The sequence below is a fragment of the Ascaphus truei genome, chromosome 6 (assembly GCF_040206685.1).
Source record: "Ascaphus truei isolate aAscTru1 chromosome 6, aAscTru1.hap1, whole genome shotgun sequence".
NCBI lineage: Eukaryota > Metazoa > Chordata > Amphibia > Anura > Ascaphidae > Ascaphus > Ascaphus truei.
This window is the reverse complement of record NC_134488.1, coordinates 64,147,209-64,279,768: the sequence shown is the minus strand read 5'-3', so window position 1 is coordinate 64,279,768 and position 132,560 is coordinate 64,147,209. Positions and strand designations below refer to the sequence as shown.

Genomic DNA, 132,560 nt, shown 5'->3' with positions numbered 1-132,560 from the left:
CTGGTTAGACCACAGGGGCCAATGTGAGATTGGGTGGGGTCAGGCTAGGCCAGAAAATCCGTTACATACATATAGAGGGACAGAGAGCATGCATAGAGGAAGAGAGCAGATATATACATATAGAGGGAGAGAGAGAGCATGCATAGAGGAAGAGAGCAGGTAAATACATATAGAAGAGGAGAGAGAGCATGCATAGAGGAAGAGAGCAGGTATATACATATAGAGGGGGATAGAGCATGCATAGAGGAAGAGAGCAGGTATATACATATAGAGGGAGAGAGAGAGCACGCATAGAGGAGAAGAGAGCATATATATATATATATATATATATATATATATACACATACATATGCAAACATACATACAGAGAAAGACGCGCATGCATAGAGAAAGAGAGCAGAGAGAGATATAGGGAGAGAGGAGAGAGCTCATGCATAGAGGAATACAGCAGACGTATGTATATACCATATATTATATATATATATATATATATATATATATATATATATATATAATATAGATAGAGAGAGAGAGAGCGTGAGATGAATAACAGAGAGACAATTAATAAAGAGAAAACAGGCACAAGCAAGAGGTAAAGATAGCAGAGGCGAGGGAAGGGATATGAAACAGGGTGAACCACACAGAAAATGTATTTAGAGAGAGAGAGGTTCTTAAACTCAGGTTTTGCTGCTGGCTATAGGCTGCTTGGACATCACCCCACTGACATCACCCCACTTTGCACGACATGACTCTGGGGGTGAGAAGCTGCTTCCGCTTCTCCCCTTACATTTGGACATATCTGCACTGTGCTCCGTTGCCTTTTTTGTGTCTTTCAGACAGGGCGGGCTCAGAGCTCCTCATCAGAGCTCAGTGTCTGAGACACATAGGGAGAGAGGGACAGGAGCTCCTATCCTTGGCACAGGCAGATGCACCAATGCAAAAGAAGCTTCCTCTCCACATACAGCAGAGCCCGGCTTCACTATGTTATTAGACACTTGGATTCCTGTTATGCAAGAGAGGGTGCTGAAAAGATGGCGACTCTGGGCTCTGGATAATATTAGGGCCTACCAAGTGGCACTAAACAGCTGCTCAGGGCCCATTACACTGAGGTCATTTCCGCCTGGTTGTTAAATATTGTTTTTACTGTGCAAATAATTTCTACTCACGTTAACCATTTAAATGCCAGCTGGACCTGAGACATTGTACTTAGTAAGCAGTTGGTACAGGCCCCCTCTGGCAACACAAAGGTGAAAGGTAATTAAAGACATTCGCTGGATTACAATGATTATTATCACCTTAATCAGTTTTAACATGGTTGAATTGAATGCCGGACTTAACAAGGGAGATTGCATTTGAATCTCTTTCACTGCTGGCTTGGCAGGTGCAAAAGAAACATGTAAAATGCAAGAATAGTCTGACCTCCCCTGCTGCTATAGGGTGAGGAGATGTGAGTCCCTAACAGGAGGGCAGCATCTATTTGGTGTGGAGGTGCTGCACATACAGTAACAGTAACATACATCCATTACCATAATGTAAAAATGGTAATAAACCCAGGGGGGCCACAGCACCCTCACACCCTTAGTTCCAGCCCCCGTTGTCCCTACGATACTACTGCTTGGTGGCCATAAATTGGTCACCACCACCTCTAGAGCTGCTCCTTCCCCAGATTGTTCAGCTCTAAAGCTCTATTTGCTGCATTTTTTGCTGCAGACCTGTAACTGTCCCAGATCTGGCTTTGAATGAGCTCATTTGACAGCCACAGACAATTCCTAGCCTGAGCTACAACTCTCCACAAGAATCTCAATTCTCTTTCTCTTTCTCTTTCTCTTTCTCTTCTCTTTGCTCTTTCTCTTTCTCTTTCTCTTTCTCTTTCTCTTTCTCTCTCTCTCTCTCTCTCTCTCTCTCTCTCTCTCTCTCTCCCTCTCTCTCTCTCTCCTCTCTCTCTCTCTCTCTCTCCTCTCCTCTGTCTTCTCTCTCTCTCTCTCTCTCTCTCTCTCTCTCTCTCTCTTCTCTCTCTCCTCTCTCTCTCTCTCTCTCTCTTCTCTCTCTCTCCTCTCTCTCTCTCCCCCTTGTCTCTCTCTCTCCTCCCCTTGTGTCTCCTCTCTCTCCTCCCCCCCCCCCCGTGTCTCTCTCTCTCCCCCCCCTTGTGTCTCTCTCTTTCCCTTTCACTTTCTTTCTAATTTCTGCCTTTTTTTCAATCCTACATTGAGAAAATGATGCCCAGAGCCAAGGCAAACCGAGGCTGTTACATGAAAGGACCGTTTTATATCTGGTTAAACTGCTCTCCTCTATTCATAGCGACCCTTATTGTTCAAAACCACAGATCCAAATCTAAAAGCATTGCAGAAAAGGGGGACAACACATTTCCCGTGCTCCATTTCCTTAATTATTCTTTTGATACCATTTTTTTTCTCAAAGAGTGCAAATGCATTTCCTTCACAGGGCCTGCATGGGAATACAAAAATAAAGCCTTTAGCTAGAAAAGGAAATGTAGTATTTGCACATACAGATGTAGCAGACATTTATTTATAAAATATTTTACCAGGAAGTAATACATTGAGAGTTACCTCTCGTTTTCAAGTATGTCCTGGGCACAGAGTTAAGACAAATAATACATGGTTACAAATACAGTTACATAATTACGCCGTTAACGTGTTGCGTTATCGTTGGCGTGTTATAGATCAGTGGTGCCATTGAAAACAAGGGTTAAGGAGATAACACAGGTGTTATGTAATGTGTTGTTGTGAGCGTTACCGGGGCGTCTGCTACATCTGTAAGTCTAGTCAGTGATCATGCCTGAGAAAATGGCTTGAGCATATTACCTGACTTTATTGAGGCATATTGTAAGCATACGCTGTCCATAGTCTTTTTTTTATTTTGGTGTTCCACCTCCCTGCATAAATTTAATTTAAATGTAACACACCTTATCACTGTATGTTATGCTGCTGAGTGCACGTCAACTGGATGGAGAGATGAGAAATGGTTTCCACACCTTGGAGAGTAGCAATAGGGGAATAATATTGTGACAAATGATCTGTTATTACTTATGAGTTAAGATGATTTCCAGGCTAAGTCATTTTCTTTACACATAAAGACTAGACAGGATTTTAGTTTAAACCACACAAAAGGTGAATTGATCTTTACTCTGTAGTGCCACCTACAGGCAAGAAGTGTACATCTCCTGTAGCTAAATCACAGTGTCTTCTGCAAAGTTATATCATCATACTGAATTAGTCTACTGAAACTTGCTGTTGTGCATAGTTACTGTCAAAGTGTACGCCCTACTTAAAATAACCCCCGATAATTATAGTTTCTATCCCATGCATTGTCCAATTTCTTTAAATCATTCATCGTTACCCCATCCACTGGTAGCCTGTTCCATGCGTTCACTACTGTTTCAATGAGCTAATCCCCCAGATTTCCCCTATCTGCCCCCTTCCAACCTCTGTGCCCTTTCTCTGCCAGAGGCGCCAGCCTGCAGTGTGGGACACGTGTTAAACTTGTGTTTCCTCTGGAAAATGCTTACATTTTCAACCTTATTAACAGCACTGATGTATACGGTACATAGGAGCCAGCATTATATTTTAATTCAGAGCCATTTCACTTGGTCTTCCTTTCTGCGCCTATATTCCTTTTGTGGTCTCTAGAACCGTATTGGGTATAAGCACATTTTAAGTGAACTCCAATATTAATAAGGTGGGCACTACACAACCCAAGCCAGGGTGACCCTACTGAAAATGAGTATCATGCACTATAAAGCATTACTGGGTATGGCCTCTGTTTTCTAACACAAACCACATCAATCATTATATGAACCGCACAGCAATTACAGCTGATTATAACCCCTCATTATCTACCCAATATGCCCCCTATCAGGGAGCAATACATAACCCCTTTTGGTTGCCAGGACTGGCAACATATTGCAAATAATGTAATTACAACTCAACCCCCTTATAACGCTGTGCTTAGGGTCCAAAGAATCACATCACGTTATAAGCGGATCGCGATAGAAATAATGTAAAATTTTATGCATTGTACAATAAAGTATTTAAGATACCAATAATCGTGTTGTAAAGTATTCATGAACACAAAAATTGGGAGCCACGCTTGCATCGCGTTATAAGTGGATTTGCGTTGTAACGGATCGCGTTATAATGGGGTTGAGCTGTATTTGCATTATATAAATGCGTGTGTGTGTGTGTGTGTGTATGTATATATGTATCTATTTATTGAATTAATATAGCATATCTTACTCACATACACTGGCGACACACTTTATTGCAGTGTGGCCAGTACCGCAAGCCGGGAGATTTCCCGGCTTGCAAGTGGCAGCCCCTCGGCGTGCTGCGCGTCTCCGATGCACGGTCACGCGTCATCGGGTGCCTGCGCCCCCTGCACGCACGTCCAGGGCTCCCCGAGGGAGCCCTGGTGTCCCGCGATGTGGGGGACGGCGGCAGGGGGTTCCGGGGGACCCGGCGGACCCGGAGAGGAGAGGGGGAAGCCGCGATCGGCGGGCCTCTCCTCCGCTGCTTCGGCGCGCGCCCGGCACCCTCCGGCGCGTGCCAGGTAACTGCTGCGGCCGAGAACGGGCAAATGCTCGAATAAACTCGGCCGCAGCAGTACAGTTAGGTCCGGAAATAATTGGACACTGATACAAGTTTTGTTATTTTGACTGTGTACCAAAATAAATTCATGTTACAGTTAAATAATGAATATGGGCTTAAAGTGCAGTCTATCAGCTTTAATTTGAGGGTATTCACATCCAAATTGGAGAAAGGGTTTAAGAATTACATCTCTTTAATATGTAGCCCCCTCTTTTTCAAGGGACCAAAAGTAATTGGACTATTGACTCAAAAGCTGTTTCATGGACAGGTGTGGGCTATTCCTTCGTTATTTCATCATCAATTCAGCAGGTAAAAGGTGTGGAGTTGATTCCAGATGTGGCATTCGCATTTGGAAGCTGTTGCAGTGAACCCACAACATGCGGTCAAAGGAGCTCTCAATGCAAGTGAAACAGGGCATCCTTAGGCTGCAAAAAAAAAAGAAAATCCATCAGAGAGATAGCAGGAACATTAGGAGCGGCCAAATCAACAGTTTGGTACATTCTGAGAAAAAAAGAACGCACTGGTGAGCTCTGCAACACAAAAAGGCCTGGACATCCACGGAAGACAACAGTGGTGGATGATCGTAGGATCCTTTCCATGGTAAAGAAAAACCCCTTCACAACATCCAGCCAAGTGAAGAACACTCTCCAGGAAGTAGGCATATCATTATCTACGTCTACCATAAAGAGAAAACTTCACGAGAGCAAATACAGAGGGTTCACCACAAGGTGAAAACCATTCATAAGCCTCAAGAATAGAAAGGCCAGATTAGACTTTGCCAAACAATATCTAAAAAAGCCAGCCCAGTTCTGGAACAGCATTCTTTGGACAGATGAAACTAAGATCAACCTATACCAGAATGATGGGAAGAAAAAAGTATGGAGAAGGCTTGGAACGGCTCATTGTTACGCTGTGCTCACCACGAACAAGGAGGGATCCCGAAACTGAGGTGAGATGGGTAGCAAACTGCACCCACAGCTACGGGGACACGCCTGGAAAGTGGAAAATAGGCGTCTGGAACCGTCTGGGAGTATAAGATAAAGTAAGATACTCGCCAGATGAGAAGGGAGATTCCAGAAGATAGGTGGTACCGAGAGCCTGGGGTCCAGAGCCGGGAGATAGGTCGGAATCCGCAAACCGAGGTGAAGGGGTCAGGGAGTCCAGGAGGTCAGGATACAAACCAAGGGTAGAAGACCAGAGCGGATCCACAGCCAGGCCAGTTCGGTACGCTAGGGATCACTAAGGAGACAAAGAGACAGGAATTGAGACAGGAACTGAGGCAGGCACGACCGTGGTTAACACAGGTCATACAAAGCTATGCTCAGCCAAAGAATGAATGGCTGAGCAAGGTATAAGTAGGGGGAAGGACCAATAGGGAGAGGGGGAGTAACAAGGGGGCAGCCCCAGGGAAGATAGGGATTGGTAGGGAGACATTCAGTTAAGTTGATTGGACGGTGCTTCACTTTACAGATGGACAGTGACCCAAAACATAATGCGAAAGCAACCCAGGAGTTTTTTAAGGCAAAAAAGTGGAATATTCTGCAATGGCCGAATCAATCACCTGATCTCAACACGATCGAGCATGCATTTCACTTGCTGAAGACAAAACTTAAGGCAGAAAGACCCACTAACAAACAACAACTGAAGACAGCTGCAGTAAAGGCCTGGCAAAGCATCACAAAGGGGGAAACCCAGCGTTTGGTGATGTCCATGCGTTCCAGACTTTAAGCAGTCATTCCCTGCAAAGGATTCTCGACAAAGTATTAAAAATGAACATTTTATTTATGATTGTGTTAATATGTCCAATTACATTTGAGCCCCTGAAATAAGGGGACTGTGTATGAAAATGGTTGCAATTCCTAAATGTTTCATACGTTATTTTTGTTCAACCCCTTGAATAAAAGCTGAAAGTTTGCACTTCTATTGCACCTCGGTTGTTTCGTTTCAAATCCATTGTGGTGGCGTACAGAGCCAACATTATGACAATTGTGTCAGTGTCCAATTATTTCCGGACCTAACTGTATACAAAGACATTTAGGAGGAGGGGCCAGGAAGGAATGGGAGGGACTACAGTATGCTCAGGAACCAATAAGGGGAAACCAGTCACAGCCATAAAGGAAGCCACAAAAAAGGATACTGCAGGTTGACTGGCAACCAAGTATCCACTCACAGGGGATACTGATAGGGTTGCCAGGTGTCTGACATTGAACTGGACAGTCCTGTATTTGGACACTCTGTCCAGTAACAAATTAGAGGTAATAGTAGACATGTATGTGTCCGGTATTACCTCTCTGGACATAGTGACCTAACCGGTTTGGGGGCTGCAGAATTTCTCCGAGCAGGGAGAGAGGGCTACTGCTAGGGGACTGGGCAGCTACCTCCATCCCGATTGGCTACTGGGTAATGCAGCCAATCAGGAGGAGATGTCAGGAGCCTGAGGTTGGGGCCAAGGAGAGGAGGAAACAGCAGGAAGAAGTGAGGTGTGTGTGTGTCTCTGAAGCGCGTCACACCTTTCACCATTGTGTCCAGTATTTTTGGAGAAGCCACCTGGCAATCCTATTTACCCATAGAGCACCCATTCACAGGGGGCACTTATACAGAGACTCTCCCAGGGAACCCTCACCCCTAGCGCACCCACCTCACAGGAGACATTTGTCACAGGAGACCAGGATAATTACACGGGATCACAAACACCAGAGAGGAGGAGTTAAATAAAACAAATTTATTTCGGCTGGAGAGAGCACCTGCTCGTTGAGAACTAGAACCATTTATTATTAACCCTCCATCACCTTATAAAATAGAACCCAATTACAGTGAAGTGGACAGTATCCTGTAACTCCAACCGCACCCAATTAAGGCTTATACTAAGACAAAGCCACAATCCTGATCCACTAATGTAGAATATTTTATACTAGTAGAATTACCCAGCACAGTACCCTAGGGGGGAGGGGGGGAGGGTTGTGAAGTCCAAAGTGGGGAGACTTTACATTTCTAACAATAGTTTAGCTAAAGTATGCTAAGCATTGCCAATCTAAAAGCTATACTATTAACATAAAAACAAACTAACCCTAACTAACCCTAATTGGTATTCTATCCAATTACATCCTATCAAATCAAAAATATAGTTAAGATCAGCAAGAAAACCACAGAAAGACTACACTACATTTCATAAAAGCTCTTTATTCACATGCTTTTGTTTCTTTCGCACTGTTTGCAGTGGACTGTAAGTACGAAGTTTGAGGCATTTAGGTAAAAATCAAGAAAAATAGTTTAGAACCGGAAGTATTGTACCGGTACCTTGTGGAACAATTATGGGGTCTTTGCACTAAGCGCCGGGGGAAAAAATCGCCGGGCTGTTTAAATCTCATTTTTGACAGCGTTGCTATCATGGTATGCAGAAAGCCCAGAATACCTGTGATAGCAACATTTACAAAACCATAATGTCTTGACGTCTCATTTTACCTCAAGAAGCCAACAAGACAACATTGTGTTGTGGATTTACCATGGGGCTATGGATTGACAGATGAAGATAGAAGATTAAAGAAAAGATAGAAATAATTACAGAAGATAGAAGAAGGTGATAGAATATAAAAGAGAGAAGAATTTTGTTACCTGTTCTGGATCTTCAAGGTGGATGGCGTTGGATTGACTTTGATGATGTCGCGGTACGAGAGCTTGCAGAAACGCCGGGATTCGGAGGGTCAAAGATTCTAACGGTAAGAAAAATATTGAATGTATGTAAATGTCTTATTTTCAGGGTTTTGGATTGTATTTGTTTATTTTTATGTTTTTCATTGCCCATTGATTGATAATGTATTAATCTGTAGGGTACAGATAAATACAGTGACAGTCAATGTATTTTTTGGCAAAAGCGTTTTTTCTATTGATTGTTGTTTTTTATGTTTCTGTTTATTGTTTGGCTTAAATTGTTTGTAATTTGGATGGCTAGTTTTTATTTCATTTTCCAATTGTTTAGCGTTTGTATTTAATTATTTCTTTTGTTGGCTACTGGTTTTAATTGATGTGTTGCCTAGTGGTTTTATTCATTAATTGATTTGTTGGCTAGTGTTTTAAATTAATTAATTGATTGGTTGGCTAGTGCTTTTATTTCTTGAATTGGGGTGTTTAGGTGCTTATGTATATGTTTTATTATTGTGTATTTTTGGCCTTTATGCTTTTTTATTAGGGTGATTATTGACTGTTATAGTGGCTTATCTTATTATATGGGTATGATGTACAGTACCACTATGCCAATCAATGGGTACAGGGTGGGTATAGTGGTCCCAGGGTGGTTAGTTAGGCCTCCCGGGTGGGTAGCAGGGGATGGGGGTTAATCCCTTAATTACTATAGCGGTTATTAGTCGCTAAGGTAATTAAGAGGTTAGGGGGCATTAGATCGTTTTTTTTCTTGTATTCTTTCTGGTAATGGAGGACATGGCCCTGCAGTATGCTGATGAGGACGCCCTTCATGATGGCAGGGGTAAGTTGAACGTTTTATTTACTTTCTTTATGCTGGCTGGCTAATGTTTGATTTTATAATGGGCAAATGAGCCATATCTGTATAACAGTTATTTTGCTCATTACTTTATTGTATGTGTTGGGGGGGGGGGGGGGGGAGGTGTATGAATTGCAATGTATTTGAAAACAATTTTTTGCAACAGGATTGGTACCGCTGGCCAGCGGGGACCCACTGGGACCATCCGAGGGCCTCCAGACACCCACAGGGACCACCTGGAGGCCCACAGACACTCGGGGGGATATTCCGGGGACCCACGCCAACCTCTGGTATCAATCCTGTGTAGAAAAAAATTAAAACATGCTTTTATATGGGGGCACAGGGGGTGAGTGGGTTCTGTATTGGTGGTTAGTACATATTGTAATGTTTATTGAGGGCAGAGGGGGTAAGTGAAGGTTCAAGTTCCCGGTTCACTCACCCCCTCTGCCCCCAATAACGCTGCTGTTGTTCCTTAACCCCTTTATTGCCTTAGCGGTTAGCCACTAAGGTAATGAAGTTGCCTGTAAATGCATTTTTATTGCATGGGATTTATGTCGGGGGCCTCCGGTGCTGATATTAATGGGTATCAGCTCCGGAGATGCTCGGCATCAATCCAAAGCAGGAAAAATGCATTTTTTTTCTAAGACCCCTCTCGCCGCTTATCGGCAGCTTTTCACCACCATCTTGCCAACTTTTCCTGGCGGGAGGATTTTGAGAGGAAATCTCTATTCCTAGAGCCGCGATTAGCCTCGATAAGCTAAACAGGGCTACTAGAATTGCGCGAGTTTGAAACCCTGCCAAAAAGTGGCTTCTTGTCGCTTGTTTGGCGGGTTTTTTTTCCTCGGGAGAAAAATTGCCGAAAAGGGCTTTTATCGCCCACTTATCGGGGCTTACTGAATCGCAGTAGGCTTTTTTTTGCGAAAAGGCCTCGAGGAGTGGTTTATCAGCGCTCAGTGCATAGGCCCCTATATCCCCTCCAAATATGTGGAGAAAAAATACCAGGACGCAAAAACACACTTCACATCTCAAAAAAAAAAAATTAAATAAATTATAAATAAAATAATTACATACAGTATAAAAATGAAGAAGTGTAACAATAGATGAGTGAATAATCATGTAAATGTTCCACTTACATGGAGTAAGTGATAAAACAGGCTTGGTCAGGGAAAACACTTCTGATCCACAGAAAAATCTATATATGGGTAGCTATATATAGGTATACAGATTTTTCTGTGGATTAGAAGTGTTTTCCCTGACCGAGCCTGTTTTCTCACTTACTCCATGTAAGTGGAACATTTACCTGTTTATTCACTCATATATTGTTGCACTTCTTCATTTTTATATTTATTTATAATTAACTTTATTTTAATTTTTTGAGATGTGAAGTGGGGTTTTTTGCACCTTGGTATTTTTTCTCCATTTCTCTCAAGACAAGTGAAGACCTTTTCTAGGAGCTGCATCACCTTCACCTTTAAATATATTAATATTATTTATCTACTCACTTATATCACACTAGTAATACATTTGCGCTGGTTTCACCCCACCACAGTCACTTTTCCTCCAAATATCTACCTACAGTACGTTCCAAATTTGAAGTTAATCAAACAATTCTCTTAGGACCTATAGTAGAGTGAAAAAAAACTATGTTTTCAAGAACATGTGTTTGGGGGATACCTGAAGCTGTGGGCCAAACGTACCAAAGACCCACCTACGCTCTTCCTTTTGATCGTATTAGATAGCATACCACGTTTGGTGGCTCTAGGATTAAGCGTGTGGATTTATGTAGTCAGACAAACAAACTTTCTGAATTATAGTATAGATTGGGGCCCATTCACAAAGAAAGCACCCACAAGCCTCAGACACAATAAAATAACACACTGAAAGGAGATTATCTACCTACTCAAGGAATAAAGTATATCAATCCTTCTGTTTCAGAATATTCACAGTGGTCTCCAAAAAACAGACTCACATTTGTAGTTAGGAGCCACGTCTATACTTCCACAAGGCTGCCAGTCCTGAGGGAGAGAGTGCCGCATTATCTGGGAAACTCAGTGGTACTGTCACTTCTGCCCCATTCCTCATTGTTAATCCTCTACTTTTACAAGGGTAAAAGTAAAATGAAATACATTACTTTAGCAGACGCATGAGCACTCATATGGGTTATGAACTGAAGCCTATTCATTTTGGCTAGCTTTTTCTAATTTTTATGGTAACTGTAATTATAATTATCTTAACACTTTTTATACTGAGCATTCAGCTGGCAGATACCAAGAAGAATAGGCATATTAAATGTAGTAAAGATATAAGGTGAACAAGACATCATCTTTTACTAGAAAGCAATGATTCGAAGTCATTGAGTGTGTATAGTTTACATTGTATGGTTATCCCTTAAAAATAGACATCCTAAACATGTTTTCTAAACATGAAAAGGGTGATATGTAGCGAAAAGACGTGCTTCAAATGTGAATGTGATAGCAACATGTCTTGTTTAAGTCTTTATTCTGTGCCTTCTGTATATCAAAACAAGATTGGTTTCTACCTCAGCTGTTATTCTTTGCCAGGTTCTACGGTTGCCAAGTTACCATGGCTGTCACTAGTCATTTGAATATAAACTTTCCATATGGGATGGAACATCCAGGAGACTTTCACTTTATCTGAAGGGCTTTGGGTCATGCCAGGCTTTTAGAGAAGACAAAAAAGGCATCAGGATGCTTACATCTGTAACCATACCACTGCAGTGTCAAACCACTCCTAAACATGTCCCACCTTTAGGGCCTTTCCCAAGGTATATTTGGGTTCATCAGGACACCCCTCAAGACAGTTTGGACAAAACATGTTACGAAATATGGAAGCGAGTTCAGAGTTTGCCAGAGGAGATGAAACCCAGGAAGGTAAAGGAGTCGCCGCCTGCGGAGAGGGCAGAGAACGGCGGGGTGATTGGCATCATTGAAGGGTGAGGCTTTGTTTTGGAAGATACCGTTCTAACAATGTTAATAGTGTTTGTCTTGTATAGCACTGCCAGTGTATGCAGAGATGCACAGAGAAGTTATTTAGGCACATTGAGTCCTTGTCCTAAAGATCTCACAATGTAGTTTTGGTGTCTGAAATTAGGAGATAAAGGAACATGCCCCCGAGGTCACAAGGAAAGCCGACACTGGGATTCAATGTGGGTTCACCCACTTCAAAGATAATGACATTACCACTGAGTTGTGCTTTGTGTAGACTGTTTTTTTTACATTTATGTATTAAACTGACCTCACTAGGGTCATATAGTACAGGGGATATCAACTCCAGTCCTCAAGACCCCCCCAACAGGTCAGGTTTTAAGGATACCCCAGCTTCAGCACAGGTGGTGCAGTGAAAGACTGAGCCACTGATTAAACCACCTGTGCTGAATCAGGGATATCCTTTAAACCAGACCTGTTGGAGGCTCTTGAGAACTGGAGTTGAGCACCACTGATTATAAGTTATTTTTTCAGGTTTAATACATATTACTTGAATTTTAAAATGCAGAATACGATACTATATATCCCAGTGTGATAAAGGTGCCGTTCCACGAATGACCAAAGTTAACTGATGACAGTTACATCTACAACAGCTTACAAGAAGTGATACATATTTTTCAGTCAAGTCCTCAAATGTACCTTTGTTTTCCGTTACAACTGGGGATAACTATCACTCTTTGCTCTACCGCAGTGATATAAATTCATCATTTATGGATCATCCCTTCATGTCTGAGGCCCAATTAGAAAAGATGACAAGGATAATGGAGAGAAGAGGGCAGTAAAGCTCATAGTAAATCTCAGGTTACAATTTTTACCAGCATTGTCAGCATAAGCTTTAATAAGCCAACAAAAATAATAATTATACTGGTCGGATTTGAGAATAGGATTTAACAGCAGCAGTTTGAATTTGTTAAACATACAGATGCAGCAGACGTTACTGCACTCGTTAATGCATCAGCATTGCAGAAGTGACGTGATAAATGACACATGTTAAGGAAATGTTGTGTACGTTATCATTTATTGCAGTCGAGCTGCATCATATCTCACTGTAAATATCGCACCAGCTTTGATGCATAGAGTGGAGTTAATGGTCTAATACCGTCTCCTACATATGTAGCAAGTCTCACTGTCCCCGGCGCCACGTTGAAGAAGCAAACGTCCACAGCGCCGGAAACAGTGTCAGCGGCGATCGCGCTGCGGGGGTCCATACTTTTGGATGGGATTCCCCACAGTGTTAATGCTCCGGTGACGTAACCACAGGGTTGCCACCTTCTACTGAAGGCCAACCCGGAGAATATTTTTTTGCCTTACTTGGTGTGGCGTGGTGCAGCGGCGTCTCCCAGCATCCTGCTGCAATTCCCCCTCCAACCACAATGAACATGGCTGCGCGGTGTCAAATGATGCCACGTTGCCATGGCAACAGGACACCACGTAGCGTTCGGTTGCCATGGCAACGCGGCGTCATTTGACGCCGTACAGCCATGTTCACTGCAGTTGGAGGGGGAATTGCAGGAGAATGCCGGAGATGCCGCCGCACCACACCCTGCCGCCACCCGGAGATTGACAACGGCAACCCGTAGCCCGGTGGTAAGTGCCCGAAAACCCGGAGTTTATGGGTCAAACCTGGAGAGGTGGCAACCCTGCGTAACCACTACAGCCACGGGACCCTGGGTGGCAGTGGCAGTGGCACTGAAGATAGTTAGCTTAGCTACATCTGTATGTCTGCCCTGTGTCACTAACATTAGTTCAGTTTGGTCCATTGTGGTAATGAAGTTGTAACTCATCCTAATGCTAAATATAATCACTTCTCAAGTCGCTCATTGACACATAGCAAAGTCAAGCAGTAGTACCTTCATTCATTAATGCTAAGAGCACACATTCAAAACGACTTTCCATTTAATGCCAAAAATGACTAATTTAAAAGCTTGATATACAGGCTCTTATATACCAAAGTATTTATCAAGACTGACCAGTGGCACGTACAGCAGTGTTGTTGTAGGATAAAAAGGGCCAAATGCCAGAAGCATAGAAAATGCAGTGTTATCTAAACGACATGAAATAATTACGTTTTAAATAAAGAAATGTGGTAGGACATTAATCTCCTGTCCGTTAGTATTCCAGCCCAATCCCTAATCATTTCATAAACCTTTACAAAAAGGCACTAAAACACAAACACCTAGTGCTGGAACTCCGTTCCTTTATATCCCCCACAAAAATAGTCCTAGGTCCAGATCCACAAAAGGGTGCTAAGTTTTAGCATTCCTTTACTCCTACTTCATATCCCAAGGGGGCGGCCTTAGGGCAAGGCGGGTGCCTTGGGGTCCAGCGCTCCTTTCACTCCCTCCTCCTGTCGGCACTGGGACCCAACTTGTGCCCAACCAGAGAAGGGAACTAGAAGAGGGAGCGCGGGGCCCTCAGACCAACCCCAAGGTAAGAGTGAGAAAGGTGGGGAGAGGGGGGAAGGTGGTGTGTATGCTGAGAGGTGGGGCCTTACCTTCTCCAGAGTGGCCCTCCTCCTGCAGCATTGCGTTTTCAGCACGACCCATAATCAAATGACACCGAGACGGCACATGAAGACGCATTGCCATGGCAATGTGATGTCACATGGCGCCACGTTGCCATGACGACATGATGTCACATGCCACAATGACATCATTACGCCGCTACGCTTCTGGAGGAGGACTGCACTTAAAGGAATCACCCGGGCCAGCAGGTAAGTACCCTTACCTAATTCTACCGGGGGGGTCCTGCTGCCAGAATGCCGCCTCGGGCCCAGCAAAGGGTAAGGCCGGCCCTGGACCATAGTGACATACTGTATCTTTCTAAAGATTCATACATAACCCTTCACGTGACAAATTCAGAATGCTTACACACAAAGCTCAGTTAATCATTAGATTTAGACACAATTTACATAACCGTGGAGTCAAGGAAATCTCTAAGTATATTGTTTTGCTTTGAAAAATGCACATTTTTGCTTTGCGTTGGATGCTTGTAATGGCTCTCCAAGTTTCCAATTTTGAAGACAATAAGCTGATAGGATTAGCTATTTCGCACCTACCTCATTTTCTGACAGACAATTAACTAAATTGTCCATTTTCCAGACAGAAAACAAGGGATGAATCAGAGGACACATACCATGACACCTATTATTTATTTACGCATAACTATTATCTAGATGTTAGCCACATCTGTAATTCGGATGCTCAGTAAGCAGCTGTCACATTGAGTACCAGCTTTCCAAAAATAACAGATCAAAATATTTACTGGGATAGCATGGAACTGCTAAGAGAACTGTAGCATGAATTAAAATGTTGTAGGATATAACAACTCCAGAAGCATATCCCCCATAGGAATATGAATGGTATTTAATATTGTGCCAAAATTCTGTCAAGTTGGGGTTGGTGTAGACGTAAAAAGACAAAACAATGAGAAATTATTCACTGGTGACAAATCACTCGAACTAATTTAACATAAAAAGTATGGAATCGCTGGGCTTTGTAACATGTCCTATTACAGGATGATGTATAGGACATGATATACTGACCCTGGAGGGAGGTGGATTTTCTCTTGGTTGTGAAATCGTTGTTTAGAACAATATCGCAGGAACAACTTCTATTTCCCAAGGACTTTTAAAATATGGCCCAAAAACCCCCCTGCACCCACCACTGGGATGGGAACCTGGAAGTACTACATGGCAGCCTAGCAATTGAAGACATTAAGATGAAGCATTGGGAGGTATAATTATTTGCCTATGTAACCCCTCTTTACTTTCCTAGATATCTTGGTGTAGAGATACTAGGATAGGGGCCTAAGTCCGCCTCCCCTGTGTGTAGTAGATAATGAGCAGTCGGCACTAGGCCTGGCTTAGGTCAGACAACTTCAGAGGGAGATGTGTAATTTGGGGTAACCATATTTTATGTATATGGAATACAATAATAACAGAGAGGCCCTCCCACTGGGAGGACCCTGAACATAATTATTACACTTGCAGAGGGGAGGTATCTCGCTGCACAATTGTCCTTTAATGTATCTTGTTTAGTCCCAGTGGCCCCTATATTACATAATGGGCCACTGTTGGTGCCAGCACAGCGTTGTATGTTTGGAGTTATCAGTGCAGGCTTGTTACTTCGCAAAGTGCAGGGTAAGGCTGTGATTATACCTCAAATCGCCCGGCGGCTGAAAAACAAAGCATATAGACCCAATGTAACCAAACATAGCTATTGCGACGGTCGCACAGCACCGAACTGCAGGGCGGCAGGCTGGAGAGGAGACAGAGGAATTTGTTCTTGGCAGGCGACGGTCACGTGAGCAGTTCAGCCAATGAGGGTGAACCGCTCATGACCTCGCCTCTGCCACGCCTCCCTGTTTCCTCCGGCTGCCTCCTGCCTGCAATTCAACTTGCCGCTTTGTGACTTCACCGCATTGTGCTGCCGCCCAGCAGCTCCTGTATAAGGCTGAGTCCCCAATCTTCACTGTGACACGCGCGCCCGGCGGGGGGGGCGGCGCGTGCACAGCGCTACACCGCGATCTGCGGTCTGGGGGGAGAGGGAAGGTTTACGATGGGAGGGGGCGTGGCTGTGGGTTTGTGGGGGAGTGGAGATGACGTCCTGCGGCTGGTTAGCCCTTATTGGCTGAACCGCCGGTGGGGGCATGGCCACGCCCCAGTCGCAGATGTCGAGGTCAAATTCCCCTGCCTCCCTGAAAACCTGTCGCGCACCGCTGGGGAAAGGTGCACGACAAGGTAGGGACTGGGACTGGCCGGACTGGAGGGGCGGGGCTTGATAGTACAGCGCACACCAAGCCGTGCGCTGTGGCGGTGACTGGGACCGCATCCTAATCGTAGTCTAAGAGATGCACGATGTAAAAGAATACTGAATGGTGGGGAGGGGGGAGGCGGGGCGGGGGAGGCGGGGGGGAGTGATGCCCGGAGGATATTCCAACATAGGTTACTCAGTGCCCTGGGATCCCTTTTCACCGGCGATGTATTCTCACAGAAGCGTCCCTGTTTCCTCGGGTACGTGCTGCTTTATGAGGCTGTTAATACTGCGTCCTCACTGTCTCAACTGCCAGGATCCTTAGGTCTAGTGCCTCTCTGTCACATCCTCCTCATACTCTATCCCTCTTGGTCCCTCCTCCTGTGACATCATCCTGCCTTACATTCAATCACAGAAATTCACAATCATTGGCTAGAGGACATGTCCATCATTATACAGTACATTGTAAGGGTTTGTAGGTGAGGGAGGGGAGGGGGGGTTACACATGAGAATGGTAGATGCGTTAGTACTCTAATTCCTTGACCACCATGAGGACATTTTTGTTCTGCTTCCATGTGTTTACGTGCATGAGCTTTCTACATTGCAAACCTCTCTTTGAAGGTTCATATACAACAACATTATACAGTATGAGACATTTTCTTGCATGTCTGAGTCCAGTGTTCTGATATATATAACAAAAAAAGGAAAGTGCGGGCCCCATAGCGTAACTCAATAAAATAAGGTTTAATCACCAAAAGATAAAATCAGGCCACTCACAGAAGTCACTAGGACAAGCGCATACAAAATCTGTGGCAAGGATCTTCTGGATGATGCACAGGTCGATCACAGAGAACCTTGTGGTGGATGACGTACATCCAATTCCAGATTCAGATGCGCACCAAATTGTGTGACCGAACATTGGTCCTCCCGGAAAAATTGTTACATATCTCCTGGTTTCACTCCAACTGTCAGTTAGTCCGTATGCATAGATTCCTAACTCACAGTCCTCAGTAAGCATCCCTACACGTTTCGTCCCATCAATGTGGGCGACTTCATCAGGCGTTGTCTTAGACAGGGGCGGATAGCCCTTGTATAGTCCATTGCTCAATCTTACAATTAGAATTTGTCCAACAATCACACTTAAAAAATGTTTTCCACCTTTACGATTAGTGGCTCTCAGTAGCAATAGAACATTTTCTACCTTTCACTTGGAGTCGGCATTGTTTAGCGCTTTACAATTATGCAACTATTAAGACTCAGATTTAATACAAATTACGCCACATTCACTTAGCAACATTTGGAAAATTGGTATCTCAGTGACAAATACAATACACCCAGACTCTTTCTTTCCGCTATTTAGCAGTTGTAACTTTAACTGTTATTGAATTGATCTAGTGTAGGCCTTACAAGAGTAGGGTTCTCAGAGAGGTTTGCAAGTACACTAAGCAACAGACTTCTCTCTTCATCTTATGGGGCCTGCTATCAGGATGCAAGAAATACCGGGGACCCATATGTGTCACAATCAAATTCATTTAATTGATAACAGGGACAAAATTATTGTACAACAGTAGTGTAAATCATTTAAATATGCCAAAAATGTAAGAGTTGTAATATATGGATTGCTGGCACAATGTCAAGGTAGTGGTGAGCCCATTTTCTATCTGAATCTTATGTGTAAGCTGACGAGTTTACCAGAGGGTCAGAGATCTGCAAAACCTTCATGCACAGTCACAAGACATACAGTACGTACACTGAACACGTTAAAGTTCTTTAAAACAACAAAAAAATCCAGTGCCACTCGGTAACTAAAACCTGCTCCTAAAATCACGGGAATTTTTGTGTTTTCACAGCAACTTTTAAAAGCATCAATCCCATTATTTGTACTTTTTTTGTAGAATCAGAACTGGAAGCTTTCCTGAAGCTAAACCACGCAATTCCTAGCTCCTGAGACCTTTTGTTTGCCTAGATATGGCTGCCTGAGTCATCCAATAGGCAGCTGCAATATAATGCTCTCATGACATTGCGGCTTCCTATTGGCTCGTGAGAGTGAGGCTCGGAAAGCAGCTATATTGATTTGTCAAAAGGGACCAGAAACATGAAAAAGGTACATAACAAATCTCAAGATACAGGGGGTCCCCGGAGTTACTGTACAAATAGTGTGCATCAGCTCCGCGGGAACAGTTCCAATTCTGTCAAAATACAAAAAGTAAAAGAAGACAATTGAATAGGAGGATTCCTGCTAGATGATGTTTGCTACTTTTCATAAAGTCATTGACAAAACTAAAAAACACTGGCAATGTTCAATTATGTCTAAAAAGAAGAAAGAAAAAAAATGATGATGGTGTCGGGGCTTGGTACACCATTATGGAACAATGCATGATAAAATTGCATATATTACGCATATATAAAAGTCACCCATAAAGACCAAATGCAGTAAAAAGCTTTATCTTTAATTCCAGCGGCTTTCACAGCCAAAAGACATAGAATGTTTGCTGAGTAAAGAATTCATTAGGAATCAAATGCTTTATGCGTTAACCTAATCATTTAAAAAAAAAATCAATAGGCTTAATAAATCAATAGCTACTTTTTTGGGGGGAAGACTGTGAAATTGAGTTTCAGAATCACTATCAAATAGATTATAATAGCAAACACATTGGCAGCGAGTTTCGTTTTTTTATTTTTAATCGTGCATCTGACTTTAACATAATTGTAAGTATTTGTTAAAAACATTTCATCTTCACAAGCAGACAGATTTACATTTGAAAAGCATGTATTTGTCAGAAGTTGAAAGAGAAACCTAATGGAGCATATGTTTTGCATTCGTTATATGGTAATCCTCAGGAGACTGAAGTGCAATAATTTGTCTTCATAAATAACATTATGGGCAATATACCACCAACACTGACCCGTGCCTAATTTAGCAACCTCTGATTTATTTCCTAAGCGGTTTGTTTACGGCAAATAAACATCAAGGCTATCGCAATAATCGAGTGATTGAAGAGCTGCACATCCAAGCTTTTAAGAAATTAGAACGGATATGTTAATTCTCAAAAGTGGGGAAATGAAATCAAATTAGAGAAGCTAATGACGGCAAAAATGAGGATCAACATTCACCGGGTCTGCTACCGTCAGAAATTCTGTAGCATTTTAAAGTAGCTTTGAGGTTTCATTGGAATGTAGTTCACATTATCGTTGGTACCTATTGACTATTCTGTCATTTAGCAGCTTTGATCAAATGTGATATGTATCCCTGTTTCTTCACAAATTGAATAGGGGCCTAAACAGATTGTTTTTTCTGAGAGTTGTTTGCATACTCGCAATTAACACATTTACAATCACAGCTCCGCGACTCATTCACGTCTACTCTGGAGCTGATATTTTCCAATGAGTTAAGAAATGGAATTGTAGTATATACAGTATATATATATATATATATATATATGTATATATATATATATATATATATTTTTTTTTTTGTGAAAACAAGTATAAGTTAGTAGTCCTATAAACCATGTGTGGTGAGCGGCTGTACTACTTTAAAGCAGCAGTTGCCCCTCTGGACCGACCCCCTATTTTTTTACATGCAGGGGTTTCCCGGACCCGAATCACATTGATGGTGGTTCCTTTGTTATTTAACCCCCCTGCATCACGTGGACCAATAGCAAATCTCAACGGATGACATTATGGCTTCCAATTGGCCCACGTGATGCAGGAGATTTCCTGCGCCATTTTGTTTCCCCGGAAAAGGACGATAGTGGTGCTACTTTCCGCGGTAAGTATCTCAAGAACCAGGGATCTGAAAATAATGTGTCTCAGCTCCAGAGACCCCCTATTTCCCACCAATGTAAATTAAAAAAAAGGGGTGGGGGGTCACATACATAAAAAATGAGCTTTCAGCTTTAGTGCTGAAGAGGTTAAATTGCCGCAAGATATGAAAAAGCGATATCCAGTGATGAATGTGTTACCGGGGACTGTAATGTGATATATTAGCCAGAGCAGGACACAGTCTGGTCACAGATCACACCTTACCCATTATAAGATGCAAGACAAGGTTACAGGCAACAGGCTTGTGTGAATAACAAGTCTTCAATTGGAAGCAAGGCAGATTGGCAGCATCCCAGCCCCGAGACAAGACTTGTAACGATTTACAGACAATGCTATAGTCTGGAACACAGAAAACTAGGCTAGAGGATTGTGAACAAACTCTGCTTCATTGTACAGTAAACCGCCCCCTCTCCTCCATGGCCTGGAAAGAGGTATGATTGATGTTACTGGATGTGCATATGAAAACATACCATGATGTGGCAATATATGTCAGGCTCCAGAGGCTCTTAACCATTACCAAGTCATGCACCACTGCAGTGTTAATGATCATTTGCAGGACCACCATACTCACAGTTGCTCATCAATATAGTATATATATTTTTTATTACGTAGCACTGACAGTGTGCATAGTCCTGTACATAGAATTTTGCAGGCACAATTAATCCCTGCCCCAAAGAGCTTACAATCTACAGATGTAGCCAGACTTACTGTTTTTGGCACCGGAGCAAGCTACGTTCATGCGACCATGGTGGTCCCTGTACCAGAAGGTTAGCGTGGTGGGGTGTCCAATCTGGAAGCATGGATCTCCTGCAGCGTGACCGCAGCAGACACCGTCTCCTGCGCCGCAGGCTTTCGCTTTTTCAGTCGTGGCTCCGGAGACAGTAAGTCTTGTTACATCTGTAATTTTAGTGCTTAAGGCACAGGGAGATAGGGTGACTGGCCAAGATCACAAGGAGCTGGACATTAAACCAGGACCCTCTGATTCAAAATCAGTGTCATTGTTTTTACTGACAGAGCCCCTATATATATATAGACCAGGGAGGAGGAATGTCACAGTGAGTCAAGACACTGACTCTGTAACCAATAAGTTTGAAGCAGGGGAGCCTGGTTTAATTCCCGGTGTCGGCTCCTTGTGATGTTGGGCAAGTCACTTTATCCCCCTGTGCCTCAGGCACCAAAACATAGATTACAAGATCACCTTGGCAGGGACCTGTGCCTGTAACATTCCAGCGTGCTCCGTACTGCGCACTGTACTTTAATTGTGACGCGCTTTGTGTCCCATTGGGAGAAAAGCGCTATATGAAACCAAGTTAATATTATTAGTACTCAAAAAGAAATGGGAATTCATGCCTTTTAACACCTTCACTGCCGGAAACATAGGTAACTAAATAGCGCCTCCATGTCATTGTAAATCAATTGGGTTAAAGCACACCCACTTTTTGTATAGATTGCTTTTACATTCTTCTTGTATCCAGCTCACAGTACTTAATCATGAGAGAGTCCTTTTTTTTTTTACTTAGGAAGTACTTAAACAGAAAACTAATTACAAACTCCAGTTGATCACTGCAAGCTTGGAATTAGATTTGTTTGCTCAGTTAACCCTCACGCTGCCAGGTGGGCTCGAAACACGCACATTAACCCCCTCACTGCCAGAAGGGCCTGCAAAGCTTTTCTGTGTACTCAAGACCAACCCGGAGAAAAAAAAATCCCTTGGTGCGGTGTGCGGCGGCATCTCCCGGCATCCTGCCGCAATTCCCCCTCCAACTGCAGTGAACATGGCTGCGCGGCGTCAAATGACACAGCGTTGCCATGGCAGCGTGATGCCACGTAGCGTCATGACGCCACGTAGCGTCCGGTTGCCATGGCAACGTGGCGTCATTGGACGCCGCGCAGCCATGTTCACTGCAGTTGGAGGGGGAGTAGCAGCAGGATGCCGGGAGATGCCGCCGCACACCGCTGCCACCCGGAGATTGACAAAGGCAACCCGTAGCCCGGAGGTAAGTGCCCAAAACCCAGAATCTCTGAGTCAAACCCGGAGAGGTGGCAACCCTGTGTGTACTACGCTGCACGCCTCTCTGGCAGGAAACAGAGCAATCAGCGTGAACAGATGCAGTATTTACTGTGTATCCCGTGATTTCTGTTATTGTGCTTTTCACAGTACGCCTTTCTGGCCTAGATTTGCAGAGACTGTAATCAAAACTTGAAATTAAACAACCATTAAAATAGTAGAAAAGACGTTACATTGATGAGTGCTTTCACTGTTTTGCAATAAAAGTTGTTAAGTGTTGTTTACGTTAATGTTACAAAAAAAGCATCTAAATGCAATTAGGCTTGGCAAGCGGTTGATATCAGCATTGTGAATTCAGACAGCATCTATCTTCACTGCGTATAAGATGCGTACATTTAATTATTTACTACCCCTCAATTGTTTGTTCTCTGTTCTGTTTTTACTTATCGGGAAACATAGATTTTGTTTAATGAGATGAATTTTTAAAAAGAGTTTTTCTTTCCTGTCTGGTGGTGGATCAGCGGCGTCACTTGTTTTTCTGCATAGATTTTTGATGGGTCTGTCTGGAAAAGGAATGAACCTGTTTAAACCCCGTACTGAATGTATAATTTAAAAAGCTGGAATTATATCGTTTTAAGTCTCTCTCTCTCTCTCGCAGTACTTGCAAAAAAAAGTACCACCCAACACCCCTCCTTCTCTGCCACTCTTCTAAAAAAAACAAAAACAAGAAGCACCAATGTCTAATTTTTCAGATGGATGATAAAACAATCTACAGTTCCCATTAATTCCTGTTCTTGAGATGTATTGTTGCAAAAGCATGTTGTGTGGTTGGGATTATCTTAAAAAGTGCTTTGACTTGGTCCCTGCGACATCGTTACTTCTGCTGTTGCATTCTTTCCTCGTTAGCTTCCCAGTAGCTTTTATTGAAAGCAGTAGTATGTTGTGCTCTCACCCCCTCAAAAAAAACCACTGCACCCTACTCCCTAACTTCCTTGGATGTTTGTAAATGGTTGACGGTCCCTCTGAATACTGAACAGTCACTATTGGTATTAACGTGGCACTGCAGTATTCACACTTGTTATAGATTTACCCGGGATGCTCAATCCTTATCGAGATCCCTTTATCCCAAGGTCGAATCCTTCTTGAATACTTACAATATACATACAGTATGAACGAGGCACACGGGTCCTGATTGCAGCAAATGCTATTGTCTATAGTTTCCATTGTTATGAGCGGAAAATGTGACGTTCAAGGTTGTAGCCCCACCCATGGGCTTATCTGAAGAAGGGATTGCGACCCCAAAACATCTGATTTTTCTGCTCAAGACTATGCAATAAATAGACATTAGCATTTTGCAGATGTGTTGCCATCAAGACCTGTGTACCTCTTTTATATGTAGTGTGTAAGTCCTCTTTTACCTGCATCCTGGAATAGAACAACATGGCAGACTAAGATGATTATGTAACTGGCCTCACGTGGGTAATGGAGATCTGTGCATGACTATTTAAAATAAATTGCTGTTTTTGTACACTGTTAGAATGTTAAATGGCCATATTTATGAAGCAGTGCTCAATTATAAGACCTTTTATGACCCATTCATTTTAATGGGCTGAAAGATGCCTTATGACTAAGCACACGTAAGTAAATGTGGGCCAAAGAGCTACATAATTACTTTTATTTTAATATATGTTGGTAAGTGGCTGTTTATTCTCCTCTTATACACTCCATCAGGTACTCAGAATGGAGCAGCGCGAAAGATGAAATTTCTCGCCTGGTTCAGCAGGAATACTTGAATCTCACCATCGAGAACATCATCAACGCAGAATTACAGGGATTGCAGTGTGACCTCGGCGAAAAGACACATACCGAGGCAGCGCAAACCACCCCCATCCAACATCTGGAGGACCAGGTCCCAAAAGCCCCAGTGGAAAACCTAATCAAGTCATTAATGAGCAGCAAAGACAATGAGGTGAAAACATTACCCCAACAGAACCCTACGCCAGGAAACTGCTTCACCCAAGACACCTTCTCTCTCATGAAAGCAGCACCAAAGAGCACCCTCGCCAAGCAAGAGAGCTACAGCAGCATTGTGGCTTCCAATAAAGAAATCCGTAACCTGCTGGCCCAGTTCCCCGTAAAGTCCACAGAGACCTCAAAACTCCCAAATAACAAGACAGTGATGGAGGAAACTAGAGCAATCAAGAATTTTCTGAAAAACAACATGTTCAGCCCAGAGAGCAGCCACAAAAATGATGGGTGCCTTTCTACCGCAACCGATAAAGCACCAGAAAGCCAGCTTCCCGTAGTGAAGAAACAGCTACCGGTCTTTGCCAAGATTTGTTCGAAAACGGGTTTGGAGGTGACAGATGCTCCTATTTTCTCAGGTAACAGAGGTGCCACTATACTGTATGTACTGTATGTATATTGTTATGTATACATAGCGCCAACAAGGTGCTCAGCACTTTACAAAAGATACATTATACTACAATAAGTGTAACAGACATAAAATCAAACAATAAGAAAGGGAATTCCTGCCCTGGGGAACTCAAGATCAGTAAGATTTGGGTGTTCTGGAACCAAAAATGTCACTTACAGTCCATTGAGTTTGCTGATACTAAGAATCAGTGAGACTCACGGTAAATTAGCAAGAGTTGACATGTGTGTATATGCGTGCACAGAAATATTCAGACACAATGAGTGCACTGCATGTCTTATGAACAACATTTTAGGACATGAGAGTGATGGAAACAAAGGCACTTGCCAAGGTAACACAAACTCTTGCGAACCAGGAGCTTCCACATCAGATGACAGAGTTAAATTCTGCCTAAATAAAACAAGGAGCTTACAATGTTACTAGAATCCGATATCTGTAGGTACTGGCCTACCACCAAAAACTCATACGGTAAACTAGGAGGTTAACCCCAACCTCCCTCCCCTGGGGCCCTAACTTCCAACACCTGGGGTCCCTAAGCCCATCACCCTCTCCTACCACCCACCCCCTTTACCCTGTCCTCCATCTACAGGAATTACTTACAGTTCTATTAGCCAAAGATCGCCAAATTCTTTATTCCTTTGCAATGCATTGGTCACCTAAGACAATCAAAGGGCTAAAATATGTTCTTCTCCCCCCTCCTGCCACTGCCACCACACACACAGGGTCACCTAACATGTAGTGCCCGATTTGCAAGCCTGTAAGGGCCTCCCTTCCACCAGCTTCCCACAGGCCCCATCTGATAGGCACCTCCGTGTGCCATCCTACACCATATGTTGTGGCCCACTCTTGTCTCCCAGACTCCTACCTATACCCCCAGGTCCATACCTCCTTCTCCCTCCCACCCAGGCTCATAACTATCCCGTCCAACCCATCACTATCCGCCCCAGCCCGTACCAACCCCCCCACCCTACCAGACCCATACTTCCACCTCTCCCCACACCTCCTTCTCTATTCCCCTTACCATTCCCCCTCTTCCTTCCTAGGAACCCCAGGGGGTATCATGGGGTATGGAGGTTAACAGAGGGGGGGAGGGGAGTGGAAAGATATGGGCCTGGAGAGGGATACTGTTCTGGGCCCCAATATTTCTGTTGGTGACCCTGCACACGCAGATACACAATTGCACCGCTAGCTAGGATTCTCGCTTACCTTGACAATAATTATTTACTGCATACTTAACGCAATTGTTTTTAACGCCACGTATTTAGAAATCAATCAGTCTTAGTAAATATAGCTATTAACCCAAGTTTAATGAAGTTTAGTGAATCTAGGCCTATGAGCGTTATTTAGCAGCCTCTGCACAAAATTTATCAGATAAAAAAAACTAAAATGTTATAACGCTGCAGCTTTTTTGTTACAACCTTTTGTACCTTGAAAATAAGAAAGTCTCTGAGCAAAAAAATCTCGGTACCATCCTGTAAAAAAAAAAAAAAGAATTCGGGTAAAGAATAAACTGAGTCGGGATTGCTGCTTTAAGTTTTAATTTAATTCCATAAACAAAACACAAAATCCAATATAATCTCTAAAATGTTGTGTTGTTAACCTTCTGGCAGCAAAGGGTTTTAACGAATTAAGTGAGGCATGGGGCACATATGTCGCCAACATTAATGCAACTTGTGGTAAGCTGCAGCGGACATACACAACGCAAGAGGACGCTGGTTTGAATCAGCTGCATTATTTTACCCGCGGGAGCGCACCAAGGGTTGTAATGTTGTTGCCTACATCTGTACATTATCAGCTGCAGTACCTTCCTCTCCCCACAAGTGGCAGTACATATCTACACAATCCGGACACTACGGTGCAGATCCCCAGAGCTCCGTTAATGACATACAGTATTAAGTGCTAACGGGGATCTTCTGAGCCCAGTAACGAGCCTGTGCGTTACTACAACGGACGTTAATGCTAATGATATGCAAAAGAGGTGCTCCCTCTCACAACGCATATCCACAGAGCCTCGCAATAATGAACGCAGGGATTTTACATAAAGTTAGTTAGGTGATAGCTAAAGGTGGCGTTACTCACATCCAGACGCTGAAATAGGCCTTTTACAGGCTCTGGGTAAGTGTAAGAGCACAGTTACGTAGGATTTACCTATCATATTGCTATTTACAGGCTCTGGGTAAGTGTAAGATCACAGTTACGTATGATTTACCTATAATATTGCTATTTACAGGCTCTGGGTAAGTGTCAGGCCACAGTTAGGCATGATTTAATGCTACTTTAATTAAACACCTATTGAGGGTGTGCATGGAAGTGATACCACCTTTGGGTAAGACAGACTTAACGCCAGATTATTTGAAGTGAACACAAGGCAGTGCTAAGATCACAAGGCGTTAAGCCAGGGGCCTAGCTATAGCCCGTGCAGCCGGGGGCCCGCGCTCTTGGGGGGCCTGCTCTCCCCCTCATGTAGAAACAGGTTGGGGGAGATGGTATGTGGCGGCGGGACTTTCTTACTTCAGGTGTCTGCTGCCACAACTCCTCTGCCGGCTGCTCCTCTGATCATCTCCTCCTGCCAAAGGTAGGCATGGGAGAGAGAGTTGAGGGGGGATGCTGAGGGGGAGAGAGAGAGCTGAAGGGAAGAGCTGAGAGAGAGAGAGCTGAGGGGGAGAGAGAGAGTTGAGGGAGGGAGAGAGAGAGTTGAGGGAGGGAGAGAGAGAGCTGAGGGAGAGAGAGGACTGAGGGAAAGAGAGAGAGCGGAGGAAAAGAGAGAGAGAGCGGCAGGAGAGAGAGAGCTGAGGGGGAGAAAGAGAGCTGGAGTAGAGAGAGAGCTGGGGGAGAGAGAGGGAGAGAGAGGGAGAGAGAGAGAGCGGGGGGAGGAAGAGCTGGGGGAGATCGAGAGAGCTGGGAGAGAGAGAGAGCTGAGGGAGAGAGAGAGAGCTGAGGGAGAGAGAGGTGAGGGGGAGAGAGCTGAGGGGGAGAGAGAGAGAGAGCCGAGGGGGAGAGAGAGCTGAGGGTGAGAGAGAGCCGAGGGGGAGAGAGAGCTGAGATAGGAAGAGAGAGCTGAGGGGGAGAGAGAGAGCTGACTGGGAGAGCTGAGGGAGAGAGAGCTGAGGAAGAAAGAGAGAGCTGGGGGAGAGAGAGCTGGGGGTGAGAGAGCTAAGTGAGAGAGAGCTGCGGGAGAGAGTGAGCTGGGGGAAAGATAGTGAGAGCTGAGTAAGGGAGAACTGAGGAAGAAGAGAGAGAGAGAGAGAGAGAGAGCGAACTGGGGAGAGAGAGAAAGAGAGCTGGAGAGGAGAGCTGGGAGTTAGAGAGAGAGAAAGAGCTGCGGGGAATTAGAGACAGCTGAGGACAGCGAGAGGTAGCTGAGGGGGAGAGAGAGTGCTGATGGAGAGAGAGATTGAGCTGAGGGGGAGATAGAGTTGAGGGAGAGAGAGCGAGAGAGCAGAGGGAGGGAGAACTGGGGGGGGAGAGACCAGGAGGAGAGAGCGAGCTGGGGGCGAGAGAGAGAGCTGAGGGAGGGAGAGCTGAGGGAGAGAGAGCTGAGGGAGAGAGAGAGAGAGCTGAGGGGGAGAGAGCTAGGGGAGAGAGAGCTGGGGAGAGAGCTGGTGCAGAGAGAGAGCTGGGGGAGAGAGAGAGCTGGGGGAGAGAGAGCGCTGGAGGAGAGAGAGAGCTGAGGGAGAGAGAGAGCTGAGGGAGGGAGAGCTGAGGGAGAGAGAGCTGAGGGGGGGAGAGATAGCTGGGGGGAGAGAGAGATAGTTGGAAGGAAAAAGAGCTGGGGGAGAGAGAGCTGGGGGGCAGAGAGAGAGTTGGGGGAGTGAGAGCTGGGGAGAGAGAGATAGCTGGGGAGAGAGAGAGCTGGGGGGAGAGAGAGTTGGGAGAGAGAGCTGAGGGAGAGAGAGTTGGGAGAGAGAGAGCTGAGGGAGAGAGAGAGCTGAGGTGGAGAGAGAGAGCTGAGAGCTGAGGAGAGAGAGAGCTGAGTGGGAGAGAGAGCTGGGGAGAGAGAGAGAACTGAGAGAGAGACAGCTGAGTGGAGAGAGAGCTGAGGGGAGAGAGAGCTGAGGGGAGAGAGAGAGCTGGGGAGAGAGAAGGAGAGCTAAAGGAGTGAGAGGGAGAGCGAGAGCTGAAGGGGAGAGAGAGCTGAGTGGGAGAGAGAAAGCTGGGGGAGAGAGAGCTGGGAGATTGCTGGGGGAGAGAGAGAGCTGAGAGAGAAAGAGAGAGAGAGAGAGAGAGAGAGCGCTGTGGAAGGGAAACTGGGGGTGATAGAGAGAGCTGAGGGGGAGAGAGAGATAGAGCTGAGGGGGATAGAGAGTCGAGGGGGAGATAGAACTGAGGGGGAGAGAGAGCTGAGGGGGAGATAGAACTGAGGGGGGAGAGCTGAGAGGAAGAGAGCTGGGGGAGAGAGAGTGCGAGCTTAGACAGAGAGAGCTGAGGGGGATCAAGAGAGCTGATGGGGAGAGAAAGAGAGCTGATGGGGAGAGAGATAGCTGAGGGGAAGAGAGAGCTGGGGGAGAGAGAGCTTGGGCAGAGAGAGAGAGCTGGGGGGAGAGAGAGCTGAGGGAGAGAGAGAGCTGAGGGAGAGAGAAAGTTGGGAGAGAGCTGAGGGAGAGAGAGTTGAGGTGGAGAGAGAGAGCTAAGGTGGAGAGAGAGCTGAGGGGGAGAGAGAGAGAGCTGAGGGGGAGAGAGAGTGGGCTGAGTGGGAGAGATGAGGGGGAGAGAGAGCTGTGGGAGAGAGAGAGAGAGAGCTGGGGAGAGAGAGTTGAGGGAGAGAGAGTGAGCTAGGGGAGAGAGAGCTGAGGGAGGAGAGATAGAGAGCTGAGGAAGGGAGAGAACTGAGGGGGAGATAGAGAGAGCTGAGGGAGTGAGAAAGGGAGAGGGAGAGAGCTGAGGGGGATAGAGATAGAGCTGATAGAGATAGAGAGAGCACGGGAGAGAGCTGGTGGGAGAGAGAGTTGAGGGGGAAAGAGAGCTGGGCGGAGCTGATTATGGGGGGTAGCTAATGATGAGGGGGAGCGCTGATGATGATGGTGATGAGGGGGAGAGCTGATGATGGTGATGATGATGTTGAGGGCGGGAGATGATGGTGATGAGGAGGGGAGAGATTATGAGGAGGAGGGATGATGAGAGAGAGGATCAAGGAGAAAAGAAATTACAGTTCGTAATAATATTAATTGGGCTGTGACACTTGCTGATGAATATGCCTAGGAAACATACCTGTGACTGCTGAAACCAGCAGTCAGAAGGTTAACCCAGTTAGAGCTACCTGAGCAATCAGGGCTGAATTAACACAGCTGTCAGGCAGCTTGATAAGGGGGCTACTGCTGGTAGTAGCTGGGTTCTCTCATACACCAGAGCTGTCCTGTCCACGCTGGTGGATCCTGGAAGATTGCCTGAATGCTCTCTTAGGACTGGAGTCCCCACCAAACAAGATGACGTTGTTCTTCTTCTATTTATAAGAATCTGTTATTTAATGTTGGTAGCCGGTTTAGTTGGCCAACTTCCAGATACCTTTATACTGTATAGTTAGCCTCCCTACCGTGGAGTAGATGTTCTTTTTATGTTTTGTGTTTCCCTTAAAAGGGATAGTGTGCCTAATGTTTATTTGACTGTGGAAAATAAAACCACTGAAGTTAAAAGCCTTACCCATTGTTTGGGGCTCTTACTGACCCCACCATGAGGCCATCCTGCCACACGGGCCCTGAACTTTATTTTGCCCGGGGGCCTGTCCATGTCTAGCTACACCACTGTGTTAAGCCTATGCTAATATTTATGGATACCCGTTAACTCAGGGAAGCTAATGGATGTTACATTTAGATAACGGCATATTAGTAGCCCAGATTTAACCGAGCTCTGTGGATCTACCCCTATGAATGGGAATCTAAAAATGTTCTCCCTTGTCTTCTGAGTGTATAAGCAAAGAAAATGTGAAAGCAGAAAAACAAGTCCGTGTAATGTCACTCATTCGTACGGAAACTTTCATTTGAGTCATGCCTCTTTCTTTTTCTATTATTAGACATTAAATGCTTTAAAGCTTTTCAAATGTTACAGTAGACCATGGCATTTACATAAATTCAATTTTATACTTTGTTTGTTGCCATTTCCTTTAACCGCTTTGCAGCCAGCACAGTGCAGGCTACACCTGGGGTTTTCTCATGTTACTTGTGACTAGAGGTGCGCAGCACTTTGCGAAAAGTGTTAAACTGAGCCTTGGATCCAAACCCTGAAATAGGATGAGGAAGAGAGAGGAAGAGAGAGAGGGGGGAAGAGAGAGAGAGGAAGAGAGAGGAAGAGATAGGAAGAGAGAGGAAGAGAGAGGAAGAGAGAGGAAGAGAGAGGAAGAGAGAGGAAGAGAGAGGAAGAGAGAGGAAGAGAGAGGAAGAGAGAGGAAGAGAGGGAGAGAGAGAGAGAGAGAGAGAGAGAGAGAGAGAGAGAGAGAGAGAGAGAGAGAGAGAGAGAGAGAGAGAGAGAGAGAAAGGGGGGGAAGAGAGAAAGAGGGGGGAGGGAGAGAAGGGGAGAGAGAAGGGAGAGAAAGAGATACTGAGATGATGATAGAAAGAGCGAGAGAGATAGAGAGGGAGAAAGAAGGGTGAATGAGACAGGGAGAGGGGGACAGAGAAAGACAAAGAGGGGGAGAGAGAAAGAAAGAAAGAGTAATGAGACATTGAGTGGGAGAGAGAAGGTGAGAGGGGGTAAGGAGTTCCACTTTATAGAGTTCCCATTGACTGATATTCCTCTAGAGATGTGTAAAACTGTACAAGATGCATTCGCAAAATTGTAGACATTTTTTTCTCCAAATTCAATTTCCCCTGAAATGTTTCGCCAAGCCTCAAAGAGCTAATAATGTGACCAAATTAGTAAGCTTTCAGTGAAATATCGCCAGATAGTGAGCGATGGTGTGTGCCCCTAGTTATAGTCTCAGCATTAAGTGGGTCCCTGGATTTTAGAGAATTTTGCAAATTATAGTCTGAAAATAAATGACAATGCCCATTGGCTTAATGCTCGGACAATCGCTTGCGAACTCTGACTGACGCAGCTTTTTTGCTTTAGTCAAAAAGAGCACATTTTGCATTGTTTGCGACTTCATACAAAAGTTTTGCACATTTTTTTAATTACCTCCCAAAGCCTCCCTTTATATAACACGTGGAGAGATACCAAAGAACACAACACCTATTTGCATATGTAAATGAGCTTATTTCTCAGGTATCACAGGTGTGTTTGCAGGCATGTCTCCCCATGTTACATGGAGGAGTGTTTTGAGAGGTATATAATGGGTGCTTACTCCCTCGCCTCAACATATTTCAGTCTCTGGATCCAGTGTTCATAAATTTAGCAGATTACTGCAGCATAAAACACAGATTTTGTGACTTTTTTTCTAGTCCTGTAAAGCTTGCTTAAATATCTCTCGATATGGCAATTAAAAAAAAAAAATACTAATGAAATAATTTGCAAACCCAGCAGGGTCATTTTTGCACCTCTCTATTTATGACATCGGAAGTACCAGAGAGAGTGCAGTGCCCTGAGAGTCCTGGTTATCCTTCACGGCTTGTGCTCCTCTTGTAGTAATCAGAAAGTTTCCTTTGAAGAGAGACCATGTGAAAGTTGTACAATTAAACAATTTCCACAGCTATCAGATGGAGATAGGAACAAAGTAGCTGCAGTATCCAGCTATACAGTATACAAAAAAAAATCACTGTCAAAACACAATTTCCCTGACAAAAGACAAAGAAGTTTCACTCAATATGCGCGTGCTCGGCACACACACCCTTTTTCTTTTATATTTAACCAAAAAGATGCAACAAAATGAAGGAGGCATTTCTAACCAGAAAATGGCAAATGTTATGTGACTGTTTTATCAATTTAGGAAAAAACTCATATGGGTCTTTGTATCAAGGTAATTTTGGAGCAAACTGTGGGCATTTTCACCCTCCACCTACAGTATGTATCAAATCATTTTGCTCCAATTTTGCCCTGTCTGCCTCAGCTTGCACCTTGGGGAGCGTCAGTAGGAGGAGTTGGGGAGGAGTTACATGGGGCACAGATTATAATGAGATGTATCACATTCTGCGTCTCTGTTCCAGCTTGCACCTTGGGGGGTGTCAGTAGGAGGAGTTGGGGAGGAGTTACATGGGGCACAGATTATAATGAGATGTATCACATTCTGTGTCTCTGCCCCAGTTTGCACCTTGGGGAGAGTCAGTAGGAGGAGTTGGGGAGGAGTTACATGGGGCACAGATTATAATGAGATTTGTATATCTGCAGCTCTCTGTGCCATTTCCATTTTATTTGCCCAAGAAAAATCCTCTTTATCTGAAGTGGCGTAAATTGAACATATTGCTTCAGATGTAACAAACTGTTCTTACGCCAAAATGTCAAAATGCATTAATACCGTACATAGACCCCATGGCTTTTGTTAACTCACCATTGCATTGTTGGAAATGTTTGTGTGCTCTATTATCTTTTAACTGTTTAAAGGGAATAAAAATGAACTTTAAAAAAAAGAACAAGAAAATAATGCCGCTGTATTGTACATCAGTACCAAGGACAGAAACAATAGAGATGCAGAAACAGTGTTTACATTTTTTTCTTTACAGCGGCACCTGCTACAGCTACGGATAAGATTAATCTGCGATACACAGGACACGTTTTCATACCACGGACACCTACCACGGCCGCAACTGCCATCATAAACCGTCCGTATTTGCTCAACTTTCCGCCCCCTCCTCCGGCTCTGCTTCCGAACCATTCCAGCTTTGCACAATACCAGGTAAAGTGCCTGTGTACTAAGACTGAATTGTAAACTTTTTAATTGCCTCAAAATTTCACTGCCAAAAAGACAAAATGTGCACCCTATCACACAACATGTGTTGTACGGGAGGATTTTAGATGCATTCCAATGTTGAATACCTGATTGATGCAGTTTAAATGAAAATAGAATGATGATTTTTCACTTATTTATAGCTAGTATTAGTAAATATCAATTATTAGTGTAATATAATTTAAAATATAATATGGAAAGGTAAAGGGTGCTCCAACAGTCCTGGAATTGGCATGAAAGTTCATCAATGATATGAAACACAGTAGGATCTCAGTGAGGGAGTGGGTAAATGGGTGAGTGAAATAAGAACTTCTGAATATGTAGATATCCTGAAGGCAACAGATAAATGATATTAAACCACTTCGCTGTACCTCATTGGAAAACAATATATTAGTCCAACACTCACCCCAAATAGTAGTAGTATTGTTGATCCATTGAAGTAGAATAAATCTTGAAAATCTTACCCACTCCTATAGTCCACTGCGTTCTTTGGGGCGTGTCCAGCCGCTGATTGTTGTCCAAGTAATCCAAATAATGCAAAAAGCACAAAAGCAGCGCACTGCCCAGGGACACAGGTGTATCAAAAATGAAAAAGTATTATCTATCAAACATAGCAAACAAAGAGGTAGATACCCTCCAACGCGTTTCACACAAAGGTGCTTTATCAAGGAGTTAAATAATGACTGAAGTCATCAGTGACGAAATGCGTAGGGCATTTCCTAAAGTTGCGAGCATAGCAGCTGTTGCTACTACTCACAAGCAGAGAGTGTATTTTTATGCCATTGAGGACTGCTTTTGGGCTGCCGAGTTTCCCTGGATTGTGGTTTTATGCAGCAAATAGTGCCAGTTGAAGGTACTGATACCGGAGGATTTCTCTGTATGGGACGCTGAGTTGTGACATCATCTGGTTCCTGGAGAATCCACACATCCGGCTCAGATACCAGTGGCAGCAGAGAAGGCACCATAGGAGCGTTTGGCGTGGACCCTTGCAGTCACATGGCGATTGAGTATATCTCATACATGCGTGATTTTGTACTCTGTGTGTGAGTATGCTTTTTATATGCTATAGTCCCATAAAATCGTTTTATACTTTAATACACTAGGAGTGCGCCTGTTTTTCTTTTGTTTTCTCATATATATATGAGAAAACAAAAGAAAAACAGGCGCACTCCTAGTGTATTAAAGTATAAAACGATTTTATGGGACTATAGCATATAAAAAGCATACTCACACACAGAGTACAAAATCACGCATGTATGAGATATACTCAATCGCCATGTGACTGCAAGGGTCCACGCCAAACGCTCCTATGGTGCCTTCTCTGCTGCCACTGGTATCTGAGCCGGATGTGTGGATTCTCCAGGAACCAGATGATGTCACAACTCAGCGTCCCATACAGAGAAATCCTCCGGTATCAGTACCTTCAACTGGCACTATTTGCGGCATAAAACCACAATCCAGGGAAACTCGGCAGCCCAAAAGCAGTCCTCAATGGCATAAAAATACACTCTCTGCTTGTGAGTAGTACTGCACCGACACACTTTATTCGAGCAAATACCCGGTATGTACCTGGCAGATACCTGGAATAAGCCACTACTAACCTCTGACAAGCCCCGTTGCATTTGCCTTCCCAGCCTGGGTTCATGCCTGGCTGATGGGCGGCTGATCTGTTAAATGATAATGATTAGGATTTAATAGGCTGCAATGCTTCGCGTGTCTACCAGATGGCATAAATTCATGAATTGTAATGCAGTTTATATATATATACTGTGCAGTATTGCAGCCAGCGGGAATAAAATGCTTCAATCCCTGCTTGGAAAATAACTCAATGTACTCGGGCAGAAAACAGTCACAAACCTCAATACACCCGGGTATACCCGAATTCGTGGGACTAGCCAAGCTCGAATAAAGTGTGTCGCCAGTGTAGCAACAGCTGCTATGCTCGCAACTTTAGGAAATGCCCTACGCATTTCGTCACTGATGACTTCAGTCATTTTTTAACTCCTTGATAAAGCACCTTTGTGTGAAACGCGTTGGAGGGTATCTACCTCTTTGTTTGCTATGTTTGATAGATAATACTTTTTCATATTTGATACACCTGTGTCCCTGGGCAGTGCGCTGCTTTTGTGCTTTTTGCATTATTTGGATTACTTGGACAACAATCAGCGGCTGGACACGCCCCAAAGAACGCAGTGGACTATAGGAGTGGGTAAGATTTTCAAGATTTATTCTACTTCAATGGATCAACAATACTACTACTATTTGGGGTGAGTGTTGGACTAATATATTGTTTTCCAATGAGGTACAGCGAAGTGGTTTAATATCATTTATCTGTTGCCTTCAGGATATCTACATATATATACATATATATATATATATATAATACAAAAGAGGACAGCGTGGCTCCCATAGCGTAATATAGTAAAGGTAATTATAATAAAGATACCAAAAAAGTTGTGGATTACGACGACTCACAAGATTAAAATAAAACATGCACATGAGACATGTAGATAAATCTGTCGTCAGGTATCACAGATACTCTGTTTGTTGAGACACCGAGACAGCATGTGTAGTCGCAGGCATGCTTCCGCTTCCGATGCTGGACCCGCTCCGGGAGTGCGAGTCTACACTGAATTCCCTCTGCAGGCTCACAACACTCGCGATACCACTTACAGGTCCGCTGCCAGGTTTTTCTCCAACGGTCTCCAGTCACTCAGTTCCAAGATAGTACTAAGACACACACAGTCCTATGGCTCAACCCTACGTGCAGGGCCGCCAACAGGGGGGACAAAGGGCACTGGCATCCCGGGCCCCATGCGTGGCTGGGTGCCAATTATTTAAAATAAAATAAAAACGCTGCACCGGGTCGTCCTGTTGGCAGCGCCAGAAGTAGGTTGGCTTAAGCTTCCGGCACACCGGCATGAGAGGGAGGCCCGGCGCACACGGGAGCAGCATCAGGAGACAGGTGTCTCAGCGAGGCGTCGGCAACAGTTACATGTATTGGGGGTATTGGGGTATTTTTTACATGTATTGGGGTGTTGGGGTATATTTTACATGTATTGGGAGGCTTGGGGTATTTTTTATATGGATTGGGAGGCTTGGGGTGCTTTTTATATGGAATATATATATATATATATATATATATATACATACACACATATACATACATACATACACACTGTATATATATATATATATATATATATATATATATATATATATATATATCAAACAAAGAATAGACTGCGCTCCTCAGGTGTAAACTCAGATTGATTTATATACATACATACATTCCCAGTGAGATATATGTGTGTATATATGTATATATATATATATATATATATATATATATATATATGTCACACAGAAAAGCCTGCAACAGACCTATATCAATAAGCTGTGCTAAAACCAGTTAAATGAGGTGTAAATAATAACACCACTGGCGGTGCTGGGGATGGGAATAATATGAAAACCAACACAGAAAAAAAGAATCCCCTAATAGCACTCTAGCATACAAAAGTAACAAAATGTATTAATCACAAAAAAACATACATAAGTTAAAAAGGGAGCGGTGGTGCCCTGCCTGCTGTGAGATAGTACTAAACTCCTTAAAGACAAACATAACAAGCTGAAATAGGCTTTTATTAAGTTTGAATTAGTCTAGGAGGAGAACATACTACTGAACAATAATGTGGATACAAAAAAGCTGGTACTAAATGCTTAGCACATAAAAATAACTGCACCAAAGGGTGATGAGAGTGTAGAAGCAAACTATGTTTGCCTCTAACAACTCTGACCGGCCGGTCAGTGATTACTGAAATAACAGCCCCTATAGTGAGTCAGTGTGTGCATAACAGCAAGAATATGCAATAGATGGAATAAATATAATTTGGCACACACAGAGGTTGACTGATTGACAGGTGATATGCAACAGAGTCAAAACAAGGTCCAGGGAATACTTAGCATAAGTCCAGCAGTAAAAAGTGTCCACAACTGAGAAGAGTAATCGTAAGTTCAGTGATGGTGAATCGCAGCCACAACCACCACAATGTGCATGCTCCCTGTGTAGTGGGAGCGTCGGGTGGAACCACGTAATGCGGCAGGAGGAAATGATGTCAGCTGGGGGCAACAACGGATCCAGGGGAGACAAACAAGCCCCGATGTGCACGTTTCGCCACCTGCTTCGGCAGGACGATACATAGCAACTGAATTCCGCACTTGAGAGTCTTTTTAGGGCTTATGCCAAGTTGATGGTGTTGACTCCATTTTTCCTCTTTTTTTTTAAATTGACAAAATATTAATTTATAGGACATATCATTTAAATCTGTACGTCAAATGCAGTTCATTTCTGTGGACCATAACAAATTCAAAAATATATTTTGGGCGTAGGTGGAGGAATTTGAGGGTAGTACATAGGCCGGTGTTTTTCAACAGGGATTCCCCGGGCATCCCTAAATGGTTCTCTGCAATTTTCAGGTAATTTGAAAATTGTACCAAATACAGAAGAATTTACAATGCATCTAATCTCAGACATGCTAGGTATTGGAGAGGGTTGGGGTTCCATACAATGCACATGATTACAGAAGCACTATTTGGGAGGGTTTGGGTTTCTTACAATGCATATGATCTCAGACGTGCTATTAGAGAGGGTTGGGGTTCCTTACAATGCAGATGTTTTCAGAAGCGCTATGAGAGAGGGTTGGGGCTCTTTACAATGCATCTGATCTTAGAAGCACTATTAGTGAGGGTTGGGGTTCCTTACAATGTATCTGATATCAGACGCGCTATTAAAGAAGGTTGGGGTTCCTTATAATGCATCCGATCTCAGACACACGATTAAAGAGGGTTTGGGTTTCTTACAATGCACCTTATCTCAGATGCGCTATTAGAGAAGGTTGGGATTCCTTACAATGCATCTGATCTCAGACGCATTATTAGAGAGGGTTGGGGTTCCTTACAATGTATCCAATATCAGACACGCTATTAGAGAGGGTTGGGTTTCCTTTCAATGTATCTGATCTCTGATGCATTATGAGAGAGATTTGGGGTCCCATACAATGCATTTGATCTCGGACACATTATTAGAGAGGGTTGGGCTTCCTTACAATGTATCTGATCTCAGACGTGCTATTAGAGAGGGTTGGGGTTCCTCAGAATTTCACAATATAATTATAGGGTTCCTTAACCAAAAAAAGTTTAAAAAAAAAAAAACACTGACAGGTGCATACAAGCACAATTGAAACCGAGTTTGATATGCGCCAATTTTGAGCTAAAAAAAAAAAGGGTTGCAACACTTAGTACATAAGCCCTGTAATGTTTAATCCCTTTGCTGCCATAGAGACCTGCAATGCATTGTGAAGCAAAGGGGTAATGCTTATGACTGCAAGAGGAGCATTCACTGGGTGAACACAGTGGTTAATGCGGTTTATAAAAGTAGTGCTCTCGTGGTGTGAAAAAGAAACCAAAAAATTAGGGTTGCCCCCTGATACCATCGCACGTCAGCCACGGCATTAAATCCAGACGTGCAAACCTTTACTGGTTTTCTGTCTCACTGTTTTTGAGACGGCAGTGTGTCATAGGCTTCAGTGGGATGTCACTGATAGATGTACTGTAAGTCGGTGTCCATTAAAATGCCATATTTCGATCAGGAAATCTGAAATCTCACTGATATTCGGTCCATGGAAGCCAACAGCTCTGTACACCTATCAGTGTCTTTATTCCCTCCGGCTCTACGTGAAATTCCAAGGCTTTATGAGAAGAACCTAATAACAGCATCTAACCTTACAGGCGTAACTCTCACACTGCAACATATCTGTGCAACATTTCTCTCTCAGCAAAATCATTCATCACAAAAGTACAGTTCGCAGCAAACTGTCAGATGGAGTCACAGAAATTAGAACTGATTTCAGCTTAGACATTAGGAATAAAGCTCCCTTGCCTCTTTTCACGGCATTTCTGAAGCTGCCGTGCGTCTGCTTCCCCCACCCCCGTCTTCTGCAGACGATAGAGCCCCTAGCAGACGCTGAAGAACAATGCTGTAAAAGATTGATTTTCCTGGCTTAATTGCAAGTGGTTGAGCGAAAGTGGTTTAACTGCTGTAGAACAGCCACTCTTAGCCGACTGCAGGACTGTGTTAATCCTGTTTGCTTTTCACGTAGTTTATTTTAGCAAACGCTTCTCTTTTTAACTGCTTGACTGCCAGAGAATGAGGAAAAAAGGAGCTCTCACAAAACCCAGCGTGTGCACTGTTAAGGAGCAACATCTGTAGGTAAAGTAACATGGATGGCACTCCTGTGGTCTTGTGAAACATCAAACCAGGTTTATTGAGGTGATCAACGTTTTGGCCCCTCTGTGGATCTTCTTCAAAGAAGTCCACAGAGGGACCGAAAACGTTGATCACCTCAATAGACCTTGTTTGATGTTTCACAAGACACAGAAGTGATTGCCAGAGGCCCAGCCATGGATTTCAAAGCGTGTGAAAAACATCTAATCCTTAGTGCTCCATACCATTAGATTTTTTGCCTACATCGATACACGTCAATACTCACACAAGTACCGATACTATAAAGAAACACTGCTTCACTGCATGGTTTATGGTGCTGGCGTCTGACTGACCGTGGAGTAAGGTAAATGTATAACATATTGATGGGAAGGAGCGGCTCAGTGAGTAAAGACACTGACTCTGGCACTGAGTTTGAAGCAGGGGAACCTGGTTCAATTCCCAGTGTCGTCTCTTTGTGACCTTGGGCAAGTCACTTTATCTCCCCTGTGCCTCGGGCACCAAAAACAGATTGTAAACTTTCCAGGGACTTTGTCTGCAAAATGTCTCTGTAAGCGCTACATAAAGCTAGCAGCGCTTATCAAACTATTATTATTATATTATTATATTATTATGTAGTGCTCGAAATATTGTGCTGTCACAGAGGATAACAAAAACTAATTCTTCATATAACTCTTCAAGCTTTGTTTCAAGGTTTAAAAACCAGACAAATAGATCCAAAAAAAGGGGGGGGAGGAAGAAAGCAGCCTAACAAGTTTGGCTCGGGACACAGCGCTTTATCAGAGGATTTCAAATCAAGCTGTGCACAACTTACAGGCACAATTTCCTATATGTATCAAGGCAAAAGTGGAGCATTTCTGGGGGGAAATAACTGCACCGTATGTATCAAAGAAAAAAGTCCCTTTAAAATGTTCTGATTGATATATATGGTGCAGTTTTTTCTGTGCCCCAGGATTGCTCCACTTCTGCCTTAGCATGAGATCATGTGACTGCTCCTCAATGAGATCACATGATCACGGGGTGACCGGTTACAGATATGAAAGAGGAGGGACTCTCAGACTGCCTGCCAGATCTTCCCTAGAAAATGAGCCCCAAAGACCCATGATGTGAGGTACCTGGGGTGCCAGCCCCATGTGACGTGGCGGCTACTTAAAGGGTTAAATGTAAGAATGCATCCTTTTAAAATATCATGTATGCCCCAGAGGGACCTACAGTGCCGTGCAAAGAAATGGAAGGGTTTAGCAAGAAAAGAAAAAGCTCCATGACTAGTCATTCTCAGAACGGCAGGATATTCATTATCAAATGGAGAGGGACACGAGCACAAAAACGCTGCTTGGTAAAAAAAAAAAAAAAAAAAAAAAATTATAATAATAATAATAGAAAACACAGTACTGCTTGTTATATTCATCTTGGTAAAGTCATCAGAAATATCGTTTGCTTGGTTGGCCCTAACCACTTCCATCTGTCACTTTTAATCCGCATCGTTGGTCCATGTATGAAAACTGATTGCAGGTATAAGAAGTAATTCACACAGCATCTCATAGTCCGCTTGTTAATTATGCAGACAGAGCTCGCCGCCTGTGTAAGCAGTATACAGCTACCAAAGAAGAGGCAGCTCGTACGCAACCATACCGCACGGAATGCTAAATCCCTCATGCTAATTAATAACATTTACCATGACAGGCGCATTAGCATTTCGAAGCTATTTTTCCCTATCTGATTCCACAATGATTGTCTGTCGTAATGACTCAGGAACAAATGTTTCCAGGTGACCTTAGCACGTGACACGCTCAATCGGCTGAGCCTGCGAAGACAGATGCACATTACAAGGATGCAAACTTTTATTTTTATATTTTCTTTTGCAGCTAAGCAATGCCTTTTTTTTTTTTTAAATATTTTACAGATATACAGTAGGGAACACAAAACGATATAATGATGATTATTAATGAATATTTCGCATTATGGATTTTGGGGGGTTTTGAGCACACTAAATTTTTTTATTTCTTCATACATGCAGTTATTAGTAAATTAACTGACAAAAGTCTATTTTCATGCTGGTACCTTATCCCCTTCAAGACTAGAGGGGCTGGAGTGCTATTTATAGTATTCAGATACCCTCAACAACTAAGGGCCTTATTTTATATTGTCCAAAGTGGCCATTCGGGACAATTTTGGCTACAAAAAACTAACTGAAGTTGATGGGGATTTTCGGTTGAAAATGTATTGAACGACTTCTTTGGACAATATCGAATTACCCCCCAATACTGTAATTTTACAATACTGTAAAAACCCAGGATATCAAATCAGTGACATAACTGTTCAGCAGTTTTCTCCTAAGAAATAACTTATTTACAAAGTATATGAATTTACTTATAAAGTATATGTATAAGAAATACTTTCCCAGTGGACACAAAATGGCTCGCTCCAGTGGTCAATAGAAGCTAGAGATGACATGGCGGCTTGTTTGTTCAGCAAATGTAAACTCTTGTTGCTCAGGAACCAGGGAGTCCCTGGAGGTTGGCCATACTGGAAGATTCAAAATGGCAATAGAAAACAGCTTTCTACTTGTGGCAACACGTCCATGTTTGTAGTATGACGGCCATATTGTTTTTTGTGTCAGCGGGCACACAAAACATACAACCACTGACTACTGATCATCCTGGTTCGGTTAAGCTTAAAATATATATATATATATATATATATATATATATATATATATATAGTGTTCGACAAACCTATACATTTGCTCGCCCCGGGCGAGTGGATTTAACCCCCGGCCGAGTAAATATTGGCCCAAGCAGCACATGTTTGGTACTAGGTGGCGAGTAGATTTTTTTGTGTGGCGAGTAGATTTTTTGGTGATTTGTCAACCACTGTATAATATATATATACAAGCAGCCAGGATTGCTGCTTTAATTTTATTTATTTATGAAATGTCTAACCAGGACGTAAGAGTTACCTCTTATTTTCAAGTATGTCCTGGGCACAGAGTTATGATAACAATACACGGTTACATTAACTCAACAAAGGTTATACATTTAATTTAAATATATTTAATGTAGCAATCCCCAATTTTGTATATGTTTTCTTTTAAATATTGCCTGTACAAAGAAAAAATTAACACCGATTGCCACTTTAAGTGTCCTGTCACTACCCTCTCTCCCCCAAAAAAGGATTTGATTCCACACAATTGAAAAACCACATGGAAAATAAATAACAACATTACAGTATTAAGAGAAAAAAAAGGCAACATAAAAAAACCTTTTTAATACTGCATTACTACACTTTTAATTTGTAAAGTTTTAAAAAAACAAAAGGCAAGAAAGTCAGCGCTGAAGGCAACTAATCAAAATATATATTTAAAATCCATGTGCATTCCATCGATTTTCATATTAATAACACTCATGTTTGCTCTGTTGGAGCCCCTGTACTTTTTAATACAAAAATCAATGCACATAGATTTTAAGTTCGCTTTGATTGGTAGCCCTGAGCCAACCTATCTGTTAGAGTTCACAAGACTTTAACTTCTGTTGAGCGGGAAGATTAGAGTTTGTTTGAAGCACAGAGGATACCGCCGATGGAATCATCCACTGGTTTTCTCCAAACATTTTCCCTGCAGACAATATACAGAAAGAAAGTGCAGAGATGTTTGTTCAGACCACTTTCTGCTGGCGTTTGTGTCTCAAAAAGAGTTTGCTACGTGTGACACAAATAGTTAGCCGGAAAAGTTTATGTCTGTTCAGACCTGGCAGATTTTCTTTATTTATAAAATATTTTACCAGGAAGTAATACATTGAGAGTTACCTCTCGTTTTCAAGTATGTCCTGGGCACAGAGTTATGGTGACAGTACACAGTTACATTAAATGAAAGAGGTTATACATTATATTTACAGACATTTCATGGACAGCTTGAGATAATATGATTATGGGCGTATGTAACAGTTACAGGCAAGATTGCAATGTGAGACAGCTGAAGTCTTGAAATTACTTATACTGGCGGCGGCTTTGAGATTCTCTGGTAAATTGTTCCAGTTGTTTGGTGCACGGTAAGAGAATGTAAGGAATCGGGGAACATGTCCTTTGCGACGTGTTCCCTCCTTATCTGTGTCTGCACAGACCTCCGCACTGGCACCAACGCATGCGCACGCGTAGCTCTTCTAGGACTGCCACGCCCCCGGACGCGCCGCGCTTCTCTTGCGCACGGCACGCTCACGTCATGTCGTGCACCGCTCCCCAGCTGCGTGGCAACTAATTCCTTGCCACTTGTCTCCTGCAGCCTATCGTGGCTCCCGCTGGGGCCACACCTCTGCTCCGCCTCCTGTCCCATTGGTTCCTGCTTCCTATTTATACCCTGCTCATGCTCAGAGTCATTGCTGAGCATAACTCTTGTGACCTTATGTTCCTGCATTCTGTTTTGCTTGCTACTGCCTTGCTTATGCTTTACTGCTGTTTCTCTGCTGCTTTCTGTGTACCGACCTGGCTTGATCAAAGGACTCCCTCTGGATAAAGACCCCGGCTTTCCTCTGACTACCCGCACCTTTCCATCCCTGACCTCGGCTCTTGGACAATCGACCACTCTCCTGGCTCCAACCCTTGACTACGGCAAACGGACACTAACTATCCCACTGGCTCCGCCCCCTGGATCTCGGCAAGTACTCTCAGTAATCCAATCTCTCCAACCCAGGCCCGGCTACGCTGACTATCCACCCCCCAGGCGTGGTCCCGCTGCTGTGGGTGCATTGTCTTGTACTTTCCCACCTCAGTACTGGTGTCATGGAACAAGAATCACATCTCTGTTTCCCCCCCCCCCTTTCCTTTGCAGCTTCTGCTTGTCAGTTGCTCATTTCCAGCTGCATGTATTTTGCTCTGTACACACACACAGTGCCTGTGTGTTAGACACAGTGTTGCAATCCCTGTCTCTGCATTATGCCAGTGAGTTGCTGCTGCAGCCTCTGAGATCCTTCTCAGAATGGGCTATTCTGCCCTCCCCCCTGTTTTGTTCACAGATAGTCTGTCCCAAGACTATTCCCTTTACCCACATTCCCCATCACTTCCTTTTCCACTTTGGAGACCGTGAGTACAGCACCCATCTCTGTTACACCCCCATGGCAAGGCCAATTCTTTTCACCTGCCCTTAACTACAAAGCATCCACAGAGATACACCTTTCCAACAAACACATCTTACCCAGAAGTGCCTGTTTTTATTGCTGCTTTCCTAAATAAAGTGAAGAAAATATACAGGACTTGGTGTGCTTTGGAAAGAGGGCTGAGTTGAAGCTATCTGGGTTCATTCATACCCTAGACATGACCCTGGGTCCAGAATAACTGGGGTCCCACCTTGTTCGTGGTGAGCGCAAGCATTACAGAGAAGGAGGAGCGACCGGATTCCTTGTTGAACCTTGGGACTATTAACAGTCTTTTGGAGTCAGATCTCAGGTGATAAGTGCTGCGTGTGGTAGGAGTGAGGAGTTTGTATTTTTGCCACTAATACATAATAAAATGTAAAGCGCAGAGTTTCACAGTTTGATAAATCTCATTATAACCTGTACATTATGAACTCCTTTCATTTACACTCCAAATTGCACAATGACAGAAATGGCACAAAACTGGGAGAAAATAAATGGAATCAATTTTGCTCCTCGATACAACACCCAAAATAAATCAGTAAATAAACCCAAACTCCAGGTACTACCACTAAGGAGAAGAATCAGTGACCCTGGAGCTTAGTGAAAAAGGAACATGTCCTCAGAGATGTCAACCTCTAAGGACTCAAATCAGTAAGATTTTAGCTTTTTTAACTGTTTATTTTGAACATTTTCATAAATTATAGAGGTGAATGGGGAGGGATACAAACAAATACAACTCATATACTTTTCTATTTAATCATAAATTTACAATTCAGATAAAATAAATTTACATATGTATATGATCAAATTCTGACATGTTGTGAAGATTCCCAGGTGGATCCAAATCTCACAGAATTTAATAGAAAAGTGCTGTCTTTTCTTACTGATGCTACTCTGAAGTCTATGAAAAACTGAGCAACTGACTCCAAACCAGCGAAACTCTGAGAAAACCAGTGAGAGTTGACATATCTGCATGTCCTCATTGTCCTTACCTCTAGCTGACCCTAGTGCTATGCAGGTCCGCCATCAGGGCAGTAGGGCGGCCTAGATGTCCGGAGGTTTGTCCCGACTGGAAGTCGGACGCAATTTCGGGACAGCCCAGAGACCACTCTCATGCTTCCTCCGCCCACTAGAACCGCTTAGCAAACTCCTCCAGCTCAACAACCTATCAGAAGTGTCCCATCCCCACTCAACAACCCGAGGCCTAGGTCTAGACTTCTGTGCTGGGCCCCACGAACGCTGGTGGTGGGCCTTTTTGTTATGCACTCAACTCATTTCTATTTCCAAACTGTTATCACTCTTTGTTACCCCTTAATTGCAAGAGAAGCATTACTGGTCCCTCTTGCAATGGTCTCTCTCCAGACTCAGTGACATCTTAAGAGAACTTTCAGATGTCCAACTTTATTAAACAACTTAACTGCCAGAGACAGCTTTAAACTTCTGGCTTGGCACAAAACAGACATGGGCAGTTCCTGACAAGAGATGGGGAATCTGACCAAGGGGTCTATGCAGTAAGCAGCGATTAGCCACTTATCACCATAAAAGCCTGATGCTATTCAGTAAGCCCCGATAAAGTCAGGGATTAGAGAGTTTTTCGGCAATTTTTTTGCAGGAAAAAAAAAATTCGCCAATCGCGCGGCGAGAAGCCACTTATTGTCGGCTTGTCAAACTCGTGCTATTCTAGTAGCCCCGATTAGCTTATCGAGGCTAATCGCCACTCTAGAATTGAGATTTCCTCTCCTCTTCGTCTCGCCAGGAAAAGTTGGCAAGAAAGTGGTGAGAAGCTACCGATAACATAACATAATGTCACAAAAAAAAAAAATATTTTTCCTGCATCGGATTGATGCCGGGGGTCTCCGAAGCTGATACCTATTAATATCAGCACTGGAAACACCTGGCATCAATCTGATGCAATAAAAATGCATTTACAGGCAACTTCATTACCTTAGCGGCTAACCGCTAAGGCAATGAAGGGGTTAAGGAACAACAGCAGCTTTATTGGGGGCAGAGGGGGTGAGTGAAGGGGTACTTGGCCTTTCACTCACCCACTCTGCCCTCACTAAACATTAAAATATGTCATAAGCACCAATATATAACCCACCCCATGTACCCCCACATAAAACCATTTTGATTTATTTTAACACAGAATTGATAACATAGGCCAGTGGGTGTCCCCGGGTCATCCCCACGGGTGTCTGGGGGCCCTCGGAGGTTCTCACGGGTAGCCCCACAGTACAGTAATGGGCAAAATAACTATTATCCAGATATGAATAATAGCTCATTTGCCCATTATTAAATCAAACATTAGCCAGGCAGCATAAATAAAGTAAATAAAACCTGTTCTACTTACCCCTGCCATGCTGAAGGGCGTCCTCGTCAGCATACTGCAGGGCCATGTCCTCCGATGCCAGCAAGTATACATACAAAAATACAATCTAATGGCCCCTAACCCCTTAATCACCTTAGTGGTTAATAACCGCTATATTTATTACATATTTTAATATAGATTTTAATACTAGTTGATTTGAGGTCCGGGGACCCCCTGCTTCCTGATATATAGGCCCCGTTATGGGGTGCCGGTAACTCCTATGCATGTAAATGTTCTGCTTCACGTGACCGTGGGAATCAAATGCATAGGGGATACTGGCTTCCCAGAACGGGGTCTGTATCTCGGGATGCAGGGTGTCCCCGGACATGAAATCAACGCAGTTCTGCTCATCTACACTGTTAATAAAATTTTAAAACATTATTTTCGTACTTAGATTTGCGCAGAGAGAGGCGTCTCTCTCTCTCTGCAGCAGGTGGAGCTCGCGGTGTGAGCCCTTTTCAGAGGGGTGATCTTCACATCGCCGGCTACTCGCCATTTTTGCAAATGTTGCCATCACTGGTATTCGGGGCTTCCTGCAGACCGTGATAGCAACGCTGTAAAAAACGGCGATTTAAAAACAATGGCGATTTTTTTGATTGGAGTTTAGTGCATAGGCCCCAAATCTGTTTCCCTGGATTTTCTCGCATGAACCCCCCCCTCCCCCTACCCCCAACCCCCCAATCCGTATCTCAATGGAAAATTTGCGGACGGATTTGGTCGGTTTTAACCCGCGGGGATTCATCAAAATCCGCTATTGGATACAATCCATTGACAGATTTGTGGAATCCAATCCGCGGATTCAGCAATCAGCTGACGTATTCTTAAGAAACGGATTGCTGGGTGCATTGGTAATAATAGTGAAAAGATCCGCAACATGCAAATCACCCTTTTTGAGATTGATCCGCTTAAATCCGCGAACCAAAGGTATCGGCCGATCCGCTGCGGATCGAAACCCGCCCCAAAAATCCGCCCATCATAGCTGTCTGCTAGATGCCCTGGTTCTCAGGATGTCTGCTTCCTTTTACTTATACTACAAACCACACTGCTTTCTGAGTCATGAAAACGTATGAAGCTTCCATAGCGAGGACCTGCAAGTTTTACAGGTCTCGTGTGTACAACAACATCTTTGTGTTATATTTAAGAGGTGCAATAAAAGGTATTCCAGTATTCCCCTCGCTCGCGCTGTGCGATCCCTTTATCTTGAAAAAACACACACTTAAAAATATATATTAAATCACAAATCCCTTAAACCCAGGGGTTCTCAACTCCAGTTCTCAAGATCACCCATCATGTCCGGTTTTAAGGCTAACCCTGCTTCAGCACCGGTAGCTCAATCAGTAGCTCAGTCTTGGACTGAGCTACTGATTGAGCCACCTGTGCTGAAGCAGGGAGTGGTTGAGCCACATGTGCTGAAGCAGGGATATTCTGAAGCCATGACCTATTGAAACCTTATCCCTGCTTCAGCACAGGTGGCTCAATCAGTGGCTCATTCAACGACTGAGCCACTGATCGGGCCACCTGTGCTAGAGCAAGGAGAGCCTTAAAATCTGACCTGTTACTGTCCCTTGAGGACAGGAGTAGGCCATTCTTGTCCGAGGGCAACGTGAGCTAAGGACAGTGACCTGACAGTGATCTGTACAGGTTAAATTGAGCTTATTAATACCTTATTTAAAAAATAACATGGACAAGTACTTTAAAACAATATTTAAACGTTTAACATTTCTAAAGTAAACAAAAGCTTTGGAGGTTTTTGTTACAATCTTTATATCATGTCTTTTGGTGATAAGACTGCCTGTCAGTCCCCAGGGCTCTGTTCTTTGTTTGCAAAGTAATTACGAAGCCATCATTAGTTAAACAGAAGAATATGTGGCCTAAGGCTTCAATTCAGTCAAGTATCACAGTTCCTTTAAAGGCAATAGAATATTTCTAATGACACAAATGTCCCTGTTACTCTTGTTGCTTGGCTTTGGCTCGCTAAGTTGGAGTGCGCCTTTAAAACACATCCTTGTCCTGCAGCAGTGAAGCCTTGGACTTGGCATTTTTGAGGATTCGATGTGTGCGTTTCTCTGCTGAAGCAGTACGGAAAAGCTAATGACAGGGATGTCATGTCTGTGACATTGAGACACAGAGCCCCTGTGCATTCCTCCCTGCATCGCAATGAGCCTGCCCAGCTGGTTCCCTTGTCAATCTCAGTGCCGCTCTTTCACCTCATTACCATGCCAACCTGCCACTTTGCACACCCCACTTGAATAGGACATGTTTGCTTACCATGTATTCTCTCGTTCTTCGGCCGTTCTTAACCCCTGCAGCATTTGAGGGGCCTGCAATGCAGCACTGGGAAGCACTTTATGCACCGGTACAGAAGTTGGTGCTTCCCAAAAATGTTCACATTTTGGTTTTGGATTGTGGAGAAAATGGGGAATTTGATGCAAATTTAAAAAAAAAATCATAATGTCTTGTAACCTGGAGCTGTTGTTGGCTGTAAGTATTGGCAAACAATTTAGTAAAAATAAAGATAATTATATTATTAAAAAAAGAATAATTACATAAGTAGATAAGGGTGTTAACTGTTAACGCCCCTGGAAATTATTTTAACTGGTACTGTCAAGTAAATAGAGCGTCAACAGGTGTGAACAGGTCATATGGTGCAGCATCGCACTCTGATCACCTATACCAGCAGTGGCCAACTCCAGTCTTCGAGCTGCCAACAGGCCAGGTTTTCAGGATATCCTGCTTCGGCACAGGTGCCCCAATCAGTGACTGATTGAGCCACCTGTGCTGAAGCAGGGATATCCTGAAAACCTGACCTGTTGGTTGCCGTTGAGGACTTGAGTTTGCCACCTCTGACCTATACAGCTACTCAAGAACCTTGACGTGCTCATCTCTTGTCATTTTAACCACTTCAGTGCAAGGTGGGACTAACAACGTATCACTCTGCAAGGTGTTGCTGGCCCCTCTGGCATTTTTAGGGGTTAATGAGCCAGAGCTACAATATATTGCTGGTGTGGACTCTGCGTGCTCTGAAGGGAGAAATGCCAAATGTACTAAAGCATGTAAGTAAGTGCGCTCACTTCAGTGGCAAGCAAAATACAGGCCGCTTTATACTGTATCTCTAGCTGATTACTAGCTTTTTAGGGCAGATATTTACTGTGCACGAGTTGCTGTAGAGTGGTGGTTCCCAACTAGAGATGGGTGAACAAGTCCAAATCAATTTCCCAGAATTCCAAGCATTATATACAGTATACAACTTGAGACTGGTCTGCGGACCAAAGGAACCGGCCCATCCGAGGCGAATCCAGATCTGCCAAAAAATGTTGCCCGCCTCTATTCCCAATCTTCATTACACTGTGCACCCCTGCTAGAAAATGTTTGTTTCGCAAACCCCTATTTAATAAATCTTATTACCTACTCATCAGACTGTCTCTAACTAAACGGTGTGACGATCCCAGGCAGTATGGTGTCCAGAGCTTGTGTGGGGAAGAACACACTCGCAATAAAGCCCCAAACGGCACCTCAGTGTCTGCAGGCAGCATGGGTAGTATACAGTAGCTGTCAATCACTGCAAGAGCTTGCTGTTACGCCCAACAATACCTTACTGCTGTGGAAGTAAAGCATTATGGGAAACTCCTGTTGGAATTGACAGCTATACCACCCACACTAAGGCTAAGGCCCCGCTGCACACAGCCGTCTTGCTTGCCGGCGGCACGTGCAATTCACTGTACCACGATCTGCGGTGACTTTTTTTCTGGCGTGGGGGCGTGGCCAAAATGGGTGGGCGTGGCCATGACGTGAGGGGGCGGGACCGCCCCTCAGCCCCTCGGCACCCTCACACACTCACAAACACACTCACAGGCACCATCACACACACACAGGCATCCTCACACACACAGGCACGCTCACACAAACAGGCACGCTCACACACACAGGCACGCTCACACACACAGGCACGCTCACACACACAGGCACGCTCACACACTCACAGGCACCCTCACACACTCACAGGCACCCTCACACACTCACAGGCACCCTCACACACTCACAGGCACCCTCACACACACACAGGCACCCTCAAACACACACAGGCATCCTCACACACACAGGCACGCTCACACAAACAGGCACGCTCATACACACAGGCACGCTCACACACACAGGCACGCTCACACACACAGGCACCCTCACACACTCACAGGCACCCTCACACACACACAGGCACCCTCACACACACACAGGCACCCTCACACACTCACAGGCACCCTCACACACTCACAGGCACCCTCACACACTCACAGGCTCACAGGCACTCACACACACACAGGCACCCTCACATACTCACAGGCACCCTCACACACACAGGCATCCTCACACACACAGGCACGCTCACACACACAGGCACGCTCACACACACAGGCACCCTCACACACTCACAGGCACCCTCACACACACACAGGCACCCTCACACACTCACAGGCTCACAGGCACTCACACACACACAGGCACCCTCACACACACACAGGCACCCTCACACACTCACAGGCACCCTCACACACACACAGGCACCCTCACACACTCACAGGCTCACAGGCACTCACACACACAGGCACTCACACACACACAAATACACACAGGGGGTGAATCGGAGGGGGATCAGAGCAGGAGGGGAATCGGAAGGGGGAGCGGAGCAGAGGGGGGAAATCGGAGCAGGGGGGTGAATGGAACGGGGGGGATCGGAGCAGAGGGGAGAATCAGAGGGGGGAAATCGGAATGGGAGGGTGAATGGAACGGGGGGGATCGGTGCAGGGGGGGAATCAGAGGGGGGAAATCGGAACGGGAGGGTGAATGGAACGGGGGGATCGGAGCAGGGGGGGGGGGAAATCGGATTGGCTGCTGGGATCCAATCCGTGATTGGTTCCCTTGCATGCCACGTGACGCGGCACTCGCCGAAATCACAAGCTCCTTGTAGCTCCGGCTGGCTGACGCGTCACAGCACACCGGAAGGAGCCAGCGGGGACCTCAAGAACAGAGGCAAGCAGCTGGAGGTCCGCGGCCACGTGGCCGCGCGCACCGCCGGCCGCAGCGGGATTAAAGCCTTTGGTGCAGTTTGGGGCTCTACTAAGAGCGCTGTCCCCACACTGGGTCAGGAACCCATTACACGGCTTGGGATCCACCATTATATATTTATTTTGGCAAACCCATTGGACACTCCTCACGCACCACTAGGGGTTCCCAAATCCCCTGTTGGGGACGCTGCAAAGCATATACTGGCAGTGCAAATCAAAATCAATATTGTTACAGTAGCATCCAACAGTAGCTGTAACTATGTAGCTGCATTGCAGAAAGCATTACTATCTGTGAAACCGCAGCAGCAGTGATAACTGTGCTCTTCTGCAGCTCTTCTCTCATCCTAATTTATAAGAGTGCCTTACAAGCACAATTAATACCGTAGTTCTAATTACCTAATTATAATTGGTACTCGTAATGTACAACTGGTTTCATTGTTGTTTTACATTGGAGCTGCCTTGCTGGTGCCTGAGTATTGTACTTATTGACTTGTTCGTGAGTGAAGCATGTTAAGGAGCTTAGAGTATTAATGTGCGCTGCTGTATTCCCATTACCAATCTCAATTCCACAGCCATGCCCATGAAATAGTTCAAATTTAGACTGGTTAACTGTCTGTACTATACATAAAGTACAGCCCCAGGCAAATAAGCAATGCACTCGAAATGGGTGAAATATAAAAAATTCGGTATGCACTTTCCCCCTCCTTTTTTTTTAATTCAGAAAAATGCGAAAAATTCACAAATATATTTCATTCCCCCCTCCCTGTCCTTTTTTTTTTTTGGTTGTTACAAATTTTTGAATATTGTTTAATTTCCCAATTTTCTCATCTTAAAAAAACAAAACTAAAGGAGACATTTTTTTAACTCCTAGAAATTAGTGAATAATTAAAACGCTAAAAAAAGATATTTTAGCTGCGAATTAGAATTTTGCCAAAATATTTTCCTGTCTCTACAATACACATTTTAATACAAAATATAATGTCAAATCTGGTGCCTTTTCCCTGTGAATTGAACAAAAGCTGCTCTATCTGCACATACTGTACTAGTTCAGACTGATCTTATATAAATACAATTTATATACAATAAAAAAAATGTTCCTGCAGCTTTAAAAGAGGTAATTATTAAAAGGGGATTTGTTTTGGTCTATCTGGAATATTGATGGGGTGTCCAATATCTTCAATGCACAACACAATTAACCCCATCAACGCTGAATGGTTGAGCAATGCATTACACAGTGATACGTTATTACCCGCTCCGGCACGGGGTGAGATGCACAACAACTAACATCCAGAGACAAGATTTGCCATTTTTAGGATCTTAAATCTGGTCTATGTCCAGCCGTTCAATTATAACCACGCAAGGAGATAGTCTGAAACACAGAAAGGGGGCAGTGAGTCAAAGCAGAGAAGCAAAAGGCCCTTTATCTGCAGTGGCAGCAGAGTGTTAACTTTGTTTTCTTTTTGTATCCTTTCTCTGAACAGAATCTGTATCAGCCTCGGACGCCCTTTCCCCAGACTCTGCACCCACAGTTAGGATGCTTCTCAAGACAGGTTTGTACTCCCAACGGCCCGGGATACTTCATCATGGGGAGACAGAGCCACAAATTGTCAGAGAAAGGTGTTATTCTTTCACTGCTATCGGGTGAAAATCGGAGGCTGAAGACGATGTACAGTATTAACATAAATGGAAATATTTAAAGCTGGCATTGTCTGCTTTAATGACATTTCCACACATGGTAGCTCACATGACTATTTATACACACGCTTATACATATGCATATGTGTATACAGATGTAACAGACGTTATTGCTCTCGCTGGCGAGTTGCAGCGTGACACACAATGCGCCACTGGGAGCAGATGCCATTCTATTGGCATTAACCGTGCGTGAAAAAGGGGTGCGGCCACCATGCCATTACACCAACTGGCACACGCTAGCAGGTGCAGTAACATATGCTGCATCTATATATATATATATTTTAGAATTATAATATCTCAAGCATTTAGAATTCTTCTTATATTAGCCTTTACCGCCTCTATTGTAATATATGATGAGCGGTGGTAAAGGCTAATATAATAAGATAACTCTAAATGCTTGGAATAGACATAAGGTTATCCTAAACAGAAAAGAAAGCCAATAGTCACAAGTGGAAAATGGGCAGACGAGGGGTGCCAAGTGATTCTGCCATCAAATGTTATGTTTTCATATACCTTTCCCATTGTAGGAATAGATCTCTCCGTCTCTCTTCCTCTCTCCTCCTAGCCCTATTTCAGGGTTTGGATCCAAGGCTCAGTTTAACATTTTTCGCAAAGTGCTGCGCAACTCTAGTCACAAATAACATGAGAAAACCCCAGGTGTAGCCTGCGCCGTGCTGGCTGCAAAGCGGTTATAGGAAATGGTTACAAACAAAGTATAAAATTGAATTTATGTAAATGCCATGGTCTACTGTAACATTTGAAAAGCTTTAAAGCATTTAATGTCTAATAATAGATTATTTATTCTTCTATGCTGTTTACATGATGGTGTCAGTGAGAACTGGAGTTTCTGATCACGTCCTGTGGTCATGGTTTCCCTTATACTATCCTACTCGGATCTTGCAATACATTTCAGTGTTGCTATTTTCTCCAGCACTATAGACCTCTCCAGCGAGGAGCCATGAGGAACAGGTGGGCAGGGGGAGGGAGGTTAGGTGTTTATGGAGCAGTAGCCTCTGGCCTGACACTTTCATCAGGTGAAGGCTCTTATCTAGAAGGTTGCTGTGGAGTTGTGCTGTGGCATTGGGCTGTTAGAGGTGCTGTGGAGGTGTTGTGAGAGGTGCTACAGAGATGTTCTGAGTTGCTGCGGAGGTCTGTGGAGCTGCAGAGGTGCTGCAGAGGTGTTACGAGTGGAGAGGGTGCTATAGAAGAAAGCAAGAGGCGTAGCTGCTGCAAGAAGGAAAGGTGGATGGCCATCGGTGACTCTGCCTCCCCCCTGGTGGAGGAGCAGGACAGACTGGGGGTTCAGCTGCAGAGAGGAGTGGCCCTGCATGGTGGAGACTGGCTGCGGTAGCTGATGCAGGTGTTTCCAAGCGTGGAAGCCCTTTCGGACACAAGTCCCCCCTGCTAGAAAACTTCAGCCCCAGTGTTGGCAGCCGTCTGCGGTGCCCAGCACAGAGGAGGAGGCTAACGTGGGGAGGAAATGGGCCAGAGCTAAGGAGGGGAATCCAGAAGCAGGTCCCGGCTGGACAAGCCTTTGTAAGGTCCCCCAAGCAAACTTTTTTTTGGGGGGGGGAATGTTACAGCAGGGGCAGTGCCGCTGCTTTAAGAGAGGTAGCTGCGGCAGAGGCGGTTGGGAAATGCAGCAAAGCAATGGGAGGGGAGCCCAGCAGGCCAGCAAAAAGCATCGGTGAAAGCAGAATGGCCCAATAATCGGTTGGGGTCAGCAGACTGATGGTACCAATGGTGGCCGGGATGATGACCGGCTTGCTGGGTTCATGTACAAGGGACAGTGGGAGCGGAGGTGGATGTATAAGCATGGGGGGGAGGGAGGGGAGGGAGGAGGCTTACAGAGATATGGTCAGCTTCCGGGAGGTGCTAGCCAGGCTTAATGTCCCAGGGGCAGGGTTGGTATCCCGATTGGGGAACCAAGAGTGAAGGCAGTGTTGGTCCATAGTCAGCTATCGGCAGTAGTGGTGGTTACAAGTGTGTGGGAGTCAGGCCCAGAGCTATGGACAAGGGTGGCCCACTTGTAGCTCAGCTGTTGCCGGGGATTGTAGTGAGTGGGGTATTACCGGTGGTAGGTCAAGTGGGAGTAGGTTCGGGCACAGCAGGCACCCCAGTAGGGAGCATGGCAAGTGGCAGTATTGGACCGATAGTGGGGGGAGTAGGGGTGCAGGCTATACCAGCACAGAAGATAGTAGCGGAATGTTGATATGGCACAAAGATTTGGAAGGAGAGTTGCCAGGATTTAATGGAAGGGATGTTCACCTCTCCGAGGTAGCCTTGGATATCTTCAACATGGGGTTGCAAGATGTCCTGGAGAGGGTATCACTACATTTGGCAGTGACAAGGCAAGTTTGAGGGGTCAAATGGCCTCGACGTTGGAGGTGGTCTGGTCAGTTCTGCCCTGGTGGTGAAATGTGTGAGGGGTCCAACAGGAGGCGTCCTTGGCTCAGGGCCAAGTGCGGCGTGCCTAAAGGGGTGACCCAAATTCGGACCCCAAGTGTTGCGTACTATGAATACCCACTAGATCATGTCACGTTGGTGGGCATGGATCATGGCTCAGCTGGTGGGGATAGTTTCTTACCAGATCCAGAAATTATTATTTGATTAATCAAAGGCTGTGGCCATTTATACCCAACTGAGGTGTTTGTGTTTATTTGGCTGGGTGATGAACGAAATGGCGGATTTCGAGTGTGCAAAGTTCTGGTTTTAACACACATGCACCTCAACACTATGAGGCCTCTCAAGCACATGGATGGGTTCAATTATTTGTAGAGCACTGCATGGGTTCCTAGACATCTTAAGTAGCTCCCCCTCAGAATGCAATGCACTGACAGTAAGTTCTCCACAGTCATATGTTGTGTAAGACCCTCTGCATACTATATTTATTTATTTTTCCCAATGCACTTTAACCTGATACAGTAGTCACAATTTCCTAAAGGGCTGGGAAGACACCATCCCCTGAGCACACAGCTACTGCTTGATTAAGAAAGTGGGATGTGTTCATGTATCCAATAAAAAAAAAAGTCTTAATTTACTCTGAGATAATAATTGTTTGCTCCAGGCACAGGCTCTCAAAGCCGTTAGCTTTGATGCCTATTTATACGCAGACATTTGCAGTGAGTTACTGCCAGAATGTGAGCTCTTTTTCTTACTATTTTTTCCTCGGGCAACTCTGACCCATCGCAAGGAATTAGTGACTCCCTTTGGGGATAAGAAGACTCAGAGGTTCAAAACGTAGTTGTAATTCAATCGATCACAAACAATGTCCTTCAGAATCATTAGCATGTGGTAGCTAAGCCTAGAAAAGCAGGGGGGAATAGAACTCATGCATCCAAAGTATTATTTTCTTGGTCAAAAGAAATATATATGATATATATATATATATATATATATATATATATATATATATATATATATATATATATATATATATACAAATATAGCTGTATGCTCATCTGCATGTCTTAGGCAGGTCTGCAACCCCGCCTTTCCCCATTATCACCCAGCATACAGCACTTCCACTGCAGCAAGGGATTCTGGGAAATGACATGCAAATGAGCACACAGTGTCACTTTTTGCCTCAATAACCATTTTTAACATGGTTCCCTATAGGCTTAAGCTTGCTGCATGGTCACAGCTTTGAGCACAGCCAGGGTTAAGGTGCATACCCAGAAAACCACCCACAGACAGACTAATGACTCATCGGATTAACACAGCAGGGGTCCCTGTCAGTCCCATTCAGTTTGAATGGGACTGCCAGGGACCCCTGCTGTTAATCTGATGGGCCATTAGTCAATGCAGAAATGCCTTAAACTTGCCTTAAACTAGACCCAGCATGCACCCCCTGAGGAAGGTCCCATTCTGTAGGACCGAAACGTTGGGTTTCTGGATGTATTTTTGCTTTCACTAATACACTTTGATTTTCAACATTGAGTGCTGTCTCTTGTTTACCAATCCTTGGAACGGTAACGTATAACTACATTCTCTATATGGGACGTGCACCTGTGGCTTACCAGCACCTATTGGAGTGCCAACTGCCTTATCTGACTATATATATATATATATATATATATATATATATATACATATATATATATATATACAGTGTTCGACAAATCACCCAAAAATCTACTCGCCCAACCAAAAAATCTACTCGCCACCTAGTCGCGCCCCCAACCCCGCCCCCCAACCCTAGTCCCGCAATCAGCAGGGTGGGTGGGAGGCACGTGGCGAGGTATCCCCCAGCAGGCGCCCCAGGGGACAGTCAGCCCCGTCGTGGCCGCCACTGCCCGACATCCCCCCTCCTCATGCGGCGGCTGCGCCGTCATGAAGCTAGCTGGTGCATGGGAGGCACGTGGTGAGGGGTGAGGGCCGAGGCCACCCCCCCCCCGCACGCCAACCGGGCTGCAGCAGCGGGGACCTCCCGCCCCGGACAGCGATCGGTGGATCGAGGGGAAGGGGACAGGGGAAGGGGACAGGAGCAGGGGTAGGGGACAGGAACAGGGGACAGGAGGAGGGGAAGGGGACAGGAGCAGGGGACAGGAGAGCTGCTGCGGTGGGGAGTAGGGAGCCATGTGGGGACCAGGGGGATCGCAGGGAAGGAGCAGAGGGGCCGCAGCATGGTGAGTACTTACCCTCCAACAGATGTCCGGGCAGAAAGAATGGCCGCTCATTGGGGGCAGGCTCAAATAGAGCCTGGCCACGCGCCCACAAAGCCTGGGAGCGCGCGCCAATCAGCTGTCAGGTAGGGGGAGTTTTTTTTTTTTTTTTTTCAGCGCGAGCAGGGAAATTTAAAAAATAAACACGTGTGCTGCTTGGGCCAATATTTACTCGCCCGGGGGTTAAATCTACACGCCCCGGGCGTGTAAATGTATAGGATTGTCGAACACTGTATATATATATCTTACTATATATTTCTGAAAGCGTCATATGTGTCCGTGTCTGTATGTGTCTCCCTGTGTCCCTCCCTGTGTCCCTAGCGGCAATCCCATTGGACCTTGGGCCAGGCCAATGAGATTGCTCCCTTGGCCCGCCCGCCCCCGCACACCTTTCATTGGCCTGAGGCGGAGTGACGGGCCAAAGGAGAGACGGAGAGACACACACACACACCCTCTGTGCCCCCCCCCGCCCCCCCTCATCACGTGCGCGCCCTGCACCAGCTCCCGGACGGAGGGGAAGCGCGGCCCTCCTGCCCCTGCCTCCAACTTCAGGCTCCTCCCCCCTCGCTCTCATCCGGCTCCCGGAAAGACACCGCCGCTACCTCACCGCCGCACCCTTACCTCCCCGCAACATCCCCACCACGTGCGCCGCCACCCTGCACCGGCTCCTGGAAAGACACCGCGGCTACATCACCGCCGCACCCTTACCTCTCCGCAACATCCCCACCACGTGCGCCGCCACCCTGCACCGGCTCCCGGAAAGACACCGCCGCTACATCACCGCCGCACCCTTACCTCTCCGCAACATCCCCACCACGTGCGCCGCCATCCTGCACCGGCTCCCGGACGGAGGGTAAGCGCGGCCCTCCTACCCCAGTCCCACTCTCCACCACCTCTCACTCCCGGTGTGTGTGTGTGTGTGTGTGTGTGTGTGTGTGTGTGTGTGTGTGTGTGTGTGTGTGTGTGTGTGTGTGTGGGTGTGTGTGTGTGTAGAGAGGGACTTTTTACTCCTGCCAACAATTTGTGCCTCACTTTCACCCCTACCCCTGCCCTTCACCCCCCCCCTAGCCCTGCCCTTCACCCCCACCCCTACCCCTGCCCTTTACCGCCCCTACCCCTGCCCTTCACACACCCCCACCCTTCACCCCCCCCACCCTTCATCCCCCCCTACCCCTGCCCTTCACCCCCCCTACCCCTGCCCTTCACCCCCCCTACCCCTGCCCTTCACCCCCCCTACCCCTGCCCTTCACCCCCCTACCCCTGCCCTTCACTCCCCCCCCCACGCCTGCCCTTTGACTGACGCACGCACACAAACCCTGACTGACGCACGCACACACCCTGACTGACGCACGCACACACCCCGACTGACGCACGCACACACCTTGACTGACGCACGCACACACCCTGACTGACGCACGCACACACCCTGACTGACGCACGCACACAACCCCTCACAGCCGCACGCACACAACCCCTCACAGCCGCACGCACACAACCCCTCACAGCCGCACGCACACAACCCCTCACAGCCGCACGCACACAACCCCTGACAGCCACAAGCACACACACCCTGACGCACACACACACACACACTGATGCGCACACACACACACACACACTGACTGACGCACACACACACACACACACAGACTGATGCACACACACACACACACACACACAGACAGACTGACGCACACACACACACACACACAGACTGACGCACACACACACACACACACACACACACACACACACACACTGACGCACACACACACACTGACTGACGCGCGCGCGCACACACACCCCCACACCCACGCAGACACACACACACAGTGACTGACTGACGCACGCACACACACACACTGACTGACTGCCGCACACACACACTGACTGACTGAGGCACACACACACGCACACACTGACTGTGTGTGTGTGTGTGCGTCAGTCAGTCTGTGTGTGTATGTTTGTGTTTCTGCGTCAGACTCACTGACGCGCGCGCACACACACACACAGTGACTGACTGACGCACACACAATGACTGACGCACACACACTGCATGAAGCTGTAAAGGGGGACAAACAGAGCTGTAAAGGAGGGAGGGGGGGACTGGATTGATGTGAATGGGGGACAAACAGAGAGAGGGGGAAGGGGAGAGGAGAGAGAGAGGAGCGGGAACATTACATCCCGGGCAACGCCGGGTCTCTCAGCTAGTAGATATATGCTTAGTTAAGTTATGGTGGGTTAAAAAAAAGTGACAAGAACCCTCCACACCATTATCACTTAGCATACAGTGCTTCCACTGCAGCAAGGGATTCTAGGAAATGACATGCAAATGAGCACACAGTGCCACCTTTTGCTTCAAAACCATATGACATGGTCCCCTATAAGCGGATGGTTGCTGCATATCACACACACACACATATATATATATATATTCTTTAGATATTAGGCTCTTATTAGAGTAGAGCCTTTCGGATAAGCAACCTTTAACTATTTAACACATGGAAACACAGGTTTACAGTGTCAGCAGTATGTAGCACAACATTATAATCAGTATATGTTGGTCAGTGTGTATCCTTTATCTTAGCACATGTGAGTGTGCATGCGCCATACTGCTGTATATCATTGTACATACTGTATGTGCATGTCTTTGTTTGGATGGTTTATATCAGTGCGTGTGTGTTACTATGCATCAGTGTGTGTCTATCAGTGTGTTAGTGAACAATGGGTATCAACAGCATCAGGTGCAGGAATTAGTCGTCAGCAGCTATAAAAAGCAGAGGGCACCATTAGATAAATAGAGGCCTTCTGGCAGCATCATATGAATGGGAAAAGCTTTCTTTCCTTGGCTACAAGTCTAATAACCACCTGACTCCCCATTATCGGGAACAAGCTCATGTTTGCTTCTTTCCTCCCACTGTGTGTGAATGTCCAATAATCTCTATGTTAAGCACAGAGGTCTGAGCCGAGTAATCTAGCACCAGGCGGTCACCCTAATATGTGTGTGCCTCTAGCAAAAGCAAAATGAATCACATATCCTCTGGTCTGCAACATAGCGCCCTGGGCACTACGGTTTGCAGACCTTACTGTAATTTGAGAAACTTCAAACAAATGTTAAGCTATGAAACAGACAGAGACAGCGGTGTCTCATGTGTAAATCCTTTCACTTTAATGCCAGTCTACTTCAAGGGAGGGGGAGTTGCTTTGGGGCTCAGGGCACTGTCCCCTGCATTTGGATAATTAGATTGCAAGCTCTTTGGAGCAGGATTAGGGGTACGGTTAAAGTCATAAAGAAATATATGATATTCAGAAACATGAAGTAAGTGGCGATGGAGTTCAGCCGTGTGATACTGATAAATGTTTGATATACTTATGGGCATTTTTAAAAAAAAGTACTTAGGAAGAGTTACTGTAGTAGTGCACTCAAATTGAATATTCAAATCCATTAAAAAAAATTAAGGGTGTAATATCCCAAAACAGGGCACCCCAAAATGGGCTCAACTCTCACTCAGCAAAATGCAGAGTCTGTACTCAGTCATATAGTAACAAAATGAGTATATTTGAGAATTTTACAGGTCAAAAAGTAGCAAAATAGCAATATTACAATACAAATAGTATGATATAATAATATAATAATACAGACGGACCTTGTTTTTCGTTCCGTAAACTGCTGGCGGATAGTGAAAACATCAGAATGTGAATCCCATGTTAACTGAGTGGCTGCGAGTGGCAGATAATCCGTTCCGACGTTGGTTAATGCATTCCGTGGGATCCATTGTTATCCATCAGATAATCCGTTCATCGTACAACGATACGATGAATCATGAGGACCACCTGTACAAAAATTATTAGATTTCCTCTTGACAAAATCCACAAACATTGAGGTTCTCAGGTGTGTCAGCTCTGTTAGTATTTTTCATATATTGTTATAATTGTATTGTACTATTGTGATTTTGGTACTTTTTGACTTGTAAAATGCTGCTATAAAATATACCATTTGTGTTACTACAGTATATGGCTATGAGTGCACTGTAGACTGTGTTTTTTTGCTGAGTTTTCCCCTTACTACTTTGCTGCTCACTTTAACAAAAGCCACTGCAAAATAAATAAATGACTAATTAAAATAAATGATTCCTCTCCGTCGTTATAAATCTGTTGCTGTTTTGCACTGAAATTGCATCATTTGATAGGTGACTTCTCTGGGAACACTAGAATCTGTTATGGAACTGTGCACAGTATTATTCTGCTATTATGAGGCCAATAAAGCGAAGCATCTAACTGTGTCCCTCCATAATAACCACGTGCACTCTGTATGCTGCATGTCCAATTAACTCCCTTCCATGTACCAAAGGGCTGGCATCCTTACAATGTGTCAACCGCTAATTTGTGAGAACCGTGGGCCGGTGGATATATATTGTACAGCCTCTCGATATTTGCCTCATTAAGTGGTTGGTGATGCCTTCCTCTCAGTCGCCTCACATCCAACTTGACCCGGAAGACTCAGCAAGCCCATTAATGCCTTCTTTGTCGGACAGCCTGGTGTGTTCTTTTTTGTTTGCTGTCCTAAAGGAACACACTCAATGGCTCAAGCTCAATGGCTTTCCATTCAATGGGTGGAATTAATTAAAGGTGGTGATTGTGTCTATGTACTACTGTATCTATCCATCATATCTATCTATCTCATCTATCTATCATCTATACACACCTACTTTTTTCACGCTGACAGCACTCAACACTTTGAGGTTATCTTGTAATTATTATCAGTTAAAACAAGAAAAAGAAGTACTGTACTGTACACCATAGTGTAGCAAGTTTGATTAATAATGATAATAAAAAGAATAGATAGAGTGAATGTGAAGATTTGCTTCATTAGATGGGTGCAAATATATGTCCCACCTTTCAGAGAGATATCAAATAGTCCACAGTTCGGTTCATTTCTCAATTTATTCAGAGACAAATAGAACACATCTTTTATAGCATCATTTCAGTCAGTTACATCATTCAGGCATATAGAATTGGGTTATAGAGTGGAGAACCCTCAGCTTAGTTGATGTTAAATGATTCATCTTCAGGTTGGTGATAATGATTCTGCATTTACATTTTTGACGCTGACTTATATACCATTTTACTGACTTTAGGCGACATACATCTTCAGTCAATCATTAATGTTTAAACCAATATTCCTTCACATCCTTATCTCTTTGCTCTGAATTAAGAACCCCATTGTTCTGGCACAAAGTAACCATAGGACTAAGTGTATTCCTAATCTTTAAAACGGATCTATATTGTATTGTTTTACTAACTAACTACTTCTAATTACCCCAATATAATTTCTAATTTAATACTATATTCCTTATTTTAACTAGTTACATGCTGAATATAGTATATATGTATATAGACAATATAACATCTTTATTATTCAGCCTTGAAATCGTCCTGTCTTCAGGATGCACTCACAAAATAAATATTTCAAAGCACTTGTAGGGAAGGGTGCTGTTCTGCAGACACCTTTGGTCCAACAATCCAAGACAGAGTCACCAAAGGGCGAGCATTGCACAGAGATAATCGGAGTGTCTCTGCCGAGAGCTTTATAGAGTTTGTTCCGGGGATGTAGCGTGTATCTGTACAGCATCTAGCGGTGGCTCCGTAACTTTGACAATTTCTGATGATATATACAGGGCTCAATAGTTCCCTCTCACACTTGCCCAACTCGCTTCATCGCTCATATCGACTTATTCAGGGGTTACCATGTTAGGCAAAGTGTCCCGTTGCAACAATAATTTCGACTGATAAAACTAAAGATTATATGCATTGTAGAATGATTTAACATATAAAGATATGTTCACTAATAACACATATCTCAAAATGAAATACGCTAAATGGTTGGAAATGAAACAAAAAACGAAATGAATATTGTGACAGGGTGAATCCCCTATCGGATAACGACGCAGAGGAAACCTGTGTAACGTGGTTGAGCCAGCACTGAGCAGGTGAATTCCAGAGCCGGCTGTCTTAGGCTGCGAAACCGCTGTGGCCGGCGGGGCGCGTGGCTGCGAACCACCAGACCCTTGCCCGAGTAGTCCCTGCCCCCGCTGCCTCCTTCCGACAGGGCTGACTACGTACTGTGACGCGTCAGCCGGCCGATACTGCAAGAATCTTGTGAATTTCGGCGTTGACGCGTCACGTAGTACGCGAGTCAGCCAATGGGGAGGAGGGGAGGGACGGAGCTAGGTGGGAGGCGTCTTGGGCGGGGAGCAGGGAAGTAGCTGCGTGTTATTAAAGTGTGTGTATGTGTGTATGTGTGTGTTGTGTGTGTGTTGTGTGTGTGTGTGTATGTGTGTGTGTGTGTATGTGTGTGTATATGTATGTGTGTGGGGGGGTGGACGGCACCACGATCAGAGCCCGTCCCCTTCCCTCCCACTCCCGCCCCCCTCTCTCTCCGGCTCCCGGCTCCCTACAGACCGCATATCGCGTTCTTTGTCTGTCAGCGCCCCGCCTGTCTGCAGTGCGGGCGCGCTGACTGAGGGAGTGGGGCCTTAGCCTAACTGACTTTTGTGTGTTATGGTTGGTAAGGGGCTTTATTCTGGAAGCCAGAGGGTCACGTGGTGATGACTTAGCTCAGATAGTGTCAACTCGCCCTCTTTTCCAAGCACGACAAGTTCTGTTTCTTTTCTTACTTTATTTTGGAGAAAGCAGGGGAAAACAGTATCTTGTGTAGAGGTGTAGGTCTAAATATCTCTGTGTGTGCTTAGTAGTAAAGGGAGGTGAAAAGATAATCCTGCAGCACCATTACAGGGGTTACAGCGAGGTACTCACGAGTCCAGAGGAATGGTGGAAAAGGAAAAAGCAATGTATGCTGGGTAGTAAGATAGTCTGGGGACAGACCATCTGTGGGCAGAGCAGAGGGGTAAGAAAGCAGACTAGCCCATTTGAGAGAAAGGCTGGGGCTGCTATGGCAACTCACAGGAGTGTCTGGGGGAGCTACAACATGTAGCAATAATGTTGCATCTTTAATACAACAAGCTGCTGGGAGAGAGGAAATGGCACTGTGTTCGTGTGCAGAACCAAACACATACAGCTAGCACTAATAAGCTGACAAGCAGGGCTGCGAGGAAAAGGGGGGGGGGGTGAAACAGAAATGTAGACTGGGGTATACCTGTTCCATGACACTCCCCGTCTGGTATCTGTAGATACCACTATATAACAGGCTATGTGGAACATATGTACAATGCAAACATAATATAACAATGCAAAAGTCCATATTCCCATAGCAAGGTGATACCGGCCGGTACCACTGGCGTCAAAGTCCTTTGGCCAACCTTCCAGTAAGGGAAGCCAGGTGGATGCACAGCTCTTAGTTAGCTTGATGCACCATAATGTCTTTTGTAAGAGTCTCTGGCACTGTTTCCTTTTAGCCTTGTGAGAAAACAGTCCTTTTGTCTCTGCAGTTTTATCCACAGAGCACATCCCCTTGTAAGTGCGCCAGTTGTGGTAGCTTGTCGCTCTATCACCTGGCGTTCGGCAGAAGGAGATGGCGTTTGGTTCCTTGCGGAAGCAGAACAACACTTCTGGAAGACTGGTTGTCGAATCTAGTCCAGTAAAGAGGGCGTCTCTCAGAGAGACTCCCTGAAGCTGAGTGCTGGGGTTGAACATTACCCGGATTTGATCGGGTTCCTGAGGGTGGTAGGCCCCAGGTGATTGGAGGTACCGACATTCTTCACCTTCCTCCATTAGAGGTGCTGGCTTTGCGTGGCCGGTAAGGAATATCTTTTGGATGAAGGCCACAAAGTTGCTTTTGGTCTCCGGCTCCCTTTGTGGGTTGCAGCGGAGCGGAGTGAGCCTAGAGATGACAGGTTCTCTATTGTTCAGGAGGCGTCTTTTTGGTGAACGGGCTGGTAGTGGAGTCACCCAACTGCTTAGTCCGTCTTTAGAGAGCTCCTTGACTGTTAACTTAGGGAATTCTCTATCTTCCCTTGATGGTGTTTGCTTGTCATCGTTCCTTGTTGTCTGGAACGCTGTGCACCGTAGTTCATCGGTACATTTCTCTTGCACGAGAAAATCTCCGCGTAGTTTGGTGAAACGCTTTTGTGTTTCTTTGTTAACTGCCATCGGGAGGTTATTGTCTCCCCGGACGTAACGAAGAACAGTCTCTTTTTCCCTAGTAAAACCCTTTATGAAATGTCTCTGTGGCTGTCTCTTTTTGGATGTGTGAGAGGACAGTCCTTTTGACACTGTGGCTTCACCTGTGGGGCGCAATCTTTTGCGGCTATGCCAGCCGTGGCAGTTGGTTGCTCTGTTGCTTGATACTCTGTGGAGAGGAACAACTGTACGTCTTAGTTGTGCCATTGCTCGCGGGAGTATTGTCTGATTGTTTATTGTTTTTTGGACGATCCCTTTGTCGGTCACCTTTGGGAGGTTACTCTCTTCCTTCGGTGGAATCGACTCATCATCCTTGACTGTCTGGACTGCTGAGCATCCTAAGCCATTGTCGCATCCCATCGGCGTGAGGATGTCTTTGTTGGTCTCAGGGGTATGACCTTGTCTTTTCTCTTCACTTGGCCCTTCGGTCACTTGGAGATGGCCAAGACATGGTTCAGAGAGAGATGTGTGTCCACATTCTGTCACCACCGTTCTGCGGGCATCAACGTAGTCTTGCCCGTGCTCTTTGTTGGTGCACGAGTTGCCCACTATCACCCATCCTAGGTCGAGTCTTTGGGCGTATGGCGCGTTGTGGGGTCCATTATGCTGTTTACGGACTTTATGTACCCTCATGATGTCCCTACCGAGCAGCAGCAGGATCTTGGCGCCTTGTTCTATCGGCCGGATGTGGTTGGCTATTCCTTTGAGGTGGGGGTAATGGAGTGCCACATCTGGTGTGGGAATCTCGTCCCTGTTTGTGTCCATGTGGTTGCACTCGATGAGTGTGGGAAGGGGCATGTTCACTTTGCCATCTATTGAGCATATGGTGTAGCCATTCACTCTTCTCCCTGTGGTCTCCATTCGCCCTGCACACGTTCTGAGAGTGTAAGGAGAAGCACCGTCTTGAATATTGAACATGTCGAAGAATTCTGACCTGTCCAGTGATCGGTTGCTCTGGTCGTCGATGATCGCGTACATCCGAATAGCCTTCTCAGGTTGTCCCTGGGGGTGCAGTGCGACAAGGCATATTTTGGAGCAGGACATTTTGTCACCTTCTTTTCCGCATACCTCAGTGCGCTGAGATGTGACGGATGTTGACTCTCCTTCTTCTTTCTCCCCGCCATGCTCCGCTACGGAGGATGGGTTCTTGAGTTGGTGCAGTGTCATCGCCTCTGGGTGTAACGCTGTCACATGCTTGTCACTTTCGCTCACTGTGCATTTGATCTCTTCTTTACAGTCCCTGGCTAGGTGAGTCGTGGAACCGCAGCACTTGAAGCAAACTCCGAATTCTCCAAGTAACCTCTTGCGTTCCTCTAGGGACTTCATCCTGAACCCAAAGCACTTGTTGAGTGGGTGTGGCTTCTTGTGTATGGGACATTCCCTGTTTGGGTCCCTTGGTTTCTTGTCTCCGGCGACCGACTGATCGGGAGTAGTTTGGGTCATGGGGGGCACGTCCGTCCTACGGACCGAGATGGGCGTTTGGGTGTTACCATATCTCGTCGCTGGTTTCTCGTTCCTCTGGCTGCTTGCACTGTATGTGGTTTGCGCACCCAAGAAGAAGCTGGGGTCGTTCCTCGTCCTTGCTGCTTCGCGAATGAAGCTCAAGAAAACTGAGAATGGGGGGTAGACGACTTGCTTCTCCCTTTTGTATTTGGAGCCTTGTGAGATCCATTTTTCTTGGAGGTTGAAGGGTAGCTTCTCCAGGATGGGTCTCACTCCACGAGCTGAGTCTAGGACGTTGAGACCTATTAAGGAATGGTCTTTCCTTGCGAACTCCAGTTTTGCAGCAGGTCTCCAAGATCTCGTAACTTCGAGTAGTCTTTATTTGTGATCTTGGGGAAGCTGTCGACTCTTTTGAAGAGCGAATCCTCGACTGCTTCGGGGTTGCCGTAGGACTCTTCTAGCCTTTCCCACACTAGGTCGAGACCTACTTGGGGTTGATGCGCCTTTGCTGCCCGCAGTCTTTTTGCGTACTCTCTGGATTCGTTTCCCAGGAACTTGACTAACAGGTTGAGCTCTTCCCTTGCTGAGAAGTCCAAGCTGTTGATTGCATCTTTGAACGTGAACTTCCACGTCCGGTAGTTCTCAGGGCGGTCGTCGAAGCTGATGAGTCCTGCGTGCACCAGGTCACGCCGGATCATGTACTTGGCTATGTCTGTCAGACCTGAGGCATCGGCGTGTTTGTCCCGTTCTGAGGTAGTTGCTGGGACGGTCTGTGCGGTCGCCTCTTCCTTGGCGTGGACACGTGATGGCTGCTGGCTAGTGTGAGGGGCTGTTTTCTCCCGCGTGGGTGTACCTGGATTGCGAGCCTGTTGTGGTGCATCCGTGTGCGCTCTGGCGTGTGGATCACTGTTGCGGCTGTGGCTATACAGGCAGCATGTGCCATTGACGGAGCAGCGTCTTCTCCTCGTGGTCCTAGCGAGTCTTCGGTGTCTGTGGAGTCGCTCCATCCGTGTTGAAATGGTGTGGTGGTGTTTACACTGAAGAGGCTCATTACGTAGTCTTCAGTGCGTCGGACCGGGTCCTCTGAGGCAATCCGTCTGTACGGTTGCTCCCCGCCATCCTGTTGCGCGGCTGCTTCCAGGACTTCGGCTTGGGCTATAGCGGCAGCAGCTTCTCTTTCTTGATTTAGGGCCTCTAGGTTGACGTCCACCTCTGCCTTTAACCGTGCAGCGGTGGCAGTGGCTGCGGCGGCGGTGGCAGTGGCGGTGGCAGCGGCTGCGGCGGCAGTGGCGGTGGCAGCGGCTGTTTGCTCCTCCTCTTCCAAGCGGGCCCTTTCTAGTTTCATGACTGCCTCTTTCTGAGTGTATTCGGCCCTGGCACGTGCGGCCTCTGCGGTGGCTCGCGTTTGCGCTAGACGCGTGAGATTGCGCTGATCTTGCTGACCTTGATGAGTGTCTGGATGTGCTGGAGCGCTGTGATGCAGTTTCCAGCAAAAGGTCCTTTCTCTGGTCTTCGGCCTCAGTGACAGTGGTCTGCACGAAGCCGTCACGCTCCCGGTCAGTTGCCTCCTGCTGGTCACGTTCGCTGAGGCTTTCCTCTGTGTTAATTCTTTTTAGGTATACGAGATATGTTTGTGACAGCATTTGGTAACGTTTGTGACTTGACCTCATTTGGGCTATAGCTTGCCTAATTTGTTTCTCCTGATCACTAGTACTTGCAACGTTACATATTTCACGATCAGTGTCCTCCCAGGTCTTCTCTAACCTTTCGCGGTGTGCTTCAATGTCAGTCTCATATTTTTCACGGGCCTTTTGTGTCAGTGTGACTGTCCGTTTGGGCCTTGCGCCTGCCCGCCAATGTTGCACTTGCGCAGCAGTCTATGTGTCTGAGTGATCGCTTTCCTGCGTGATGTCTGGTGAGGCTCTGAGTTCTGCCATGCTGTAGGTGTGTGTAGGCCTTTTGCCAGTGCGTGTGGCGTGCGGTCTTTTACCTTGTCAGCGATGGGCGGTCTATCTCAGATGATGCCGAGCGGTGTCCTGCAGCGTGCAGCATAGGGGAAGCTGTACTCACAGGTGTCCGGTGGCTCTGACCCGTGTCCTGGCGGGTGTCCGGTGGCGTGGCCCTTGATGGCGCTGGCCGTGGGGACGTACGCAGGGGTAGGTAAGATGGTGGCTCCTCACTTTGGGGCTGTGCAGAGGGTGAACTCAGACAGAGAAAAAGGCAGTTAGGTTTTGTGTAAGGAGCACTGTTTGTTGCAAGGCTGCTGTGCAGTTTGCTGTGTAAGGCTAAGGCCCCGCTCCCAGAGTCAGCGCACCTGCGCTGCTGACAGGCGGTGCGCTGAGATACACAGACCGCGATCTGCGGTCTGTAGGGAGCGGGAGCCGGAGCAGGAGGTGGGAGGTTTGATCGGGAGGTGGGCGGGAGGTGGGCGGTTTGACAGGGAGGGGGGGCGTGGCTTCAGCGGAGGGACCCGCTACTCTCCCCCCCCTCCCTCCACGGACTCGGGCTGGAGCTGGAAGGTAAGTTTAAACACACACACGCAGGCACTCATTCATACACGCGCACACACACACAGGCAGGCACTCACGCACTCATACACACACACGCGCGCACACACAGGCAGGCACTCACGCACTCATACACACACACGCGCGCACACACAGGCAGGCACTCACGCACTCATACACACACACACACACAGACAGAGGCAGGCACTCGGGCACACACACACACACACACAGACAGGCACTCACGCACTCAGACACATACACACACAGACAGGCACGCACTCAGACACACACACAGAGAAAGGCACTCACCTGCTTTCACTCCACACTCCTCCCCGCTCCCCGAAGCCTCTCCTCCTCCCGAAGCCTCCCCTCCCCATTGGCTCACAGCCACACATGTCACGCGTCATCGCTAGGAAACACCATTCTCTGGTGTCTCCAGCGGCTGACGCGCTACAGCGTGTAGTGCTCTGTGCAGCCAGGGGGGACCGGGACCGGCTCGCGAGGATTCCCCTGCTGGTGGGGAACTCGCGACCCGCCGCCCGCGCCAACGAGCGCAGCGGGACCGAGGCCTAAGCTGCTTGCTTGTACTGCTGTAGAGGCTGCTCTGTATAGCTGTGTAAGCTGCTTGCTTGTACTGCTGTAGAGGCTGCTCTATATTGTCATGGAGTCTGGAGTAGCAGCTCCTGTAAGTGTCTGTAAGGCACACGATATCTTTTCACTATTCTGGAAGCCAGAGGGTCACGTGGTGATGACTTAGCTCAGATAGTGTCAACTCGCCCTCTTTTCCAAGCACGACAAGGTCTGTTTCTTTTCTTACTTTATTTTGGAGAAAGCAGGGGAAAACAGTATCTTGTGTAGAGGTGTAGGTCTAAATATCTCTGTGTGTGCTTAGTAGTAAAGGGAGGTGAAAAGATAATCCTGCAGCACCATTACAGGGGTTACAGCGAGGTACTCACGAGTCCAGAGGAATGGTGGAAAAGGAAAAAGCAATGTATGCTGGGTAGTAAGATAGTCTGGGGACAGACCATCTGTGGGCAGAGCAGAGGGGGAGAAAGCAGACTAGCCCATTTGAGAGAAAGGCTGGGGCTGCTATGGCAACTCACAGGAGTGTCTGGGGGAGCTACAACATGTAGCAATAATGTTGCATCTTTAATACAACAAGCTGCTGGGAGAGAGGAAATGGCACTGTGTTAGTGTGCAGAACCAAACACATACAGCTAGCACTAATAAGCTGACAAGCAGGGCTGCGAGGAAAAAGGGGGGGTGAAACAGAAATGTAGACAGGGGTATACCTGTTCCATGACAGGCTTAGCCCTCCAACCGATAGATAGCGTAACAACTGTGATAGTCAGCGCCCCAGAGAGGAGCTGGGCCTGTTTCTTTTTGTTGTTCTTTTTACACTGAACATAAGCTGAATTTTATGTTGTTAAAACTTCGGCTAATAAAAAGCCTGTATTATTTTTACCCTGAAATAAGTTTCCTGTTTCAACCTCTGCTCACATCTCCTTCAAACATACATATGTTTTATAGACACAGCTAAAAAAAACGCAAAAATATTAATAAACCGAATGGTTCTTTTTCACCATTGTTAATCTGGTGCTATTTTTTTGCACTGAAATTGCATCATTTGATAAGTGACTAATTTCACTAGAATGGTGAAAATGTTATAGGACTGTTTGGAAAAATGAATGGACTATCAATAATTAAAATTTGATATCCACAATACTGTACTGTATATAGTATGCTACTCCTTTGTAATGACATCCCATTATACTGTATTTTATCATCTTCAGCCCTTCTCGATCCCCTGCTGGATGATGGCCTCCCTAATGATCTTCCAGGTACTGCGGTTGCAAGCCTCTCTTCTCCATGTTACTCCAAGACTTTTTCTCATTTCATCCTCCCATCTTTTTGGCTGTTGTTTTGGTGTTTTAATTTCTCTTGGAATCCAGTTGAGTTCAATCTCAGTCCAACGATGGTCATTTCTTCTTGCGATATGTCCGTCCCACATCAGTTTTAGTTTCTTCCCCCTTGTGATAATGTCACAGACGTTTGTTTGTTCCCCCCCCCCCACCCCCCCTCTAATGCTGGTTAGACCACTATATCCAGAAACATACATGTCCAGTATTACCTCTATTTTTTTTACTGGACATAGTGTCCAAATATTGGACAGTCTGGTTCAATACTGGACACCTGGCAACCCTAGGTCTGTGGGGTGCACCCTCTGGGCGGCTCCACTGACCGCTGTGTCTTGCAATAGAGGGTCTGGTTCCTTGGATCTTTCTGCCAGCACAGTCCTTCTGTCCTCAAGACAACACTGTGTAGTTTGTGCAGCACGCCGTCAAACCTGCTTGATGAGCCAGGTGGTAACTAGATAATTGACTCCAGCTGCCGTTAAACAGCTCCTTGCTGGACTCATCAGCTATAGACAGGCTTTTGTTGTGCTGCCTTTTTAAATCAAGGAAAGGCGCTGTGCCAGTGCCCTCCAAAAGCACTACATCCTACAGCTGCAGCTAACCTTACTGTCTCCGGTGCAGCTGACACTCGCTGTCACATGACCGCGGTAGTTGCGGCATCAGAGGATTAACACAGCTCAGGGTCCCATTTGGAAAAATGTTACCCCCCGCAGCGTTATCTTGGCAGAACGTGTCTCCGGCGCCAGGGACTTTTGCTTCTCGACAACGACGCTGGGGACAGTGAGTCTTTCTATATCTCTATCTTCATCCTCCTACTGATTTCATTTGAAAAGGTTCCCATCCATTGATATTTGCTGGCCAAGTTATACATACGCACAAGAGTAATGATATTTCCTTGATATGTAGCATTGACAGTGTACACAGTGCTACGCATAGCATTTTGCAGGCACAAAGATTCCTTGCCCTTAGTGCCTGAGGAACAGGTAGATAAAGTGACTTGCCCACGGCCACAAGGAGATGACTACATCATTTCAACCAGACTCCCCTGCTTCAATGTTATTGTTTTCACAGTGTATTTACAGACCACCCCTCTTCATATATACATACACACAATATGTATATATATAAACGAATAGACGATACTGTTCTTTGGCTAACGAAATGCTTTTATATGTGCGAGCTTTCGAGATACACTGATCTCTTCTTCCGGCGGTGTTACAATGGATAAAGCAAGAAAGGGTTTTACTTAAAAACAGTGCATCCTGGAATGTATCTGTGACTGAAGCCTATCCATCCCCCCTGTGCAGTATGCGATTTATGACTTAAGGTGTTAAATGGTCCCTGAATGTTAGTGATGTAAGAGTGTATGTGTGTGTGTGTATTTATGTAAATATAAATGTATAAAGCGCCCGCAGTGTATACAGCACTTTACAAAAGGTGTGTAGAAATGTAAGAGGGTGTTGCATTACTATTAGTGTATGTAGATACTATGTGGTCTCTATTGGTATATAGGGATAGAATTACATTGTACATTTTGTATGTGTAAGAGACAGCTGTGTATGCATTTATATAGTGCAGTTTGTATAGACATGGCCTTTAGCACTCATAGGAAGAGAGTTCTCTTGTGTCAGGGTAGTGACTCATGAAACTGCGGTCTCGGTTTGTCTCTTGCTGGTTTGCATTAGTGTCTTGCCGGGCCATAACAGCTGGTGATGGTTTGCACTGATGTCCATTATCAGCTGTCACTGGGTTGCATTTGTTTCCTGCTGGGTGGCAACACTGCATACCAACGCACTCACCACGTTGTCTATCCTGTTTTACCCGCCCCCCCAAAAAAATTAAGTTCTGTTATACGCAGACCGTTTAGTGTTCTGCACCCATTCTCCACCATATGTGACACACGGCTTACTCAGGGGGCTTTGCCATCTGTCTGGGCCCACTAGAATACAGTCTTTTAGGGGGAGTAAAGCGAGGAGACGTAGTGCAATGTCCCTTTAAGCAGGCTTCTGCCTGGTTTATTCAGTCCCAGGCACTGGCACTGCAACACTTTGAAAACAAATGCAAAACAAAACCCTGCTCATCTGAGCAATAACTAAACACAGGATCACCCTGACTAAAGATGGGCGCTTGCCCGCTTTCAACAAACAAAAATAAGGAACTTTACAAGATAACATAGGATCAGAATGATTTACTCTTTTGGGTAAAAGACTCTCCCCTTTCTGCTTCCAGCACAGTTCTGCCTCCAGGCTCTTAGAGGGAGGGGAGAGCAGCCAAGAAACCAGCCTTAAAGACCTGATTTCCAATTAGCAGGGCAGGTGACAGAAATCAGGCAGCAGACAAACTCTGGTCTGGATCCCTCATCCCTCAGTTCCAGCACCTACGAAACTGTGGGATAGAGTACATCCCTTCTGTGGCTGCACTTTACAGAATAAATAGGATAGAAGCTGTCCAGTATCCTAGGAGCCCTACAGTATATACTTATTACCATTCCATGGTTTCTGTCACAATATATATATACACAGATATAGCAGGTGGTATTGCACTCACTGGGGTGTGCCAGCGAGCGCAATAGTGTGGTAGCCCCACCCCTTTGTTGCACATTACAATGCCGCTGGGTGTTCTGTGAGTCCCGCAGCACGTTCCCCTAAAGGACGCCAGCTGGAACATTGCCAGCTGCTACATATGTGTGTGTATATGTATATACAGCAGCACCCTGTTATAACACGGTGCTCAGGGGCCACAGAATGAGATCGTGTTATAACCGGGATCAAGATTTAAAAAAAAAATGTGTGTCTGTGTGTGTATATATATATATATGTGTGTGTGTGTATATGTGTGTGTATATATATATATATATATATATATATATATATATATGTATAAATGTATATGTATATATGTGTGTGTGTGTATTTAAAAAATAAAAAAAATAAAACGGGAGCCATGCTCACACCGCGTTATTCGCGGATCTGCGTTGTAGCGGATCGTGCTATAACGGGTTGAGCTGTATATACATTCACACAAATGGAGAAATAGGGCAAGAATTTTAAGATATTAGTAAAATATAGGGTGCCTACGTAATCTCAAAAAGTGTTATGCATATATATATATATATATATATATATATATATATATATATATATATATATATATATACACACTATCAAAAATGAATAGATGATACCGTTCTGTGGCTAACAACATGCTTTTATTTGTGCGAGCTTTCGAGATACACTGATCTCTTCTTCCGACAATGTTACATTGAATAAAGCAGGCAAGGGGTTTACCCAGAAACAGTGCATCTTGGAAGTAATAATCAGTAATAATCGCTGGAAGAAGAGATCAGTGTATCTGGAAACCTCACACAAATAAAAGCATTTCGTTAGCCACAGATCGGTATCGTCTATTCATTTTTGATTATTAAAACTCGGCTAACACGGTACTGATACATATGTGTGTGTTTGTGTGTGTGTGTGTGTGTGTGTGTGTGAATTTAACAGAGCATCAGTGTCCATATGACACATTGCTTTGGGAATATTTTATGTAAAAAGTAGCACCAAAGCTATTTATCACTCTCTACAAATTGTACTACAAATGCCAAACCTAGATTCAGAAAGGTTAGAATATACAGCGAGTCCCTAAGAAGCTGATTAGGTTCCTGCTTAGCAGCCCCCTAAATCAGTGCAATATGAGAGTATAAGTCAAGGTTCACATAAAACATGAAGTTTAACCCCTTTACTGCCTACTACAGTATGCACCGGTTTTCTTTCTTCCAGTACATCAATATACTGTAAAAATACGGGAAAAGAGTCCAAAGACGGATCTAACCCATTTTAAGTATTAAACTGGGGCAATTTGAATGATTCCGAGAAAAAGCCTCTTTTGTCCAAAAATTGTAACTGAGCAATATGGGGAGTGATTATGTGAAACAAGGTTATTAGAAATACTAAGAAGATCAGTTAGTAAGGAGTTATAGACGGGTTCTAGGGAGCAACAAGAAGAGTTATAGGGATTAGTTATATGGAGCAACAGGAGTTATAGGGAGCGTTTATATGGAGCAATAAGAGGAGTTATAGGGAGCGGTTATATGGGTCAAAAGGAGGTGTTATAGGGAGCAGTTATATGGGTCAAAAGGAGGTGTTATAGGGAGCAGTTATATGGGTCAAAAGGAGGTGATATAGGGAGCAGTTATATGGAACAAGAGGAGGGGTTATATAGAGCAATAGGAGGTGTTATAGGGAGGAGTTATAAGGAGCGGTTATATGGAGCAATAGGAGGAGGTATAGGGAGCGGTTATGGGGCAATAGGAGGAGTTATAGGGAGCAGTTATATGGCGCAATAGGAGTAGTTATAGGGAGTGGTTATATGGGGCTATAGGAGGAGTTATAGTGAGCAATAGGAGGAACTATAAGGAGCGGTTATATGGAGCAATAGGAGGAGTTATAGGGAGCGGTTATATGGAGCAATAGGAGGAGTTATAGGAAGTGGTTATATGGATTAATAGGAACAGTAATAGGGAATATTTATATGGAGTATGTTAAGAAGGCGTTAAGGTAGTGGTTAAATGCAGCAATAGGAGAAATTAGGTGATCTACAGTATATATGTACATAGGATGTCTCTTGTCATTTATCTCCTTTTTTGAGTGTTACTGTATATACACCGCCAGTGCACACTCTGCTGTTGAATGCATTACAAGCCTGTCAAAGGGTTGACAGTGAGCAGTGAGAGTACACGTACAGCGCAGTAAACATCATTACAGCGTGAGCAGATCTGTGTCAGAGAAGCATCTTTATTACACTAAGTGCAGCATGCCAAACTGAATTACATTGTGATACCTAGCATGATAAAACAATGGTACCTGCCATTAAAGTCCTTGTCAGGCTCGCAATCATTCACCAATGTTGTGTGAGGTTCACTGCTTTGGAAATGAATCATTTCGAAGTCCCAGGCACATGCCTGTTAGCCCTACGCAGGATAGAAATGCATCTTGACATGTAAAGCAGCGGCTTGCAACCTTGTAAGAACCAGAGATACCTATCTATGTCTATAGTGTGACATGCATAAATATATATATATATATATATATATAAAACAAATATATATTCACCGTGCTTCTCGGTGTAAGGAGCATGCTGCTGGTGAAAAGATTGGCCTGAGTCTGTAATGCAAAGGAGATTTTTGGTTACATCCTTTGATCAAATAATGACAAGCCTGCTAACCAACGTCAAGGTAAGTCTCAGTAGCAGGTCCTTATGCTAAATGCATACAAATGTTCTGTGAAATATATCCTGAATGGGGGTTAATAAACTAAGCATAAGTTTATATATATATATATATATATATATATATATATATATATATATATATATATATATATATATACACACACACACAGGTCGACAAATCACCCAAAAATCTACTCGCTGAACCAAAAAGCCCCTAGCCCCCAGCCCCGCTTTTTAAAAAAGAAATTTAATAAATTCCTAGTAAGAACTGATAACAACATTCGTTTTTGACATAACAGTTTATTTATTGTATTACATTTATACTTTACTACAATTAGTCCTTGTTACATAATTACGTGTGTGTATGTGTGTGTGTGTGTGTGTGTATGTGTGTGTAAATGGCGGATCTAGAAAAAAAAAGCCAGATGTGAATGACTAGTTTCCTGAACCCTTTAACCAGTGTCTTAGCGCCCCCACTTCACAATATCTAAAACAGCAATCCCACCTGGGATCTTACCTGATCCGCAGTCCCTCAATGTTCAGGTACCCTCATTCCCGCAATGTTATACATTGGAGGGGAGGTGTTACCCTATCTGTCTTCCGGGTTAGGGGGGATTCCGATGTCTCCCGTGTGAAGCTCGAGAGTCAGATCTGGAAGAAAGCAGTATAGGTTATTTCGGTGTAGGTATAGGGCAGTTAAGATATATAGGGTAAATAAGATATCCAGATCCAGAGTGTGAGAGAGTGTGGGTGACAGAGAGACAGAGAGTGTGGGGGTGACAGAGAGAGTGACAGAGAGGGGGTGGGTAAAAGAGGGGTGGCTGACAGAATGGGTGGGTGACTGTGACCGACTCTTGGGTGGGTGACAATACCCTACAGTATTTGGGAATAAATATTGCTAAGTCATACAATAATCTATATCAAGCTAACTTTCCTTACATGTATAAAACGCTTAAAAAATACCTCAAAACTTTGGGGTCGAAATTACACTTTTGCCAAAGATTCTTTATTTATTTTGAGTCTTACCTATCCTTGTTAAAACTAAATATATCCATGACCTACACCGACACACAATGCTCTTTATACTGTATGCAACAAAAACAAAATTAGACTTTGACGCAATACCCTATACAGCCCAAAAGATGAGGGAGGGTCAGCAGTACCCCATCTAAAGTTATAATAGCAGGTGGCACAGATAGCAGAATTAGCGCTATGGCATGTCTCTCCTTATAATATCAGATGGGTGTAAAGTTGTGCGATACAGTTGACCTGAAAACAGGGCTCACTACAACAGAGTCAAATATGCCTCCTCTCTTCCTTTATCCTCTATTCAAACCAGGATGTGTTGTAGGAGATTATGCATGGTGGTTAAATAAGGATCTTCTGAGAGCGACTGATATGACTTCAGGCACTAATATCAAATCTTTTGAACTCCTAAAGGAATAGAATCAGATTCCTAACTCTGAATTATTCTGCTACCTACAACGCCGACACTTTATCACAACTAAATTCTCGAAAAAAAACTTGCCGTCAGGCAAGTTGCCATCATTTGAAATGTTCTGCAGATCATAGGGAAAGAGTCACATTTCCTTTCTACACCAATGTTTTATTCCAGTACAAATGTAGCAAGACTGAACGCTTCCGCCACCGCCACTCGCAGTCCAGCAACTGTGATGGTCGTGGCACCAAAGGATTAATGTTTTTGGGTGTTCCATCCAGCATGGACCCCCAGCAGTGCTATTGCTTCAGACACTATCCCCAGTGCCGCTGACTTTTATTTGCTCGTCCGTGGTGCTAGGGATGGCAAGTCTTACTACGTCTGCACATCAAGATAGAGATTTATTTCACAATAGACAGTGGGAATCAGATTTAGGTGAAACATTAGAACACCGAAATCTGTGATGACGTATGGAAATTAATAGCTTCAATTTCCATCAATACCATAATAAAAGAGAATAGTTAAACATCTCATATTGCTGGTATATGACTCCTAACAGAATTTAATTAAATATATGGCCAGACCACACCAAAGTGCTTCTGTGGATGTGACCAAAGGGTGACGATGCTACATATATGTTGGAGGTGCACCATAATTACTAGACTCTGGTCACAAGTATTCAGCCTTTGGGTTTATCAATTCATACTAACACTTGGGTAGCCCTCTTGAATAGGCCACTGCTGAACGACTCTTATAGAGAACGCAACTAATCACTCACATTTTGGCAGTGGCTAAGTGCTCTATTGCGGCGTTGTGATAGGGCCCCACTCCATTAATGGCTAAAATTGTCAATAAAGTGTGGCAAGTAACGTACTATGCAAAAATTGACCACATTTCTCAACAATACAGTGGAGTAATTCACGATCATATACCCGTGGCTACTTATGTTGGGAGGCTCAACATTTGACCCTATGACCATAATCCTATAAAGACACCCTATGTTCCTCTGACTCGCTCCCAACATCTAATCAAATTAATCTCACTTCATAACCACCTGATGTGCAAGTGATGCCCTTTTGCAAAGTTATATTGAATCTAGATAAGAACAAACAATGGCCATTCTAAAATCTTATTCCGCAAACTATACTAGGAATATCAAGTGTGCATCCCTTGTGGTATGATGTTCTCATGTTACTATGGAACTTTCTTACCTGCTCCCCCTCTTTTTCTGTATCACTCCTCCCTTCCCTGTTTTTTTTTCTGTATCCCATTGTCACGGTAGCTTATGACAAGATATAATGAACACCAAATATCTGGGTTGAACTGAACGAGGCTTAGATATAATAAAATATATTTATTTCTTAAAAAAGGTGAACACAGCAATATAGTACAATTAACAGAAAAGAAGGTAACGCTTACTTTGGGTTGGGGGATGGAGAAGTATCAGCTAGCAATTCTCCAGCAATCCGGTGACATTCCAGCTGGAATCAGAAGCACAACTAAAAACTGTAGGGTTGACACAGTTTATATACCTGTGTAACCCTATTCTTAACATTGAATACAGACTATTGGTGAACAATTATCTGTATCCAATCCCTAACGTGGAGACACAGATTAACCCATGCCCCCCAGCTAATTAGCCCATGTTTACTGGGACTCTATGGGTAGCCCCATAATTAAATCAGGGGCGACGACCAATCTACCAAATGAAGTATCTGCATTGTTTGTAGGTGTAGACATAACACTTACAAACCACTCCAGTTTGATGATTCTCTGCCCTCAGGTAACAATTAGAGTGGCAGAGTCTTGTTGATTAGTACTTGGTCTGTTGATTAGTACTTAGTGTAAACAATCCGGGCAGTTAACTTTTGATCACAGTGCTTAGGCTCAATCAGCCGGCTGCCCTTCATGACCTATTAGCATAGCAGATGGTCTGCATTTTCAGAGCAGATCCAAAATACCATACATATATACTTTAATATCTACACATATTAATAAGTTCCATTCTGGTGGGCTCAGTGGATAGAAATTTGCCAGTTCTTAATGCCTACAGTGACTCCACATATTGGCCAAATACCAACTCTCTGTGACCTCCAGAACTGGAGATACAGAAATGCACTTTAAAACATTAAAATACAGGATTATAATGAAACATGGGAACAGGGGAACATACAGTTTCCTGACATGACAAGGTGTAAGCCACATTCCTGGACCGCAGTCCAGTTAACCCCTTGCCTCCCTGGTGAGGTCAGGGGGTGGCCATATGGGGTGCAACCCCTTTAATACTGGACCAACCCCCCTCTCCAGCTACACCCATATCCTATGCATAAGATACAATACAATTGTAAGTAAATATATATATATTACAGATATATTTTGGGTTTTTCCTCCCCCTTTTCCTAGGTTCATCCATACAACCCCCAGCAAGTTTCACAGCCGGTGTTCTGTACCCCATACAGCCCGCTGCTACATTATATACCATTTGTGCAGCCGGATTATTTGTACCAACAGAGGAACTCATCCAAACCGACAACGAACACCCGAGATCCTCCCCCGATGGCAGGCGACGGGCCGCAATTTCTCTTCCCTCATCTGTACAGGTAGGTTTAAGAGGATACAGTGCATGAAAGAAAAATGTACTGCTTGGGTGAGGCCCCCATGACGTGGCTACCAAGTCTCGAGATTTGGCAAGCCAGGGGCCCCATGACATAGAAGCACCAGCAGAGTGTTCATGTGACAACTACTCCAGTTTATTTTCACTTGCTTCACGCCACCAGCACAGAGCTGTTTTCCAAGCAGAGTACAAATGGTGCCGTCTTATCCTTAATTTCACAGATAAGGTCCTTTGAAATCCAGGGATGTCACTAAATGAGAGGGGATTTGTAGCAAATGGAATTTTGTTTTTGGGCATATTTTGTAGGGATTAATACACCGTTTAAAAACCTCAGCGAGCAGGGAAACACAAGACAAGTGTACAGTATGGGGAATACATCTTAAAATAATAAACATGCACATGAAACTGTACCTTTAAGTAAAGCAGATATCAATAGATTATGTAACAATATGGCAGAGAAGAGGTTAGTAATGGCCAGAGTTGATTGATTAAAACAATCTACACAATGACATTAATTGAGTTTATAATAGAGTTAGTATGTATAGGTCATGGCATAATACAAGAAGGGTGCATAGGGTTCCTGGAAATGAGCATAGTGAAATGAAGCTGAGCCATGTCTAAAGTTTGAGTCGCCCATCTATAGCCCATGGTAATAGTAACCCTGTGAGACCTCTCTAAGGCCCTTATTCAATATGCAGTGAAGCCACTTTCCTGTGTTGGTGAAGATTTTTGCCCTGTTCATTTGGATAGAGCTTTTCAGGCACTGAGAAGCAGCTTCACATCATATTCAATATGGGCCGAAGTGAGTTTCACTAATTGGAGGATAGTCATTTAGAACAAGTCTCACTCACTGGAAAGCAGTCATACTCACTTGAAGTCAGTCATTCTCACTGGAAGGCAGTCACACTCACTGGAAGGCAGTCACACTCACTGGAAGGCAGTCACACTCACTGGAGGGCAGTATCATACAGTTGAGAACCGTCTCACTCACTGGAAGTCAGTCTCACATAGTCAAAAACAGTCCCACTCAATGAAAGGCAGCCCCACTCAATAAAAGTTAGCCCCACTCAATGAAAGGCAATCCCACTCAATGAAAGGCAGTCCCACTCAATGAAAGTCATCCCCACTCAATGAAAGTCAGCCCCACTCAATGAAAGGCAGTCCCACTCAATGAAAGGCAGTCACACTTTATGCACCGGATGCTAAAATGATGAGCACGAGAAATAAACACGAATATGGACACATAAGATATTCTGACAAGTGAGAAAACTGATAACTTAAGCATATCCAAGTCAACTACCTGAGCCAATCAAATGTCCCATGTCTAAGAGCAGCTCATGTAGCTCCTGTTGCGTATAAATAAGAAAGCATCTAAGCAAAGCAGATTGAGCATGGCTAATGTCACAGCACTTATACATTATAATGAACTGTCATCCATTAGGTTCAATCCTCCCATCACTAGACCAGTAATAAACGGCCCTTACTTTACGTCCAGTGGGAATGGAATGAAGCCGTTTTGATTCCTCATCAATGCAACTGAGCATTAAAGATGTGAACCCAAGTAAGTACCGTCTGTCTCCACCGGGCTTATATACTGCTGCGGCACAGTTTATTCGAGCATTTGCCCGTTCTGTGCCGCAGCAGTAACCTGGCGCGCGCCCGAGTGTGACGGGCGCGCGCCGAAGCAGCGGAAGAGCGCCCTCCGATCGGGGCGCTCTCCCTACCGCTGCCGGGTCCGCCGGGTCCCCCGGAACCCCCTGCCGCTGTCCCGCGATCGCGGGACACCAGGGCTCCCTCGGGGAGCCCCTGGACACGCGTGCAGGGGGCGCACGCTCCCGATGACGCGTGACCGCGCGTCTATGACGCGCGGCACGCCGAGGGGCGGCCACTAGCAAGCCGGGAGATTTCCCGGCTTGCGGTACCGACCACACTTCAATAAAGTGTGTCGGTAGTGTAGGTGCTAATCAAACCTACTGTATCTAATGTGATTAGCCAAGCGTTAAGTCAATTAATTGTAATTGTCTTTACACAATAAATCTATAAAACAGAAGAGCAAGGCAACCCACAATCTGGAGACTCTTAAATAACATAATCAAGGATGAAAAAGCTGATAAAACGCATTCACAATGTGCAAAATACAATAAGCTTATCTGTATAAGATACAGATAGTTGGAGACTCTGTGCTGCCGGCTGGCAGGACTTTCGTGCTGCAGTGACATCACTGGTCGAAGCTCCAGTAGGCTACAGGTCCTCCACAAAGACAAAGTCCTTCCTCCTACGCGCTTCACAACTAAACAATCTTGCTTCTTCAAGGGACTCCCTTCAAAAAGCAACATTGATTAGTTGCGAAACAACCTGCACATTGTGGGTTACCTTGTGCTTCTGTTTTGTTGAATTGTTGAATTCTGGTGTCTTTGTGTGGGAAGTGAGGACTCCTTTCCCTCTAATACAGTATATAGGAAACAGGTAAAGAGGGTTACATGTAGATTTTGCACTTTCTGTCTTTGTGTACATACTGTGTAATATATATATATATATATATATATATATATATATATATATATATATATATAAAGCACAAACAAAAAACATACAATGTGTAAACTGTACAATAACAATTTATTGATACAATATAAGAGAAAACCCTCACAAATAAAATCGCAAGCTTATCTGACTTTGCCCATCTAGGATGGTGTGCCCCCTGTCCGGCGGGTGGTGATAACGTCACTGACTGGTTACTTCTCATCTACTATGGGTCTTTTGCGGGGACAATCTACTCCAACATATATATCAAGCAAATGTACCTATGTATAGTATACTGAATAAAGCTGTTAGATGGTTGAGTGCGTTCATTGCATTCCACAACCAATTTATGTTGCTAAGCAGACTGTGCCTTAAAAACCTGGCTAATTTTCTTTTTACATATCTTTATATTTCAGGATGTACAGTTGACGGACGCTTGCCAACGTTTTGCACCGGAAACCTAAAGAAATATCTTTCTCCTATCCGCCTCCCACCCCGACCAGAAACTTTAACTAAAAGCATTTATCAGAATCCGCTCTTTGTCTCACAGCAGAAGCTGCGTTTTCTCCCACCGACGTTCGCTTCACATGCTGACAGTTTGATTGCGTTAATAACAAGCTCAACTTCAATTATATTTACAGGGGAACAAACGTCTATTACAGATCTCAGTGATGTAAAACAAGACTTGTAAACTTGACAGTCATGGAAATAAAATTGAAAGAAAACTCCACTTAACCCGAAGGTAGCTAAAGGGTTAAATTTTACAATGCATTTACAGTGTTATCCCCCCCAGCAAAAAGTTCAAATATATGTAAGAATTCGAGCATTTTTTTATCCGTTTGACTCGTGTGTTATTTGGCTACAATAGTTTGTGAAGAATAAATAAGATTATATTTCAGGATTTGTTTGAATTTGTGAGTTTTATGAGTAAAAAAACATAAAATGTGTGTGAGAGTCGCACGCCGACAAAAAAAATGATCCAGCAATGTCAATGTTAAAGACATAAATAGCAGCAAAAAAAACAGGTTGTTAACATTTCTATAAAAATGTTATTTTAAAAAAAAATGGATGCATTTTAATCGGTCATTACATCACAAGATTGCATATATTTAAAAGACTGGGCAGACGCATAAAAGTTTGTGGGAAAAAAGGTTTTATTTTAGAGCAGATCCTATTCTCAACAGACACTTAAGGGGCTATGCACTAAACAGTGAGCTTTTGCGTTCCAGTATGACATTTTGACTCGCCCGTTATAAAATGATGGGATTCACTAAGTGAAGCGCTTTTGTGTAGGTTCGATCAAAAACATGCCCGATCATGCGACCTGTTTTTTTCCCCCTACTATTGAGCTGTGAATTCTATAGCACGATAGCTGATAGAAAAAAAAGCAGCCTATAAGAGCTGCATGGAGACGCTGCGTCTCCATGCATGACTCTAACAGGCCATCGTACAGTATACATATACATTTTAATAATAGTGTACATGTGCAGGGGGTCTCCTGAGCTGAACCGCATTGGTTTCAGTCTCGGGGACACCCTACTTCATGAGATACAGGCCCCGTTACGGGGCCTGTAACTCAGGAAGCAGGGGGTTCCTGAGCCAGAAATCGAAGCAGTTCAGCTGAGGAGACCCTCTGTTCCCGCACACTATTAAAAAATTACATTAAAGCAGCTTCATTACCTTAGCAGCTATCCGCTAAGGCAATGAAGGGGTTAAGGCATAATAGCAGCTTTATTTGGGGCAATTGCCCCCAATAAACATTGCAATATGTACTACCCACTCCCTGTGCCCCAAACAACCCCTATAACCCCCTAACATACATTTAAAAAAAATTTAAGCACAGGAATGATACTATAGGCCGGCAGTGTCCCACGGGTGGTCCCCGCGGGTGTCCTGGGGCCTTCAGGTGGTCCCCGCATCTGTCCAAGGGCCCCACAGGGGTCCCCAAGTGGTGTCCGGGGGTGTCCGGGTCTCCCCGCTGGCTTGCGGTACCAATCCTGTGCCCCCCCAAAAAAACATCCAATACTTTGAATTAAATACACACACCCTTCCCCCATAACACATACAGTACAGTAATGGGCAACATTACTATTATCCAGATATGGATAATAGTGCATTTGCCCATTTAAAATACAACATTAAGCAGCAGAAATAAAGTAACTAAAACTTGCTCTCACCCCTGCCAGGCTGCCACGATGAAGACCGTCCTCATCCTCATCACTGTCCATGTCCTCCGTTGCCATAAACAATGCAATCAAAAATACTATCTAATGACCCCTAACCACATAATCACCTTAGCGATACTGCACTGTTGTCACTGCTTTGTGAATCACGCAGCAGGCAGTATCGGTCTTAAAAGCCATTTATCTCACTTAAAAGTAGTTATCACTGCTTAGTGCATAGCCCCCAGTATGTCCCACACCGTTACTCACTAAACTCTTGAAAATCAGGGCAAATAACGCGACTTTGGCTAAATCAGGAACGGATGATATTTGCCCTGAGGATATCAGTGTACTCATAAAACAGATTCCATGCAAAAATAACAGCAGCACTAGAGCTCATTAGCATAGGATTAACATCACGCTATTTCAGGATAATGCTACATTATCTTCAAATAAGTAACGCAGCATTATTGAAGCCTTGGCAATGAAATAAGGCTTTTGGAGGAGAGAAGAGAGAAATAACACTACGTAATTTAAGTAATTCCTAAATCTGGTGTTACACCCATCCAGTCACTGAAATAGGGCTTTCGCGTATATCTTTTGGCCTATTATAGGGTCTGGCATACATTACAATGTTTAAGTCTTGGCACTACCCCCATCCAGACACTAGGGGCTTTTGCAGCGGGACACACATAACGCACCAGTGGGAGGAGCGGCTATTGTTTTGAATCAGCGTGAGCGAGCCCGGGGTTGCAATAATGGCTACATCTGTAAAGTCAAAATGTTAGAGTTTACTCAGTTTGGCATAGAGAAACCCATCACAGGTATATACTGTATGCATTTTTATTTTCCCAATACGTTTCTCTAGCAATGTTTAACGCCTTCAGTTCTGGAGCACTAGAGCACGTGTGCTCAATGCTAGTTCTCAATATCCCCTCCCCCCCCACAGATCAGGTTTTCAGGATATCCCAGCTTCAGCACAGGTGGCTCAATCAGTCCCTGCTTCAGCACAGGTATCTTAAAAAGTCCCTGCGTCAGTACGGGTGGCTCAATAAGTCTCTGCTTCAGCACAGGTGGCTAAGACTGAGCCATTGATTGAGCCACCTGTGCTGAAGCAGGGATATCCTGAAAATGTGACCTGTTGGGGGGAGGCTTGCGGACTGGTGTTGAGCATTCCTAGTCTAGAGCTGTAAAGTGTTAAAAATGTCCAATCAATTAACCTCGAAAAGAACAAGTAACACATGCTGTAAAAAAAAAAAAACAAGGTATTTCAGAACTGCAGAAAGGAAAATGTACTAATTGTGTTTGATATATGCACACAGGCAGTATATTCAATCACTCAGCTCTGCATTCTGCACGCTCAGCGTCACTCTCCTCAAGGATTCCAAATGTAATAAACGGAATAAAAACATCCCATCTGATTCATTTATTTTCTCTGCCTTAGATAAAGATGACAAACTAGGAATTAGTAAATATATTCAATTACACTTTGAAGAGAGGGGTTCATTAAGTAACAGTATGTAATAAAAGTTATCATCTCTCAGCCTAAAATACAGACTGAAATCACTAAGGAAAATTGCTGATTATCTTTCATATCACTGTATGACCAATAAACATTAACACGCTCACGAAGTAGAGAGGCACAGAAAATCAGCGTCTTTTGTCCTTGCTATTTCTACCCATTCTTGGTAAGGATTATGGCTGCGGTATGAATTATAGGCTAATTTCCATGTTAATTATTGAAATGCTGTGCATGTTATGTTAATGTCTTTCACAGAAATCCTGTTGTTTTGTTTTTTTTACTTATTATGTCTCACTCTCAACTCATATTTCTGTGCAGTGCAATTAAAGCAACGGCCATAGTCACATGGTCGAAAACCCAGGTGTGGGGTAGTGGTTAAAGGTGCACTCCTGTCCACACGAGGCATCTATCCCCCTCCCATTGTCACATAGTGTTACTATCCTGCCCCATGAGGATGGAGGCGACCATCCCTGGAGCCCCCAATTGTCCTCCTGCCCCTGAATTCCTCTCCGTAGTCCCCCTTTTCACCTCCTTTAATAACTCCAGTGTTCCCCCTGCCCATAGCCCTTGGTCTGCCTCTGCCCTGTCAACGTGGGCTGCCCTTACCTGCACCAGGTTCCACTGCTCCTGTCCCCCTCTCGTCCCTTATCTGGGTACACCTTCCAATCGGTGGTAGTCCTCTCCCTGGATTATCTGGACCTGGCAAAAACCCCTGCAACTATGCCGGGATTCACAGATCCCTTTCCGAACCCCACAGACCTAAAACCACTGCCCAGCGACCCCTTCTGTGTAAGTTGTAGGATTGTTTGTATATCTTCCCGTTAATTTGCTGCTGTTGATTTGTATGTTATCCCTTTTATGTACTGAATCTTTGCATATTAGATCACTTAGTTTGTCGTGACTCAGTGCTGGTTCGCGGGATTCTTTGCATTGTTAGTTTTGTGGGTGGTAACTTTTACGGGTATTTTTCTAGTGTGTCTTCTGGGCGCAGAGTTAGCACAGGTCATTGCCCGTTATGTTCTGAGTTGTGCCAAAACTTCCACAGTAGGAGCACTCACTGCATCTGTTGAAATATCTCAGGTGCACAGTTATACCCTGCAGGGGTAATCACTGCAAACTGGAGAAAAAAGGAAAAAATAGCACTCTACAGGGCTTTGTAAATGTAAAAAAAGAGTATGAATGGTGGAAAGATTTATGTTTCGTCCTAACGTGACAAAGGTCCCGGTTCGGACCGAAACGTCGATCTGTCCACCATTAAACACTCTTTTTTTACGTTTGCAAAGCCCTGTGGAGTGCTGTTTTTTTCCTTTTGCATCCAGTTCTCAGTTATACTGAAACACTTAAATACTTTCTTCCAAGCACACTTTCTAGAGACAGGTAAATATGAAACAAACGTATTTATTTAACATACAGTAGCATAGGGATTTGCCTCAGGAGCTGCATAGAACTTTGTGTAACTGCTACAACAGCAGGTTAGAACTCCTTCATTCAAGATATCTGCCTTGTCACATCTTGTCTACCTCAGTCCTTTCGCTTAAAGTTAAAGTACTTTCTTGTACTGTACTGTTTAAGGCTAGACACTCCACCCCCCAGAAACCACCATGGCATAGTTTCAAGGTTGTGTCTTCACCTGAGAGTCTGTGGTTACCGGGAGTAGGTGGGAAGTACCCCAGATAAGAGCATGGAACGCCTGGGGAGTATAGTTATGTGTCTCGGGTGGTAATTAAAAATGTAAAAATATTTAACAAAAACCCAGACTTCTGTTGTAAAAAAGACAAACGGTGAGACATTTCTGATGATAAAACTATTTATAAGTGCAACTGTGATATAAATGTGATGTATAGGACACATCCTCCAAAAACAAGAAGGAACCGGCACTCCAGAGGTCTTCATGCAAAAAAAAGGAATTTTAATCCACACATCGACGTTTTGGTCAAACACACTGACCTTTGTCAAGATGTGATGTATACCATGGGGTAAATACGTTAGCAGAGAGTACTGTATATATACAGTGTGTCAACCAGCTCCCAGTTGCTTTAATAAGTTGCAGTCTTATGAGTTTCAGTCTGAAGGGACAGGAGTTGGGGGAACTCAACAGTTTAACCACTTAGTTTGCCTGAGGGGTTTGCATCGCAGTTAACGTGTCATGGTTAGACCAGGCAATTTACACCTTTTTACCGGGATCATTCATTGAGCAAAACAGGGTAATTAAATAAATTGTAATTTATTCGGCATAAATTTGCTTACACACAATGATACACAAAATACAGACAAAAAATACATACTTACTTTGGGACTGGGGTCAAAAACTAGGCTTTCCTAGGTGCAGGGAACTCTAAATAAGAGTTTTACCCTGACCGGGACTTAGCCCGGAATCTCCTGGTTCCCAAATCTGCGTGAAGTTCCACACCACACCGCTCCCTTCCCTTCTGAGAACTTGAACTTTCTAGACCGCAAGTTAGTACCAATCCTCTGGAACTAAACTCGGCATGAGATTCCAGCCGCGTCCGATACGTTCGTTATTGAGAACTTGGCCACAAAAAGTCAGGACTTAGACTCCAGCGGGCAGACTTTTCAGGTTAGAAATTGAAGCCGGCTGCTCTGCTATTCGCCAAGAGCAACTTTGAAAATCCCGCCACGCTCTTAATACTGGAAGACTCGAATCTGATTGGCTCACACGTTGTTTATAGTATTCTGAGTTTCATTCACAAAACGCAGCAGCCAACCATCACGTGGGGAAATTCCCAGCAACCAATCAGAGCCAAACCGGCTAGAAAAGCGAGAAATTCAAAATAGCCCAAGGGACATGCGTAAGTTTGCCACCTCCATCCCTGGCTATCTCAATGCCACCCGCTGGGAAAGGTTCCACCAGGCCTGGCAGAGCAAGTGGCAGCCCAGACGACTGCCATTGTTCTCCGGACCTGGGTACTCAGCCCTTCCCCTCTGACCAAATGCTTTTCACACCTCTGTGTTACACCGGTGCTGCCCGCAGACCAGACCCGTCCCCTGAGCTGAAGGGGGAAGTGGTAATACACGCACCCGCAGCAAAGGGAGCGTGTCCGGAGTGTGGTATGAAGCGTTGCCAGGCCAAGTGTAGTAAGGTAGACAATACTTGCCGGTACCGGTTGTAGAGATAGAGTGAAGGATGCCTCACCGAAGTCAGGGAGTGGAGAGTGGAGATAGGTCGTTGTCCAAGCCGTGTTCAAGTGGTTACCAGAGTGTGCGTTGTCCAAGGAGTGCCGAGATCGAGAGCCAGAGGGGGTAGTCGTACAAGCTGCGTCAGAACCTGTGAAAACACTGAGAGAATCCAGAAGTACTTCCATACAGAGACTATGTCGAGCAAAGACTGAGAGCAGAGAGGAGCTAGATAAAGCAGGAAGGTCCAATTAGGAACGGAGGCGGGACAGGAAGAGCTACAGGGAGACACTGCAGATTGGTGCAGGCATAACAGGCCAGGTGAGTCTTGTTAGTAACCTGAGTATACCCGTGCAGTGTGCGGGGGCGGAGCCTGAGGTCCGGGGGACGGGAATAAGAATGTGCAGACTGAGCGTGCTCCGTAACTCGTGTACGCGTGTGAACCGAGCCAGTGGATGGTGCAGGTGTGCGTGCAGGAGGGCGTGGGCGCGCCCGGCGCTGAGCAGAGGAATCGCCGAGGGGAGTGATCCCGCGATGGCGGCAGGGGCGAGGAGCCGTGGAGGCCGGTAAGGCAGGATTGTTTTGTGTGTCCAGGAGCTCCCTGCGGGGAGGGAGTGCTCTATGTGGGAAGCGAGGAGAACGCCGATTCCTGACACTCTGGCATCTCTGACTTCTTTGAATGTCTGACTCCAATGTCCTGCAGACTTACTGGCGCCTATGGGTAGGTCAAGCAGCCTGTTTGGACAACGGTTCCGGATGTAACAAGCACATTACATTACAGTACATTACATTAATAACGTATGGTTTTAATATACTTGTAAGTCTGTGGGTATGGGGGACAGAATAGAAAAGATGTTGTACTTTTATTTCTAGCTGCCTTATTCCCCATACACTATCTTTTGAACTTAGTCTGGGCTCTGAGAGTCCCCCTCAACCTTATATACGGTTGGGGCACCCACAAATTCTACACTGGTTCTGGGTTACCTGGCACTGGCTGGGGTACCCCCCTTAACTTAGGGATAACCTCAGCTACAGGGATACCTATTCATCCTTGTGCCTCATTCACCTTTCTGGGCTGTGCTGAAGCAGGGCGCCCTAGTGGTGAGTTGTGCTTGATTTTTCAAGGGGAGATATAGCTGGGACAATGTGCCTACATGTATCTGAGAATCAGGCATTTTTCCCAAGCACATTTATGGGGGAACCAACAACTCCAGACCCCAACCTACTAGGCACATTCTGACAACAATTCCTCCGCAAAACCCCCCTTGAAACTCAGACCCTAGCAATCCCTGCCTGCTGGCATGCCCGGAAAGTGAAAAACACATACAATATTTTATTGCATACAAGACATTGGAAAGATACAATGTTACTGGGCCCAAGAGCTAACTCTCTTGGCCCCTTATACACGGATCAGGGGTAACCAAAACGGGCTTAACCTTTATTTGAGAGCCTGGTTACCCCCTACCATCACAACATGTTAACCAACAAGCAACAGAAACTACAGATACTCAGCAGCAAATAAAAGAAAGGCCAGGGTGCATAAGCTGAAAACACTGTTAAACATGAAGGGCCATTGTAGGAATAGGGTTCTTTATATGTATCCCATCTGTATCCGCTGCTATTGCTCTCTCTGCCTCACTTGTTTTGGAGGTTGTCAGCTTTGAGTTGCAAATGTGAAACATCTTAAGCATGAACAATGTGTCCCAACTCCCAATTTAGCCCTCTGGGTTTCTAGGCCTATGCGATGGTGCCGACACACCGTTGGAGCTCGTTAATGAACAAAGTACAGCAGGCCTGTACTTCACAAAAAACTTCGGTACCACTTTAACTGCAACCGGTGAGGTCCCATCCAACGGCGATCGCTACACCATGTGGCTTCCCGGCGATGATCTGCTAGGCTCTCTTTACTCTGTACTGCTCTCCCTCAAGTCAATGTCCGCTCTCTCTTTACGGAACATAGACTGGCTCCTGGTCACACTCGATCGAGCCTGAATTCAGGCTCGTGCAGATCTGCTGTAGCAGCTATATGTATCAGCTCCTGTCAAGGACTCTATCAAAGCTCCTTTCTTAGCCCCGCATCCCCAGAATCCAATCTCATTGGCTGGAGCCCTGTCCATCACATGTCACATCCACCTGCCCCAGAAGTAACTCCCTGCTGCAGCATAGCAAGCATGGAGATGGAGTTTCCTTTTGCAGCCAAAGAGCCGTACAGTATTTGTCAGCTGCCTGCACTTCCAAGGGGGTTGTATATATGTATATATGTATGTATGTATGTTTGTATGTATGTATGTATATATGTATAAATATATAATGGAAATAGCCATGTTAGTCCGGTTGCGATAGTGCAGAATAAATGAGTACTTCAGTATTAGGTGATACCTTTTTTATTTGGAATAACAATTTATGTCATAGGACAAGCTCTCGAGAGTTCTCCTCTCTTCTTCAGGTCAGTAATACTGATTAACAAAGGACTATATGGCTAAAACAGAGGTTAGGAAAGCAAAACACATCCAGAGATGTAGATAATGTAGGGTGAGAAAGTGGTGTTTGAAGACATTGGAAGTGTAATAAAACGGTGAAAAAGTTACATCATGGAGGGGGAAGGGAATGCTGGGGGGGAGGGGGGGAAAGGTGTGGATAAGAACATTGACAGAGCTTCATTGTTCCAGTCCATCTTCGCAGCAAGGATTTGGAATGCAATGGCATACTGGCCCACAGTACAGGTTCCTTGCCGGATTCGAAGGAGTGAAGCAGAAGCAGAAGACCCGCGACCGGGAGAGTAAAAAACTTTTTTAAATGCTTGGAGAAAGGCAGCGGCGTCATTAACCATTGGGGATTCTTTTCCCAGAAGGGAGAGGCCCAGGCAAAAGCCTCGTCTGTTAGTAGGGAAATTATGTAGGCTACCCTGGATCGATGGGTGCAGAACATGGCGGGCTGGAGTTCGAACTGAATCGAACATTGGTTCAAACATCCTCTACAAATAATAGGGTCCCCTCCATAACTGACTTGCCAGGACACCCCCAAGGATCTTGAGGAATGAATTGCTCTCTGTATCTGAATGGATCTCCGGATGTGAGAATGACAGACCGAGCGAAAACGATCCTCGAAAACCCCAATAATCCGGCTTGCCCGCCACTTTCAGACCCCTCTTTCTACACCTCTCTCTCTGAGGAGGAACCGATGCAAGTAGGTGATACCAAATTACCTAAGCAGGAGAGAACTTGGAGACGTGCCAGGAGGCTGTGTCTGTACTGTGGGCTCAAAGGTAATTTTTCCCCAAACTGTACGAAATCGGGAAACTTCAGTGCCCAGTGAAGATAGAGGAATATTCTCTGGGCATTTCTTCTATTCGTTCTCCTTCACAACCTTCACGGCTCCTCCTGCCGGATTCACAACTTCTACGATTACTATCGTTACAGACCACAAGAACCTTGAATGCATTGAAGGAGCAAAGAGACTCGGGACACGACAGGCAAGGTGGGCTCTCTTCTTCACTTGGTTCAACTTTGTGATCTCTTATCATCCAGGATCCAAGCAGATGCTCTATCCCGATAATTCTCTCCTGTCGGTTCCGAGGAGGTAGAGCAGGGGCCCATCATTCCCCCTTCACAGATCATCTCTGCCGTATCATCATCACTTCTGCAACAGATTTCGCAGGCTCAGGCAGAGGATCCTAGGTCAACGTCCACACATTCGTCTAAATTATTTGCCCCCCCCCCAATTCCAAAGTGGAATTGGCCAATTAGCCCTTAGAACAATTCCTCCAATGCTTTGTTTCTGAGCTACAGAACAACTGGGTTGATCTGCTCCCATGGGCCGAGTTTTCCAACAATTCCATGAAGCAGGATTCAACACTGAAATCACCGTTCTTTTGTGCCTACGGGTACCATCCCACTTCCCTTCCTCCTTCCAGTCTCCTCTCTGGAGTTCCTGCAGTGGATGACAAAATCGAAGAACTCCAATTACTCTGGAAGAAAATCCAGGCCAATCTGACCAAAGCCGCCTTCTAGTAAAAAACCAAGGTAGATAAACGTTGATGACCACCGCCTCCATTTCAAGTGGGAGATCAGGTTTGGCTGGCAACAAAAAATATCCAATAAAACAAGAAACAAATAAGTCCAGAGCAACATCCAATGTGACAAAAATACACAGTGAAATACCTATATATCTCTTGAAAAAGGGTAATTTAGTTAACCCTTCGGCCAAAGCGTATATAAGCCTGCAAGCCACTTTCAAGGCATGACCATAATATCACAGGTCCTAACACTAACTGATTAAAAATCCTTATTTACCTCTATAATTAGAGGAAGGATGGTCCTGGCATTGAACCTGTCGCAACCAGCTGCATAGAAAAGAACCTGCTTACTTGGATATTGGGGAGGGGCGAGCTTTAAACCCTGGGTGGGAACAGCCACTAACCTCCAAGACAACTGAGACCAGCTGGACAAAGTTACAAACACACAGATACCCAGCAAAGTCTCAGAACCCCCCCCAAAATTACCACTATATATATATATATATATATATATGTGTGTGTGTGTGTCAAGAGGAGTGCTACTGGGCGTGGCTAATGGTATAAAACAAGAAACAAAGAAGTCCAGAGCAACATCCAAAGTGACAAAAATACACAGTCAATACCTATATATCTCTTGAAAAAGGGTCATTCAGTTAACCCTTTGGCCAAAGCGTCCTAACACTAACTGTTTAAAATCCTTATTTACCTGTATAATTAGAGGAAGGATGGTCCTGGCATTAGACCTGTCGCTACCAGCTGCATGAAAAGAAACACACACATTATATATATATATATATATATATATATATATATATATATATATATATAAGTGTTCGACAAACCTATACATTTGCTCGCCCCGGGTGAGTCGATTTAACCCCCGGCGAGTAAATATTGGCCCAAGCAGCACACGTTTGGCGAGTAGATTTTTTGGTGATTTGTCAACCACTGTGTGTGTATATATATATATATATATATATATATATATATATATATATATATATTACACACACAAAAAGTAGCGCTATGAAACTAGTAAAAAAAACAGCCCTCTCTCTGTTTCCTTCTCTCTCTCTCACCCTCTCTTTGTTTCATTCTCTCTCTCTTTTTCTCTCTCTCTGTTTCGCCCTCTCTCTGTTTCCTTCTCTCTCTCACTGTTTCCTTCTCTCTCTCATTCACCCTCTCTCTGTTTCCTTCTCTCTCTCTCTCTCTTTCTCTCTCTCTCTCAATCAAATCAAATCAAATAAGCTTTAGTGGCATGACGAAAGAACATAATTAAATAATGGAATATATTAGCCCCGTTCAAGATTTTTTCGTGATGAAGTCACCACTACCCATACGACGAAATGCGTAGTGTTTTTGTCTGAGGACTGTGGGCAAATGAGTCTGCCATCACTTAGCCAGTAGCAGTGGAACCAAGAGAGGCACATCTGGAAGCGGATGCATGTCACCTATCTATGAATCCATGAGGTTTCCAGCTATCTACTGGCGCAGTATTCAGCAAAGACCCCTTGACAGACTTTTTATGTGATTGTCCCAGCGACTTTTGTGAGTGAGCTGATTTTACCTTGTTTTTATTAAACCTAATTTGTACTGAATTACGCTATGGAGCCTGCACTTTCCTCTTTTGTTTTATATATATAAATATATAATATTATTATCGTCATATTCGGATATCAGTATTGGATCTTGTCGATGTGAAACGGCATTAGTTTCTTCCAAAACCACACACCACTTTAAACTGTGGAAGTGAGAGTGCTACATGGCCAAGCACTTTTCCTTTATTACAAATTGCCATCTTGCTGAATGGTAACTCTTAAGGTTAAATTAAAAGCGCAAAAGTCTCAATCCCCACGTGAAAAATAATTCAAACCTTCTAAAAGCTACAAACTAAACTCTGACCTCAAGGGCAGGAAGAAGCCCTGTAGATCCCTGTTGAATATTCACAAGGATATTGGCCATTCAAAGGATTTCCAGTGAATTATTTAACACCAGATAATAGGGTCACTTTGAATATACTGTACATGTCCTGCTTGCTGATAATGGGGAGTGAAGGCACTTAATTTCCTTATTATTACTAAACGTCTTCCAAGCTGGATCATCCAAGGAATGAGATAATAACATATTTTCTCTGCAAAGAAACACCTAATTATGACCACTCTATGATTTACATGCATCAAGTGCCGTTAAGGGTTATTGCACCAGTTCCGGCGTTAACTCCCATTGACTTGAATGGGAATTAACACTGGGACGGGTGCTATAACCTGAACCGACAGCTGATGCATGCGTCCCCTATATGTTTAAATAATCTTCATGTTTCCCAGCTACAGTAGTGCACAGCTATTCCTCTGTTTTACTGGTTAATAAATGAGTCAGTCCTGTATTTTATCATTAGCTGCCGGGCCAGGCCCGTCCCTAGGTTATGTGACGTCCTTAGGCAAGAATTATTGAGGCCTCCAACCTCCCCCAAAAAATCACTCTAGGTGGGAAGCAGATAGGATTGTCAGGTGGTGTCTCCAAAAATACTGGACACAATGGTTTAAAGGTGAGATGCGCTCAAGATACACAAACACACACACACACACCCCCCTCTCACCACTCCATGCTGTTTCCTCCTCTCCTTGAACCCACCCCCAGGCTCCTGACACCTACTCCTGATTGGCTGCATTACCCAGCAGCAGTCAATCAGGATGGAGGAAGCTGCCCAGCCCCCTAGCAACAGCCCTGCTCTCTCCCTGCTGGGGGAAATCCCACTTCCCCCAAAGCCGGACAGGTAACTATGTCCAGAGAGGTAATACCAGACACATACATGTCCAGTTTTACCACATATTTTTTTCTGGGCAAAGTGTCCAAATACGGGACAGTCTAGTTCAATAATGGACACCTGGCAACCCTAGCAGGTGATCTCTATAGCTTTGGGGACCCCCTGCTTCCCAAGATACTTATCTCCATAGAGATAGGGGGCTCAGGTTCAAATGACCCGGCCAATAGGAAGCTGTAAGGGATTATATCGCGGATTCCTATTGTCCCGTGTGACGCAGAACATTTAAATCTGAGCAGGAGATACCGGCGCCCCCTACAGAGGTATGTATCTCGGGAAGCAGGATGTACCCAGAGCTGAAATGAACGTGGTTCAGCTCTGGAGACCCCCGCTTCAATCCTATAACTATAAAAAAGAAATGTAAAAAAGAAGCTACCCTTTTCCTCTTGCAGCAGCCTGAGACTCGCCGCCCTCAGGCGGTGCCTTACCTGCTCACCGCCAAGAGACAGGCCTGACTACTGCTGCTACACTGTGCGGTTAATGTTCAGCTGCCTTATTCAGAATTGTATCCTACTTACAGTCTCCCTCTCCTAGTCAGGATGGGTACTGCTCTGGACGATATCACACATCTATTCAACAGTCCACAGCACTAGAATTCCAAGTTGAAAAATAAAAGACTTACATTTATTCCATATTCCATGTGTTCAGCAAGAATGACAACAACAAAAATAATCAACATTGTAATTTTTACTTAACACATTATGGAACAAATGTAAGTGTTTTATTTTTCAACTTGGAATACGAGTGCTGTGGACTTGTCTTCTTTAGTTCCTGTTACTTTGGAAGTGTGATGGTGCTTCCTAGTCACATGCACCTAGAGACTTTATTCTAGTGTATTTTATTACTTTTTTTTTTTTTTTTTACAAATACATATTTATATAAATTATATACATTTTCTATATACTATCAATACTCACTGAATCTGTTTCCACTATATTTTTGCACAAATCTATTCAAAAGACAGAAACCTATAATAAATACACTGTTCGGCTGTCTCAATCATTGGGGACTAAGTACTAAGCCATTTGTGGAGCTGAGAAAATCAGGGATATGTATCAAGTGTCAAAACTGCTCTCAAAATAGGTGCAAATTGCATCAAAGTCAAGGATTCCCCGCTCGTACTGTCTGATGTATGGTATAAGAAGAAGACAGATCCCCTGCTGGGCACATGGAGTCACTCCCCAAGTTATCCTAAATGAGATAGCCTGATAAAAATATGCACACTCTGCTAATATACTGTACGGAGTAATTTCCTTCTCCTTGAACTTTAAAACAGCTGGTGACCCCTTACATACGCTTCTTCTTCTTGCTCAATGTTAGGCTTCCCATTGACACATCCTTTGTATTATCTCTATAGTATTTCTGCATACATTGCATCATTTGACATCATGTTCTCAAAATCAGTAATGGATGGTATGTTCCCTGAGGTTACCGCAAATCCACAAAGCTAATTACCGTATTTGACCGATTATAGGGTGACCCTGCATATAAGGTAACCCTCTAATTTCAGTAGTAGCTGGACAGAAAAAAGTTTACACACACACACACACACACACACACACACACACACACACACACACACACACACACCAGTATCCAATCACTTGCCTGGGTAAAAACTAAGGCATCTCACAGTAAATGCCCCAACATTTCTGTGAGATTACTAATTGTCAATTGGATTAACACAGCAGGGGTCCCTGCAGTCTCATTCAGTTTGAATGGGACTGCAGGGACCCTCCGCTGTGTTAATCCTATGGGCCATTAGTCTGGCTGCAGAAATCCCCTGATTTTCCAAGGCAAGCGATTTAATACTGGAGGCTGCATCTGTACACACATACAGGTGGCTCAATCAATGGCTCAGTCATTGACTGAGCCACTGATTGAACCACCTGTGCTGACGCAGGAATATCCTTCAAACCTGGCTTGCTGGTGGCACTTGAGGACTGGAGTTGGCCACTCCTGATCTAGGAGGAGAGATCATACATAATGAGATGTATCAGAATTTGCCCCTATATAGCAAGTGCATATTTCCTTCTTCTTGAAAAAACATTCACTATTGTTAAAAAGCAGCAAAAAAAACATAACAAAAGGAACTTGTGATGGTAGGGGGTAGCCGGTCTTCATAATAAAGGTGATGCCCGGCTGGCTGCCCCTGGAAACCGTGGGTGGGTAATGGGCAATGAGTGTCAGCTTTTGGGACCAGTAATGTATATTAATGTGTTCCTGTAACAGGGGAGTTCAGGAAATGTGCCTCTAATCCAGCAGTGTGGTGGTTAACTGCTGGTAGTCAATTAACCAACACCACCTGGCTGATTAGGTTTCTTAGAAAAGCCTGCCCTTGAAACAGGAAGGGAGATTGTTCCTGAGTCTCACAAGTTGTGGGACTGACCATAGGGACAGATGTCTTGAAGCCTGCCAGAAGAAACAGCATGCTGCCTGCAAGACACAGGGGAAAGAACCTCTAAACCTGAATGCTGACATAGCCTGAGGAAAAAGGCAGCAACCCAGGAACAGAGAAGACTTTCCCTCCAACTACAAGAAAACAGATAAGATTTTCCTATATAAGACTTTGTATCTGCACATATCAAGATATATGTTTGGGGCTGGGAGACATGCTAATCAAAAGGGAGTTGTGGACTGCATAGGTTTCACTAGACATACTCCCAAGTGAACAGAAGCTTTGTTTGACCCCTTATTTGAATATGTGGATGATTTTCTTATGTTAAAGAAACAGACGCAATAAAAGCCTTATTTAATTTCACCTTAACAAGTCTCCCTTGCATACCTCTGCGCACGTCCTCCTACAGTTCCCTTGTAACTATGTTTCCCTTAAACTGTCCCCTGTGAGTTTATATGCTAGGGATGTCCTTTGTGGTTAGGGTCCCTCATAGGAGATAGCTGCAGGACCAGGACTTTTGGAACAGCAGGTTAAGGGTGGATGTCGGGGGGCAAATAGGGTTAAAAACAGTGTAAGGGGTTGCTGACCGGTGATTCCGGGAGTATTTATATTTTACCCACAAATAGTGTATGATATGCGGGTACGCGTCTGTACATAAAGACGGTGTGTTATGGAGGGTTAATGCAACTGTATGGGATATCTTTGCCCAACCAGCAAGTTCTACAACTGGGTTATAAAACAGGGTGTAGGGGCCTGTTTTAAAACCTAGTTGCAGAGTCCAAGTTTGAGGGTCCAAGTTCTAGGGACCATGTTTTAGGGACCAAGTTTTACAGTCCAAGTTCCCAATGTAATAAGATAGGTGTCTCTGGCTATACAGACAGCCCCGGTAATGTAATTAGCCGAGGGGTCTGCATGGCAATGGCGGATCAAAGGGACGGATGGGCAAGGTGTCAGGACATTTGACAGGCCGGGAAGGGCGGAGGAACAGGTCTGCGGATGGGCTCTCAGCGGGTGAGACACTTTTTTGTAGCCAGACACTGTGGAGCCTGCCCAGTGGGTGGCAATGGGCTGGCCAGGGAAAGCCATTGCCAAGACAGAGCTCCTAGGCACGATTTCCATTGGCAAGTTCATATTTCCCACTTTGCCGGCATCCTGAACCTAAGCACGCCCCCTCCCTTTGATTGTGTAAAGCCAGACGAGCCCCCGGCTCGTGATTGGCGGTTGGGGACAAACGTCCTTTCTGATTGGTCGCTAGTCCATCTTCCATGTTAGATATGTCCCAGCGGGGTCTATGTAAGGAGACTGGCCGATCAGAGAACCAGAGAAACTTAGGGCTTGAGCCGTTAAAGCGATGGCAGGCTTTTTGAAAGTGCTCTGCTCCAAATAGTCCCGTATTTCGCGGCCAAGTTCTGAGCGGAGAACATAGCGGGGAGAGCTGTGCAGTTCTCCCAAAAGAGTACCGGGTGTTCCTGGACGTGAAGTGGACAGGGTAAGCCTACCTGAAGCATGTGCCCTGCACCTAGTTGAGGCTAGTGACTTCCCCCAGACCCCCAGTTGGTTTATATATTTTGTGCAATTTATGTATGTCTGTGGGCTTGCCAGAATAAACCAAATGTATTCAATAATGTTGTCCTGCCTAGTGAACTGATCCCCGTAAAGGTAAACAAGTGTTACAAGTACAGGTCTCCCTGTGACAGGACTTCTCCAACTTTTTACAAATTTCTTGAAAAATTAGCAATAACATTGGCAAAACAAAGCAGTTTAAGTTGAGCAGGAATTATTGAAACACAGCAACATTAAAATATCCATGGAGTTCAACCATTGTTAAATTCTAATTAGGTGAGTTCCTCATCCTATACGGTATTGATCCAGAAGAAGGGTTTGTGGGACACTAGAATTCCTTGTGCTTTCCCTTCCTTTCTGTTACACATCCATTCAAATAATGCCTGACAGTTGTGACAAATTAATGAGTCACAGAGCGCAGGTTTATTTATGTTGATAAAGAAGCTTGACGCACATTCCATCTTACAATGACAGACAATACACCACATAGAGCTCCCCCCCCCCCCCATGGGACAGGACACACACACAGACGGGTATTATTATAAAGTAACAGAAACCCTTTACATGCCAGAGTATAATATGACAGAAATACTTAAATCAGCCACCCAATATTGGATATTTTTAACCTGAGAGGGAAACACGTCTATCAGCGTGAGAATATTGTCAAAATATGGCTATATCAATGACGGAAGACTTAAATGTGCATTCCTAGTTGAATCGGATGCCACGATGGATGACATTGTTGCTTCCTATTGTCCCACGTGATATTTAAACATCCATTTTGTTTGTCCTGGAGGGGAGAAACTGGCAGCATCTTCACTGGTAAATATGTCAGGAGCCGGGGGAACCCCAAAGCTTAAATGAATAGGGTTTAACTCCAGATACCCCCGACTTCCCATCTATGTAAAAAAAAAAAGGGGGGGGGGAGACAAACTACTCAGTTAACAAAACCCTTCAACTTTATTAGAAAGAAAACTTTGTTTTTTCATTTTGATAGATCTTTGATTCAAGGAATATCTGAGGGGGGCATTGTGCTTGAAAAAAAGTCTTATGTACAGAGCTACATACACTGACAGCCCTATAAAGGAATACAAATATTAGCAGTGGTAGTTTCTTATGCTATCTACAGTTATTCCTGACCTATTTGGGTAACCAGCACTGTCGTAGACTGGATATTTGATACTGTATCTTTGAGTAAACACGTAAAGAAAACCCGCACTGCTGGTATTGACCCTGGTGAGGTGCTAACTGGGTGAAGACATAATAGTATAAATAAAGAGAAAAAGAACCCAGTTTACTAGCACTCCTTCACAACAAATGTATAATGATAATATTAAAAATACTTTATTAATAACTAATGAATAAAAAATAGGGTGTTAAAACGTAATTAAATACTCTATAGAACAGCACGTGACTGTATCTGTGGGTAACCCACCCGGATCTAGGTGGGTAGATGTGGTATGATCCCTGATAGATACTCGGGATCAATTGCTATATGTTATAGCTACCTGTAATGCAGGAAAGGAGTCAGAGAAAGCCCACCTAAGAGACTATCTCTATGTGAGTGTATCACGGCGTGTAGTGCGCTCTACTGGATACACTCTATGTATCTAGTATATAATGTGTTAGGTTAGACCTAAATGTATCTACCCCAAATAGAGATTGCACTGGTTGCTATATATATTCACCAGCGTTGACAAGGTTAAATCTCTATAGAGGACACAGATTGCCCATACTCTTCTGCGCAGACTAATAGTCAAGCACTAAAGTGTGGTAATATAGTATCAGCAAGCTAAGGTATCTACATGTGTTGGCAGTTCTCTCTCTGCACACGCGGGAAGCTTGTTTCTCTGACTCCTTTCCTGCATTACAGATAGCTATAACATATAGCAATTGATCCCGAGTATCTATCAGGGATCATACCACATCTACCCACCTAGATCCGGGTGGGTTACCCACAGATACAGTCACGTGCTGTTCTATAGAATTACGTTTTAACACCCTATTTTTTATTCATTAGTTATTAATAAAGTATTTTTAATATTATCATTATACATTTGTTGTGAAGGAGTGCTAGTAAACTGGGTTCTTTTTCTCTTTATTTATACTCTTTGAGTAAACATCAGGAGTGTCACAGGGTCACCCAGCAGAAGGCGGTAACTCTAATCCGTGCCCTCTGTCCCATTATATTCCACTCACTGCATGATCACTTCTTCGCATCTGATAAAAGCAAACACTAGTGCATGCGGAAGCCTGGAGCACGGATTCATTAGTGATGTCAGCAAGTAGCTATCACTCCATCAGGAGCCTGTAGTCCATCTCTGTCCTGAGCAGGCAGGAGGCCACCTGATATCACTGTGACACATTGACCTTCTGTGGGACTCTGATGACCCCAGTTATTTGCTGTCAGTCTGTGGGATGGCGAGATATAACTGATAGGAATATACTAATGGAAGCTCCAAGCTCACCTGTGCTGCTTAATCCTACAGCCTGGCGAGTCACTAAGTAACTAATTAATGCTCTTTCTGCTAATACACATGTTTAACTGTACACAGATGTAGCAGGCGTTAATGCTCCCATTTGTGTGTGGCAGCGGGACACACTATGCGCCAGAAACACCATTGTGGAACAATTAGGTGTGCAAAAAAGGGGCAGGACTAACGTGTTATGGCACGCGCCTGCTATATTTGTACGTGTATTCATCATCATCTTCAGCCCTTGTCGAACCGCTGCTGGATTTAGGCCTCTCCAATGATCTTCCAGGTACTGCGGTTGCATCCCTCTTTTTTTCCACTTTGCTCCAACACATTCTCTGATTTCATCCTGCCATCTTACTTTTAGTCGTCGTCTTGCTCTTTTCATATCCCTTGGAATACATAATATATAAATATATGTATGTATATACAGTATACAGATGCCTATAAATGTATAAGTATAGACACACACACACACACACAAAGATTAATGAATACTGTATATATGTAGCACATAAATATATTATATACAGTATACATATACATACAGAACACAAAAATACATTTACAAATATATACATTACATATATATGCATAGACACACAGAATTAATCAATTTTGTTCATTAAAGAAATGGCTGGACTTTTCAAACAACAGATCTGTTATCTTCTTCAACGTTACCTTGTACTCTTGAGATACAGAGCGCTGATAATAACTTCATTAGAATGGTTAACCACCCAGCTGCCTGAAAGTAACACACTCCAGGCCCCCGCCGGCAGCGAAGGGGTGCAATGTGGAATATATACACTGTTGGCTGGTGTTCCAGGGGTTTTGACATGGGGAGATATCTGATGGAGAGGGATTCTGATCTAATCCTTTGCAATATGCCAGTTTGGCCATAAATCACGAGCTGCGGCTCCATTGATCAGAGATAATCTGGCTGGGCGTCAGGGGATTCAGGATTTGCTGTGTCAGGAGCTGTCAATATTTTATGTTGGAAAACCAAATAAAATTTAAAATTACCCAGTGAAGAAACAACCACCCCCTTCCTCCCTGCAATAAATCCAGAATAAGTAACTCAGTGAAGCTTCTTTGACAGGAGCAAATAGCAGCGTTCCTTCATGAAAGCAGCTGTACTGTGCCAGGGAGGGATACAGAAGCTTCCAAAGCAAGTAAGTAACCTTCTATGCCTGCTGTTTAACATGTACTGTAGCGATTATATGTATTATATATATTATGCCTACATATGCACAATAAAAGCCACTACGTCATGGGGTCTGGTACTCTAGGGATGCCATGGAGTAGTGACTACGTCATGGACTTTTTTTTAGCTCATTTACTATGGGAGATCGGGTTCTGCGCTCTGTACACGATCTAGCACACAGGGAAACTGATGAAAAGGATTCTGTTTTCATAATCAGTTGACACTGCGACCACGGGATGGCGAGGTGCAGGAGGAGCGAAAGCACTCTCGTGCTGCGCCCCTCCATCTCCGTGTATTGAAAAAGAGGACGCGCTCCTAATTTCATTGCCGCTGCTGAGTGCCTATTCAAACGCAGGCACTGTAACTATGCACTCAAATCAGGCTTGTATTTAGGGAACACCTTGATAAAGGGCACACGGCCTGAAACGCTTAGGTGTGTTACCTGCTGCTGCTGTTGGGGGCTATGTGTGATCCTCTAATGCAATAAATCGTTTTCATGCTACCGTGAGCCTCCTCCTGTTTCTTAGGCAGTGCACTGCCTTTTTCACCTGTTCCTGTTACCCTGCTCTGGTGGATTGCACGCCGCTGAATTACTGCTTGGGGACCGCACCAGTGGATTTTGGAAGCTAACAGTGAGTTATGCCTGTGGGTTTCCATACACATATCCTATACTGTATGGGACAATCTATGTACTGTGTATTTGTGCCAAGGAGCACTAGGTACTATTCCCCCATCCCTATTAGGGAATTTATATTATATACAGTTTATATTGGAATGGTCCTAGCGGAGATCTCTTATACTTTAAGGGACTTGTTCATGTCTGATGCACCGGTTACTTACACACTTGTATTTAGGGAATACAATTAAATACAAAACTAAAATTAATAAAATTATTGGGACTGGATGTCCCAAAAGGAATGAACCAGTCCTGATCTTAGTGCTGGCGCTCATGTTTTGGGGAGGGGAGATAATCCGGTGGGTTGCAGCAGCTTTCACACACACAGCTGTTCTCTTCGAGTGTGTGTGAAGCAATCCCTTGCCGGTACTGGACTGAACGTCACCGCTACAGCTCCGTCAAGTCAAATCCCACTGCTGCCCTTCACAGCGCTAAAGAAACACCCTATGCGTTTCGTGACTCTAAGTGGGTGGTGATCCACTGGGACCCCAGAGGGGCCATTATATAGCCCAATGTCTAATTTAACCCATTGAAAGTAACAAAGCACTTCGATACAAAGGACACAAAACAGCTACATGCTGGTCACAGTGTGAATTAAAAAGTATCAACCAAAATGTAACCGACTCAAAACTTATCCAGTACAGACGTTATAACAGTAATAAATATGAATAGCATTGCAATTAGTGTGAATAACCAAGGGGGCACACATTGATTTGATTTTAACATATAACAAACCTTCTTGGTGTTCATACAAAATGTATAAAACACTCACCACTCCAAAAAGTGATTACATTATTGCTCCAATGATTTATGTGATATATGTTTTTTTCTTTCGTACCATCCAGATCCACTACGTGCGCCCAAGAGAACATTCGCAGAGCAATTTCTACAAGAACCCCAATTTTGGACCCCAAATAAGCATCACAACCTACAACGAATCTGCATTTCTCCATGACGAATACGGCTACTTGAAAATTAAACTAAAAGATACAGTCAAGTAAGGAAACAGGATTTACTGTAAGTCGGTAGTTACAAGCTGCACTTCACCTCCTCTATGCACTATAACTAGATTGTAAGCTCTTTGGGGCAGGCAATCTTTGGTTCAGCAAATAATTCATTGTACAGCGCTGCGAAGACTGTCAGTGCCATATTGAAAATAAATATTATTAGTGGCTTTCACTGTATCTGCAATCCAATATATGCTACTGGGGGACAGGGGTTTTAACCAATATAGTGTCAGGGGGTTGGTACTGAAGGTGTTAATATCTATTAATGCAAGAAATGGGTTGTGTCCTTAAAATGGGATCTGTTACTTTTCTATCTCCCCACTGGTACAGAGGTGTTAATGGTTAAAAAATGACATGTACAGAGCTTACCAGACCTCACAGGTCTCTTCTTCATGTGTAAAGAGTGTTCCAGACATCACAGGTCTTTATGTGTACAGAAATCTCGCAGGTCTCTTCTTCGTGTGTACAGAGCGTTCCAAACCTCACATGTCTCTTCTTCAGATTTACAGAACTTTCCAAACCTCACAGGTCTCTTCTTCACATGTACATAGGTTTCCTAGCCTCACAGGTCTCTTCCTCATATGCACTGTAACCTGTGAAGTTTGAAAAGACCTAAAGGAGAAAACTGGAATTAAGAAAATGGGGCACAAGGATTTTGAGGCAAAAGGCAGGAGGGAGAGAGAGTGATACAGTAGTTAGAGAGACCGGTAGGGTCAAGGGTGTTTTTATTGTAGTAAAAGTTTAAGGCTACGTCCATACTGGTTCCGACGGCTCGAGCGACATCGCTCGCGCCAAATTCAAACTAATGGAGGCCAATGCGCATGGGCATAGTGCACGCGTGCCCGCACGTGCACATGAGTTGCGAGACAAACTTGTTTGTCTTTGCTGCGCGACGGCCCAGTCACGTGCGCGGTTCAGCCAATGAGGGCGAACCACATATGTGAAGTAACAGGCACGCCCCCTGGCACATCCTCGCCACGCCCCCCCCGTGCGCAATACTGCAGGCCACGGATCTCGGCAAGTACAGCCGCACGTGACGTCACGCGCTCGGTCGCCTGTTCTATGTCCGAGGCCTAACTTTTGCATGTTTGTGGGAGGTGGGAAAGGTACCAGAGCAGATAGGGGTGTTGATTTTGGGTATTCTTTCTCCCCATCACTCTATTTCTCCTCTCCCTATCTCTCTATACACTGGCGACACACTTTACTCGAGCTCGGTTAGTCCCACGAATTCGGGTATACCCGGGTGTATTGAGGTTTGTGACTGTTTTCTGCCCGAGTGCATTGAGGTATTTTCCAGGCAGGGATTGAAGCATTTTATTCCCGCAGGCTGCAATACTGCACAGTATATATATATATACTGCATTACAATTCATGAATTTATGCCATCTGGTAGACACGCGAAGCATTGCAGCCTATTAAATCCTAATCATTATCATTTAACAGATCAGCCGCCCGTCAGCCAGGCATGAACCCAGGCTGGGAAGGCAAACGCAACGGGGCTTGTCAGAGGTGAGGAGCGGCGCATTCCAGGTATCTGCCAGGTACATACTGGGTATGTGCTCGAATAAAGTGTGTCGGTGCAGTATATTGTCTTTTTTGCCCTCTCCTTTCCTCCCCTTTTCATCTCTCTCTTCACCTTCTCTTTTTATTTTATCTTTCTTCCCTCCACCTGTCTTTCTCCCTGTCTACCTTTTTTGAATGTTCCCTCTTTTTCTTTGACTCTCCCTCTCTTTCTATCTCTATGTTCTCTCTCCTTTTCTATGTCATGTTCTCCCTCTCTTTATCCCCCTGCCTCTCTTCTTCACTCTTTCTACTGCTCTATCTCTCCTTCCCTCTCCCACTTGCTCTCTCCCCCTCTCTCTGCTATCCACTGTATGGTGCACAGACTAAGTCATCAGGATCAGAACGTCAGGCAGGAAAGTGAAGACCTCTCTGTGACGCCTGCTCTCCCCTCCACATGATGGAGATTTGTTGGATAACACAGTATTGATCGGAACAACAGCACAGAGTCTACAACAGCAGCTGGAAACAAGGCTTTAATACACAGAATAAAAGGACACGGGTGTCACAGGGCAGAGCTGTGCTTGTAACAGCAGAGCATTGCTCTACAAACATCCCAACAGAGCAATTGTAGGACCAGGGCATTACCCTACAAACACCCCAACCCATGCACAGAGCAGCAGCCTGTGCCACACACCTGGATATCACACCATTCGCTTTATACCAATGTCAGCAAGAGGAGGAGCAGTGAGGAAACTCTGCAAAATTCCTTGTGCCTCCCTGTGGGGCAGTGTGACTTCATCTTTATGCAATCAGCCCCTTGTGGGGCAGATAGCAGGGAAATTAGCTCTCAAGAACACAGGAAAAAACAAGACCTCCCCAGAATTATTAATGACAGGCTCTAATTAGAGAGGCAGCGAGAAGAGCGGAAGCACCCCTTGCCGCTTATACAAAAATCCACCTAGTCATTCCACTTACCTAGCTTTTAGATACAGAAGGGGTTAAAATATAATGGAAGTGCTTAGTGCTCAACCCGTTGATTGATTTATAGATAATACACTTGAAGAAGAGACCTATGAGGTTTGGAAAGCAAAATCATTTTATCTATGGAAAAACTCTAAGGTTTGTCACTAAAAGGCATCAGAACCTATCATTGAACTGATTTATGGGTGGGGAGGATTTAAAATTTGGGGTCCTATTGACTTTCAGCTATTTACATGAGGGGGTTCATGGAAAAGAAAGGTGATGTTATGTACAGAAAAGCAGGGATCATTTCTTCAGCAGTAGAGATGAGAGAGAGAGAGAGAGAGAGACCTGGGAAATATGCTAGTATGAGATATGCCCATTTTTTGTGCACAGGTGTCTCTCCACATGTTGCATAAAGGTGTTTTTGAGGGGGTATATAACACTTGGGACTCGCATTTGTTTTGATGTGTTGTCATGTTCAGAAACTCGTGCTTCGACACTTTTCGGAATGTTCATAAACTCGTGCAACTCTAGTAGCCGCGAGTAAGTTATCGACGCCTATCGTGGCTCTAGAATGGCGATTTTCTCCCCAAATTCAAATGCCAGGAAAAGTTGGTGGGAGGGTGGTGAGGAGCGTCGATAAGGTGACGAGATGGGACTTAGAAAAAATCAGGCCTTTCTCCTGTATCAGATTGATGCCGGGGGTCTCTGGAGCTGATACCCATTAATACCAGCACCGGAGACCCCCGGCATCAACCCTATGCAGGAAAAATGCATTTATAGCCCACTTCATTGCCTTAGCGGCTAACCACTAAGCCAATGAATGGGTTAACCACCCGTTCCAGGCTTATTGTGTGTAGCGGGTGTGGGTGAAGATGGTATTTGGCCCTTGGTGGGTGTTTAGGCCTTGCGGGGGGATTGCGGGTGGACTTAACCCCTTCATCACCATAGCGGTTAATACCGCTACGGTAATGAAGGGGTTAACCCCTTCCGCTACCCACCCACTAGGCCTAAACACCCATCCTTGGGGCTAATACCCCCTTCACCCACCCCCACTACCCACAATAAAAAAAATAAACACATAACAGCCCCACTACCCACCTCTAAGGCCCCCAATAAACATTACAATATCTAATAAACACCAATACACCACCCATCACCCATGCCCCCCCCATACTGTAAAACCATGATTTATTTTTTAACACAGGATTAATACCCAAGGCCGACGGGGGTCCCCGGTGGGCCCGACGAGTGTCCGCAGGACCCACAGTGCACCCCGGGGGTTGGCCATGGGTGTCTGGAGACCTCCAGGTGGAACCTGCTAGGAGCTGTGGGCCTCCAGGTGGTACACGCGGGCCCCAATGGCATCCACGGGTGGTCCCGTGGGTGTCGGGGGGTCCCCGGGTCATCCCCATAGGTGTCTGGGGGTCCTCTGGTGGTTCCCACTGGGGTCTGGGGGCCCTTGGATGGTTCCCACAGAGGTCTGGAGCCCTTGGGTGGTCCCTGTGGGTCCGCAGGGACCCCACAGCTGATCTGTGCTCCCGGTTCTTCCCCACAGGTGGTACCCGTGGGTGTCCGGGGATCCTCAGGTGGTCTCCATGGGTCCCTGCAGCCCTGCGGTACCAATCCTGTATTGAAAAAAATAAAACATGGTCTACATTTCAATAAATACACCCCCTCACCACCACCAAACACATGCAGTACATTTATGGGCAAAATAACTATTATCCATATATGGATAATAGATTATTTGCCCGTTATTAAACACAACATTAGCCAGCATAAATAAAGTAAATACATACAGTTCTACTTACCACAGCCAATATGAAGGGCGTCCTCGTCAGGAAACTGCAGGTCCCTGTCCTTCGTTGCCAGAAAGCATATATACATAATATATACATTCTAATGGCCCCTAACCCCTTAATCACCCCTTAATCAGTTAGTAATTGCTATAGTAATTAAGTTGTTAACCCACCCTCCGCCGCTACCCACCCGGGAGGCCTAACTACCCTACCTGGGGACATTACCCCCACCCTCCACGCCCGCTACCCATTGATTGGCACACTGTTAAAGCATGCCCATATAATATGGGCATGCTTTGCCACTACAGCAATAAATGGGGAAGCTAAAAAAACAGTCACAATATAAAACACATTACAAATGCCAAGAAAACTATTTATTGGCACAGTGGTACATCATGCCCATATAATATGGGCATGATTTACCACTATCACAGTCAATGGTCAACCTAAAAAACAAGACAGACAATCACCAAAAGAAACACACCAAAAATAAACCACAATTAAAAAGCAAACATCAAAAAAATAACAGAAATGAAAAATAGAAAACAAAAAAATCCCATAATTAAAAATCAAAACACAAAAAAATACTAGAAAATAATAAAAGAAAAGACCCAAAAATACAAGGATTAAAAATCAAAACACCAAAATTAAGCAATAATTTAAAAAACAATCAACAAATAAACGCAAGATTGATACAAAGCAATAAAAATCAAAAAATCTTGTCCTGTTTGTGGTGAGCACACGTTAGTTTCTTCTCTCTTTCTTTAATTCTCTCTCTCTCTCTCTCTCTCTCTCTCTCTCTCTCTCTCTCTCATTCGCCCTCTCTCTGTTTCCTGCTCTCTCTCGATCTCATTCAAATCAAATCAGCTTTATTGGCATCTGTATACAACAAGCGACAGAGAAGCCCAATGCTACATCCAATATGACAAAAATACACAGTAAAATACTTATATATTCTCTTGAAAAAGGGTCCTTTAGTTTAACCCTTTAGCCAAAGCATTATAAGCCTGTGAGCCACGACAAGGCAGACCCAGTTCCTAACACTACCAGATAAAATATTAATATAACTCTGTTAGGATTAAAATTCTCATTTACTTCTATAAGGGGGGAGAAAGACCAACATTGGTTCTATATCCAGTGGAATGAAAAAGACCTGCCATTGGCATCTCTCTGTTTCCTCTCTCTCTCTCTCTCATTCACCCTGTTTCCTTCTCTCTCTCTCATTCACCCTATCTGTTTCCTTCTCTCTCTCACTCTCTCATTTGTCCTCTTTCTGTCTCCTTTTCTCTCTCATTCACCTTCTCTCTGTTTCCTTCACTCTCTCATTCGCCGCCTCTCCGTTTCCTTCTCTCTCTCCTCTCTTTCATTCACCCTCTCTCTGTTTCCTTCTCTCTCATTCACTCTCCCTGTTTCCTTCTCTCTTTCATTCGCCCTCTCTGTTTCCTTCTCTTACAGCCACCCTCTCTTTCCTTCTCTCTTTCCCTCTCTCTCTCTCTCTCTCTCTCTCTCTCTCTCTCTCTCTCTCTCTCTCTCTCTCTCTCTCTCTCTCTCTCTCTCTCTCTCTCTCTCTCTCTCTCTCTCTCTCTCTCTCTCTCTCTCTCTCTCTCTCTCTCTCTCTCGCTCTCTCTCTCTCTCTCTCTCTCTCTCTCTCTCTCTCTCTCATTCAAATCAGCTTTATTGGCATCTCTCTGTTTCCTTCTCTCTCACTCACCCTATCTGTTTCCTTCTCATACACCATCTCTCTAATTCCTTCTTTCACTTACCCTCTCTCTGTTTCCTTCTTTCACTTACCCTCTGTGTTTCCCTCTCTCTCTGTCATTTGCGCTCTCTCTCACTCTCTCTCATTCGCGCTGTTTCCCTCTCTCTCTCTCTCTCTCTCTCTCTCTCTCTCTCTCTCTCTCTCTCTCTCTCATTTGCCCTCTCTCTATCTCATGCACCCTCTCTCTGTTGCCTTCTTTCCCCATTTTCTTTTCTCTCTTCCTCTGTTTCCTCTCTCCCACCCTCTCTTAATTTCCTTCTTTATCTCTCCCCCTCCCCTCCCCTCATCCTCATTCCTTCATTGTACATGGTCCTCAACTGATTTCCTCCTCTCTTTCCCACATTGTCTTATCATCACTGCCTGAGGCCAGAATAAATCCCCCCAGAGGCTACGTCAGCCTGTGTGCCCACAATTGCTTAACCCTGACCTGTGATCAGCATGTACTGTAAGAGTGAAGGTAGCACATTGGTTAAAAAATAAAACACTCTGCACTGAGTAGTCTTCTGACGTTCGTATCCCCTCCGAGACGTCGTGCCTCGGCTCTCATACACCTCTCTGATGGAAAGCTCCATATGCTGTGTCACTGCCTGAGCTTTAGAAGTGGCTCTATCTGACGTCAGGACACAGCGAGAGAAGCAGGGTACATGAAAAACCCACATTCACAATCTATTTGGCACAAGAAGGAAGGCGAGACTCTTCATCTCCGTGCCGACAGTTAAAATGCGACTGAAGTCAGGGACAAAAAAAACCATCATTAAGATATGAAAGCTTCCCGGTGAAATCACTGCAGGGGGGGTTATCTCAACTTCTTCCCCAAATCCAGAACGCCAATTGGCTGCAGAGTATAAAAATTAGTATGGTGAACAGATCAAACTCTCTCCTCCACCCTTCCCCTCCCTCTGCCCACTCCAAAAAAGAAACCCAAAAATAAAAGTTCAGGGGGAAGTGGATAAGAAATCTGAAAGGGGTGGAAGGGCAGCAGACTCAGTGCTGTGAAACTCTCACCCACGGAACACATTTAGCAGTAGATTATGCAGTTTGTGTTGCTGCCCTGCTTATGGAGCTGTGTAGATTTGTTGTTGGTTGTGTTAACATTTAATGAGCTGATATGAGAGTTGTGCATAGGTGAAGTTATAGTGTATAGACCCTTCTTATTTATTTTTTTTAACCCTCTTCTGTTTAAAATCTCACTCATTCACTACCCCAACACCTTTAGAAACCCCTTCCCCTCAATAACCGACTCGCACCCTCTCGCTCCACCTTCATGGCCCGTCTCAAAATGCCCGATTAAAGGCATTTTAGTAGCTTCAAAGTACTTGCACCTTGCAAACGCACCCACCTACTGTCTACGTGTGTCCTCCCTACATACCACTTAGATTGTAAGCTCTTCTGCGCAGGGACTAATGCTTACTCTGATGTTTGAAATACATTTCCATAAACTCTCATATTTATTTGTTCTGTCTATAACTGCTCTGAAGCGCTATGTAAACGGAAGGCGCTATACAGATAAATATGTTCATACATTAAAAATATGAATGCATGACAAAAACACATACTGTACTGTACTATAGAGAAAAAAATGACACAATGAAGAGCTGAGTCCTAGTTTAGACTGTAATTTTGTAAGATCACTGAGCACCTTACCTATTGTATCACGATAAATTGTCTAATGTATTTTATATTATGTCATATTTACATCGTCTTTTTACCAGACGTCATGCTGTATACCGTGCCAAATATAGAACAATCAAATAAAGGTGCATATAGAAAGTAGGACAACACATATTTTCTATAATACATATGGTGCAGTCAATGGGCGTTACCGCCAGGGGCGCTAACCCTAGTGATAAGTCACTGTCCCCCTGTGCCTCGTGTGAAGTGTAAGCTCTTCAGGTGAGGGTTTCACTATATTTGCATTGCCCCTTTTGATGCCAGTTATATGTTGTCAGCCTCTCTGGCAGAGAAGGGGTGAATGCACTGTATAGGGTGAACAGCAATACTTTGCCAGTGTTGTATACAGGTGAGATATTAAGAGCCAGTGATCAAGGCTGTAGATTTCATCACACAAGGGGCAGCGCGGCCTTGAAGTAAAACAAAGTAATGGTGAGGCACAGAGAGACTTCTTATGGGAGCCGTGTATCCATATGACTTGTAGGAAGACAGATGAGGGCCGTGCCTTTGATCTGTCATCAGAGGCTTTGGTCTGCTTGTGTAGGTGGGGATGTCAGCCTGAGGTAACAGCACAGAGAGAGAGAGAGGAGCCTACAATGTCAGCGCAGGAATTCACAAACGAAACAGACTAACAAGATGCTTGTTCTTGAAACACCCATAGCACAGCTCCACGCTCAGGAAGAAATGTGGTAGCCACATTGGCTACATCTGAGGCACGTTTCTTGGGAAGTGTGAGATTGGGTTGCAGAACTTGATGCATCTCATTATCGCTTGCATGGAAGAAGCTTTTGCAGTGACTGCATGTTCCCTTATACAGACAGATAGAGGCCCATATTTGCTAACTAGTGGTATGCCATAAGAGACATTTCAGTGCAGGGAAGACACCTTACAGCCGTAGGGTTGCCAGGTGTCCAGTATTGAACCAGACTGTTCTGTATTTGGACACTATCCAGTACAGTACAAAAATGAGAGGTAATATTGGACATGTATGTGCCTGGTATTACATCTCTGGATTTAGTGATCGGACTGGCTTGGGGGGCCGTGGGATTTCGCAGAGCAGGGAGAGAGCAGGGCTGCTGCTAGGGGGATGGGCAGCTTCCTCCATCCTGATTGACTGCTGTTGGGAAATACAGCCAATCAGGAGGTCGTGACAGGAGCCTGGGGTGGAGCCAGGGAGGAAGAAGAAACAGCAAAGTGCGGAAAGGTGTATGCATGTGTATGTGTGTCTCGAGCGCGTTACACCTTTCACCATTGTGTCCAGTATCTTTGAGGATGCCACCTGGCAGCCCTACTTGCAGGCCATTTAAGTAAATGTCTTTCTAATACAGTATTAGTTTCTTTCTGATGTAGCACTGACAGGGTTGTACATAGATGTTTCGCAAGCACACTAAATCCTTGCTCAGTAGAGCTGACAAATCTAATTTGTGGTGCCCGGGGCACAGGGAGGTAAAGGGCCGAATATTTAGTAAGCAACGTTACAGCTTGTAGCAAACGGGTTAATGAAAGACAGTCATAAATTGTAAGTCTGATTGCACCTTTTATGAGCACGTGGTTAGCCAATGTATTTAGCACTGCTTATTTTCAGCGGCGAGTTTAACACGCAGCTCTGCGGAATGGAAGTGAGCCTGACAGTAATTGGTAGGTAGGATGCGTGGCTGTGTAAGCACGATACAAAAGGCCCAATTACAGGAAACACTTTCTGTGCATTATAGCTTATTAGGAGATGCAAAGCAGCTTCAGCGAACTAAAAATACAGGAGCAGTGGTGATGAGCGATCTCAGGATCCCTCTGCCTATTTAACATCTATTCAACTGCCCCTACACCTCTGGCTGCTCTAATATGGTTTTTTATTCCTGCAAAGAGAAGCTCATTCAGCATCAGGTCCTGGGGACCTCGGCCAAGTCACCTTACCAACAGGCCCTAAAATTAGATTGTAAGATCTTTGTGACAGTGAATGCAGCAGTTGATGTAACAAGCAATTAGTGAACTGGGTAATTAAACTCTGTACTTGCAGGACTAGGAATGTACACTCAAAAAAATGATATTGAAGTGTCATAGGAATAATCCCCTGGATGTGTTTCGACTTGGTCTACTCACAGCTTCGGGACCCCTAGCTTACACAGGTTCCCTTTACTCAGATGATTCAGTCTCCTAGATCGTACCCACTATCTCTGGTACGTGCTGTTCTGTCAGACTAGGAAGGCTCTGCCACCATCCTGTATCATTTGACAGCCTCACTACCTATATCTCTCTTCACCCCTCCTTCCATTATGTCATCATTCTTATTATCCTATGATCTCAGTCCTTTCCTTGGTTCACAGTAATTGACCAGACTATCCATCAATATACTTCTGTGTGTTCATGCAACGGATGCTCGCCACAAACGGGACAGAACCGCGATGCCGAGGTGGGGATATTTAAACACCGACCTGTAGCTGTGAAGCTGCGTCCGGACGCGGGAATTGTAGTCGTGGGGTAGCTGTGTCAGGGTTGGAGAATGCAGGATAATCGAAGGCAAGCAGGGTTGCAGATAGGAAAATGCAGGGTAGTCTAAGGTAAGCTGAGGTTGAGGATTGGAGAGCAGGGTAGTCTAAGGTAAGCTGAGGTCGAGGATTGGAGAGCTGGGTAGCCAAAGGTAAGCAAGACACAGCAGACAGGAATCAGGCAGAAGCCAATCAGGTGACTGGAGCTTCATGGGGGTAGAGTCTGCATCTGAGGAGCGACCTCCGGGTGCTCAAAGGATGGTTTCACAGGGTATTTGCGATGGAAGGCCTGGACCAGGCGGGGGGCATGTTATTCCACTAGGAGAGGCTGAGGTGGGGTCACAGGAGCAGGGCCAGATGGGTCCTGTACTAAAGGCTTCAGTAAAGATACGTGAAACATCGCCGGTATTTTCATGGTGGGTGGTAGGTGCAGGCAGAAAGCCACTGAATTAATCCTTTCGATGATCGGTAAGGAACCGATAAATCTAGGCGACAGTTTCATGGAGGGCGCCCTCCACTTGATGTTCCTCATTGAGAGTCCCATTACGTCTCCAAGTTTATATTCAAGCGAAAAACGCCTATGCCAGTTGGCATGGTTCTTTTGAGATGCAACGGCTTTCACCTGTCTCATCTGGATCTTGGCCCACAGTTCCTGCAACTGTCCGATCAGGTAATCTATGGCTGGGACCCCTGATGGGACTCTGGAGGCAGGGAGCACCGATGGGTGAAAGCCAACATTTGCGAAGAATAGTGACTCCTGGGACGACTCATTCTATAAATTGTTTGTGAGTGAATTCTGCCCCTGGTAGCAGATTATCCCAGTCATCCTGGTGTCGGAGATGAAGCAAAGCATGGACTGATAAGTCCGTTCCGTCTGTCCATTGGACTGTGGATGGTATGCGGAGGAGTAGTGCATATCTATCCCGAGTTGTAGACAGAAGGCCCACCAAATCTTAGAGATGAATTGAGAGCTCCGGTCTGACATGATCTGTGGTGCCCCGTGGAGGTGGAAGATTTTCCAGATGAAGACCTCAGACAACAGACAAGGTGCTGGCATTGGGGGGGGGGGGGCTTTTAAGAGAACTGTAAGAAATGTGTGCATAGGTACATTTAATGGAGACTGATTAGGGTGAAATTAAATCCTGGCTTTATTGCACCAGTTCCTATAGCAAGGCAAAATATACATAAAGGTACAAACATAAACAAACCTCTATCTCTTTGTAAGGGCTAACTTACTTCCCCAGACCCTATCTGGAGGAATGGAGGGATATTCCCATTACCAGCTTATCACCCCAAAGTCTCAGGATGTACTTTAAGCAGGTGGCCCTCCATGTCCGTCTCTGGCAGGTTCCGGGGTCCTCTGTGTCCAGGAAATATAGGTCTCTATGTGTCTGGATGCCTTGATCTCAGCACAGCCTTTGTGCTCAAGACAGTGTCTGTATGCAGGCTTCTCTGCTCTCCTTCTGTCAGCCCAAATGTGAGCTAAGGAATCTCTCTCATGTGTCTCACATGAGGCTTTTTACAGAGCTCTCTTTAGTCCAGGCGGAGACAAGTTAATTGAGTTGCTGCAATCAACTATCTCCCTGCTGGATTCTCAGAGCTCTGAGGCTGCTTTATTTAAACAGGGATAAGTCCCTGTTACAGGAACAAAATGGGCTTGCTTCGGAAAGCGATCCACCACCACCAGAATTGTGGTCATGCCCCATGGATGGGGGTAGCTCCACAATGAAGTCCATGGAAATATGGGTCCATGGGCAGTCCAGAACAGGTCGGTGGAGACCCACCGGACGATTCCAATGAGTCTTGGTCCAAGTGCACATGGGGCATGCTGTCATGAAGGTCCCCACAGATCTCAGGCCACCAAAATGTCCATTCCAGAGATCCATAGTCCTCTTCACATCCAGATGCCCAACGCAGTTGGAGCTGTGACCCCATTCAAGAACTCCACGTCGGAAGTGTGGTGACACGTAGAACCAACCAACTGGGACCATGACGCCCTGAGGTATCCGAAACTGTGAGCGAACGATGTCCTCCAAGTCGTCGAAGGTAGCGGCCGCTATAATCTGGGAATCAGGCAGTATAGGTTCCGTGCGATCCTCCGCTATGTCTTCCAACAGGAATTAGCATGAGACAGTGTCCGCTTTTACATTCTTGGAGCTGGGAATGTAGGAGATTACGAAATTGAAGCACGAAAAGAAAAGAGACCATCTGGCTCCCTGAGATCCCAGGCGACGAGCGCCCTCAAATGTACATCAAGTTCTTGTGGTCGGTAAGAATCGTGATAAGATTCTCAGACCCTCCCAACAGATGCCTCCGTTCTTGTAGCACCATCTTAATAATAGCCAAAAGCTCTGGATTGCCCACATCATAGTTATGCTCAGCTGGTGATATTCTTTTAGAAAAAAACGTGCAAGGATGCAACTTTGCCTTCTCGTCCTTACGTTGCAACTTCGGACACATCCATAGTCCAGGGTAAGGCAAGATTTGGGTGTCCCAGGAACAGAGCAGATGTGAATGCCTTTTTCAGGCTCTCGGAGGTCTCTACAGCCTCAGACGGCCACTGCGAAGGGTCCACCCCCTTGCTGGCCAGAGCAGTGATGGTAGCCAGGACCAATAAGCTTGTAGCCGAGATTATGTACCCCAGGAAGGAGGTACTAGTCAACGAAATTAGAATTTCTCTAACTTCGCGTACAAGCGATTCTCTATGACGTTGCAGAACCTACTTTACATGATCCATGTGTTCGTGCACCGACTTCGAGAAAATTAGAATGTCATCCAGGTAGACGATGACAAATTTGTCATACCTTGTCCCGAAAGATCCTCTTGACAAAGCTCTGAAAAACGGCCGGAGCATTACACAACCCGAATGGCATGACCAAATACTTGTAATGTCCATCTCGAGTGTTAAATGCCGTCTTCCACTTATCGTCCTGGCAGATCCGGACCAAGTTATATGCCTCTTTTAAGCCAAGTTTAATGAAGATGGATGCTCCCTGCAACTGGTCGAAGAGCTCAGAGATGAGAGGCAACGGATAATGATTCTTCACCCTAGTCTTGTTCAGTCCCCGATAGTCGATGCACGGGTGGAGTGATCCATATTTCTTCTTCACATAGAAGAAGCCAGCCCTGGCAGGTCGACTTCCTGATTAAGTCCTTCTGCAGATTCTCCTGGATATACGCATTCATGGCATGATCTCTGAGCGAGACAGTGGGTAGGAGCAACTTATGGGGGGCACTGACCAGGGTAGCAGCTCGATGGGGCAATTGAAGGAATGATGCTCCTCAGACTGGGCTTTGTCGAAGACATCCCCATAGGTGGTGTAGGCATTCGGTAGAACAAACGGAATATCCTCTGATGGTAGAACGATACCAGACAGGGTCTGAGACACCTCCAAGCAGGTCTCCTTACAACGGGCTCCAGTGTAAAAGTCGAGGTGCCGTCCAATCCACCAGGGAGTTATGCTGTTGAAGCCAGGGCAAGCCCAGAATGACACTGACAGATGGCAAGGGAATAACGTCTATATTATCTTTGCCTAACCTGAAACGCAATTGGACCATCTCCAGGAAGATGAACCCCCAGCTGTAACAGCCTACCGTCGATCGCCTCTAATCCAACAGGGACCCGCTTCTTAATAAGAGGAATTTGGTGCCTCTCAACGAAGGCCTGATCAAGGAAATTGTCGCCCGATCTGGAGTCCAAGAAGGCCTGCGTCTTGACCGCGAAGGATCTACCGAGCAACTCCATTGAAAGAAGGAGCCTAGTCGGTAGGCCCGAAGGAGAAAAGCAAAGTGTTCCCAGTGTGACTCTCCGGGATCTCAATGAGAAATGGTGTTTCCCAACTTGTTTAGGCATTAGAGGATCTGATGTCCAGCAAGGCCGCAGTACATGCAGAGTCCTGTAGTTCTCTTGCAGTGCTTCTCGCTGGAAGAGAGCCTATTACCTTCCAGTTGCATTGGTTCCTCTGGTTCCAGGAAATCGTCGGGGAAGGCAGTTACCGAGAAAGGTGGAAAGGAGCGGACACCTCTTCGGTGCTGAGGTCTCTCTATCCTCAGTTCCTGCAGGCTTTGGTCCATACAGATGCAAAGGACGATGAGATCCTCCAGCTCCCCTGGCCATTCAAGAGTGGATAGCTCATCCTTGAGGTTCTCAGAGAGACCCTGCAAGAAGACCGCGGTGAGTGCCTCATCATTTCAGCCAGTCTCGGCAGTGAGAGTCCGGAACGCAATCGCGTAGTGTGTCACCGATCGAGAGCCCTGTGATATGTGCAGAAGATAAGAGGAGGCTGTCACTTTAAGTCCCGGTGTATCAAAGACCCACCAGAGTTCCTGCGTGAATAAGGCCAGATCATTGGTGAGGTCTGGTCTGTGGCCAAGGCCTCATCTGTCAGAAGGGACATAATCCAATCAGGTGCAGGGCTGCACAGCAGGCAGGAATCAGGCAGGAACCAATCAGGCGACTGGAGCTTGACAGGGTTGGAGCCTGCGTCTGATCCTCACAGTTCATAGGGGTGATATACAAGAATTTAGCATTGATTTTGATCCCTCTCTCTGCTAAATCCAATGTCTTGAACAATTTGCACTCCCGTGTTGATCCTTATCTTGCTTGTGTCTTCATGTAAATTTATATATATATATATATATATATATATATATATATATATATATATATATATATATAGTGGATGATAAAGAACCATAGGCACTCCGTCTGAGAAATCAATAGAATGGGTGCAAATCCTGTATGGTAAAATAGGCAATACGATACCGCATGTAGACGAATATCAAAGGCAGCACTCCAGATGGTTGTCAAAAATAATGTATTAGTTCAGCAAGACATCATTCCAACGTTTCAGTCCGCGAGCGGGACCTTTATCAAGGTGATGTGATTTACAGAGTGAGTTAGAACACATATATATACCCCCAAAAACCCAAGATGCACAGGTGCAACATATAACATACTTTAATCAATACTTGGCATCCATAGTGTTAAACCCCTGTATACCTGTCAGTGACTCAGCATTTTCTGCAGCTCAGGAAAGCTTCCGTGTGTATGAAACGCACCTACTGCGCATGCGCAGGTCAAAGGTGAATAGCAGAGACCTCCAGCGATCATAGCAGCTTCAGTAAGGGCGCCTGCGAGCAATGGAACGCATGGCAGCCTGAAGCAGAGCCCACTGCGCATGCGCGTGATAAAGAAGGGTAAAAAGTGCATGAATAAGCTGCTAGTTTATTGTAGAGGTGATCGCACACATAAGGGGTCTATCTGTGCCTGTGTGAAGCTCCTGTTTGCGCTGTTAGCCAAGGTAGCTATCTAAAAAGACCAGGCGAGTGATGAAACACAAGGCATCCTGAAGTAGAACCCACTGCGCATGTGCAAGCTGCGGAGGGGTGAAAAATAAATAAATAAACTGATGTTTATTACAGAAGGGATCACACATATAGGGTCTATCTGTGCATGTGTGAACATACTGTTTGCGTTATTAGCCAGGGTAGCTGTCTACAAAGAGCAGGCACTATTCGAGGAAAACGAGCTGATGACACCAATGAGCCTTGTCATGGCAGTAAATTACTGAAGATAACAATAGCAGGGCATTTATGGATGAAAATATGCAGCACTTGGATAAAAACACCCAATATGAAAGTGAAAAACATACTACTAAAATGTGAACATAAATGATGATGTGAACTGACGAAATAAATGTAATAAATACAGTTACAGAAATCATTGCTACAACATGCTGTGACAGTGAATATATGCAGTATGATAACTTATAGATGCCTAATGTGAAATATGAATGACATAAATTAATCTATTGCCACATTGAACTTGTGATGCATCAATCAATAATAGCATTCCCAACACCGCAATGGCAGCTAATGTCTATTCCTAACTCAACCTTGGTCAGGTAAGTATATAGCACTAGCTTTATGGCTCTCAGTCCAAAAAAAGCCAAATTGGAGCATAGAAGAACATCATAAGTCCATCTGGTAAAATTAAATCATGATCATAATGAATAGTCCAATAACAGACACAGAATCTTAGTCCGATATACCATCCACTGTTGATCAAGAGACCTATAGTGTGGAAACAAGGAGCGTATGCAAAATAACGACAAATATACGCAAACCATCAACAGAAACAGATCTGCCAGATCAGTCATGTAAACATTGTGGATCCTATTTTAGGCAAGAGGATGATTAGTATGCATATGAACAATCAGAATAACAAATGCTATAATGTCCAGAAGACTCCAATCCTGGGGACGAAAAGTCACCTATTGAAGATGAGTAACTAGCTGGACAAGTTGGTTATAGAAAGCAACTCAATTTGAATTCCTCGTTTAACCCACGAGGACTTAATGTATCCAAATTGTAAATGGTTCTTGCTTCAGACATCCATGCGTTGGCTGCTGAAGTTGCTGTGAACCACGGACCACTTTACCCCTTGCTTCAAGTTGCAATAATGCTCTATTGCGGTCTCCTCCTCTGGGAAATGCCTTGACCTGTGCGATTGGCATGCATCGAAGGGTCGCGAGGCTATGCTTCATTTCCTTAAAGTGACGAGCCACCGGTTTCTGGGTTAAGTCCTCTTTGTTGTCCGCATCTGCTAGAGCCTTCCTGATGGCAGATCGGTGAAGACTCAGCCGTTCCTTCAGCATACGTATCGTCTTGCCTATGTAGTAGAGGCCGCATGGGCACCTGATGAAATATACCACGTATTTTGAGTCACAGTTCAAAAATTCCTTGATTTTAATACGATGTCCTTGATGGGGGTGTGGATAGGTTTTCCAAGCACCATGTATTGGCAATTGACACATCCCCGACATTTGAACACCCTCACAGGTTTATTCAGCCAGGACAAGTTCTTAGCATATTTTGAACTTGGATCTGCATGAGTGAGGAAATCTCCCAAATTGCGACCTCTCCTGTAACAAAAACGGGGCGGATCCTTAAAAAGTTGTCCAATTTGTTTGTCCTTGGCTAAGATATGGGTGTGTTGTAAAATGCTCCGTTTAATAAAACTGGATGCTGTCGTGTATGTGCTTTGATATTGAAGCGGTTATTGCATGCCTGTTTCTGTTGCGGTTTCAATAAAGTTGATCTTTGTTTGTTTTTTGCTTTTTGTAGAGCCAAAGTCACATCCTTAGTGCTGTAACCACGTTCCAAAAAAAGAGTCTTTCATATCTTCCAAAGCTACCTCTAGTCTGGAGGGATCACTTGTTATTCTTATGACCCTTAGGAACTGTGAGAAGGGTAAGCCTTTCTTCATAGGTGCAGGATGGTGACTGGATGCTAGTGATAGCGTGTTTTTAGCTGTAATTTTTTTATAGATCCTTGTCGCCAAATGCCCATTTTCCTTGTAAACCACTGTGTCAAGAAAAGATACCTCTATTGTGCTGAAATTCAATGTGAAGCGTATAGTGGACGGTATTTTATTTAACATGTCGACAAAGGCTAATAACTCCAACTCTGACCCTGACCAGAGTAAAAACAGGTCATCAATGTAGCGAAAGAGCCTGATAATGTGTTTGCTAAATAGCTGATTGCCAAAAAAATGTTTTTATTCATACGAATCCATGAATAGATTCGCGTATGATGGGGCCATGTTGGACCCCATCGCTGTCCCCATGAGTTGTAAATAAAAATTATTTTCAAATTTAAAGTAATTTTTGTGTAAAATTTTTATGTAAAATTACGTCCATGAGTAATAGCAAAAAATCTGTGGGAGGACCACAAGATGTATCACATTCTAAAAGGTGTTCTCTACTCGCATTGATACCGTCAGTATGATTAATATTAGAATACAAACTTGCAACATCCATGGTAGCCAAAATTATCTCATCTGAAACATCAGTGATAGTGCTTAATTGATTGATAAAATCAGTAGTGTCTTTAAAGTAAATACTGATTTTGGCTACCATGGGTTGTAGAAAAAAATCTACATATTGGGAGAGGGGATGAGTTAATGACCTCCAAGTGCTGCATATTTTCATTCATAAATGCCCTGATATTGTTATTTTCAGTAATTTATGCCATGACAAGGCTCATTGGTGTCATCAGCTCGTTTTCCTCGTTCACGAATAGTGCCTGCTCTTTGTAGACAGCTACCCTATCTATAACGTGAAGGAACACAATAATGTTTTATCATTTTTTATTGTTTTTTATTTAATATATTTTTTTTTCACAGATTAATTATATATTTTAACTATATAGTTTTTTTTTTATAGATTTTTATTATTTATATATTTAGATTTGTGTTTTTTCAATTATATGTTTTTTTATTATTTACACCATTTTGGATTTTTCTATAGTTATTTTTTCACACTCACTTATTAATATTATCACCTGAGTTTCAAATATATATTTTGTTCATCACAATATACAGTATAACAAATTATATTTTATATACAGGTCATCTGTGTTAGCAATTTGAACGATCTGTTTGCCACTGGGATATATTGCTGTGAGGCTGGTACACGTGTAGGCGCTGTCAAAAATATACATTCAATATATATATATATATATATATATATATATATATATATATATATATATATATATATTTTTTTTTTTTTTTTTTTTTTTTTAATTTAAGGTATCAAATATTTCAAAAACTGTTGTCAAAATAATAAGATAAGGTACTAAGATAATAAAAAGGTAGTGGTTTTAACCTCACTTTCTAACACTCGCTTCAGCTAGGGTTTTTTTTATATTTCCAAGTTCTTAAAGCAGCAATCCCCCCCCCCCCAAATCATCGTCCCAAACACTCCACCGTAACTACCCTGCTAAAAGTTTGCAATGAAATCCAGTGTGGAATGGAACGGGGACAACTCACTGGTGCAGTATTCCTAGATTTTGCAAAGGCTTTTGACACAGTTGATCATGCTATCCTGCTTAACAAACTCCAGAGCTCTGGAATAGGGAAACATGCTTTAAACTGGTTTCAGTCCTACCTATCAGGAAGATCCCAACATGTGTCCATCTCAGGCTCTAACTCCAACCCCCTGGATATCACCTGTGGTGTCCCGCAAGGCTCTGTTCTGGGGCCCCTACTCTTCTCAGTGTTCATTAATGATCTTCCCACAGCTTGTAAGGAAGCCTCAATACACATGTATGCAGATGACACAATCCTATATGCACACAGCCATAGCCTCTCTGAGCTTCAACACATACTTCAGTCTGACTTTTTGAGACTCAAAAACTGGATTTCCCAAAACAAACTGTTTTTAAACACTGACAAGACTGTAACAATGGTATTTGGGACCAAGACTAAATCTGTAAAGCTTCCAGTGACTGAGCTCCTGATTAGAACCAACGCTAACACCACCCTAACACCTGTCACTAGTTTTAAATACCTGGGCTTATGGTTTGACTCCCACTTAACATTCGGGATGCACAATGATACCCTGACAACCAAGACCTATGCCAAACTAGGGGTACTTTACAGGAACAAATCCTCCCTAAGTCTCCTGGTCAGAAAGCGTATCGCACAGTAGATGCTAATGCCAATTATTGACTATGGAGACATAGTATATGGCTCGGCTCCTCAAACCCACCTTAGCAAACTTGACACCCTCTACAATTCAATTTGTCGTTTTGTTCTCCAATGCAAGTATAACACACATCACTGCGAAATGCTCAAAGAACTAGATTGGTCATCACTCGAGTCTAGGCGCAAAGTTCACCTTTCCTGTCTTGCCTTTAAATTCTTCATGGGCAAGCTACCCAGCTACCTGAACAAGCTCCTCACCCCTACCACTTGCAGCACTTATCACCTGAGATCAGACTCCAAAAGACTGTTCATGGTCCCAAGGCTCAACAAAGTATCCGGACGTTCCTCCTTCTCCTTCCGTGCACCCCAAAACTGAAACAACCTACCAGAGACTCTCACATCCACCACCAGTTTAAGTTCTTTCAAATCTAAGGCTGTCTCACATTTTACAGAAAAAAGAAGAAAAAAACAGCGCAAAAAAACCTCATGGTGTAGTATTAAAATAAATTTATAAAGTAAAAAGGTGCACGAGCAGACGGACACTGCGGGGAGGTTTTCCAAGGAGACGTGTACCCCCTGCTGAGCTGTATACTTAGGACCGGAGGACGATCCAGATACACACCAGCCCGCACTGAGCCGTTCCCGCGAGTGGTAACATGTCCAAAACATGTCTTGCTGATATATGCTTTCATTGATGTACGTGCAATAATCACCTTTTTACTTTATAAATTTATTTTAATACTACACCATGAGGTTTTTTTGCGCTGTTTTTTTCTTCTTTTTTCTGTATTAGTTGGATAGCTGAGCCATCCCCTAAGAGCAGCAGCACAAAACCTCCCTATACCAAGGTTGTATTTATCTTGATCACAATATCACATAATCCTTATTTACCACTAATGAGCGCAATATCTGTTTGTTTCACTTTGTCTCACATTTTAACCTGGTCTGTAACTGTTTCATACGCTCATAATATATATTTTCTTTAACTGTGCACGCAATGTCTTGTATATAATGTACAGTATACCCTGTTCATTTATGTAACTGTACTTGTAACCATGTATTATTTGTTTTACTCTGTGCCCAGGACATACTTGAAAACGAGAGGTAACTCTCAATGTATTACTGCCTGGTAAAATATTTTATAAATAAATAAATAATCTCCTAGGCTGTCCCCTGGAGCTAAACCATGGAACTCAAAGCTCCAGGGACTCTCCTCCTCTTTTTAAAAAACGTTTGTGAATACTTGCGATGAATATCAAAGATGGCGGTAGGGTCACCCAATCAGAAGTTGCAATGTCATCTCACAATGATGTCACGGCTTTCTATTGGCTGTCACAGTGAGGCTGACCCAGTGATCATATGGTTTTATCCCACTCTAATCTTATTGTAAAGGGATTTAAAAATGATATACGTCAAAAATGAAGGGATCCCGTAGCTTGGAGTAACACGATTCAGCTCAGGGGCACTCGTGTTTTAAATAATATATATATATGTGTGTGTGTGTGTGTAGAAAAATGAGCAGTATTTGCTACTTTAATGCAATTGTTCATATTGCTGCTCTACACATGGCTTAATCTAATGTGCACATATTGTAAAAGATTCTGCCAAACCCAGGGACAGATGGCTGCCCTCTCTCAGCAGAACTGGCTTCTTTGCTTCTGATTTCAAACATTTCACCCTTTAGCTGTCAGCTCCTAGCAGCTTTTTTTGTCCCAGCCCACCATATCTACCTGCAAACCTATACTCAACCCAGAAGAAAAAAGCTTGTATATATTTAGAGTGTGCATGACTAGCTTGAGATCAAGCACGCCTACCGCCAAAATAAATATTTGGTGGTGGGTATGGGTCAGCACTTATACAGCCATCGCTCGTAGCGTAAAATCACTGTTCTCATTAACCTGCATAAATACTTTATGCAGCTGCTATGTGCTGTGGCTGGTGCCAGGTATCATGCCAATATAATCCCTGCATGGTTCCCAGCCTCTGTGTCTAGGAAAGAGATACAGCGAAATAAGCCTTACAACCGCTGCGCGCCAGCAGGGATCACAAAGCATTGCAACGCAGGTCATTCTGGCTATAAAGGGGTTAAAATTTGCTGCTATTTTTTAATCCCACCTTGATGAACAAGTTTGCAGAGGTAGTGGATGCTGGTAAACTGCGATACTAAATTTTCATTTAGTTCGCATTATTGGGCAGATTCATCAAGCACCATTAAGAGTTAGCGCACCTGATCCGGCGTTAACTCACAGTCAAGTCAATGGAAGCTAATGACGGGTCGGGTGCGAAAAACCTTCACCGGCGCTTAACAAATCTGACCCTATTATATGTGATAAGAGGCGTTATGACTTCATTGTGTCGTTTTCGGAAAGGCAGAGGAATTCTGCACAGGCTCTGCCTTTGAGCCCCCGCAGGTGATGGGGAGACACTAAATCCCTGCAGGTATTTTACATTTGCGCCGGAGGCAGAGTGGGTGTGTTTTGTGCGGGGGGTTAAGGGAGGAGCTGGGACTCGATTTTTGAAGTGTAACTTTTATGCTGGCACCTACAGTACTATATGAAAATTTCCCTTGGAGTAAATTGCCCTGGTGGTGACGGAAGTGCTCTCCCGGAAGTGATGTCACTGCTGGCAGAAGAGGACTCCCGCGCTTGGTGCGCATACGCAGGAGCCGTTGCCAATGACTCGGCATGCCTGCGCAGTAGGCACCGCCGATGGCTCGGTGCGCCTGCGCAGTGGGTGCCGCCAATGGCTCGGCATACCTTTGCAGTAGGCGCCGCCAATGGCTCGGCATACCTTTGCAGTAGGCGCCGCCGATGACTCGGCGCACCTGCGCACGCCGCTTTAGCACTCCATCCTGATTTCGCAGTAGGCGCACGCAGGCGCAGACGAAGCACAGGTGGAGCACACACACAGAGAAACCCACACACAGACGCGCACAGACAGAGACGCACACACAAGGAATTCACAGTTACTATACATATAGAAGTGCAAATATGTAAAACAGGGGAGGGGGGGTGCCGCTCACACATGTTCTAAGTCAAACTTCTTTGCGTGTTGTCACTGAAATTGTGTTTTGATTTTTAATTAAAAACATCACCATCACAAACACAATTTCTGTGACAAAACACAAAGAAGTTTCACTTAAAATGCGCGTGCAAGGCAGACACACACACGCGTGCTCGGCAGACACACACTTTCTTTCTCTCTAGGTAAGAGTTTCAGCATAAAGGCATCATGTTTATTTTGTTTCCTTTTACCACACAGTGTACACACATATCCATATATATTCTATGAGCGCTAGAGGGGTCGGCAATGCATTTTCTGGGACTCAAGGGGTTAAATGACTCCTGCATTTTGTTAGAAGATCTGTTTCATGCTGCGTTCCTGTGTGCAGTATAATTAATCTCCATGCATTAGCCGAGTCCCTGTCCCCGCAGAGTAAATAAATAAGTTTGGGGTTTGCTTATACTGTATATTTCTTCCTTCCTCCGGTTTTGTCTCCTCTTTTAAATCAATCCGAGTATCATCCATAGCCATGTGTATCCTAACCCCCCCCCCCCTTCCCTCCCCGTACATCTTCTAGCTGGTACAAATTGTGGAGCATATATATTGCATTCCCTGTGCTCCAGTAGAGATAAAAGGAGATTGCTCGGCATGTGAAATGTCCAAGTAGCTGTGAAGGCAGCTTTGAAAGGTGTCATCAGTCCCAGGGGACGTGTAATAGCTCCATGACAACTCCCTGTCATATCCAGCACATGAGTTGAGCAGCCTGGATCAAACCTATTACACCCAGAGCCAGGCAGAGACGCTCCCAGAAGTACCAGCCCTGTCTTCCCCCATCTGCCCCAGGCGAAGAAAGTGTAAAAACTTTAGAAATTGAATTACATATTAACTGAAACCTGGATAGATCTTCACATGACATTGTGTCCACACAGGATTACTGGGTTCTCCATCTCCCAGTCTATTATTGGCGTGCCCACACCCTGTCAGCGGCGTGTGATATACACACAGACAGCTTTCAGTGTGTTAGGATTTACTATGCAGAAAGCACAGGGCCAGCGCTGATTAAATTCAACACTGCTCAGTGATTTACATCCTCACATCGCTGGAATATGCCCCAGTCATTCAGCATGTCGGTATTTATCGTCTGACTGTGCTCAGACACCATCATGTTCCCTCCAACAGGTGCCTCATACACGGCTGTCATGCATGGTAATCTATGATTGCTATTCACCGGTCACATCAGCTCTTTTGAATGTTCCATTCATACAGTATAAATAGGACAGATCAGCTGTACCTGACCTTTATTTTTGATATACAGATATAGCAGATATGACCGCTGCCCTTAACGCGATGCGCGCTACATTAAAGTAACACTGTTGTGCACAATGGTTAAGAAGATAGTGTGTGTGTGATTTGATGGGTTATCTCACGTTAACGGGGGGGATAATCATGTCTGCTACATCTGTACAATGTTAGTTGCGTAAGAGAAGGGAAGAGGGATTCTCAGTAAAAGGAGAGAATGAAAACGTAGTACTGCGTGCGTGCAAAGTCTCCTGGTTACGTTATTTGCATTTATCGAAACGTAGGTACATATTTACTAAGCGGTGCTCTGCCATACGACACCTTCTAGTGGCGGAAGATGTTCTTTCTCTTCCTTAAGTGACCAGGCCGTAAGGTTTCTTCCAGCCTTAGAAGGTGTCTTAAGGCGTAGCATCATTTAGTAAATATGGCCCTTAACTCTTTCCATGCTAGAAAGGGGTACTGAACACGTGCAAACTAAGCAAATCATATTACAAAGAATTAACTTCTGTAAAAGGAAAGATCTCCTGTGCTGGCTTAAATGCTAAGATTAAGTTTTAACATTTAAAATGTCAGTGCTTAAAAGCACAATCCTTCAGAAAATGAGCTTTGTGTATGTAAAGACTTCATACATGCCGCATAATTTGCGGTTGGAAATGATGTTAAACGCCTCA

The 132,560-nt window shown here is 44.6% G+C and overlaps 1 protein-coding gene across 1 annotated transcript; it reads left to right on the top strand.

Moving 5' to 3' along the window:
- The first annotated feature begins 11,714 nt into the window (after positions 1-11,714).
- Positions 11,715-85,829, top strand: C6H1orf94 (chromosome 6 C1orf94 homolog). Its single transcript, XM_075604613.1, has 7 exons — positions 11,715-12,052; positions 24,423-25,075; positions 33,711-33,883; positions 54,250-54,318; positions 82,203-82,399; positions 83,855-83,974; positions 85,353-85,829. The coding sequence occupies exons 1-6, from the start codon at positions 11,808-11,810 to the stop codon at positions 83,931-83,933; spliced, it is 1,416 nt and encodes a 471-aa protein (XP_075460728.1). The 5' UTR covers positions 11,715-11,807; the 3' UTR covers positions 83,934-83,974; positions 85,353-85,829.
- Positions 85,830-132,560: the final 46,731 nt, after the last annotated feature.

Coding starts and splice junctions, on each gene's coding strand:
- C6H1orf94 (XM_075604613.1), top strand. CDS start 11,808: ATGCTTACATCTGTAACCATACCACTGCAGTGTCAAACCACTCCTAAA. Junction 25,076..33,710: donor AGATGCTCCTATTTTCTCAG/GTAACAGAGGTG, acceptor TTTTCTTTACAG/CGGCACCTGCTACAGCTACG. Junction 33,884..54,249: donor CCAGCTTTGCACAATACCAG/GTAAAGTGCCTG, acceptor TTCTCTGAACAG/AATCTGTATCAGCCTCGGAC.